This window comes from Panthera leo, chromosome D2 (assembly GCF_018350215.1).
Source record: "Panthera leo isolate Ple1 chromosome D2, P.leo_Ple1_pat1.1, whole genome shotgun sequence".
Classification (NCBI taxonomy): Eukaryota; Metazoa; Chordata; class Mammalia; order Carnivora; family Felidae; genus Panthera; species Panthera leo.
The window spans coordinates 83,708,333-83,852,511 of NC_056689.1; the positions used below are offsets into that span (position 1 = coordinate 83,708,333).

General features: G+C 44.3%; 1 long non-coding RNA gene across 1 annotated transcript; it reads right to left on the minus strand.

Annotated features, from left to right (window-relative positions):
• Positions 1-6,597: 6,597 nt before the first annotated feature.
• On the minus strand, positions 6,598-79,255 carry LOC122202607. Its single transcript, XR_006194760.1, has 3 exons — positions 79,220-79,255; positions 71,737-71,809; positions 6,598-6,798 (listed from the first exon to the last, which is right to left on the minus strand). It is a non-coding gene; the product is annotated as an uncharacterized LOC122202607 (long non-coding RNA).
• Between the last annotated feature and the right edge of the window lie 64,924 nt (positions 79,256-144,179).

Sequence of the window (144,179 nt, forward strand, 5' to 3'; positions counted from 1 at the left end):
CCCCTCCTGCATGTCCTGACACTCTGGTCTAAACGCGGTACCAAGTCGGGGCCACAATCAACACCCTGCAACATGGGAGCATGCCTTCACGCCTCCTCCCTTCCACGCTTGCCCACGCGCAGGAGGCTGGTGCACAGATTTGAGCCACACTGTGGCCTCTCTGAAGCATGGACGGCCCTGCGGTGGCCACCGTCCTTCCCTGCTCTGCTTGCTCGGGGCAGGGGGGTTGGCATCCCTGACCTAACACTCCCTGCTGAAGACCCACCACAGGGAGTGTGCACTCCTACCCCTAAGAAGAGAAACGGTATGAGGCTGGTGCTCCAGACCCCGAGCACTGACGCTGGTCCTCCTTCTGTGCACCTTCCTGAGCCCAAGTGTGCACCTCAGAAGGCCAGAGGGAACATGGGGACTCGCCCAAGAGTTTTTGAACACACGTGTATTTAGGAGGCAGTGATGTGCAGCCCACACCAGGCCCACGACGGTTCTCACAGCTGCGACACAGAACAAGCCTCCTGGGGGGGCCGAGGCTGCCCTGACTCTTCTTCTAAACGTGTGACAGCCCCGTGTGCCCAGCCTCAACACAGCCTTCCTCTGAACTTGATTCTTTGTGTCAGATGATGAGTTCTGAGATTTAGCAGAATCCCCCAAAACTGATGAGATAGGCTTTCAGTGGCTGATTAAATAGATTAAAAGTTTTAAATTTGTTTTTTAATGTTTACGTATTTTTGAGAGACAGAGAGAGAGAGAGAGAGAGAGAGTACTAGTGGGGGAGGCACGGAGAGAGAGAGAGAGGGAGACACAGAATCCGAAGCAGGCTCCAGGCTCCGAGCTGTCAGCACAGAGACCCACGCAGGGCTCGAACTCACAAATCACGAGATCATGACCTGAGACAAAGTCAGCCGCTCAACCAACTGAGCCACCCAGGCACCCCAAGATTCAAACAGATTTAAAGGAGTTTGTGTCATCCAAGTTTCTTCTGCAAGTTTCCTTGAGAAACAAACCAATGTTTTTGCCTGGGACCAGCTACAATTCCTTCCAAACTTAGTAGGAACCAAAATGCATACAATTATGTGGCAAACCCTTACCTGAGAAGGTGTAAGTGTGGGGTCGACAGGCAGACGCAGCCACCTGTCAGTTGACCGTGACCATGACCGGTCTGGCAGGGAGGTCCATGTGCACGTCACGCTGCCCGTGACACAGGTCCCCCAGGGCTGTGAACCTCAGTCCTACCCAGCCACACCATTGCGCCTTTTCTCCAGGGGGCAGGCCTGAGTTCCTACACCCTACTTCATCTGGCCCTGATAAATCAGCCCCAAATGCAAGCTCCGCGAAGACAGATTTCCTGATGAAATAAGAAATGATGTCAGCACTCAGACAGAGCTTAAATTCAGGCCTTTCAGTGATTTTAAAGATGTATGAATAAAGGGATTCCCAGCAAATCCTGGGCACTTCATTGATTATATGGAAAGCTTTTAAAATAAAGTTACAAATACCTTAAGATGAGAGAATAAAGACTGTACTAGTTTAAGACACTGTTTTTGAAACTTTAAAAGCTTATCCTATTAGCCAAAAATACAGCCTTTCACTGGAGAACCTCCGACAGGTAGGATTGAGGGCATTTGCGTCTTCATGATATTTTGCTGGACTTCGAGAGTTTTCTGTGAAAAGGATGACTTTTCCTTGTAAACAGGGAAAAAATATTAAATCGCAAAACTGTTGTAAATTATAAACTACTAACAAAGCTAAGACTCACTCAAGTTGGAGGAAAACTTCCAGCAATACTTAGGTGATGATATATACTCGGGACGTGATTTCTAGGGCAACAATTATTTTATTTCTTTCCAAATTGGTAAAGTTTGGGGAAAGAATATTTCTCTCTAAATATTGCACTTGCCATAGAAACTCACTAACTGTGTCTTTAGAAAGCGTGTTTCTCTTGTCACTTTGGTGTGTAATTGCTCATATTTAAAAATGTGGACTGCAGTCACGGAACGTAGTGTTTAAGATGTATTCAACTCACACCTTGTCCTTGCAAGCGGTAGTTATCTGTCTCTGTCCTCTGAGGAAGCGCATGGTATGCTGAGCAAAACCCGAAGGGTAATAAAGAAGGATGATGTGCAAATCATCACAAAATGAACCCAGCTCCATCCCATCAATTAAATAGACTGGGTACTAACTATCTTATTTGATAGAGAAATTTAAAAAAAGAAAAGAATATGCAACTCAAAACACCTGCTATCCTATGCACGATTGTCTGTCCCTTACAATGACATGCTTTAGATGAAAAGTTGATCATGTATTTCAAGGGTTCAGAACATCCATTTCCTGAGCTCTGGAGGCCTGCAGGTGGCAGGGGCCCCTGGGACACAAGTGTCACCCTCCTGGCTGGTGGCTGGTTTTCAGGGAGCTTTGAATGGCTCACACAGGGGAAATATCGTTTTAGATGTCGACAGTGACACTCTCGTGACATCACTGGTAATATTCTTCACATGTACTTGTCTTAGCAATTCTCAGCAAGTTCATGGAGTAAGTCGTCAGACCCCAGTGAGGACATTCAGCCCGGAAATTTCATCACGACCTACTCCAACAGGGTTAGCTATTATTCCCACAGAATACTAACGTATGAGATGAAATGCACCACCATGAAGCCACCTTCTCAGTTGGGACCCCACGTAGGGTCCTACAACTGCTAAGGAGACCTCAAGAGTCACCTGTCCTGACAGGGCTTCCAGGGACGGCCTGGGCTGGAGTCACCTTGCCCCTGGACACACTTCTGGTTCCTCCTCCTGCTGGGGATGCCACGTGCAGGAAGAGCCATGTTCCTGAGAATGCCAGAAGGCGTTCTCCACCCGGCCCAGGTGGAGACAGGGGAGGCCAGGGAGTGCAAATGAGAGAGGAGAGACAAGGTCCTGACTGTTGGCACCTTCCAGGCAGTGGGAAGGAATTCCTTCTCAGAGAGGCTTCCAGCTATGACACACACACACCCATACCACTCCCGCCTTCCTGAGGGAACAGCACAGTTCACATGCCAGGAGGAGGCAAGAGATTCCGAGTGAAGCCTAAGGCTGGAAGATTTTACTCCCAATCCTCACAGTCTGGCTTTGCCCCAATCCCCAGCCCAAAGGAGACCTTTGAGAAGCCCCAAGATAAAACCATTTACAGCTTGAATTTCTCTCTAGACTTGAGGGAGCCAGGAGCTCCCACTGGCCAGCGAGGCGGAGGCCGGGTGGGGCTGAAGGAGGTCACCCGGGGAGGCACTGGAATAATGCTTCACCAACTCTTGGTCTGGGGGAACCCTGAGATTGTTCTTTGGGAACAAGCCCCAGGTAGCGCTGCCATTGCTGGCCACACTTTGAGAACCATCTAGAAGACGATGGATATTTTAGGAACTCTAGAGTTTATAGAACAATTGGTGAGTTTTTTTCCTTCTTTTTTCTTTGCTTTTCTTTTCATTCTTTCATTTAACAAATAAATCTTCTAGGGAACCAGTGGGTCAAATGGGTCAAATATGGGATTTGCCTCAAAGACACGGCGTTTAAATTCATTAATTCTAAACCCATGTTCTCTTTACAGAGGACGGTAAAGTACCTATACTATAGCTAAAATCATCAGTATTTGGTAACTATTAACTGTGTGGTGACAGGTGATAATGGGCAGTTAACACTTAGCTTGAATCCCGTGAATATATGGTAATATAAATTATCTGGGTCCTGAGCCTAAACAGGACAGGCTTACTGGCAAAGCAGTGACATCAGAAGCAACTGTTTGAGACCATGTGCTCTGTATGCAATTCACACTTGTCACCACAGTGGCCAGTCACACGGAACATTCAGGAAAGGACTTCTCTTAAGGTCACCTCATTAGTCAAAAGGCCATGAGAGCTTCCAGAGTGAGGGAGTTTGGGGGAAGCGGCAAGATCCCTGGGAGGGCCATACAGAGGAGCTATTCATTTGCACATAAAAACTTTTCGGTTCAGAAGCAAAGGAAGAGGCAGAGGGAAAGTCATTTAAAAGAGCTCGGCCGCACAAAATCACCTGCAAGCGAAAAAGTGGGCCGGACCACATGAACCCCAGCACAAAAGCTCATCTCCAGAGAACGCACACAGCTTCCCCCATCAGGGATTTCTACGCAAGATGGTGAGCGCAGACCATTTCTGTGAGTTGAAATTCACGTGGCACGACTTTTCAATGTTGAAAACGAAATCGCTGGCCAGGCTCCCTAAGACAGCCTCTTCTCCTTGACGAGACGGGCAATGGTACTGACATGGAGACTTATGGGATAGGAAGGCATGGCGGCCCCGTCGCTCCCCTCCCTGGAAAATGCCGAGAGCAGAGGGGAGCCCATTCGTTGTCAACCAAAGAACAAGTCATGGGAGACCAATCTGACTGTGCCTCCCTGATAGAATTTCAAGATTCACCAGTGCCGAGTGCAATCTACATATTCCAGTAAAAGTTTAACAAAGCATTTGACAATAAGATCTATTAGATTGCAGAACAGACTTCCGGAAGAAGTTGTGGGAGTGTTCTCTCCAGGGACCTTTCAAATCACACAAGACAACCCATTCGAGGAAGCATATTGCAGAGGACAATTTTTTCTCCCTCCAGGTTCCTTGATTTAACTGGACCACTTAACATATCTTGGGTGGGAATATGATAAGCACCATTGAAACAAGTCCCTTTTCCAAAGGAAAGCATAATCATAAATACAGATTTATTGAAATACATTTTCCCCTCGCTTAGACAGAGGAGAGAGGGCTCTTCCTGCAAGGCCCCACTTACGTAAGATACAGAGAGCCAGGGAGCCATCGGCCACACCCGAGGAAGGCACAGGTGAAACTCACCGACGCCACCCCACCGGCATCGCTGGGTGTCCAAAGGGAGCACAGTGCCTCCTACATCCGGCTCCACTGCCAACCCAACCAGCCTGGTGGGGCATCCAGGGACGTCCTCTACCGGAAGACAAACACGGATGGTCGCCATAGGTGGGCATTTTACACAACAAGCACACACAGTAGTTTGAAACCCCTGAAGCCCCTGTGTGTCCGATACGATCAAATTATACAACGGCGTGCCATTTCTATCATACCTTTGCTTTAACCAGTCGTACAAATATTTATAAGCCGGAAAATTCCAAAACCATGTTTGTCTAGGATATAAACACTAATTGCTTCCCTAGCTGCACTGTACTACTTTTGAGGGAGGAAAAAAAAATGATTCTCTTTAAACCTTGCTACAAAATATATGCAGAATTTGTTTTCCAATGAACGGCTAATAAGGCTACCTCTTAAGTCTAGATATGTAAAAAATTGCCCTTTTCACAGCTGATAAAATACAAATTAATCCTTAGAGGATTTAATATGTGTCTATTTATTACTTTCAATCTGAATGTACCATGGCAATTAATATGGCTTCCATTAGCCTGTGAGGAAATCAGTAACTTTGCCTTTGAAACTAGAAATACATGCAAAGTTGACCCTGTTTTAAATGCCTCCTACCTGTGTGCGTGCATGAGCGCGTATTTACTTTCAAATGTGCTGCGAGAGGTGCGATTTGATGCCCTTCAGAAGATCACAATTGCCAAAGCCCCTCTATAGTCACAGCATTGCTTCTAGAATCCATTTGAGTTCCAAAAGCTTTAAATTGCAGTGTCTTCGGGGTATGAAATAATGTTGTTTGCATGCAATTGCAAGTTCAGTTTATTATGAGAAATGAAAACATTTTAAAAATTAAAGAAACATTTTTCTTTGTGTTTACAGTTCATTGTGTTAGTTTAACCCCCACACTTAACCTCCACAGTTCATTTTATAAACGCGCCTTTCATTTATTTCTGCATGCATGCAGACTTAACCCTTGGTTACCTGGCTCCTTTTCAGGTAAATGCAGACGCTTGAAAGCAAATGTGCGTTCCTCCCATGCCCCGTGGGTGTGTGGTCAGTGGGCTGCCCAGCCGCGTCGTTATATCTGCAGAAATGTGAAAATCCCTGCCTTCCTAACTTAGCTTTCTTCAAGAGCCACTGGTGTCTATTTTCACCCTCGTTTATTCAGCATTCGTGCTTCGGTTTTCTCAGTTGGGTCCAAAACCTCTGAGACCATAACAACTTACAACCCAAGCCAGACTGAAGTTTAAATCCAGGTAATAATGGTATCCAGTCACATTTCTTGTTGTTGGTATCGAGTACTTTCCAAAATGAGCTCCACTTTTTTTTTTCATCTTGGGCTCAAAATTTTATTTTTTTTTAAGTTTATTTATTTATTTTGAGAGAGAGAGAGAGAGAGAGAGAGAGAGTAGGGGAAGGAAAGAGAGAGAGGGAAAGAGAATCCCAAGCAGGTTCTGCACTGTCTGCACAGAGCCCAACGCAGGGCTTGAACCCACGAACCATGAGATCATGACCTGAGCCGAAATCAACGCTTATCTGACTGAGCCACCCAGGCACCCCTTGGACTCAAAATCCGAGTCGAAAGCTAAAAGGATCACCTCGTTTTCTTTTTCAAAAATGAGCCCTTCTAATTACCCTGGCACTTACGCTTTAAGTGCGTGGTAATGGGGCAGGTTTTATTAACATTTTTTTAAAGCCAGGATGCCTGTTTAATATTTTGCTTTTGTGTATCCTTCAGCAAAAGCGTATACAATTTCCTGCAGCGGTCGAGGTTTATGTACGGTTCCAGCGGTCGTGGGTGTTCAGGCTTAAGGACACCTCTGCGGAGTTGAGGAGAGCAGCCCTCTTTGCTCTGAGAATTATGTCACCTCCTCTGTCCCATTTCAGCCACGGAGTTCTTTTGACAGACAGCAGGAACAAATCTGCATAAGGAAAAGTAAGTGACAGCTGGGGTCAGACTCTCTCTGTTTAATGACACTGCCAGTTACACATTTTGAATTGTTTAAATATGAGTCTCCCGTCCTCACAATCATCATCTCACTGGTTCCACGCTTCATACCCAACAGCCAGGAAACTGACACGTAATTACACACTTGCTGATGGTATCGCCGGGGCCGATAATTAAAACTGCCACCCGAGGATTACGATTGCTAGTCTGCAGCTGCGTGTTGTCAGGAGGCAGCAACTCCAGCAGCTTTTAACGCCACCTCCTTACAGGTGGACCTCGGGTCTCAGCGCTGGAGGGTCCGGCCGGCCTCCGCACATCATTTGCAACGTCTCGCACAAATGAAGAAAATCTATTAACAATCCAATAAGTGAAATACAAACACGATGACCCAAGGGTTAAACTGTCTGCTTGGACTCAGAAGTTGGATCTATTAGGCATTGTTCTTTTTTTCCTTCCTTTTTGCCGCGTTTACCGAAAAGATCACCAAATGCCTTCCCACCTCAAGTTTTCCCCGGTGAAGCGACTAGGATTCAAAGAAACGGACGGCCCGGCGGCATGGTTTCGTGCCTGCGCCTGAGAAAAGAAATAGGGGAGACTCTGGAAAAAGACCAGCAACATGAACAGAAGTTTAAACCCTTCCACGTTTATGGACTACAAGTAGGTTTCATCCTCTGGAAGGAAACGAGATTAGGGTAGAAGAAGGCTGGGGTGGGGACCGTGGGGGTTAAGGAGTCCCCACGCTTCTGCCCAAGGAAGCAGTCACACTGATGGCACAACATCTGGTGACTTCTGACGTCCTGGTTTCTCCTTCATCCACGCAAGGACGCACAGAGGGGGCAGAAGTGTGAAGAGTTGCTAAAATAATCTAAATAGGGCAGGCAGGGAATGCACAAAAGAGAAAGACAGGAGCCATCATGAGTAGGCAAGAGCTGTAGATTTATGAATGCTAAACATTAAAATATTAGAAAAAGGTAACCGGAAAAGTGAAAGCTGCCGTAGACCAACGATAATCCAAATTTTAATAGGCCCGACAGCATGGCAGAAGCAGCTTGGCCTGGAATGAACTATATTTATTCAACTCAAAAATGAACAATTTATTCCTTGTATTGGGCCCAAACCTATTCATCAGCATGCATTCGTGTGTCTCCCCCGACTACCTGCCTTCCAGACTAGCCTCCCAGCACATCCCCACTGGGAGATGAAGACAAGACCCCTACCTGAGCTCTGAGCCAAGAGTAAGGGGTAACAGTCACACAGCACAATTAATTCTACCCCGTACGTGGGGAGGGGCTCTCCTGACACCTGTCGGCTGGACTGAGCAGCCTCCCTGGTTTTCTGGGACTTGAGACATTTATGCTAACACCCAAAAGTCCCAGACCATCCAGGAAAAGTCGGCCAGCGGCCCATTCCACTCCCATGATATTAAAGATGAAGTTAATTGGTTTTTGTTGCTGATTTTTTTTTTTTACCTTCTTAAACTCTGAGGCAGAATTACAGAATTATGGGTTTGAGGCTACTAGGTCTGTACCCCAGAAATAACTGGCATGACCACAGTGCACTTTCTAAAAGCACTCATTTTAATCTGCTGTCATGTAAAATGTCTTAACCTTGAAACCACAAGGATAACTCGCGCACTAGAAAACAAAATCACATGAACTTTTGGAAGAAAGACACATTTTCAGAGGGTTTCTGCTGTCCAGGCGGGATGGACAGCCAAGGTCAACACACACCTGGGGCCTATTCCTGGCTGCATTTGAGCAGTGCTGATCCAGCCCACATTTCCTATCCCCCTCCAGGCTACAGAGGAGAAGGGCAAGCCCAGGGGCACATCGCGACTTTTCTCCTAAGACCCAGGACTCCTTCCTGTGTCTTCCTCTCCAGACCTCTACATCTGCTAAGGATTCTGGGAGCAGGCAACATGTCCAGGCAGGCAACGCTCAGCCCTTCCCTGCCCTGTGATCACCAGCAGGACCGATGGTCCTTATCTATAAATGGTGATGATACTGGCCTTCAAGGAGGTGCCGGGAGGATTGATGAGCTCTAACAAATGTGAAGTCTGTGTTCGTGCTATCAGGCGATATGCTGACGGTCCGTGCTTTAAGAGGAAGAAGTGACTGACCTATTTAATGCACACCCACTTTACAAATTTGAAATGTCATATTGATCATGATCATCACGGAAATCTCGTCAAGTTCTTACCAACTGGTGTTTTCTTAAAGTGCAAGGACGCGAGGAACCTCACTGGTCAGCTCTCTGCTAACACCCAGGGAACGGCAGCACATGTGGCCTAGGATGTTTTCACAATGTCGCTTACGTGTACCACATATATGTTTGTCCTGACAACCAGGCTGTGTGTCTCCCTAAGACTCCAGATGGATCCAGGGCCCAAAAGTTAAATTGTTTTAAAAACTTTTCATAATGAATCACTATTTTTAATATTTAATAAACATAAAATAAAACTGAATTTACTTTGTTTTAAAAAATAAATAGTATTTTTATTAACTAGTCTTTTTTTTTTAATTTTTAATAAGAAATAAAAGCCTGAATCCTCCAACATGAAGATGTTAATGGAGGACAGGACCCCCGTGCAAGTCCAGACTATGATTTGTATCAAGATTCCAAAAGTAGTCGAGCGCTATTAGGAGGAGGAGGAGGATTATCTGAAAACTGACCTTTACCGACCTGCCGATCGCACGTCGCTACATCCAGTGTCTCATGAGGATTCTCAGTTAGTGGCACTGAGGCATCGAAGGAGGAAAACACCAAAACCACAAAAGCAGCATTCGGAATCACAGCTTCCGGCAGAAAGAGGTCAAGTCACCCTCAAAGTAAGGATCCTGTAAATCTGGCCACTGCTTAACGACAGATATCATGGTTGGAGAACGAGAAGAGTGGGCTGTGTGGGAAATTCCTTCACAGTCGCACTCATGGATGTCATGCACGTGGCATCAGTGCACTTACCACCCCCGTGCCCTGCAGCGTCTCACTGCACCTCTCTGGCAGTGCTGGGAGGGAGGCACGCGGGCCCCAGGCTGTGTGCAGACCCCCAGCCCCACAGGCAGCTCAGAGTCAGCAGGGACATCTTGAGAAGAACGTCCATGTGTGTTTAATCATTATCTTGTGAGTGACGATGCAGACAATACAGATTAGTGAGGAAGTATAGAAGTCCACCTTGGTGGGGCAAGCGAGAGGTCACATCAGAAGCCTGCTTCACACAAGTCGCTTCACTCCCGGGGACTCACAGATCTCCGGCCTTGACTCGAGGTTAAAGAAAATAGTAAGATTGTGAATATGATCCAACACAGAGCAGTGGAACAGTGAGGTCCTCGTGGAGGGTTCAAAGTGAAAGATGAAATAAAAGCTTTTCTGACACGCCATTAAAGGCCATCGTCTGCTCATTGAAACGACCTCACTGAGGGATATATTCGGTATTTTGAATGGCTCTAGTCTGTCACTTTAGAACTAGAATGCATGTTCCATATGAAGGAAAGAAATGTTCAAATTCTCAGTAAGACCAAACTGTAGGATAAACAGCTCATTCAACAGAAGTTTGACTCTTTCCAAACAATTGATGCTTTCTTGCACTGTATTGCACAAGAGAAACTAATGACATGCTTTAGGGAGCATGTTTTAAAACCACATGTAGATATAGAAACAGGGTGTGTTAAATTACATTCCGATCCAAAGGCAACCACACATTGGGTTTGGCACTCTTTTCCCAAACTGGAAGATTTGATCTATTTGTAAATGACTGGGGCGCACCAGCCCAGCACATAGGGCCCCCGGAAGTCCTTGGGGAGAAAAGGCACCTTTCCGCAACTGTCGAACCCAACTGGCACCCGGTGACCAGACCGCGTGCAGGTCACAGAGATCTGCAAGCCCAGAGATCACTGGGCTTTCTACAACTGAACCCTAGCCAGAAGCAATGCATGGCCCGTTGCAACAACCTCACTGCAGCACTGTCTAGTTTGGAATTTGCAGGGATGAAAACTGAAAGTGTCCAAAGCTGACCTAACAAAAGTCCCAGCTGCCACTGTTAAGTTGTTAGTTACTGTTAAGACCAGGTCCCTCCGTTAATAATATTGTCGACGACCTGCAGAGTAAGTGTGCTTGTGGAAAGGAAGACACAACGCTTTGAAATGTGCATTGGGTTTCCATAGTTTTCAGCATACAGATCTTTTACATCCTTGGTTACATTTATTCCTCGGTATTTTATGATTCTTGGTACAATTGTGAATGGGATCAGTTTCTTTATTTGTCTTTCTGTTGCTTCATTATTAGTGTATAAGAATGCAACTGATTTCTTTACATTGATTTTGTATCCTGTGACTTTGCTGAATTCATGTATCATTTCTAGCAGACTTTTAGTGGAGTCTGTCGGGTTTTCCATGTATAATAACATATCATCTGCAAAAAGTGAAAGCTTGACTTCATCTTTGCCAATTTTTATGCCTTATGAAGGAAATTGAAGAAGATATAAAGAAATGGAAAAACATCCCGTGCTCATGGGTTGGAAGAATAAATGTTGTTAAAATGTCAATACTACCCAAAGCTATCTACACATTCAATGCAATCCCAATCAAAATTGCACCAGCATTCTTCTCAAAGCTAGAACAAGCAATCCTAAAATGTGTATGGAACCACAAAAGACCCTGAATAGCCAAAGTAATATTGAAGAAGATGACCAAAGCGGGAGGCATCACAATCCTAGACTTTAACCTCTACTACAAAGCTATAATCATCAAGACAGCATGGTATTGGCACAAAAACAGACACATAGACCAATGGAATAGAATAGAGACTCCAGAATTGGACCCACAAAAGTATGGCCAACTAATCTTTGACAAAGCAGGAAAGAATATCCAATGGAAAAAAGACAGTCTCTTTAACAAATGATGCTGGGAGAACTTAACAGCCACATGCAGAAGAATGAAACTAGACCACTTTCTTACACCACTCATAAAAATAAACTCAAAATGGATAAAGGACCTGAATGTGAGATGGGAAACCATCAAAACCCTAGAGGAGAAAGCAGGAAAAAACCTCTCTGACCTCAGCCACAGCGACTTCTTACTCAACACATCCCCAAAGGCAAGGGAATTAAAAGCAAAAATGAACTATTGGGACCTCATGAAGATAAAAAGCTTCTGCACTGCAAAGGAAACAATCAACAAAACTAAAAGGCAACCAATGGAATCGGAAAAGGTATTTGCAAATGACATATCGGACAAAGGGCTAGTATCCAAAATCTATAAAGAGCTCACCAAACTCCACACCAAAAAGCAAATAGTCCAGTGAAGAAATGGGCAGAAAACATGAATAGACACTTCTCTAAAGAAGACATCCAGATGGCCAACAGGCACATGAAAAGATGCTGAACGCCACTCCTCATCAGAGAAACACAAATCAAAACTACAATGAGATATCACCTCATGCTGGTCAGAGTGGCTAAAAGGAACAAATCAGGAGACTATAGATGCTGGAGAGGATGTGGAGAAATGGGAACCCTCCTGCACTGTTGGTAGGAATGCAAACTGGTGCAGCCGCTCTGGAAAACAGTGTGGAGGTTCCTCAAAAAATTAAAAATAGATCTACCCTGTGACAGCAATAACACTGCTAGGAATTTACACATGGGGTACAGGAGTGTTGATGCATAGGGGCACTTGTACCCCAATGTTTACAGCAGCACTTTCAACAATAGCCAAATTATGGGAAGAGCCTAAATGCCCATCAACTGATGAATGAATAAAGAAATTGTGGTTTATATACACAAGGGAATACTACTTGGCAATGAGAAAGAATGAAATATGGCCTTTTGTGGCAACGTGGATGGAACTGGAGGGTATTATGTTAAGTGAAATAAGTCAGACAGAGAAAGACAGATACCATATGTTTTCACTCTTATGTGGATCCTGAGAAACTTAACAGAAGACCGTGTTGGGGGGGGGAGGGGAAGGGAGGAAAAAGTTACAGAGAGGGAAGGAGGCAAACCATAAGAGACTCTTAAAAACTGAGAATAAACTGAGGGTTGATGGTGGGGTGGGAGGGAGGGGAAAGTGGGTGATGGGCATTGAGGAGGACACCTGTTGGGATGAGCCCTGGGTGTTGTATGGAAACCAATCTGACAATAAATTTCATTTAAAAAAATAAATATAAAAAAATAAATAGATAGATAGATAAAAAAAAAATGTACATGGGGATGCATCATTTTCATTAGCCGAAATTCCAGAACCTTTGTTCTATACGTTGAATTGGGACCATTCTGTGCACTGGAAATCTGGGCATGTCTGAGTCTTAAACCATCAAAAACAGAGACAGGCCCCAGTGCCCACATTTAAGTCACTCTCTAGATGCAGCCGAACAAAAACCACACATGTGACTGCGCATTTGTGAATTTTATGGGCTTTTTCTTTTTGAATCTGGCAGTCAAAGTAGCCATCCAGCCAAAGAGAAGATCTACAGGGAGAAGAGATACATGCACGTAAGCACAGGGAGTCACGAGAAGCCGTTAACGTCTGTGTCTGCTGCACTTGTGGGATCGTTCATTCACTAACGCCCACTACAAACCACCCCCCACCCACCCACTTTGGGTCCCGTCAGGCCAGCAGGTGCTGTGCAACGCCCCAGGCAGTCACCCAGCCACCTGCCACCTGGATTGCCCTCGGACGGACCGCCCAGAAGAGCAACTTCCCCTGTGAGGACTTAACAATAAACAAGTGAGCAAAACACACAACGACAAGACTCCATCCCATGCAGGAGAGCTGGCAATGAGAAAAGGCAAAATGTAAAGCCTGCACACGTCCATCGATCCCTGTGATCAGAGGCAAAGCATGAATTCAGGGCTTCTGCTCCTGCCAGGGTTCTGGGTGAGATGTGAGCGCCTTTAAAATGGGTGCAGCGGTGCCACATTCTTGGAGACCTTCTTTTATTTTCCTTAAACTGTGACTGGAGGTGTCTGGCCAGGGGGTGAGGTGGGACGGGCTCCTGTTCCTCCTACTCAAGCCCTCTAGGGGCCCCTTTCCTGTGCGGTCCCGGTGCACCCAACCTTCCACCAGGGCCCGCCGGCGGGGGTCACACAGAGGCACAAGGCAGGAACACCAGGGACCAGGAGGTGTGCCGGAGGCACCACTCTTCCCAGCAAGGCAAGGTCAGAGGCTGCTGGCAAGGAGACTGTTAACGCTGGGGCACGTGTCCACGGTGGCAGGCCTGCTGTGTCGCCCAGCTGAGGGCAGCTCGGTCGGCTGGATGGGTCGTGGAGACCCACTAGCAGCTTGGGGTCTCGGGATGGAGGAGAAAGAACATTGCCTTGGGAGATGCTTTTCCATGGGGACATCAGTCCCTCCCGGGTGCCCCAGCCTCAGCCAGCTGGCCCCGTTAGGAGTCCTACAGTGGAAGTCTCCCCCAACGTGGCGTTCCAAGCGGCATTTCTGCATCATCCAGAACAGTTGGCATATGAGATCAGGTGGTGCCTCCAGAACTAGAGATTTCAGAAGAGCAGGGAGTTTTTCTCAGAAGGAGCACATTTTAATTATTATCGGGCACACGGCAGAAGCAGCAGGCCGGACGCAGATAGAGGATGATATTTCAGAGGGTCTGTCTCTTAGGGCCAGGGTTTCTTCCCGTGACTCATCTTTTCCCTCCCTTCAAATGAGCTCTGTAAAAGACTCTCTAAACGTGCACAGTAAATACGCAGTCCCGGCAAGACTGAGAATATTCGTAGCATCACCACCACCATGAATAACGCGCCTCCTATTTGCAAACAGCTTAGGATGACGCGTCCTTAATCTGTACACTCTGCCTGCTTCTATCCACCATCATCCCTCTTACCAGAGGTGAGAGAAAACCACAGAAAGCTGAGTTAGGCAGGTCTCACAGAGGAGTTTAGCAATAAGCCAGGCCTGCCCGTGAACACAGCGAGACTGTCCTGTCCTAGATCTGGGCTCATTTCCCAAAACAACCTTGAATCAATCCGAATAGATTAACCGAACCTCCCAGAACAGGAGGCACGGGGACTGGGAAATACGCAGAGATCTCTACAGAGAGGTGAGTTCGTCAGGTGTCAGCTGTCTGTTAAATAATAGTTCTCTGTGGCCCCAGCAGCTTTGCAAATGAAGCAGGGGAGGAAACGCTGTGTTCCAGAGGAGGAACCCCCACTTGGGACAGAGGGCTCAGAAGACGTGAGGTCCACGCACAGCATCCAGAATTACAGGGATCAGGACTGGAGCGGTCATTAGGAAGCTGCTTGGACAGACACTGTGTCCGCAAACACTGGGCCCTGCAGGTTTGGCTTTGATTCTGGTGAGGAAGGGGCTGGCTTGTCCTCTTCTACCTAAGGAAACAGTAACAAAGGTCCCATCGGGACCCCATGCCTGTCTGCATCCTGTCTCCAGACTCAGCGTCTCCCTCTGCCCGCAGCACCCTCCGCACTGACTCCCTGGGGAAAGGTGTCTACGGGCCGCTCACCCCCACCCGCCAGCTCCTGGGGACCCTGATGTGCATCTTTGTCCAAGACCCCTAAGTCCAAAGTAGGACTTCTGTACCTCGTGACTTCTGTACACTGTTTCGTCTTGTCTATTCCCCCCCACCCGTTTTTTATTCTGAAAATTTTCGAACATAAAGCAAAGTTGGAAGAGTAGTGCAGCGAACACGCCCTTACTCATACCCAGGTTCGCCAACTTTTAACGGTTTAAATTTGTTAACATTTGTTGAGCTGTTTGAAAGGTGATCACTCTGTCCCTAAAATGGTCCACGTGTCATTAATGGTGATGAGCACTGAGTAATGTATAGAAGTGTTGAATCACTATATTTCACACCTGAGACTAATGTAACACCACGTGTTAACGATACTGGAATTCATGTACACGAATAAGGTATAAAATTCAGAAAATAAAAGGCTTAAAGAGAAAAATAAAAACCTCCTATAATTAAAAAAAAAAAGCACTTCAGTGTCTCCTCTAAGAATATGAGGGTTTTTTTTTAAGAAATAGAACCTTCCAGGGTTCTATGCCCACCTTTCAAATATACATCATTTTTCTTTTAAGTCGTGGAGCGTGTGGCTTAGATTTCCGTGCCTTCTGTGGAACTGGCGGTCGGGGGGCGGGGGTCCGTGGCTTAGGGACCACTGACATTTGTCCTGGGCACGAAGGCCCCCGATTTCAACAAAACCAGGAACGGTGTCCACAGAATGAGCACCTGGAGCTCCTCATGGCAATTTTAGCACCAAATGAACTACAAGGGCAAGTGGAGGAGACTGAGACAAGCCATGTCTATCAGTAAAGGTTTCTTCTGAGTTGTTTGCCTGGTGACGAACACCTTCCAGGTCAACAAAATAGGCACTTCGGGAAGTAACTCTGGACAGTGATATTTGCAAAGAGAAAACCTGGAGGACGATGCATTGTTGTGTTGGCTGCAAGGGTACTTACTATAGACCTCAAAATTAGAAGGGGCGGGGTTCGATGTCCCTTCTTTTATACGATAACCAGAGCGGGAAGCAGAGGGTTGTAGACCTGTTCCTTATCCCCTATCCCCTTCTCCCCACAAAGGAATCTTTTTTTTTTCTTTAAGGTTTATTTATTTTGTGTGAGAGTGGGCAAGTAGGGGAGGGGCAGAGAGAGAGAGAGAGAGAGAGAGAGAGAGACAGAGGACCTGAAGCAGGCTTCGTGCTGACAGCAGAGAGAGCCCAATGTGAGACTTGCACTCGTAAACCATGAGATCATGACCTGAGCCGAAGTCAGACGCTCAACTGACTGAGCCACCTAGGTGCCCCACAAAGGGGATCTTTCTTAGAGCAAACAAGTAAAGGCCCCTTTTACAAAGATCACACATAGATCCAAACATCTTAAGCTTCCCCTTCCAGGACTCACACCAGCTCCTGACTGATGGATGAAGCTGGGCAGGGCTCTGCCCAGGAACATGGGCCACACCAGTCGCATCCCACCTGCCCAGCTCTGTGCTCACCCCTTTCCTCCACAGCCTATACCCGCTAAAAACTTCCTTTGGGAAAAGTCTTGGTGCTCATTCATACTATGGTGTAAACAGCTTAGTATAATCTTCCTAAATGATTTACATTTTGGAAGGTATCAAACTCTTAAGCTAAAGAACTATTTCCCTAGGGGGCACCTGGGAGGTTCAGTAGGTTAGGTGTCCAACTTCGGCTCAGATCATGATCTCACAGTTCGGGAGCTCAAGCCATACATCAGGCTCTCTGCCGTCAGCATGGAGCCCTCTTGGGATCCTCTGTCCCCCTCTCTCTGTTCCTCCCTTGCACGTGCACACATGCTCTCCCTTAAAAGTAAACAAATGTTAAGAATTTTTTTTATTTTTTTTTTACAGTTTTTTCCCTAAAAGTCACATGAAGAGTCAGACTATATTCATTTAACCCACCGGCGGAATATGCCCAAGCACCCCAAAAGCTCCCTGGAGAAGTGATACACAAAAGAAAGACGGGGTGGCCATACTGACCCTGGCGGGGACAGAAGGAAAGAGGAACGGGCCAGGGCCTTTGGCTCTGCCCTGGAGCCCCTCTGGAAACCTCACTCACCCCCAGCCATCCTGCGGGCAGCCAGTTGGCATCCATTCCCTCCGATCCTCTGTGACACTGGAGTCCCGGCTGAAGGATGCCCTTCAGACGCAAGAAGGCAGTGGCGTCTTGCCAGCCACCAGAGCCTGGTTCCCTCAACCAAACGATGAGCAACTGCGGTCACAGGTGGCCACAGCCCATCGGACAAAGGTGACAGGGCATCCGGCTGTACACAGGATGCCTGCGGGGACCGCAGCAAGTGACCAGTGCACGCAAGGCGCGGGATGCTCACAGCCACATCCCAGCACTGTGGACAGTACCCCTTGCCCCCAAGGCGGCATAGTCCCTGCTGCCACCCATCTGGGGCAAAACTGAGCCCACCCAGTGCCCACCCAGCGGGGCTCCGGCAGGAGTGGTGGCAGCTTCACAAGAAACAAGGTCAGCGGACCTCCACCCACCTGGCCAGTGCCCAGAGAAGAAAAGGCAAACCTCTCTTGCCTCCCATCTTCCAGGCTCTGGGCTCCTCTGCACAGGAGGCCAGCCCCAGGCTGCCAGGGCACCTGGACCTGCAGGGAAAAAATCGGGGGCTCTCACAGACACTCTGGCCACCAGAGTACTGACAGGGGATCTCCCTCCTCTTTGAACCTTCTCCCCTTTGAACAGGGACATGGTCAGGATGTACCTGCTCCCCTGCTTTTTGTTCCTGCTTCCAGCTCAGGACCAACCAGAGGAAGCCACACACGCCCCCAAGTGAATCACGTAGGATGGGGTGCTTCTAGAAGGCTGCCTCCAGCTTTCTAGGCTGGCAGCTTCCAGGCAGGCCCACCTGACGCCATCCCTTTGTTGCTATAAACTTTCCTGCTCCCCTGGCTGCCTCTGAGTCTCTGACAAATGCAAGTGATGGAGGCTGAGACCCTCGCTGTGGCAAACTCTGAGCAAACACCCTCTGTTTGTTCTCATTTGGGTGATCTTTAGTTTATCTCCAAAAAGGACATACAAAGACCTCAAATAATACACATTAACTCCTCCTTATCGTAACAGAATAAGAGGATAAACCATCAACTCGGAGAAAATATTTGCAAATTACATACCTGGTAAAGTACTTAGTTCTAGAATATACCAAGAACTCTCAAAATTCAACAATAAGAAAACAAACAACTCAGTAAAAAATGGGCAAAAATTTGAACAGACATCTAACTTAACAAGATACACAAATGTGAGGGGTGGGGGGACACTGGGTGGTTCGGTTGGTTGAACATCTGACTCTTAATTTTGGCCCAGGTCATGATCCCAGAGTCGTGGGATTAAGCCCCACATCGGGCTCCATGCTAAGCATAAAGCCTGCTTGGGATTCTCCCAATCTCTCTCTCTCTCTCTCTCTCTCTCTCTCTCTCTCCCCTTCTCCCCCACTTACATGCTCTCTCTCTCTAAAAAATATTAAATTAAAAAAAAAAGACACACAAGGGCGCCTGGGTGGCTCAGTCAGTTGAGCGTCCGACTTCGGCTCAGGTCATGATCTCACAGTCCCCCCGCGTGGGGCTCTGTCCTGACAGCTCAGATCCTGGAACCTGCTTTGGATTCTGTGTCTCCCTCTCTCTCTGCCCCTCCCCTGCTCATGAGTCTCTCTGTCTCAAAAATAAATTAAAAATACATTAAAAAAATAATTTAACAAAAAGACACAAATGGCTATACCCCTATTAGGATGGCCAAAATCAAAAATACTGGCAATGCCTGGTGCTGATGGGGCTGAGGATGCCTGCAACTCTCATTCATTGCTGGTGGGGGTGCAAAACAAGTCACTTTGGAGAACAGGCTGGCCGCTGCTTATACAGTTTACCATAACCCACCATCTGACCTATCTAGCCCAATGCTAGGTTTTTATCCAAGAAAAATGAAAACTTATGTTCACACACACAAAAATCTGTACCTTGAAACCCTGAACGGTTTTATTTATAATCACCCCAACCTGAAAACAGTCCAATGGGAAAGCAAACTGCGGTCCATCCATACAATAAAAAGAAAGCAGGTTCTGATACGTGCCACCGTATGGATGCATTGCAAACACCAGTGAAAGAAGCCAGGCCCGGAGTCCCATCGTGTGAGATTCCAGTTACACGGTGTCCCAGGGAAGGCAGGGCTGGGGGGCCAGGAAACAGAGCCATGACCACCAGGGACTGGGAAAGAGAAAGCCATTTGCTACAAAGGCACAGCGCTAGGGACATTTGTGGGGGGGGGGGGAGGGTGACGGGACAGATCTGTATGGTCACTGAGGAGGCCTTGTGCCTCCAAGCACTCATCCAAACCTAGAACAGCGTCTCTCTAGTGAGGATCTTACTACAGGGAGGTTTACAAGGAAATAAGTGACATTTAAAAAAATTTTTTTTTAACGTTTATTTATTTTTGAGACAGAGAGAGACACAGCATGAATGGGGGAGGGGCAGAGAGAGAGGGAGACACAGAATCGGAAGCAAGCTCCAGGCTCTGAGCCATCAGCTCAGAGCCCGACGCGGGGCTCGAACTCGCAGACCGCAAGATCGTGACCTGAGCTGAAGTCGGACGCTTAACCGACTGAGCCACCCAGGCGCCCCAATAAGTGACATTTTTAAAAAATCCTCTCTAGCAATATGGCTTTTAGGATGCTTGTTTCCAGCAAGTTCTGAGGCAATCATGATACCCTGTGGTCAGCACGTTGCACTTTTTATGCTAAAAGGCCATCAGTAATGGAGTCCAACACTGACTGCAAAAATGGAGAAAATAACGGAAGCTTCTGCTTCCCACCAACATTGAATCCCCTCTTTGTGCACCCACACCCAGCACGCCTCCCAGCCTATCGATTTCCTTGGATTTACAACACACTGTTTTCTAACGACCAAGGTAGTATATACTCACGATAGAAAACGTTAAAAAGAGGAAGACTCAGAGGTGCCTGGGTGGCTCAGTAGGTGAAGCATCTGACTCTTGATTTCAACTCAGGTCATGATCTCAGGGTTCGTGAGATTGAGTCTCTAGTTGGGCTCTGTAGAGCCTACGTGGGATTCCCTCTCTCTCCTTCTCCTGTGGTTGTGTGTATGCTCCCTCTAAAGAAGGGAAGGAAGGAAGGAAGGAAGGAAGGAAGGAAGGAAGGAAGGAAAGGAAGGAAGGAGGGAAAGAGGGAAGGAAGGAAGGAAGGAAGGAAGGAAGGAAGGAAGGAGGGAAGAAAGGAAGGAAGGAAGGAAGGAGGAAAGGAAGGGAGGAGGGAAAGAAGGAAAGAAGGAAGGAAAGGAAGAAGGGGAAGAGGGAAGGAGGGAAGGAAGGAAGGAAGGAAGGAAGGAAGGAAGGAAGGAAGGAAAGAGGGAAGGAAGGAGGGAAAGAAGGAAAGAAGGAAGGAAAGGAAGAAGGGGAAGAGGGAAGGAGGGAAGGAAGGAAGGAGGGAAAGAAGGAAAGAAGGAAGGAAAGGAAGAAGGGGAAGAGGGAAGGAAGGAAGGAAATAAGGAAGGAAAGGAAGAAGGGGAAGAGGGAAGGAAGGAAGGAAGGAAGGAAGGAAGGAAGGAAGGAGGGAAAGAAGGAAATAAGGAAGGAAAGGAAGAAGGGGAAGAGGGAAGGAAGGAAGGAAGGAAGGAAGGAAAGAGGGAAGGAAGGAAGGCAGGAAGGTGGGAGGGAGGAAAGGAAGGGAGGAGGGAAAGAGGGAAGGAGGGAAGGAAGAAAGGAGGGAAAGAAGGAAAGAAGGAAGGAAAGGAATAAGGGGAAGAGGGAAGGAGGGAAGGAGGGAGGGAAGGAAGGAAGGAAGGAAGGAAGGAAGGAAGGAAGGAGGAAAGGAAGGAGGAAAGGAAGGGAGGAGGGAAAGAAGGAAAGAAGGAAGGAAAGGAAGAAGGGGAAGAGGGAAGGAGGGAAGGAAGGAAGGAAGGAAAGAAGGAAGGAAGGAAGGAAGGCAGGAAGGTGGGAGGGAGGAAAGGAAGGGAGGAGGGAAAGAGGGAAGGAGGGAAGGAAGGAAGGAGGGAAAGAAGGAAAGAAGGAAGGAAAGGAAGAAGGAGAAGAGGGAAGGAGAGAAGGAAGGAAGGAAGGAAGGGAGGGAGGGAAGGAGGGAGGAGGGAAGGAAGGGGGGAGGGAGGGAGACACAAATAGTACCAACGGTACCACTACAACTTGACCTAACCTGTGGCTTTCTTTTTTGGAATCTTTATTTTGTTTTTCCTTGAATGAAGTTATTATTGCTACCATTACCGAAACACTGAAGCTCATCACAAACACAAGATATGTGTAAAATGAACATAATGAAAATAAAACAAGTTGACTACCTTGTAAGATTAAGCTTAAAAATAAAAAAAAAAATAGGTAGTGCTGCAGCTAAATAACTTCTCTAAAACACGTACTCGAAAATGAGGTCCTCAGTAAAGAGAATGGACCTGGTTGCAATGGGTCACGAGAGAAGGGCTCTCTGGCCGCCCCCGCGGGAGTTGCCGAGTCAGCAGGCTGGGGCAAAGTCTGAGAATCTGAGCTTCTGTTAAACTCTCAGGTGTGGCTGCCACTGCTGCTCTGGGGACCCCACTTGGAGAAGCCGTGCTCTAAGATGTATTCCTGTCTTCCAGGCTATTTCAGTTTTCATCCTGAACATAAGTACCGAGAAAATCGATCTCATTTTCACATTCTCAGAAATATTTAACCAATGCACCGTGGTAATGGTGAATACCGAGAATTCTTAACAAAACGGCATAAATAACTTGGGGTTTAAGGCACAACCTTCGGCATCTGCCCCTCTGAATAAATGATGTGGTCGGATCCTGGAGGTGATGACACCACTCCTGTCACGTGGGGAAACACTCATGAATACCTTTTGTCAAGTCTTTCAAGGGTGCCTTCATAATGTTCAAAATATGTCAGTGGGTTCTTCAGACGAGTTCGTAGCCAGGTCGTCTATACAAGGAGAAAAATCCCACCCCCGCCAGTGGCCAGAGCCCTCCCTCTGCCTTCCCGTCCCCACCTTCACTTGTCCCGCACATGGAATACTGATGTCAGCTTAAGCTGCCTTCTCGGGATGAATGTAGGTTGTTCAAATGAGCTAATATGTCTGCAAGATATGCTAATTTGCAAAGCCGGCTGTAATCATGCATACAATCTCCCAGTTTGGAGATTTCATCCAGAAAGCTCTCAAAACACAAATAGAGTGAGGACTTTTTCAGGCCAAGTCCAGGAGGCATCCTTATTAAAGGGGGGCTCTCTCTAGTCCCTGCCTGTCCTGCCTCCTCTTACCATGACAGACCGTTCAAGTCTGTTAGCACCTCTCTTCTGTCCCCAAGTCTATCTGGGGTTTCCCTGTGTGTGCTTCAGGGTGGTGGTGTCATATCCACAGCATCCATTTGGCATCTGTACAGTCAGACAGAGGGCTGGGACCTCCACATTGCCTCCAAAGGGGAACATTAGCCTCAGCCCAAGTGACAGTTGCCAAAACCGTCAGTTAGATATGCTCATTGCACATTTTTTTTACTAAATTCATTATACTACATATCAGTATTAACATATTTTAAAGTTCTTTAAATGCTAAAATTCATTTCACACCATCAGTGGTAAGCATTAAGGCCTCATAGTATTACATCAAAAAAATACACCTTCCTGGATAATTTTAAGAAAAAATGTGAGAGTGACCAAGGTCACAGACAAATTAAAGGTAAAAATAATCCCAGGAGAATATAATCTAATCAAGCCATTATAATCTTATAAGAAAGAATTCCTTGAGCCAAGATTCAATGAATATGTTCATTTCCACATTTATTTTTAAAGTATTTGGTCCCTGCATTCTTTCATCCACTTTGAGTAATAAATGATGGTGTATGGAAAGATGGATGGATGGATGGGTGGATGGATGGATGGATGTGGATAGATGGATGGATGTGGATGGAAGGATGGATGGATGTGGATGGATGGATGGATATACATGGATGGATGATGATGAAGCAGAATTATCATTAGATCTGGAAACAGATCTGCCTCTCCTGCTTGACAGTTGTATAATTTTGGTCAAGTCACTTTAGCCCTCGGTTTCCCCGGTTTTAACCAAAAGCACAATAATTGCTGTCCTACTGACATTTTGGGGTTATGGTGAGAACCCATTTTCCCAAAGAAACTAGGACACAGTAAGATTAAGCGACTTGCCCATAATCATGCATCAGAGCCAAGGCGCAGACCCAGCTGCCTGGCCATACGAGCACGTAACCACTATGAGCTCATATTTGGGGTCACACAGACCTGTGTTGGAGGACTAGATCCATGACATACAAGCTGCATAACTTTACTTAGACTCTAACCTACTTCCTCAGTCATCTTTAAAATGGGTATAATATTTGTATTTTACACAATTTTATGGATTAAATGAGATGACACATGTAACTTGTTTAGCACCTCATCCGGCACACAATAAGAACTAAAGGTTGTCTGGGCGCCTGTGTGGCTCAGTCCTGGAGCATCTGACATCGGCTCAGTTCACGATCTCACAGTTCATGAGTTCCAGTCCCACATCGAGTGAGCACAAGTCCCGCTTCAGGTGAGCCCCGCTTCTCAGTCTCTCTGTGTCTTCCCCCCTCTCTCTGCCCCTCACTCACTTGCACCCTCTCCCCCCGCCAAAAAAATAATGAGAACTAAAAGTCTGAATTTTTAAAAATATTTAAGACAGGACACTGTTAGTCAACTGAATTACTGAGCACAGTTTCAGCAATACATATCTGAATGCATATCTGAACATCCATCCAGTTCACCTGTTGCTGAACAAAGCGATGGGAAAGTGTTAGAATTCTGTGTGCACACATGCCTATGAACTTGTGTGTGTGTGTGTGTGTGTGTGTGTGTGTGTGTGCACGCACGCGCATGCATGCATGCACAGGCTCATGGGCTTTCCTTCAGCTGAGTTGCTACCATGATTATCTCATCAAGAAGAAACTTTGGAACCAAAACAAAAACACTAACACACTTCTGCAGCTGTGTCAGGAATTTCAATAAACTGCGTCCCACGTTCAGAGCAGACTTTAAAATGCCTGCAGACTCGCAAATGGGGGACCAAAGGAGGCATTTTCTGAATGCTTATCCAACCGTTGCTTCCTCAAACTCTTCCAGATAGTTTTTGGGTGATTTTTTTGGAGATTAGGTAGTCATAAATGAGCTCACCTGTGTTTCTTCTTCCAGCTTCTCAAAGAGCCCGATGACTGACCCACCCAGGCTGCAGAGCTGATGTTCGCCACCTTCCGCCAGCGAACCCAGATAACTCACTCACAATTCAGGCCAGCAAGAGAAGATGCCAACCGGCCTTTGTTCCAGATGGTGAAGTGGAGGTGGGCAACTCCACGGCAACCCCAGCCTTTCAAACTGTGTTAATTTATGGGTCAGTTTCCCATCGGTGCTCTAATAAATTACACAAACTTAAGGGCCTCGAGCAACACGGACGTATTACTTCACAGCTGTACAGGGCGGAAGTCTGATGTGGGTGGCACTGGGAGACAACCAAGGCAGGCGTTCTTGGCTCCTTCCTCCATCCTCGAGGCGAACAACAGTGAGCTGAGTCCTTCTCACATCACATCACCCTGACTCACTTTCCTGCCTTCCTCTCCCACATTTAAAGACGCGTGATGTCACCGGGCCCACCCAGTTAATCCAGCACAATCCCCCTGCATAAGGGTAAGCTGATGAGCAACCTTCATTCCACAGGCAACCATATTTCCCCTCCGCCACAAAACATAACATATCCAGTTTCCAGAGATTAGAATGAGGCATTTCACTGCCTCCTAGAATCTACTATCTCCTTCAACTCCTGCACCTCCTGTAACTCTTCCTCAAGTAAAAGAAATTCTCAGCAGGGGGTGGGTAATCTGACACATAAGAAACCATAACAAAGCAGGTTTTAGACATTGGCTTTTCACAGAGTATCTGTTCTTTGCAGAAAGACACGGTACCGCATCTGTGATGGACACTTGGAATAAATCTGAGCAAAAGGGATGAATCTCTAACTGTAGAGTGAAGGGCGGTAGAATTATGAGAGAGTAGGTTTGTTCTTCAAGGGTATGTGTGGTGATTTAAAAGCCACTGCCTATCACTCATTCATTCACTCACTCACTCAGACAACATTTACTGAACACCCGTGACCTCTAGCACACGTGTGTATGCTGGGGAGCTGAGCCAGTTAAGATGATCGTGGTCCAAGGTCCCAAAGAGTCCCTGATTCACCCTATGGGGAGACTTGAAAGGGGCTTTAAAAGGTTTGAGGTGCCTGTACGCCCCCAGCACAGCACTGTCTGTAGCCCGGCAGCTTTAACCAGGATGAAACAGGTCCATGAGACGCACCACTTGTCTTAACTGCTGTCCTAACCCTTTCCATCCATACTCTCAACCCTTAGATAAGATCACGGGGTAACCTCTGTGTTAACACATTCATAAAGACGAACACGATGGCAAATCTTTTATTCACGTGGACCCCAGGAAGGGCAAACGCTGCCGAGAAGGGCAAGAAACAGCAATAGAGGCGTGTCAGACCTCAGGGTGCAAGGGAACTAGCAGTTGCTTCAGACAGGATCCCAGTAGGAACGCACCCTCCAGCATGCTTCCTGGTGCACAAAATGGAGACAATCATACCCAGCGAGTAGGGGTGTTGTGACGATTAAATTGAATGATAACAGATGTAAAGCAATCATCACCTAGTAGGTATCCATTAAATGTTGGTTTTCTCTGCCTCCAGCAGTTACTCACAAATTATCAGCATTTGCTGAATCCTGAAACACCAGCAAGTTACGCAAAACAAATCATTATAAACACTATGCTCGTGCTGGCTGTAACTTCTTTCCAATTTTGGCAAAATCATATAAGAACCACTCGGGGACATACGGATCTAGCATGAGGTGTATTTTGACTGGGCACAGTTCCATCATTGGGTCCAACCCAACAGCCAACTGGACTTCCCTCCACTTTGTCAAAGTCGCCCCAGTAAAAAAGGGTGAAGTCAGGTTCCTTGTGGGAAACCCACCAAAAAAGCAAAACTGATGGAAAATAAATAAGTTTCATGGAAGGTAGGACATGATGGCAACTGCAAGGAATAGATTATGGGTCGGAGAAACCCATGGCCACGTCTGGGCTAGACACTCAAAGTCACCACACCTCCCTGCAGAGCCGGGGCAGCGGTCAGGTGTCACAAAAAGTGAGAGGGTCTGGAACACTCTGGAAAGAAACAGGATGGAAGGAAGGCCGAGCTGAGGATGGGTAATCTGGAAAACACTATTAGCTCTTGAGGGCCAACTTGAGAAGAAGCATGAAGCTGAGGTAGGACCTAGGGGGGAGGGGAAAGTGACAATCAGTTTTGCAGCTACTTACCAGAGATGAGCTGATACTAACTAAATGACAAAAAACAACTATATCTAGATCTAGATATACATATACATATACATATAGATGATATCGATGATATCGATATATAGATATATAGATATAGATATAGATATAGATATAGATATAGATATAGATACAATGTGCGCTTAACTGTGTGCATTCCTGGACGCACCGAAGTGAGGAACGGGGCAGATGTAGAAATCCCAGCTCTGGATGAAGAGCATGCACAACAGCCACCAGCTCACTAGCTCGCCTCTGAGGTGCGGCCCCTCTTATCTTTGAGTAGATGGTGGGGCCCCCCAGAACCGTCCTCACTCAAAGGTTTAATGAAGATAGGACCCACATGGAAAATGGAACGTCTAGAAAAAGGCTGACGGAGGTCATGCTTTCAAAGAATTGTTCTAAAACCAGGCGAAAACAGTTGCAGGCACACATTTCTTTACATTCTTGGGTAACCCTAAGAGAGAATGGAATATGGAAGAGAAGAGCTATATGGGGTAAGAGACAGAACATCACAAATAAAGATGAAAATAAAGAATGAGAAGTGGGTACATGTTAAACTAACAGGACTCACTTTTACAGAAGTGAAACCTCTTAAAACAGCATGAATTTGGACAACGTCGAGAACATAGGAACACGGACAAGCCTGTGGAACATTCCAACAAATGAGGTGGGAAAGTAAAGGGTCGTAAGGGAAAGGTGATGGAGACGTAGAACAGATTGAGGATTCCAGTGTAGACCCATCGGATCCAACGTAGATGTGGTTGTTCCACTCACTCATTCCTCCATTCACTAACTCATTGATTCATTCATTCACTCATTCATTTTTCCATCCTAAAGTTCTCTGAGTGAGTCCCGACTACGTGTGGCTGCTGGACATAAGCAGTGGGGAAGCCCCACGCCCACCACAGTCTGGGGACAAGACAGGACAGAAGCAGGAAATGGGGAGCTCAATGCCAATCACTGCCGGGAAGACAACACACACATGAGCCTCTCGTGGGAAACGTGGCTGGATGCAATCTAGGCAAACAAGTCAGGAAATTAGGAGTACAAGTGAACAGAACAGGTAGCAGACAATGAGCGTATCCAGCCATAGAACCAGGAGAAAGCAATTGCAAGAATTGTGAAGAAAAAGCAGAAAGTGTGTATTTTAAAAGAAACAATATTAAAATTAAAATATAACTAGCAAAAATCCAGAGATGGGAAAGGAAAAAAGGTAAGGCCACATATTTCCCCACCTCTCGTCATCTGATTGGTTGGGGCAGATCAGTGTTATTTGACACTGATTGATCAAGAACTAGAAAGGCAAGCAATTTTTTTGTTATAAAAGTGCCCACTAGAAGAACCAAAATGAAATTTAATCTTTGTAAGTACTAGACAGCCTCTGTCTCCTCTCCAGTTTGACCTCCCTCTCTCTCTCCCTCTCTCTGTCTTCTCTCTCTGTCTCTGTTTCTTTCAGTCTCTCTCTCCATCTCTCTCTATCTCCTTCTTTCTGTCTCTCTCTGTCTCTCTTTCACACACACACACACACACACACACACACACACACACATACCGAGGAGTGTTTATTCCAGATAAAATACAGAGAAAGCATTCTGTATGCAAAGCCTTGGTCTTTGCTCTCTCTGTGCATTGTTTTAATTCTCTCAACAAATATATGATGTAGGTTTCTTTTACTCCAATTTTACAGATGAGGAAACCGTTTCAGAGAGGCTAAGTAGCGTAGCAAGCGAACAGAAAAGCCAGGATGGGAACGGAGTCTCTTTCACATCATGGCTTATGCTGTAAAGCAGCGTCCTTGTTCTTGCCTTCCTTTTGTTTGCAATAATGGGAGAATGGAAACAGCGTCAACATCTATTAGCGGAGGACAAGTTAGACGACTTGGTTTCTGGAATACTAAGCAGGATTAAGTTTCATCAGCTTCCACTTATGTATAGCAATGAAAAACATGTCTGAGATCTGTTAAGTGAAGGAAACGGAGCCCATGTATATAAAAGGCGACTCTTGCGTACGTGCCCAGCCACTGCCTGGGAGGGGACAGCAGAAAGTCAGACCTGGACCAGAGGAGAGGCCAGGACAAGGGGAAATGGGCCGGTGGCAGGGGTGGGGCTGGTTAACTTTTAGTTTAACATATTTTGTATTCTTTGCTTCCTTGAATAATAAGCGTGTCTTTCTTTTATGCTTTTTAAAAAAAAAAAAACTAATTTTGAAATAAAGAATAAACATTTCCTGGATACTTCCCCAGGATATGATCTGTTCCAAGAGGTACACACCCAAATCAGGAGGGCTGGCAACATTCTGACAATAGGATTTCTAGAAAGAGAGGAAAAAATGACTTCAAGATGTGATGTTTCCTTATAAACAAGAGGCAGTCACAGCTGAACTCCTGGCTTGATATTTGAATGTCCCCGTGGCATTTTTTCCCCCAACTATTATAAAGAGAGATGTTATGAAGTCCTGCTTGAGGAGGGCTTCAGCTCGGAGCACGGGTCCTTGTTTTCACAGGGTGTCAAGCCTGACTTCCCCTCCGCCGCTCATTTCGACATGAACGAACCCCCAGCTCACGGAGCAAGAGGCGAGCACTTGTCTATACATCTTGTATTTTCCCGCTGGACATGCTCCCCACTCCCTGGGAGGCATTCGACAGCTAAAGCCAGGTCTGTTTATCCCCTTTCGATGAGGACAGCCTCTCAAAGGAAAAACTGCAAAATTACCAGGGATGGTTCTATGTAGTCGGCCACCCCTTTACTCTGGAGGAAGACTTTCAAAAGATTTAACTAGAAGCTTCGTGGAGGAGAAAGGGTAATACTTTGGGTAAACCACCGGGCCCAATCTACGGTGGCATTTTTACAAAAGGAATTAGGATGTCATCACGCAGGGCTTGTGAGAACAGGAGCTGTGTTTCAACACCATGTCCTAAACATAAATACCGGTGATGTGGTCATTTGCCTGTTTGTGAATTTCCATTACGGATAATTAAAGAACAAACCCCACTTCAGTTAGGGAAGATATACAACCTCTTATCGGAGGACTGTAGATGTTCTCTTTAACAGTGTACAGAAACGAAGATTAAATTTCAGAGAGAGATTTATTTTGTGCTATTGTCCTGTTATTCACCAGAGAATTCTGCAATGCAAGTAATCTGATCAGAATAATGCATAGGGACATATTTCAGAAAACCAATAATTGTGGTAACACTGGGCTCTGCAAGGTGCCAAAATAAAGTCCAGAATCACTCTAACCTTCTCCCTCAATTCCTTAATCAAAGCTTCCTGAGATGGTGTGATGTCGTCCATTACAGGCACAAGCTGGCAGAAATCACTATTGGACTCTTAGAGATTTATTTTAATTTGAGATCTATAACACTTCTCTAGACCTAAAATCAAAATGGTATTTTACAGACAAGCCCTACAAAGATTTTACAGCTTTCGTATCTTAAGAATTCTTTCGTCCTTGGTTAGACACTGCAGGTTGCTTTTTTTTTATTATTACTATTATGTTACAAAGCCGTTAAGTCAAACAATAGAAAAATTACTAAAACTGGCTGTATTTAAATTCTGTTTACTTCTTTAACCTTTTGACTTACCTCCATAAAAGGTAATCTTTCAAGAACAAGTCCCAAACAGAATCATTGCCTCTTTGCTTTCCTCAAATCCTTACGGAATAAACAGAATCTGTAACAAGATCCCTTTAACCATTTTTTATTCTGCTCCTATTTGCAATGATTTTATAACAGACGGCCGGTTTGCCTCCTCACATTATCACAATCAGTGCATCCTGGGATTAAAAACCATTTAGAGCCCAAGTCTTAAACATACTCCCCACACAGCAGTATAATGAACATTATGCATTGTTTCTTTTTATTGTTGCCAGCTTTACTGGTTCAACCAAGAAGCTGGGGAGCTTGGTCCTCATTTTGAAGCAGGGGAGAAATCCGCTTACCAACATGGAAAGTGGCATCCAATGAGATTGCTAAGGTGGCAGGGAACTAAATGCATGGGCCCTTGATGGCCACCATCCCCATTTTATCATCAAATGGTCACGCACTAGATACCTCTCCAGAGACTTTTCCTGGGAATATTTTCTTTACAAACATGGACTGGTGTCCAAATTGCTCAAGAACAAATACGTTGAGTCCCTGAAAAATTGCATTAAGAAGAGCAAGGCAATCTAACAAGTGGCTCGGAAGCCTAATCAGAGGGGAAGTTGCAGGCAATTCTGGGGAAGTCCATTCAGCTGCCCGTGGATGGATTAGAGGTGTGAGTGGGTCCCAGGAGGAGGTGCCACCCCACCCACCTGTGGTGTGCTGGTCCACCCAAAGGGCAGGGCACCTCTCCTTGGGCGTGGCATCTCCAATAATGAAATTACGGAGGAGAGGTCAGCTACATCCACACAGCATCTCCTTCCAGGTTCCCCCAGCATGAAACACGGGTGGGGGGCTGGAGGAACCGGGCCCTGATCAGCCACAATTTCCCAGCTTTAGGTCAAAGATAGAAATGACTCTGCAGGGACTGAATACCAGGTAAGATCCCAAGTAGCCCCTTTCGTTGTTACTCACCTAAATATACCTCCCAAAGATGGTGAGGCTTGAAATCTAAGGTGAACTTGAATTTAGATGATAAGATCAGAGGATATTTTAGTAAGTCTGTGTTTCTTGCACCGGTTTTCTACGCCTACCTAAGAATGACTCCCTTGCAAACAGTTAACAGAGGAGGAAAGAAACTCCATCTCGAGAGTCAGTATTAATCTTTAGTTTATCCATGAAAATGAGAAGCGAGTGCTTTTTAAGGAAATGAATGCCTTCTGATCCTCACATTAAGAATACTAATTTAGTCTATCTTAGTAATAAATAACATGGCCACCTAATTTCTGTATAGTGTTTTACAGTCATTGTATTACTTCTGTTTCTTAACTATGTGAACCAGGTAGGTATTATAATCTCCATTTTAGATGATAAAAGTGAAGCTATGGACAAATATTAACTTTATTATTGTTAAAATTAGAAATAAAGCAAAGATGTCTATTATGACTGACTGTTTAAAACGGTTCTATCAGATTTTCCCAATGCAATGACATGTTGAAATGTAAATATGTATACATATATATTTCCCATACATAGAAACCTTAATATTAATTTGAAGATGAAGTAAAGTAGCCAGAAACAAGTTAAATGTAGAAAAATTAATCTCTAACTTATTGGAAAATAGATTGGGAGAAAATTACTCCTATAATAGCAAACAAGAACATAAAATACAAGGATGAATCCTAACAAAAATTGCACAGAATTTGCAACAGGAAAACCACAAGTATTTCCCGAGAGACAGAAAGACATTTTATAGAAATATATCATGGCCATTGATAGGAAGGCCGAATATGGAAAAGATGAATATTTTTCCCAATTAATTTAAAAGACACAGAAACACAGTCGTAGCCACCTTGGGCTGGGGTGGGGGGAGAGGCAGGGAGGGGGCGGGGGGAGAGGCATTGCGTTGACCCCTCTCAGAATCATTCCAAAACCTGTATCAGAAATAAATGGGAAGAACTAAGATGCGAGAGGGGAAGAGCCATATGGGGAAATTTCCCTGTCAAAAAATCCCATTTAACTAATGACTTTTTCACTTACAAGGGAGAATTACAAACTATGGGACAGGAATGTGTGTATAATAGATATATTTAGTAGTTTGGGCAGAGATGTCCATGTGTTAAAAAAAAAAAAGTGGACATACCTCACATGATATGACAAAATAAATTCCCAATAAAAGTAACCCAGTAAGTAAATAAAAAATAAATATGCAAAGTGTTAATAACAAAATGTTTTAAATATATTTGTAGACTGTGCATTCAAAGACAAGAGAATCATGTCTGCCTTTCTGAATGAATGCATGAACGAACGAATGAAAAAAAACCACCAAAATAGTGGGGGCAAGATCAGAAAGAATGTAGGAAATGTGATGATTTAAAATATTTTTTGTAAATAAGAGGCAAACCTAGGAAAGGATTGTAACTAATATGGTCATGGATTGATATTCTAAATACTTAGTGATTTTATTAGTCAATACGAAAAGGACAATTTGAGAAAAGTGGAGAACATTTCAAATTGTGGTTTGGGACAGTCAAGAGGGACATAAGCTGTGACATTATGCAGCTCTGAGCCTGGTCAGTGACATAAATTTATCCTGGTCATCATCTGCAGGGTTCTGGGATTTTCTCCAGCAGCCTAGACACAGAAACACCAATCCAAACACACTTTCAATACTTTAACATCATTATCTAGAGATGGTGTTGCCTTACCAAGATTCCTTGATAAATACATACTTTCATCCACTTTTTACTAAGCTGAGGTTTGGTAAAATCATCTTTACAAAAAAAAAAAAAAAAGCTGGAATTCCATGCTAACTTGACTCACAAAATTAAGACAGAATAGTTTTTTCTCTTCTGTGAAAATTAATCCATTTATCTTATACATAAATTACAAATTATTATGCAAGAATGATATAAATCTACTATATTGTCAGTTATGTGGTTGAGGTTCCAAAAAAAAACCTCTATCTTAAAAGTTTCCAAACATATGTGCACATGGAAAATTAAAAATGGAAGGGAGCAGGAAACAATAAAAAAAATAGTAAATTGTCCAATTCACAGGCATAATTCAGGAAAAAGAAATAGAGAAGTATGCAAAAAAATCGTTTTCCTCTAAAAAGATTTTAAAAAATAATACATGACATGATGCATAAGGGCAAGCCTATCTTACAATTTTGTTTTGTATTTCTGCTTTACTAACAGAATAGACGTTCTTTATTTAAAAATTACAAAACAGGACTCAGATTGTGATGGCAGGCTGAAGTCGTATTATTCTCTCATGGCTCTCCAAACCCTATTGAAATCACTGAATTTTAATCCATTATAATACTGGAAGATAAGTACCCCATCAATAGATAGATACAGGAAGGAAATTCTGGAAAATTCAGAGCACATGGAAATTGATCACCAATAAGTTGAAGTGCTAGCAACACCAGACAGACAAAAATAAAAAGTGTGGTCATGAAAAGAAGTTTCCCAGGAGAACACCATACGACCCCAAGATAGAATAGTAAGATGATCAAGTCATGGATGGTCAGCCCAGAAATTATTTAAAGGCTACTCTCCCAAGTTGCCCAAATGAGCACCTCTCCCAGTGTCCACTTCCTCGCAAAGACAGCCTTTCCACAGCCAAGGCTTCCAAGATCAGAGTTGGCTTTCACTGCCAAGGTGACGGAGGAAACATAGCACAGTCATCAATAACATCTGGCTTACAGTCTCATCTACGAAACGAATGGCGAAGAATCATCATACATTGAAGGAAAGCAGCCTGAAAGAGCCAGTCAGAGGGTAAAAGAAGAGTAAAAAGGAAAACATGAGAAAATTCTGAAACAAGTCAAGTTAATGAGCTCTGAAATATGAAAGGATACCTGTTGATTCATTTAAAATGGACTCTAATACAATTTTTGAACATTAAAAATATGATTTTCAGGGTGAAAATCTCAACAAAAAGAATACATAGACAAAGCTGAATAACAAATTAGAAGGGGGAAGACTGGGGGTCTCCCAAAACTCAATCCAGAAAGACAGAGGCTTGTTATGACAGACTCGTAAGTTCCAATACCCGTCCAACAAAGTTTTCCGGACAAAACAAAGATATTGGTGGGGAGAAAATAAACAAAGCATTACTGAAGCAATTCTCCTTATGTGGAAAAGTGTCTTGAGGGTTTTTTGTTTTGTTTTGTTTTGTCATATTCAAAGGGTTTACTAAGTGCTGTGCAAAAAGAATGAAAAATGACCCATTCCTAGATTCATCCTCAAAGTGTCCAGAGAGGAAAAGGCAGATTATCTACAGGAAACAAAACATCAGCTTGGCATCAGCTCTCTGACCTGCAAAAATAGGCCCTAGAAGATAAGGGAGCAGTGTTTCCAGGACGAGGAAAAGGAATTCTCACCTAGAATTTCATACCTAGCCTAAATATCAGTCATCCGTATGGCAAAATAAGCGTATCAGACATTCGGTGACTCAGGTTTGCTAACCTTGGACATTTACACAGGCAAATTTGAAAAATAAATTAAAAAACAGGAAGTTAGTATATAGAAGAAATAATGGTAAGAAAAATAATCAAAAAGAAATAATTCCTTCTTTAAAAAAAATTACTTTCATAATATAGCCATAGATGGCATGATTTTTTTTAATGGTAAAAGTATAGTGCAAACAATATAATATGGTACCACATCATACATACAGCAACAAAGCATAGAAGAGGGAGAAATAGAAATCACAGGAGAAAGTCTTGTCATATTTGGGGAAGCTGAAGCTTAGAACAAAAACATCAGGACAGAGAGGACATTTAAGACAAGGAATCATATTTTTATATAAAAGTATATCCTTTGACTAATAACATGGAATCCCATACATTGAACAACAGAACACCAGAATATAGAAAGAAATATATATAATAAATAAATACCACAAAATAGAATTTATTAAATATATTTTTAAAAACCAGGAAAAAATAGAAGAAACTAGCTTGGTCACAGACACAGAGTGAGATTTTAAGTGACCTCTTTAAAAATTACAAAGGGGAACGTGAATAAGGAGACAGAAGATGAAAATAACAACTTAAAACCTTGATGAAAAGGCAGAAAGAGAGCTTTTCCCACAATATATGGAGAAGTGGCTGTCAAACATTTGTGGAATATTTATTTTAAAAAATATGCCCAAGTTCTAGTGTGTAAAGAAAATTCAAAAGATTCCACACAAGTATATAGAAATCACAGAGACCAAAGCAATGAAACTGGAAACTAATGACCAAGGGATGGTCCCAAAATGTCAATCCACTCAAAAACATGGACCAGAACCTCTGGATAACTTATGAATGCAAGAGACAATAAAAACTGAAATTTAAAAATGCTTAAAAATGAGAGCATTCCATGTTAAAAGCCAGGGCACAGGCAAAGAAGTCCTCAGAGGAAAATTGAGAGCTTTGGTGGACTTCTAGAATATAAGAAAATCTAAAAGTGAATTAACTAAGTATTCCATTTGACAATACTCAAAAATCTCAAGTAAATATGAGGAAATAATTCATGACAGAAATCAGAGCCCCCCCCCCATGTCTAAAATCACACACTAAGTTATTTGGAACAAACCTTCCCCTGAAAACAACTTGGAGTGATGAATAATTTTAACACTCCTTTTAACACGCATGAAAAAGCTGTCAATATCATAAGGTAATACCACCCAAAATCTAAGAGAGAGATCTGAAAGAAGTAAACTGAGCCCAAAGAACCAAGTTTACTTTTACCCTAATTGGTTTGACAGTTTGGGTGGCCCTCCAGGTCAAGGGGGACAGAAATCAAGGTCCAAGGCCCACCCATGGTGGGACGTTCTTGGAATTCAATTGAGTGGTATTTGGGAAATTCAGATTTAAGCAATGCCCTATGATCCAGCAATTCTACCCTGAGATGTGTACTCCAGAGAATCGTGCACACCAGGATGTGAGCAAGAATATGCACAGTTTGTGCGATTTTAGTAGCCAAAAGCTGAAACAGCCAAATATTCATCAATAGGAAAAAAGATAAATAACTTGCAAATGTTACAGTGCAAGACCACGTGGTATCAGAGCGAACCAAGAACAGCTCTACACCCCGACATGGGTATATTTCACATACCTTGCTGAGTGGAAGAGGCCAGAGAGGGAAGAAAGAATATATTCAGTATGATTCCAATCCAACATTTCAAATATCAAAATTAAGAAAAGCTCAACGAGTTTTGCCTAGGAATGAAGACCTAAGCAAGGACATTATTTTCACTAAAGTCAGGGAAGGGACTACCTCTGGAGGGAGGAAGGAGGCGGGTATGTCCTGGTTATTGGTATGTCGTAGTGTAAGTCCATTTATATGGGTTTCTTGTTCTCTTTTCTGCCACCAAAAGGAAAAGCTGAGTAATTAGGAAAGTATGAAACATGTCAACACAAAGAGTAACTTTGGACAGAAGCAAGTGTTCTTTGAAAAGGTCATCAAAATTGCCAAGGTTTTGTAAGTCCGGTCAAGCGAAAGGAGAGGAGACATAGAATCATCCAAGGGCATCATCCATGGTACCAACTTTCAAGGTACTACAGTGTATGTAATTTTGCAGCAAAAAAATTTAAACGCTGACAAAACGGTCACTTGTGGGTTTTGTTTTAATTCTGAAAATTTGACAATTGACCAGAGAAATGGAGAAAACCAGAACCCACCATCGTCTACAAAAGTAACTGAAAAGCAACCAAATATACGTAACCCACTTCCCACCAGTCCTGCCAGTGTCCCGGCATGGATATCTCCTGCACTGGGTAAACTGTGCCTGGGAGCAGGAGCTGGACACCTTCTCGGCTCATACACGGGACCGCGTACGCCTTCATGCAATCCTGTCCTTGTCACCTGTGCTGGGCACTCCCGTCCTTGTCACACCTGGCCAGCTTTTGAGTGGTATCTATAAGCTGTTTATTTTCATCTTTGGCGATAGAGGTACCTCACGATAGAAGTTCCTCCACACCTTAGTTCGGCTAGATCTCATAGACCCTGAATACTGCTTTCCTTCGAATAGTCTTAGAAATTCTGCAATTGTATTTATTTCCCCTTTGACCCAAGAGCTGTTAAATAGACAGTTTTGTTTTTCCAGGTGGAAGTGCCTTTTTGTTTTTTTTATTTTCTTATTAATTCCTAGTTTTATTGCATGTAGTCAGGGAGGGTGGTTTATGTTGCTTATATTTTTTTGGAATTTATTGAGGTTTGCTTTACAGCCTAACATATGGCCATTTTTGTGTGTGAATTTGTACTTGAAAAGAAGGCATGCTCTCTATTACAGTGGTATGAAATTTTAAATGTATCCACAAAGCCTACCTTATTCACTCCACTGCGTAAGCCCTCTACTTAAACAAGGTGGACAACAATTATCCATACTGACTGTTGTCTCAGTCTGCCCAGGCCTGAAACGGTCAATTGTCCGACAACCTCGGCCTGTTTCTGCCATTCTAGCACATTTTTGTTTATTTCTTCTTTTCTCTCGCATTCTTTCCGTGACGTGAAGCTTGCTTCTGTGTAATCGAATGCATCAATATAATAATTTTTATGTCTTCGTTGTGAACTGTGGCCTTCCACAGTATAAAATATCCTTTCTTTTCCATGTAAGCTCTATTGGCCTGAATTCTACCTTGCCTATCATCAAATTGTAGCATCGGCTTTATTTCGGTCGGTATTTGCGTCCTTACCTGCCTTTTATTGGTCTTTCCCACGTACTTTGTTTTAGGCATCTCTTTTGGATGCAGCTTTGAGTTATACTTTGCTTTGTGAGCCAATCAGACATCTTTCCCTTTTAATGAGTGAGTTTAAAAGCATCCACACGTACTGATGTGATAGTATGCTTTCCTATTGCTTCATGTAATATTATATACATGTATGTTTGAATGTCTGTAGGCACATGCATGTTAAGTGTATTATGATACACACACATGTGCACACAAAGGCTTTCTCTATGGAATCGTTTTCCTCACTATTCTGGTATCATGTACCAGAATTTTGGTAAATTCATTTTGGCACTTAGGAAAACTCACAGTTTTCTTCTAGTGTTTTGTTTGTTGGTGATGTCTGCATGATACCCTAGTCAGTCAATCTCAGTACAGCCTAAATAAATAGACAATGTTGAATATCAGATTTTGTGAGAGAATCGAGCATCTAGCATAGATTTCAAAAACAGACATCTCTAAAGCATCTAAACTGACGCATAGCCGGTACCATCCAAGGGAGAAGGGAGAAAATCAAATAATTTTCAGGCAGGCTACGTTGCTCCCAAAATCCAGATCAAGAATGGTTCTGGGTTATGAAAACAGACACTAACAAGTAACTAGTAACTCTTCCCTTTTCCTGGGCCTCTTCCCCACCACCAAATTATCAGACCCAGGTATCTGTGTTAATCCTTACTCCTCACGTCTGTAAGATTTCACTACTTGATTTACCCATCACAGGTGACACTTCACTTCTAGCAAACAGGTGTGGTGTAGTCAGTGAGGGTCTCCACTTCCCTCGGTCTCCTGGCCATCTCTCCGTCACCGCCCTGGTGCCCTGGTGCCCTGGGTCCATTTGCTCAAGTGTCACTGCCCTTTCTGGTATGTGGACTAAAGTCCCCCTTTATCTCAGGGAACTGGATGGCTCAAGACATGGTATCTGTGTAACCAACCACTCTTCTCCACATTAAGAATATTTCTTCTTCCAGGTCTGGGTTTCCTACGGCCCTACAGGCCTTACTCTCAAGAAGCTTCTCACCTGTAGACTTTGGGTTTGGTTGTTAGACTATCTGCTGGGAGAGGCTCCCCTGGGCTGTCCCTCCATGCTGCAGGAACCTTCTCTTCCCCTTCCCTCATTGCGATGCCCGGCTCCATGCGGCATCTGACTCCATCCCTGCACAAGCAAGCTTCTGCCACCAGCTCGGAGATGCCCCAGGGCCAGCCTGTGCCGCACGCCTGATGCAGCAGAGCCCTGATGGTCATCTCCGCTCTCACCGGCAACTCAGCCTCAGAGAGCCACCAGTCTGGCCATCGTGGCTAGAACTGCATGTTCAGAGTGAGATGCGTGGTTTGGGGGAAAGGTTTAGTTTCCACGAATCACAGAGGCATGACCTCAGCCCCTTCCCCTGTCTGAACAATTAATCCCCCACAGCCTTGGCTGAGAGGAGGGTGGTTTGGCCACACCTGTCCTTGTGCTGGGGTTTCGTAGCAGTCTCCTGGTCACCGAGATGTTGTCTGTAGTTTTGTAGCCTTCACTACTCCATCTAGTTGATTTGGGTCCCAGAAAGCACCTTAGAGAGATTCAAAACCACAGTGGGGCCATGTCTCCAATGCCACAGTCTGATGGACTTTTAAATATTGATGGAATGAACTGTGCTCTAAAAAATTTTGATATTCCATAACTTACTGAGGAAAATACAAAAAACTAGTGGTGCCTGGGTGGCTCACTTTGTTAAGCGTCTGAGTCTTGATCTCAGGGTCGTGAGTTCAAGCCCCGTGTCAGGTTCCATGCTGGGCATGGAGCCTACTTAAAAGAAAAGAGAAAAAGAAAAAGAAAGTACAAAAAACATGCATATAACAATCACCATATTAAGTCTTTCCATCCAGAACATTCTATGTCTCTTTATTTGTTCAAACCTTATTGTTACCTTTCCTAGAAAAATTTTGTGGTTTTCTTTCTTCGATTCTAATTTATTCTTCCTAATATTTTTCCTAAGTACTTTATATTCTAGGTTGTCTTTGTGAATGGGAACTTCTTTTTCACTAATTGTGCTGATTATGGCTAATATGTAAGATTACTATTGATTGCTACATATAGATGTAAGATCAACACACTTTTATATTTCCTTGGCTGGATAAGATAAAAGATAAAATAGATTTTCAGTACAAAGACAAAGATCAAACATATTTATTCACTGAAATGAAATATCAATGGGGAATTTAGAGAATATGATATTAATGACCAATTTGCAAATCAAGGATCTTTTTTATTTTATGGTTTATGTTCATAATCTTCAGATAAATCACAACTGATTTAATCAGCAGAATTTAATCAGGAGAAATATATAAGGATTTGATCCACTGGTCTAAAATACCTTCGAAAATGGCATAATTCTTTGTAATAACACATTGCTCTTTGAGTAGGATCTTGTAAATGGCCCCTTTGGAGATGTTCTAAGAAATTGTATCTGTTTATAATCTGGTATTGGAATATGAACAGAAGTTTGCATAGCAGAAAAAGAAATTATTTGGAAAATTCATCCTGCATAGTTTTGACTATAAAAATTCTGTGCATCAAATAATGAAAACACGTTGGACCATCGAAGCAACCGCCATCCACTTAAGTAGAAAAGACCCAAAGAAGAAGTATGTGCCTCTTTTGTATCCGACCTGAACCGCAGTCTACCCTGAGAACGCTCCAGGGGGCATGGAAGGTGCCTGTCCTGTAGGCTTGTTCTCCAGCAAGTATAGGCGGCCTGAGGGGGCCTGTTCCCAAGCAAACAGGAAGCTAATCCTGAGTGGAAGGGAGACACAAAATTAAGGTACTTCCAAAAATAAAGAGCAGAAGACAAGAGAGGAGACTCAACAGGGCAGCAGTGGATGCCAACTTTGCGCCCATAAAGTCAGTGGTGAGTACGAGTGAGGCAGGAGCACCCCTAGTCAGCCGAGACCCCGCGCCGTGTCTGAGGGGAGGAGCCGCGGTCAGGAACTGAACCACACGGATCGCACCTAAAATCACAGTTGTCGCTAAATCACCTCTCAGGCTTTGGCTTTAAGGCTTCATCTTGACGCCTCGACTCAGAATGTCTCTGCTAGAACCCAGGCCTGCTCTGGGGTTGGAACCACGGTCACCTAACCTTGAATCCCAGACCCTCATTAACCCTCACTGACCGCGTGTGGACCGCTAGTCAGTCTCCTCAACTATAAAATGACAAGTTTAGACTAAATGAGCGTCGTTGGCACATTTCATCTCGGACGTCCCGTAAGGCTCTGAAATCCATAAAGAGGTTCATGGACTCACGTTCACTCAGTGGACAATTTCCTACAGAGTACAAGCAACCAGCAAGGCAGGTTGCAAGCCTGTAGCCCGAAGGGTAAATGGGGGTGGGGGTGACTGCAGAGGAACACAAGCTTCCTCTTTGGGCAGATGGAAATGCCCTCCAATTAGGTAAAGGGGGAGGTTCCGCAACTTTCTAAACGCGCTAACAGATAACTGGGCCCTTAGAATGAGTACATTTTATGGTATGTAAATTATGTCTCAAGAAAGCCATTACAAAGAAGGAAAAGAAAAAAGAAAAAACAGGCTTGGCCTTGTCCTACAATGCCTGCAAAAGAAAGGCAGCATGGGTGTCTGTCACAGCAAAGGATGGTCACGGGGACGGATGGTCACGGGGACAGTCACAGACCCGTATCAGCCTGGGAAGCAAAGCAGCCCTCGAGTTAGTGGTGACTTGGTGTCTCTCAAACCATTTTTTTTTTTTAGACCACACTCCCTGCCTGAATGTCAAGGCCTGCACGGACACCGGCTGGTAAAATAAAGGCTGACTTCTGTCTCTGGGGCGAGCCTCCAGCCAGGCTGGCGACCATCCAACAAATTGTTCACGTTGAAAGGCAGTTCGTCTCCTCCGCCTCCTTTTCACGTCCCCCAGGAAAACGATACCAGGAAGGTAAACCTCTGAGGGCAAGCGTACATAAGATTCCTAAAATGGCTACTCATTACAATGTTTGCAATTATTTCAAATTTGGATTTTCATAATAACTCTTCATGGCTGTGTTGACCAGAGGGAAATTTTATTCCCAAATGTGCCCGTGTCAAATTTGCCATTATCTTCCAGGAAAAAAAAAAAAAAAAAATCAAATGGAAAGTCTTTTAAAAAGAGATAAAGTTTACTCATTGGAAATTAGAAATGAATATTTATTGTCAGATCTCTGTCTAGATTAAAACCTTTTATTTAACACCAGTTGAAAGTGTAAATTATTCACATGTTTATATTTCAGTGACTTCTGTTCTCTAATGATTCCATTTTCTAGAGTGTATTACTGGTAAGATAATGAAATGCCTCATCAGCCTGGAGTATTAAGCAAACAACGAACTTCAACTTTTTCAACAATGAATAAAAAAGAGTGGTCCCCAACAACTCGCTTTGCCAGTTTAATGCAAAATGCAGCGAACTTCCCAAAATGTAGCAGTACTGAGAGGCCTGCCAACAGCCGTGGAAATGAGCTCCAGTCTCCCGTAGACATGCAATGGGGCCATGATAACAAACACCCTGCTCTCACACAAATCATGACTTTTGGCAAGAGTCGTCTTTGCCAGAAGGGAGGAGAATTTTTGAAAAGAGAGAAAAGCGTGGTGTTCTCTGCTTCTCCAGCCAGCAAAGATGCGCTCTTGCTGTCCGAATGACGTTATATAATTGTTTCACTCTGTCCTTCTCTCTCAGGTTATTACTTAATGTCAGGAAATTTTGTCATGAAGAACAATAATCCCTCATCTGTTTCTGGTGCTTTGAGTTTACAAAACACTTGAACATAGGCTGTCTCGTTTGAGTGATGTCCTCTTTCTGAAATATTGGAAGAATCGTTAAACGCCAAGAGATCAATGAATGTACACACTGAAATGCGAGAATTGTATAAAACAAATCCATTTTCCAGAACTTTCCATGAGAATATTTTACAAGTCCTTTAATAGTGCAGTGTTGTGCTATACATTTAAGTGCTAATAGCCTCTGAGATTTTATACATTCCATATTTAATAAATCTCTATTTCTACGGAAATGACAGTGAATTTCTTTTGTTACGCCAAGCATAGCTGCTGGCCTGGAATAAGTCAGAGAGGTGCTTTTCTTTTTTTTTTTTTTTTTTAGAATTAATAGCCATTGTGGTTAAAGAGTTAAGACGTAACACCTATTCAAAATACTCACAATCTAAACTGGGAAAGTAAAACATTCGTAAAATGAAAACAAAACGTGGTGATGAGGAGGAATGACTGAGTGGCAGAGAAAGTTCCAGAAGGATTCCTCCACAGGGGATGCGCTGGAGGAGTCCTTGCTGACTGCCTGCAAGGTTGGGTGCTGCTCAGAGAAAGTGAGCACAAGGGCATCGGGCAGGACTTGGAGGGGCTCCAGAGCTGCCTGGGTGAGAAGGTACCAGGCACCTGAGGTCGGAGGGCGTGGCCTCATGCAGGTGGATCATTTATTTCAAGCAAAAGGGATAGTAAAGGGTTAAGGTGTTGCATAGACTGCAGCACTATGTGAAGTACCTTCCATTACAAGCTGGAGTTTTAATTTGATCTCAAAAGTTAATCAGGAGTTCCAAAAAAGAGAGAGAGATTTAAGCAATATTTTAGCACTATTAATCCGAAAAGGTGAGGGAGATGAATGGAAGGAGAAAGAAGTTTTGTGGAGGGGGTGGGGGGAGGAACCAACTGTGACAGCCTTGTAATGATTTCAGCATCAGGTGAGCACGACTGACACTGGGTTGCCAGTGATGGGAGGGCAGGAGACGGGTGCTCGTGTTCTGCACTGGACAAGGAGATGGTGAGTGAGGGGAGGAGCTCTTGGACTCCAAAGATCCCAAGGTAGGTGCCTGGAAATAAATGACGGAGCCGGAGCCGGCCTGACTGAGCAGGGACGGAAGGGGTTTCCAGAAGTCAGTGGTTTCCAAAAACGCCTCGTCTAGTGTCACACCTACCCCAGTTATTCTGTGTGGGGGTGCAGGTGCTGATTTCCATTTTTAGCCCCAAATCGACCTTTTGACCCTTTAAATCAAATATGACATAATGTGTAGAATAAAATTTACCAGATTAAGATATTCTTCTGTCATTTCCTAGGTCATTAACATGCAGCTTTTCATCTAATAGGATATGCAAGGCGTTCAGTGTCTTTCCTTTGACCTCCTATGAAATAAATTTAGCCAAACTAGCTCTATCCTGGAACATCTCTTTAATATGCAGAGGAGCCTTTCAACTCCAGAAGGAAAAAATCACCTTTCGCAACAGAGCCTTCTGTGAAAAGTGGTGCTAGAGAGGCTGGTCCGAAATGGTTCTGGTCCGAATGGCCCCCAGTGGGCCACGTGCCATCCGGTACTGGGCGCCCAGCCGTCCTCGGGGAGCCCAGAGCCAGGCGCTGCCTGGGGGCTGCATCCTGGGGTCCCCTAATTGCCTCCCCGCTGGCTGGCTCTCCATGTCCTGACATGGTCCACACCACACTGCTGCCAGGGCCCGTGGACCCGCTCGAGATCCAAGCACAGCGCATCACCACCGAGGGGACTCCCATTTGTCCCTGTGCTCAAGCCATTCTTCTCCTGCAGCCCACCCCCTGCCATCATCGCTGGAATGCTCAAACACAAGCAGGTATGAACCTTGATGATTGATCATTGGTCCCTGTGGTCCCCGTAAAGCTCTGTGGTCTGTCGTCACCTCTGAGTCTCTCTAGACTTCATGGGGGTTGCAGCCTCCAGACTCCCTGAGCCACTTCCGAGTTTATTGTCCACACAGGCGTGGCGCTCTATCACACTTGTTGTGTTTGTGGTTACTTCCCGCATCTGCCACATTTCCCCCCAAGTGGCCCCTAATGTCTTTGCTGTAAAGATGGTGTCTTACGCTTAGCATTCCAGAACCCCAGCACGTCAGAGTGGGAGGAGCCGGGCCAGGCTCCTGCATTAAAGCCCACTTCATGAAGGACGCAGGGCTAGACAGGATACAGGGCAAGCCGGTGGCAAGAAGGCTGACAATAAGCCAACCCCCACTTCGGGGCTCTTCCCCCTCACGTTGTTCCGTCTCTTGTTTGGGGAGGGGGGGGGTGCACAGGGTGTCTTCTTTGAAAATTGCTGCGAGGCTATTTGGAAATCTTTATGAGGGAGTCACGAAGGCAAAACCTCTTGGCGATGTGTGACTCACAGTGAGGGAACTGTTATTTTTGGACGAGAACAATCGCTAAAGATATAACTGGGCCCAGAGGGAATGGTCTTCCATTTCCTGACACTGACCCTTTAAATCAGCACTGGGGTCGCCCGAAGCAAGTCGGCTTGGGAAAAGGAGCCAGAATCCTTTTCCATGGACCTCTTCCCTGTTCATCCCCGTCAGGACCTTCCTTCAGCCCCAGGCCCGCTTTGCTGGTCCCCCCTGGACAGAAGCTCCCTCACCGCCTCCCTCCTGGCCAGGGCGATCCTGTGCCCCAAGTGTCCAGGATACTTCTGTTTTGTGCCTTCTCCACCATGTCAAAAATGTCTGCTTTGGGTAATAAATTAAAAGCCGACTGTTTATAGCTCATGCAGTCAAGAGTTAAATGTGTATCAGACTAGTTAAGCAAGAAACTCATACTAGATGTTTTCTCCTTTTAATTTTTTTAATGTTTATTTTTGAGAGGGGGGAGGGGCAGAGAGAGAGAGAGAGAGAGAGAGAGAATCGGAAGCAGCTCCAGGCTCTGAGCTGTCAGCCCAGAGCCCGACACGGGGCTCCAACTCGCAAACCGTGAGATCAGGACCTGAGCCGAAGTCGGACACTCAAATCGACCGAGCCACCTAGGTGCCCCCCAGATGCATCCTTCTCCTGTCAGATCCAGAGCCCACCCTGTGCCCCACTTCTCATGGGAAGCCTAGCGGTTCTCACGGGAACCTGCACCCGCCGTGTGGTGGTCATGTGGCCAGAGCTGGGCCTGCTCACGCAAGCCAGCAAACGTCCATTCTAGAAACGAAGCTAGCAGAGGTCGGCTTACCAAAGAGGAGCCTCATAACAGAGAACGCCTGTCATGCTCCACCACGTTTTTCACCACACGTTTGCAATCTCACCCCGTACCTTCCGTTAGGCTCTGTTTATGCACAGGACTTGAGTTTTTGTTCTTAACTTCGTTAACTCTTCACTTCAAGTTGCTTCCTGAACTTCCTCACAGCCCATCTTCAATGAAAGCATAATTTGCTTCACATGGGGCCCTGGGAGGGTTGCTCCCTTTTGTTGTAATGGGTGGGCATGTGTACAGGGGAGTCTTTCAAACTGGAAGAAAGAGAGTGGCTGAGTGACAATGGGAAGGATCTAGCAGAGAGGACGGGGACACAGAATAGAAAAGAGGAGATAATTAGGTGCCAGGACTGAGGACGTAGAAAAGACAGAGCCCAGAGCCTTGATGAATGGATGCTCCCTCGTGTTCAGTGGGGAAGAGCCAATCAGAGTCCTTCCCTGGGACTCTCTGAGGCAGTGGGATGGTGGGAAAGAGCCCACTGCAGAGATGCGTACAGGTGTGGGGCTCGCACGCTGAGGGTGGTGGTCACAGCTGCTTCTGAAACGTGTGTACAATTAATCATCACACTTTCTTCAATTGCACTAACCTGGAGGTCGGAGAAGGGAATACGCATTCTTCCACGATCTGCCACGTGGAGCACATCTGAATCTTCCTCTGATGCAAAATGTGAAGGACTTGGATGGAGGCTCACTAGAGATGTGCAAACTACCAGGTCTCATTTTTCTTAGTATCTTATCGATTCTTTAACCTTGTGTATACTTCATAGTGCTACCAATATATATATATATATATATATATATATATATATATATATATATATATGTGTGTGTGTGTGTGTGTGTGTGTGTGTGTGTGTGTATACACATATATATATTTATATTTATATTTCCTGATGCCTTTTTTATGGAATAGCAAAGGAGAAAGTCTTTAAAGAGTCATTTCCACTGGTTTTCGGCTCTTTGGCCGCTCTGTATGTATTTAGAGCAATTTTACCCCTGGCCAAGGCCATCCTGATTACTACACTGTGATTTGCATCACACTTTGTAATAAGAAAAGCATCCCAGGCTTATGGCACCGCCTCCGGTCTTGCCCCTGAGCCTTAGCTTACGGGTTCACACTTGACTGCCACAGGGTGAGAATCAAGACGGAATGAAAATAAGCAGTCTTTGGTTTCTCCGCTCTTCGAGAACTTACTCTCCCTCCACGCGTTTCATTCCAAAGTGATATATATTCCTAAGCATGCGTAAATAAATAAATAAAGTGCAGTGATTAGGAGAGGGTTATACGAGATAAACACGGGGGAAATTTTGTTACCAAAGGGACTATCAGTCATAGGGGTCGGGCAATCAGATCAGGGCTCTGGGGAGGGCACGAGGGATTTCAACTTGGCTGCAAACGCATATGGAGGCAAAACAGTCGTTGGCTTCCAAGGATCTGTCACTGGCATTACAGTAAAGCTAAACAAAAGTTATTATTCTTTTCTTTTTGTCTGCACTTTGGAAAATTATTTATACACCATTTTTCTAGACCCAAATGCCATTTGGATATTTGATGCTAATCTGTATCACTGTATAAATCGTATTTCAATTAGGGAACAATGCATAAAGATGCATATATTGTGTTATATGTTTGTATAAAAGTGCTTTTTTTTTAATGAATAAACTTCTTCTGGAACAAAAAACAGCACTTAGGGTTTTCGGTGTGTTTTTTAATGTTTCTGGGCAAATATTCATCCTTTTGATCCCGACTGTTCAATTGAACTGCAAAAGATCCGAAACGTCCTTAATTAGGAAGTCACATCACTTTTTCACCATTGCAGTGTTGTGTTTGTGGGTGAGTTAGGTGACTCAGGGGCAGGGGCGGAGGGGGGTAATCAACTGATAGGACTTGGTGTCAGTTAAAGGTAGCCCCCAAAAGGACAGACTCTTACATTTGTATGGTTTCTCATTAAATAGAGACAGTGACTTTGGAAGGAGTAAAATAAATTCTTCGGCTCTGCAAAGACGGAACTCATTTGACTGGACATTCACCTCACCACACCACCTTGACTCTCCTCCTGGAAATAAGCACATTTACTGTGCACAATAACTAAACTGGCATTTTACCCTCATGCATGCACTCGCTTTTTAATTTAAAAGAATCTTGAAAAACACGAAGCAGCGGGATTTTGGCATGCTCTTCAGAATGCACATAAATAAATCTTTTTCAGCAAATCTCCAAGGGTTTTAGGCAAAACTTTGTGAATGCCAGAGCAGAAAGCTAAAAACAATTTCGGGTTTGTTTGTTGAGCCAAAAAAGTGGACATATCATGTCCAAAGTACAATTTAAAGCATTATTTTTTGTGTTAAAGAATTTAGTAGAGTGCACTTCCAACTCAAGAATTTGTCTGCAGAGTTTCCCAGGCACATACTGCTTCTCCAAGTTTTTAACTCTTAACAGAGAAAGGCAAACAGAACGGGCTCTAGTGAATATCAATATATCTGTGGGAGCCTCTTTGACTGAAGAAGTATCCAAGGGCACTGCGCTCAGGTTTTTCTCTGAGATGACTCAAAACCACGACAGAAACTGCCGTGGGCACAATTTCTCTTTTCCCAGATCCTCATGACCTGTTTTCTTCCTGTTAAAGGTGAATGAGTATCGTCATGTAGGACAGGACACCACATTTAATACTTGTTTCATAAGTATTTGTTGAACAAAAACATATAAAAACCAGAGATAACAAATTGTGCTTGCCTTTTGTTAATCTTTTTTTTTTTGAGATATGATTGCCATTCAAAAAGCTGTAGTTGTTTAATGCACATGTGTTTGGAGATAACGATACTATATAGTACACTTAACAATGTGCTAAGAGGGTAGATATTATGTTAAGTGTGCTTGCCTTCTATGATTGATCTGTTTTTCATGCTTATAAGAAAACCACAAGTGCATTGTAAAAAGAATTTTTAAATGTGGAAAGAAAAAAGAGGAAACAGAAATCTCAAGCATCCCTTGAGCTCCGAAGAAATGCTTTTCTTCCTCTGTCCTCCATGGTCCACTTGAACCTCCTCTCTGGCCCTCCCCTTCTCCGCACTGCCATGATTGCCTCTTGGGATGTCTGACCTTCCTGCAGAGGGAAGATTCTTTGTCGGAGTCATCTCCAAGTCCTTTTCCGCCACGTCCAAGGTGGCAAGTACAATGGTTGCACCTGGAAGGCACTCAGCAAATGTCTGCCGAGTAAATAATCTCATTATTCTAATTTTACACGTGTACTGGCTCACACTGTAAGTAGAAATGCACAAACATGCCCAAGAAATGCATTTAAACTCCTCCCTTCAGTGCCTCTGGAAGAATGGAAGCATTCATACAAATATTTCAAAGTTGCTGATGTTATTTCTACATACCATGAAAGATTTCCATCACATATTTATGTAATGTGCATCGTCCATAGTTGTCCACTTAGGTCTTTATTTGAACATCTGGTTTTCTGCCGGAGCCTCCCTGTGGCTGGATGGAAGCCACTTTGAAACCTGGAAGCAATGCCTGGTGCTCACTAATTACCTATTTTTCCCTCAAATAGGAATAAAATTGAGTGCAAGACAATTTGGCAATATCTCATTTGTATATTGCTCTGATAATTCTTTTAGCCCAATTTCATCTGTTCTATGTAACTTACATCAAAGGAAGTTTCGATGATTTAAGGACATCGCCCAAAAAACTGCCTGGTTTCATTTCAAATTCATTGTTGTTAGACCTAATCTTAATCACAATGTGAAAAGCCCCTGCACTTTCTGTCCCTGCACTGCCACCCATATGATCTCCATGCCCCATCTTGCTCTCTACACTCCAGCCACACCGTTACACAGCTATCCTGTTTCCAGCATCGAGCACCGGCCCACACTGCTCTGTCTGAACACGACTTCCCACATCCATTGCCTCATTTAACCTACTTTGACTTTAAATCTCAACTCAAGGGCCATTGGCTCTGATAAATTATTTCTTACACCTACACAAGGTCAAGTTCCTCTGTTATATGTTCTTGTAGAATCAATCATTTCTATTATCTCACAACACTTGTTTCTTAGCTTATAGTCATGTATGTGTCACTGTGATTATTTGACCAATATCTATCAACAGTACAGTCTCATAGCTTCACAGGAGCAGAGATCATGCCTTTTTTCCCCACACAGGAGACACTCAAATATTTGTTGAGTCAATGCATGATGAAGGAATGAATGAATGGGCAATGAATATATCCCATAACTTAGTCCTCTAGAATGTTCACTTTCTTACTCATCACAATAAATTTCATATCTTCTCTTTTCTCCTCAAGCTTATGACACTTTTTTTCCTTCACACTGTTCCTCCCTGACGACCCTACCACACATTTCATGGAGAATATATGAGCTAAACCCATAATCTGTTGTCTTTCCACCACCCAACCTATAATTCAATATACATTTGCTCCCACATTTTCCTCAAAACATATGGAACAAATAGGAAAAGTACAGCAAATGGAAGACCTAAATACAACCTCATACTAGCTACAGTAAATGTAAATGGACTAAAACTCCAACTAAAAAGCTGATACTGTAAGACAGGGAATGAAAAATCACTTAGGCTCAACTATATTATGTCTAGAACAGATGCATTATAAATATGAAGACACAAATAACTGAAATTAAAAATAGGAAAACATAAGCCACACAAACTGTAAACATAAAAAAAATCAACTAACCACATTAGGTAAAAATACCCTTTACTATATATTACTTATTGACATCAGCAAATAGACTTTAAACAAAGTAGCAGTACCAGAGATTAAGGAGGACATTTTATAATGATAAAAAGGTCACTCTGTCAGGAGGACATAAGAATTATAAATGTGTATTTCCCAATGACAGGCCTTCAAATACATGAAAAAAACTAACAGAAAAAAGAGACAAATAGGCAAATCAACCATTATATGGATGTCCACAGCCTCTGACCAGCAATGCATAGAACAACTAAACAAAAATTCAATCAGTAAATTGACCTCATATGTAAAGTCTACAGATTCACATTCTTTTTTTTATTTTTTGATGTTTATTTATTTTTGAGAGAGAGAAACAGAACGCAAACAGGGGAGAAGCAGAAAGAGAGGGAGACACAGAATTCAAAGCAGGCTGCAGGATCCCAGCTGTCAGCACAGAGCCTGAGGCGGGGCTAAAACCCACAAACCGTGAGATCCTGACTTGAGCCGGAGAGTCAGGTTGAGACGCTTAACCAACTGAGCCATCCAGGCGCCCCTACAGATTAACATTTATGATCAGTATACCCAATACAACAGAATTCTTTCAACTGCAGATATAATGTTCAACAAGATAGACCATGTACTGGGGTACAAACAAGGCTTAATAAATCTGAAAAGATGAAAATCACACAGTATATTTTCTCACCACAATGGAATTATATTCAAAACACCCAATAGTAAGATATCTTTTTAAAGCCCCAAATACTTGGAAATTGAACAGTACATTTCTACATAACCTATGGTTCAAGGAAAAAATCAAAAGGGAAATTAGAAAACCTTTCAAATTAAATGATAACGAAAATACAAGAAATCAAATTTATGACTTGTCACCAAAACAGAAATAAGGAGGTTTATACCTTTAAAGGCTGATATTAGAAAGATTTTTTAAAGGGGCTTTAAAATTCTGAGTTTCTATGTTAAAAAGCCACCAAACGTTGAGTAACCTAAAATTAAAGTAAGTTTTAAGAAGAAAATTCTAAAGGTAAGAAAAAAAAATCCCACATATGATATCATATGGTTTTACTCATGTGGAATTTGAGAAACACAACAGATGAACATAGGGAAGGGAAGGAAAAATAAAATAGAAACAGAGAGGGAGGTAAACCATAAGAGACTCATAAATTCAGAGAACACACTGATGGTTTCTGGAAGGGCGGTGGGTAGGAAGATGGGTTAAATGAGTGATGGGCATTGAGGAGGGCACTTTTGGGGATGAGCACTGGGTGTTATATAAGAGATGAGTCACTGGGTTCTACTCCTGAAACCAAGACTGCACTGTATGTTAACTTATTTGAATTTAAATAAAAAATAAAATAAAGCTCTGGATTAACAATAAAATAAAAGATAAGAACAAAGATCAATAAAATGGAAAACAGAAGAAACAAAAGAGAATTAACGAGGTTAAAAATTAGTTCTTAGAGGGGCAACTGGGTGGCTCAGTCGGTTGAGCGTCCGACTTCAGGTCAGGTCATGATCTCGTGGTTCGTGAATTCAAGCCCTGCATCAGGCTCTGTGCTGACAGCTAGGAGCCTGGAGCCTGCTTCAGATTTGGTGTCTTCCTCTCTCTCTGCCTTTCCCTGCTTGTGCTCTCTCTGTTTCTCTCTCAAAAATGAATAAACATTAACAAAAAATCAGTTCTTTGAGAAGGTTAGTAAAATTTATAAACTCATCACAAGACTGATCAAGGAAAAAAGAGAAAACAAAAACAAAAACAACTTACCCTTATCATAAATAAAAGAAGTAACATGATAAAAATCCTATAAATGTTAAGGAAATAATAAAGAAATGTTATAGGTAACTATTTTGCCAATAATGAAACTGACACTGAATGAAATAGAAATTCTGAAGAGTCTATCTCCATGAAAGAAATTGAATTCATACTGATTAAACTCTTAAAAAGAAAACAATACAAAGACATTATGAAGTAAAATATGGGCTGATATTCCCCATTAATAAGGATGAAAAATTCTTAACAAAATGTTAGTAAATTAAATATCATATTACACAAATTAACAATGTATTATGACCTAATGGGGTTTATTCCAGAAGAGGAAGGCTGGTTTAACATTTGGAAATCAGTAAGATGTCATTAACTGTATTAATAGAATGAGAAAGAAAAATTATGGTCCTCTCAAGAATACTGAAAAACATTTGACAAAATCCAATATATATTGTAGATTAAAACTCTCAGCAAACAAGGTATAGAAAGAAAAGGGGTGCCTGGGTGGCTCAGTCGGTTGAGCATCCAACTTCGGCTCAGGTGATAATCTTGCGGTTCATGAGTTCGAGCCCTGCGTCAGGCTCAGAGCCTGGAGCCTGTTTCAGATTCTGTGTCTCCCTCTCTCTCTGCCCCTCCCCCACTTGCTCATGCTCTCTCTCGCTCTCTTTCTCTCAAACATAAACATTTAAAAAAATTTAGAAAAAAGAATTATGAGGTTCAGACGTCACCACAATGGTGGTGTACGAGACCCCAACCTCCACCCTTTCACAAAAAATCTGAAAATGTAGAGCTCATAGAAACAGAGTAGACTGGTGGTTCCCTAGGACTTAGAGAGTTGGGGGAAGAAATTGGGAGATACTGGTCAATTAGTATGAACTTTCACTTATAAGATGATTAAGTTCCAGGGATCTAATGTACCACATGGTGGCTGTAGTTAGCAATACTGTATTGCATCCTTGAAAGTTGCCAGGAAAGTAGATCATAAATGTTCTCACCCTAACAACAGCACAGTCGTTGTGAGAGGTAAAGAATGTGCTAACCCCCTCTACTGTGGTAAACTTCTCATACTATCTACACGTATCAGATCATCACATGGTACACCATGAATTTATACGATATTCTATGTCAGCCATTCCTCATGAAAGCTTAGGGGAGAAGCTGACTGAGAGCAACAATAATAAAGAGGGGTTACAGAGCGAGCAGGGGTTCAGGTGTGACGAGATGGCAGGATGTTCGTGATCGTCAAAACTGGGTCCTGTGTATGTCAAGATCCATTGCACTATCCTATTTATTTTCTATGCTTTGAAATTTTACATAATAATAAAAACTTTTAACTACTGGTAAAAATTCAAGTTGTCTTTCAAAATAATTGCCTTATAACAGGCCAGGGACAACGCTAAAGATGAAAACATATTGGAAACAGTTGAAACTAGTTTATATATCACCCGGCAAAACATCTCTCAGAGCTGATGCTCACACCAGATAGAATGGGTCACGTATGGAGAGACAGCACATGCAGCCACATGCTATAGCAGAGAATGCACATGTGTGCTTGCATGTAGGGAGCGTGGGGGCCACAGAGAGTCTTGCTGTAGAAGAATACCCTTCTCAAGAAGAGATCTAAGGGGCGCCTGGGTGGCTCAGTCGATTGAGTGTCCGACTTCAGCTCAGGTCATGATCTTGCAGTTCATGAGTTCAAGCCCTGCATCGGGCTCTGTGCTGACAGCTCAGATCCTGGAGCCTGTTTCAGATTCGGTGTCTCTTTCAGTCTCTCTGCCCTCCCCCACTCACACTCTTTCTCTCTCTCAAAAATAAACATCAAAAAAAATTTTTTTCAGATTGAAAAGAAATAAGGAAGTGTTTGCCTTTGTTTTGTCTAAATACACTTATAGCAATAAGAATCTATTTTATTTTGAAATTCCTGCAGGAAAAAATCATTTTGCTACTGTAAGCTCAAATCTAGCCCCTACCTGCCTTCCCCCATTGAATTATTTATTCCTGGAATGAAAATTTTTATGAAAACAGCTTTTTAGGAAAGTGTAATCATCCTATCATAGCAGAGGAGAATGCACTTAAAATGAAGCAAAACAGAATTCTAACTACTCAATAGAAAGAGTAAACCAGTTGCCCAGGTGATATCAGCAAGTCTTAAATGTAATTGATTCACTGGAAGAAAATTAAACCAGCCGATACAGTTGTTACTATCTGATAATCGGAATCAGGGTGTCTGTGACCTGGACAGAAGCACATTGATTTGTTCTGTCTCTAGTGTGTAGACAGAGGCCACCCTGTGTAGACACTGGGTATTTCTGAGCTGTCCTGCAGGGGAACGCTCATCACATAAACAGAAGTGTTCCCAGGGTCTGGGGGGCAAGAGGGAGTTTAGGACCAAGTGGAACTCAGGCATGTGACCTAACTTGGGCTCTCATGAAAATCAGCAGAAAGGAGGATGCCAGAGCCTGCCTGGGAGAGAGCCCTTTGGAATTGTCCTTACTGATGGATGATAACTGGATTAGATGCTCCCCAATTAAACCAGCTGAGCACCAGCCCTCAGGCTTTGAGCCAGGCAAGACTTGTCTAGAAATTCACTTTTCCAATCTAGCTTTAACAAGAAAAGAAATTTATAAATGGAGATGTCAAAACAATTGTAAAGGAAAATGTCAAACGGAAATTTAGATAATTCTGCTCCTTTAGTGGGAGTTCTAAAGCTGCAGATAACATGTCCAAAGCAAAGGAGGCTGGAGCCGAAACGGACTTCACCAAGATGAGTCATTACTGCAATTTCCAGATCTACCACTCATCCGAGAAAGCTCGTCACCGAAAAGAGTGCCGTGCACACAGCCGGGCCCTTGGGGTCTACATGGCCTCACCCAGAAATACATGCTGTGGTCTGAAGTATCAGGATGTCTGCACATTCCAGGACAGATGACACGTGCCATGATCAAAGACACCGGAAGAAAGGAAGGAGCACAGCAGACAAGGCAAAGAGCCTTCCCAGAAGGCCTGATGGCAATCATGTACTAATGAGAGGGTCCATGTGACTGGGAGTGACACACCGCGAGTGTCCTTCCCGAGGAGAGGTCGGAAATGATGAAATTATAGCCTCGGTGGTTGAAGGGAAGACAAACTGGGAGCTTATTCTTGTTCAAGTGTGTCAAACATAAGTTAATAATCACCATGACCACAGGTACCTTCACCCACCACTGATGATTAAAGTCCTGATGCAGCTGTCATTCACGTTGGGCCCACGGGTGATTATGTTGTTGTGTCTTAGTGAGGTATTGTAGATGAGAAGTTCAACACCAAGTACCCATCAATTTTTATTTATTTATTTATTTTTTTTTTTACCAGATGCACAAGCAGTAGGTCTACACGGCAGCAGCCGGGATGTCTGGGAGTTGCAAAGACTTGATAGCTGAAAATTACCCTAAAACGTGCAAGCAGAAGATAAACGAGGTGAAGCCCACACTTCTCCATAATTCTCCGCTGCTGGTTAACTCTGCAATGGGCAGGTCAGCTGGCTTCTTGGAGTGGCTCACGTGGCTCGCTTATAAAAACACACCACTGATACCTGAAGGCAGGGGCTGGAGCAAGTGACCTCCGAGAGTCCTATCGACTACCTCCTTCCTGAGCAGCCATTGTGCCAGGTGTGGGGGGGAGGGGAGGGGATGCATCTGGAACAAGGAGACTTTGTTCCCATCTCCAAGAATCTTACCACCCAACTGGGGAGAACAGATGGTAATAACTATAACAAAGCAGAAAAAGAAATCTAATACAATAGAGACACAAAATACTACAGAAATACAAAGTCAGGGGAGATTAATTCCATCTGGACCACAGGGGACAGTTTCATGAAAGAGGTGGCATGTGAGCTGACGATTATTAGGAAGGAAATAACAAGGACCCTAACTAGGATGAAAGCACTAACACGGAACAGGAGGAATGGATCCATGATGTTCTAGAAAGACAGGGCAGGCAAGCCCTGGTGAAGAAGAGGGTAGACATCACCCCAGCTCCCAGCGCATAAGCAAATTCTTTTTGGCTGAGGGTCTTAACTCCTTATAACCCATGACTCTGAAAACCAGGTTATGGCAGACAAGCTGAATTGAAACTTAACTCAAAGTAAGTAATGTAATTTGTGCTTTATTTCAGATAATTATAACGTAGTGATATAACTAATGACGATGATTAATTGTATATACACAAATGTAAAGTAATTATAAATAGGTGTGTAAGAATATAACTGGTGAAGGAGGGAGGAATATAAACTCGTGCCATTTATTTGCTCTTAACACTTTAGAAGTTTTGACCGGCGTGTGATGTTTGAGACTGAAATACAGAGGACGATTCTCAAGAGTTAAGTATTAAGTCATCTCACAGATGGTGATGGGTGAAAAAAAAAAAAAACAAAAAAACGTTGAATTGTTTGATGGTGAAATAATTACCTTGTTCCAACTGCTTACGGTCTTAATTCTAGAGAAAGAAAGCAGCCAATGAGATCGATGATAAAATGAATAAAGAGATTAAGTCCACTGGAGGAACAAACAAACACCCCAAACCCCAGCCGCCACATCGCTGCCCCAAAGCTGCTGTGCCATGAAGCTACCTGAGAGAAAACCAGAGGGCGGCGTGAGGGGGACAGCACATCCTGTCTGCTCCTGTCTGTTCCCACTCCCGAACGACCCTGCAGCCAGCACCATGCTTTGTGACAGATCCAGGCTGGTGGACTTTCAGAATGTCACACTGGTGGCTAAAGAGAAGCTCTTTATATAAACAAAGGGTTGGCATGGACAGGACCCACTACATTTGTTCTGCAGCCTCACAGAGAACCAGGGTCACTGGGGAGAAAGACAAGGGAGGAGACTTACTTCTGTGGAGTACACAGAGGAGCATCTAGCATCCAAGATTTCCTCTTTCCAGACAGCAGAGTCTGCCAATGGAGACGTCCAAGCAAAGGCCGTACATACTTTGTATTTCCCAAGCACTGCCCTTGGGTGCGTTACAAATATTAATGTATTTAATTTGTATAAAACCATAAGAGGCAGGGACCCTTATGATCCTCATATTACAGACGAGAAAAAATAGGCACAGAGAGGTTACACGACCTTCCTAAAGTCACCCAGCTGGTAGGCCACACAAGCCGTCTGACTCCAGCGACCATGCTGTCAATCATCATGCAGCTATGAGGCGCTTAGCAGAAACACTGCTGCGGAGAGTCAAATCATGGATGGGTGACTGGCACAAATCAAACTTATGACCGCATGAGTCTGCAGAAGTGTCACGATATCGCCACATGATTAAGAAGCATGGCAGACCATTTGGAATCTAAAGACCAAAGCAATCAAGCGTTTTGAAGACGGTGATGATGATAAAAACAATTCTAGGCGTCCCTGAGCTATTCATCACTTATTTTATAAACATCTTCGAATTCTCTGTCCTTTTATTACTTGGTGTGATTTTGAAGAAGGACCATAGAGAAGTCCATCTCTGATTTCAGTCAACCAGAAAATATTAGCAATGATCATGTAGGAAAACAAAGACCACCATCAGAATACAGAAAAAAGCTTGAACACGATAACCTTCCATGGTTTCAAAATAGCACTGCTTATAAGGTCTTAAATGTTTCCTTCATCTCCTATAAAATTAAGGAAGTCTCAGTGTGATAGAGAGACTAATTTCTCAGTACCTTGAAAGTCCCTCCAATAGTCACAGCTGAATATTAAGTTTGAGTATGTTTTTCATTTCAAAAAGGAGACAATTATAACTCCCTGGCAACACCTAGGGAAAAAGACCTGGTGCCCGGAAGCTTCCTAACACATTTGTGAACAAGATTCCAGTAGGGCTCAGCACAGAATTTGATTCTCCTGGTCTAGCATGCCAGATACAGGTCAACTCCATCAAAAACCCCCACTGACAGTCCTGATGTGTTGGGGTACGGGGTACAACAGCAGGCACAGAGCAGACACCCCGTAGATTTTCATCAAGGCGATAGCCTCCTTTTATGAAACACTTTCCAACATGCCAAGTTCTGTGCTGGGCAATTTGCATAGATCACTATATTTTATCCTTGAAACCTGAGAGATTGTTATTAGCATCTTCATTTACAGATGAAGAACCAAGCTTAGCACTTAACTCACAGCCTGGGAGATGATTGTCACTTAAAAAGGAGTCAGTATTCTTATAAGCTATTATTGTCAAAGAACACACAATTAGTAACAAGCAAACCTGGGAACTGGTGCCTGGACCACTTGGTAACAAACCCATTAAAGAAATGAATGAATGACTCAGTGCAAGGAGGGAAGAAGGGAGGGAATAAAGACAGTGCAAACAGAGATGTCCCTTTCATAAGAAGACAAGGGGAAAGGGGAGTTGCCAGGACAATAAATGTTGACTGTAATATCCACAGGTGGGGACCAAAGGTTTTAGCATCTGCTTTGTGCCAAGCACTGCACCTGAGCCACAGGAACGCCCAGGAAGGAAAGGATTGTTCCTCCCCCTGTGGGATCTAATGGGACTGGAAAATAAATAAATAAATAAATAAATAAATAAATAAATAAAATTATATATATATGTATATATATCAGGTGTTCCATTCTCTGACAAGGACGGTTCCAAGGTAAGCTAAGGCCACCATCAGATGTAACTGTCTGCATTGTTGCAAGCACTGCAGGAGGCACCTGGGTCCCCGAATGAGGAACTTGGACCACATACATGATAAATGCATCCATGTCTCATGCAGGAAGGTCCTTAGCACAGGCTATTTTTTGTTCAAGGGAGGCTTCTGAGTGAATTAGACTGCTCTTTGTATGGGATTGAATAATGACCCCCAAATCTCTACTCTGCCCACACAAGATTCCACCATCAGATCTCACTCCTTTGAATCTAGAGAAATTTGAGATCTTTTATTCCATCGTCCATTAAAACACATAACACTGAAGATGCCATATGTTAAAGCATTTAGGTATTTTAAGGGAATTAATTGGTTAGAATCTCCATTGGAACAGCTGGTTGAGAAAAGGGAACTACTAGACGATGGGCCAGAGAAACCCTAAGGGCTCCCATCTTAACCAGGGCTCACCTCAGGGTATCACAGTCCATTCATTCTATGAGACGTCACATTTCAACCTTCCCTTTATATATCATAACAATCACTGGTCACTGGCCAAGCAATAAAGCTTCCTGTTAACACTCAGCCATGACTTTAAGTGGACACTAGGGACCATGGGGTCTTACTCCCCTCGTCTGAAGGCTGTCCTCAAAAGGAGCCCTTCCTCCAGAATCTTTCTCAGTGACAGTGCCACTGATTTTACTGGGAATTTTCTGAAGCAAGAAGGGCAGCCCAATCATCGTTTATCTGATTCCTCCTGCCGATTCCCAAACTCAAAAAGGTGTCAGTACCCTATTCTAGAAGTCAGTCAAGCACTAAGCAGAGTTCGCCTTCAAGATGTCCCTTGTCGAGGCTAATACAACACGTTTGCCACACTCTGTGTTCCCTTTCAGTATTTCCTACTTCTAGAAAGCCTAGGAAACAGATGCAGGATGGCAGCAATGCCGGGTGGTATGGTCAGGTCTTCTCAGATTTCTCAGCCACAGAGTCACCTGAACATATTTACTGAACAGCCACCATGAGCAGGGCCCGGGTTCAATTTTGGGGTGGGGAGACATGCAGACAGCTGCACAGAATATGACAAGGACTGTTATTATTTATTCACAACCTACTCTTGCTTGTAATCTTGACAACTGACAGGATGTTATCTAAATAGAAATTAATTGAGAAACTATGAAACCGAGTGGACTTAGAAAGGAGCCTTAGATAATATATTGGAAAGGGTAGACAGACAGTTGCACATGATATGACAAGGGATTTTATTTATCTATCTATTTATTTATTTGCAACCTAATTTTTTAAATCATAATTGACATAATTTTTTTTTTAAATGAGAACATCTGGGGTGGAAACAGAAAGGAAGGCTTTGTGTAATAGACTGAAATAAGAGAAAGACAATTAAAATTTTGAAAATGCTCTGTCTCCTAAAATGTCCCCCATGGTTCCTTAACCTGGACCTGAGAGCCCTCAGATTCCTGCACAGAGTCTGTGTGGGCCCCATCCATCACATGGACTAGGGCAGCCACACCTCACCCCTCCCTTCCTAACCAATTCCCCCTCCCCTGCAAGACAGTAGTGTGGAACTCCGGGTCGGGCACAGCCCCACCTCATAGGAGCCACACAGAAAGTCTACAGAAACAGGTGGTGAAGTGGGCACCCAGGGCAGACTCCATGCCTCCAGTCAGGAGCAGAATGGCCACTTGATGCATGGCAGCACACACCATTTCAAGTTAAAGGTCAGATCTCCAACTTCAAGGGATAACATGGTGATAACACGTGTCCTGCTAATTACCTGAACCAGGAAGCATCCCAGCCCGGATGGAAGGCAGGGGCATACCACCATCAGTGTCTGCCTGATGAACACAGCTACCCAATCAACAACTTCCCTTTCCCTTGCAACCAGGGGGATCCATGAGCCTGGTGGGCCAGGAGTTGTAAGAGGAAGCCTGCTGCTGGGGACAGGGAGAGGGGCACTGAGAATGATTTTGTTTTCAGATAAGAGAGGCGGGTAGTCACTCAGTCCCACCCCAATTCTTCCTACCTTATAAGCAGGAGGGATTCCAACAACCACAGGTTAGCAAGTAATGGAAGACACTATGAATAAGGGCAGAAAGTAAGACAGGTTATGGTCTTTTGGTGGCATTTGGGGGCTAATGAAGCAAAGGAGAGCCCCTCCTCCAACACTCCCTAGTTGGGAGATGAGTACCTTTCTTGCTTAAATGACTCAGCTAACCACTGTCGCTGTTAGTATTCCCAACTGATCTACCATCCACTTTCAGAGCATGAACATACACTTGTTGTCAGGTAACAGGGAAATCTTATTGGCCCTCCATTAATCAAGTACACGATCATCAGTATCTTCCATGAAAGAACAACAAAGAGACAAAGGGAGGCTGTCCTCCAGAAGGAACACTCTCTCACTCAAAACCCCACCCTTTGCTAAAATCCAGTGAGCAAGACCTAGATTTTTAAGCCTGAAGTTTTCTTTTGTGTTTAAGTTCCAAGTATATCTAAAAATTTATACTATTATAAGACATCTTAGGTCATATATCATTTGTAGCTTTAGTGTCTTTTCTAGTTTCCCCTGAGTCTGCAGATTTTCAAGACTTACTAACTTGTGGCAGAGCACTGCTGTGATGAATACTCTCACCTTTAAATTATATGGTGCTTTGCTATCTGTAGCACTTCCACATATATTCTACTTTTTAATTGTCTATAAGCTACAAAAAGGTTGATGTTTTTCTGATTGAGGGCAGGACAGAGTATATGAAGAGTGAGGACAACTAGAGTAAAATCATTCACATTCTTCACAGGCAAATACAAGATAAGACAACCGACTAAGAAAGGGAAAACCATGAGAAAAAGGGAAGAGCTACATATGAGAATAAAATACTACTAAAAAACTAATAATCCAATAGTCCCATTTAAATACCTTTTAGAAGCTGTAAAAATCACATGGAAAGTGCACAAAATTTGATATAACACATAGGATAAATTAGAGAAGCTCCACACAAAAAGAAATAGAAGGAAAGGATGAAGCCTGACAAGAATCAGGGAGAAAATGATGGGTATAAAGACATAAAACAAAGATCCAATACTCACAACTAAAATTCCAGAAGAGACAAATATAAGCAGCATGGTGATTGGCCATATCCTGGACTATAAAGCAAGTCTCAACAAAGTTACAAGGATTGAAATTATTCAGAGTATATCCTCTGGGCACAGAAGAAATAACTGAGAAATAACAAAAATATAGCCAGGAACTCCTCAATTAATTGGAAAGTCAGAAATACATTTTTAAATACCCAATAGATACAAGAACACATAATAATGGAAATTATCAAATATTTTGCATTAAAGGATAAAAACATGCAATACAATATAATCTTACAGGATGCAGCTAAAGGCATGCTTAGAGGGCAATTAATAGCCTTAAATGCTTATATAAATAAATTAAAAGGCTTAAAATAAAAGATTTAATTATGCATCTCAGGTAGTTAGAAAAAGAAGAATAAGAGAAAAGTAAAAGAAAAAATTAGGAAAAATATTTTTAAATGCAAATCAGCTTGACAGAAGAGAAAAATCAAAGCCAAAAATGGTTCCTTTAAAATCTAAGAAAATTGGCAACTCCTTAAAACCATTGTTCTAGAAAAGAGGGAACACAGATTATCAAAATGAGGAATTAAAAAAATGGAACATCACCACACAGACTATAGATGTTAAAAAGATGATGAGGGAACATTATGAATAATTTTATACAAATTAATTTGGAAATTATGATATAGAAATACTCCCAATAAAAATGCAATTTGCTGATAAAAGAAGAAATAGAAATATGAAGAGCCACACATTTACTAAAGAAATTTAATTTGTAATTTAAATTTCCCCTCTCCCCCAAAATCTCCAGGTCAAGATGGTTTCAATAATGAATTCTTCTCACTGTTTTGGGGAGAAGATAACACCAATCTTATAGAAAATTTTCCAGAGACCAGAAAAAGGTAAGACACTTCCCAACTCATTTTATGAGACCATTTTGACCTTCATGCCAAAGCCTGATAGAGATGTTGTAAGAAAGAAAAGCTACTGGCCAACTGCTCCCAAGAGACACAGAAATACTAAAGATATTAGCAAAAATAATGCAGAAAAATGCCAAAAGGAAAATTCATGAAACCTAAGTTGGGTTTATTCTAGGCATGTATGGATTTAAAATCAATGAATGTGTTTCTGCTTCTGCTTTCCCTGCTCCCTTCCTGAATAACTCAGTCCTACACCATTTGGTAGAGCAAGGAAGGTATTTGGTAGAAGGCAGAAGGGGTCCCACAGTGCACTAGAGAAGGACATCAGTGAAGGAGGCATCTGCTGAGACGGATGGCCTGGAGCACCAGCAGGGTAAAGAGTACATTCTGGCAGGGGAGAGAGTGGTGGCAGAGCCAGGAGATCAGTTATGTCCTATGGATTGAGCAAACAAAAAAACATCGAGGGTAGAAACAGCTAAAGTTCTTTCAGGGTTGAAGAAGAGAGTTACAACCATGGGAATGCAGAAAAGTAAGAACACTGTGGTGTTGGTTTAGAAAGGAATATATCAGTGTGAATCAGTGGTTTTGGGTAAAGATTAAATATATAGATAACAGGTGGATAGAGAGATAGATGGGTAGACAGACAGGTAGATGAATGGATTAAATACATATCCAATGAATGTATGTACAAATGCTTGTGTGTATGCATATATAGACGCACACACATGCACATATATACATATGTACCTTCAGTGTATACTTGTCACCTAGCTCTGCTTGAGAGAGCTAGGGGGCAGTGACACCCCAACAGCAACAAGCACATCCAGCAGCAGACCTTAGCCTCTAAATACCACTTTCCACTAAAAGAAATGAGAAGTCCTGAGAAATAGCTCATTCTAGGTCTTGAGCAGGGTAAACACAAGATGAGCCTGAAACTGATATGCCAGAAAGCAAGAAAACGTTCAAAAAAGAGTGGTGTCAAGCCAACAGACACCCAAGTCAGCTTAAATGAGCTCCCACTGGACAGACTGGGGACAATCTGAGCATTGAGGTGAATGATGATCATAACAGCCTGAGGTCCATTGAGAGGAGTAGGAAACACGAGTCCTTTCAGAAACTAATTTAAGTAATTAGTGTAAAACTTGATGAGGAACAAGATATAATGGTTTCAAAGTACCTCCCCACAAAAATAATATTAATAACAAAGGAGAATTAGCAAGTTTCCAGTGGATAAATCTGGCAGACACCATCATCATCAAGTAGTCAAAGTAAACATCATTAATAATGAAACAAAGTGGGATCATGTGCCACCTGATATGACAGGGTGAGAACACAGGAGACTCCCACAAAGGAAACAGAACTTCAATCTAATTGCAAGAAAATATTAGGCAAATCCAGATTGGGGGACACTACAAAACAAACGGGCTGTAATCTCCCAAAGTGTCAAAGTCAAGAAGTCGTGGAAAGACTGGGGAATTCTTCCAAAGCAAAAGAAATAGAAAAACATACAACTAAATGTAACAGGTGATCCTGTAAGGACCCTTTTGCTATAAAGATATTGTTGAGACAATTGGGAAAACTTGAATAGGGTCTGAGGATTAGATGGTAGTCTAGATCAATGTTGTTATCTTGATTTAGATGGTTTCATAGAAGAATGTCCTTGTTATAGAAATATGTTTGAAAAGTATTTAGGGAAAATGGGGGGAACATGTCAACAATGTATTTGCAAATGCCTTAGAAAAAGCAAGTTCTTTGTACTCCCAATATTTTCTGCAAGTGTGTTATCATTTCAAAATTGTTTCCAAATTTTAAATAAATATACTATATATTTTTTCATGTTATTTTATCCTTTATTTTGTTTACGTGGTGAATTACACACACACATACGATTACTTCAAGAGATGTAGAAAAACTATTTGACACAATTTACATGCAATCATAATTTAAAGACAAGCCCTTTTGTCAACAACATCCACAGCTTCTGTCCTGAGACACAGAGAGTTGGAAGGAGCATTGTTCCCACACTTTTTAACAAAAAATACAGACTAACTTTAAATCCACAATTTTTTTGAACCCATCAGAGAGCAGAAGTCACAGAACAATTAACTGAGCCAAAACCTAAGGTGGGATGGTGCCTGCAGGGAGAGAAGAGGTGCCAATATGCACTCCCCAGGCCAGTTAGAATAGACACTGGGGAAAAGGGCTGAGCTAAAGCAGGTGACAATGAGTGAAGGTCTTTCTGTAGATTGGCCAATGACTCCCCAGTAGGACAGTATGGCTCCCCAGGGGCTGCATAGCGCAGGTAGGAGTGCACACCCTCTCATGGGCTCTTTCATCACACAACAAAGGACTTAACAAGCTCTTAAAAATGCCATTGTGTGCAAACCTGGGGCAAGAGAACAGCAGAAATGCAAAGGGACAAGAAGCGTCTCCAGGATCATTCTCTTCTGTTTCCACCAAGAATAGGAGTTCTAATTGGTTGGGGAAGGGTACAAGCTGCCACAGTGATGGGGGAAGCAAATGAGAGCAAACCCTCCTCCCTGGGAAGGGGCAGAGTCACACTGAGCCCACACTTTCAGCAGAGAGGGGCCAGAGAATCAAGAAAGGCACATTGCTGAGGCCCAAGGGCATGGTGTGGATCCAAGATTGAGTCTGAATCAGAAAACAGACCCTGAGACTAAAGCCTTCACATGATCATCTCAAAAGATGCCAAAATGCTCTTGGAAAAGACAATATACATTCCTGATAAATAGTTTCAGCAAACTAGGCATAGAAGAGAGAGAGCTTCATTAAAGGAATAAAAAGCATATAAAAAACAAAACAAATAACAAATAATTTTTTTTTCAAAAAACCCTACAGCTGCAGCACCTGGGTGGCTCAGCTGGTTGAGCATCTTATTCTTGGTTTCAGCTCAGGTCATGATCTCATGGTAGTGGGATCAAGTCCTGCATTGGGCTCTGAACTGAAAACACAGAGCCTGCTTGGGATTCTCTCTCTCTCTCTCTCTCTGCCCCTCCCCTGTTCTCTCATGTTCTCTCTCTCTCTGTCTCTCTCTCTCTCTCTCTCTCCTTCTCTCTCTTTCTGTCTCTCTCTCTCACACACACACACACACTAAATAAATAAATAAGTAAATAAATGAATCAATAAATATTTTTTTTAAAAAAACCTACAGCTAACATGGTGAAAAATTGAATGTTTCCCCCTAAGATTGGGAAGAGGGAAAGGATGCTTCCTCTCACCACTCCTGTTCAACATTGTACTGGAAGATTTAGTGCGATAAGACAAGAAAAAGAGATAAAAGGGATATAGATCAGGTGAAAAGGAAAAAACTATCTCCATTCACGGATGACACAATTGTCTATGCAAAAAAAGTAGCAAGGAATCTACGAAAGAAGCTCCTAGAAATAATGAATGAGTTCAGCAAACAATTAAGTTGGCATACAAAACTCAGTCATAATTCTACTATTAATAAACAATTGGAAATCAAAAAAATTTAAATACCATTTATAATAGCAAATTAAATAATTATAAATCTAACAAGATCTTTGCAGGTTCTGTGTGTTGAACAGTACAAAACACTAATAAAAGAAGTCAAAGAAGACCTAAATTAATGAAAAGATATCCCATGTTCATGGATTGGAAGCCTTGATGGTGTTCAAATGTTGGTTCTTCCCAACTTAACCTATAGGTTAAATGCAGTGCTGTCAAATTCCCAACAGGATTATCTACAGATATCTTTCAGTGCTATTTTTTAAGGCTCTGTTTTTCCATTGAACTGCCTTTGCACCTTTGTCAAAAATCAGTTGACTCTATTCATATGGCATTATTTCCAGCCTCTCTATTCTGTTTTGTTGGTCTGCATGGTCTATTCTTTTTCCAATACCACGCTATTTTAATTATAATAATTCTTAAAATCAAGTCCTCCAACTTTGTTCTTTTCCAAATTGTTTTGGCCATTTTAGCTGCTTTGTATTTCTTAATTTTATTTTTTTTTTTTGTTTATTTATATATTGAGAGAGAGAGAGAGAATGAGTGGGGGAGGTGCAGAGAGAGAGGAAGAGAGAGAGAAGGTCTCAAGCAGGTTCTGCTGTCAGCATAGAGACCAACACAGAGCTCAAGCCCACAAACTGCGAGATCATGACCTGAGCCAAAAGTAAGAGTCAAATCCAACTGAGCCACCCAGGCACCCTTGTATTTCTGCATGTTAAAAAGTAGAATTATATTATCAATACTTACGCCAAACAATCCTTCTGTGAGAGAGATTACTGAGAGTATAAAAAAAGAAGCCATGGAGGAGCGCCTGGGTGGCTCAGTCGGTTAAGCGTCCAACTTCAGCTCAGGTCATGATCTCATGGTCCGTGGCTTTGAGCCCCGCATCGGGCTCTTTGCTGACAGCTCAGAGCCTGGAGCCTGCTTCGGATTCTGTGTCTCCCTCTCTCTCTCTGCACCTCCCCTGCTCATACTGTCTCTGTCTCCCAAAAATAAATAAATGTTAAAAAAAATTAAAAAAAGAAGCCACAGACCAGGAAGGAATATTTCAAGTCACACATCTGGCAAAGGACTTGTATCTCAAATATATTGAGAATGCCCAAAATTTAACAATAAGAAAACAAACAGCTCAGTTTAGAAATAAGCCCAAGGTATGGACACTTCACCCAAGAAAATATAAGGTTGGCAAAAAACACATAATAAGATGCTCAACGTCACCAGGGTGCCTGGGTGGCTCAGTAAATTAAGCAACCAGCTCTTGATTTCAGCTCAGATCGTGATCTTAAGATTCGTGGGTTCAAGCCCCATTATCAGTGTGGAGCCTGCTTGAGATTCTTTCTCCTCTCTCTGCCCTTCCCCACTGCCCCCTCTTTTTCTCTCTCTCAAAATAAATAAAAATTTTTTAAAACATGCTGTTTGGAATAAGTGTCTATTCATGTCTTCTGCCCATTTCTTCATTAGATTATGGGGTGTTGACTTTCGTAAGTTCTTTACAGATTTTTGGATACTGCCTCTTTATTCAATATGTCATTTACAAATATCTTCTCTCATTCCATCAGTTGCCTTTTAGTTTTGTTGATTGTTTGCTGTGAAGAATCTTTTTATCTTGATGAGTTTCCAATAGCTCATTTTTGCTTTTATTTCCCTTACCTCCAGAGGCACATCAAGTAAGAAGTTGCTGTGGCCAAGGTCAAAAATGTTGCTGCCTGGTTTCTCCTCTAGGATTTGATGGCTTCCTGTCTCACATTTAGGTCTTTCATCCGTTTTGAATTTATTTTTGTGTGTGGTGTAAGAAAGTGGCCCAATTTCATTCTTCTGCATGTAACTGTCCAGTTCTCCCAGCACCATTTGCTAAAGAGATTCTCTTTTTCCATTGGATATTCTTTCCTGCTTTGTCAAAGACTAGTTGGCCATATATTTGTGGGTCCATTTCTGGGTTCTCTATTCTATATCCAGATGGCTAACAGACACATGAAAAGATGCTCAACATCACTCATCATCAGGGAAATACAAATCAAAACCACAATGAGATACCAACTCTCACCTATCAGAATGACTAAAATGGCTTGGATCTATAAATAAACTGTTAGTATTACTTAAGGATTGGGCAAGGCCAATGTAATAGATTGACTCATGAAATTGCCATTTTTGAATTGAATATTGGCAATTTTACATGTTTCAACCAATAAAAAATCAAACATATTTCAATATACTCAGAAAACAATTAGAAAACAAATTTTTTTTAAGTTTATTTATTTATTTTGAGAGAGAGAGAGTGCATGAGCAGGGGAGGGGCAGAGAGAGAGAGGGACAGAGAGAATCCCAAGCAGGCCCTGTGCTGCCAGCTCTGAGCCTGATGTGGGGCTTGAACCCATGAACCATGAGATCATGACCTGAGCTATAACCAAGAGTTGGAATCTTAATTGAGTGAACCACCCAGGCGCCCCAAGAAAACAAAAATTTTTAAAGATATTTCTTAAAACAGCATGAATTAATATGAAAACATTAAGAAGTAAATCTAACAAAATATGTGCAATATTTGTATACTGAAAATTACAAAACATTCAGAGAAATTTTAAAATACCTACATAAATGAAGAATTTTGACTATTCAGTATGATAAAGTTATAAATCCACCCTAAATTGGCCTATAGATTCAGTATTTTTCCAATCAAAAATCAGAACTTTTTTGTGTGTGAAAACTGACAGGCTAATTCTAATATTTATTTTTAATTTTTTTTAATGTTTATTTATTTTTGAGAGAGAAAGAGAGACAGAGTGTGAGGGTGTGAGGGGCAGAGAGAGAGGGAGACACAGAATTCAAAGCAGGCCCCAGGCTCCGAGCTGTCAGCACAGAGCCGGATGGGGGGCTCAAACCCAGAGCCATGAGATCATGCCGTGAGCCGAAGTCGGGCGCTTAACAGACTGAGCCACCCAGGCGCCCCTCTAATATTTAAATGGAAAGGCAGAAGGTCAAGGAAAGCCAAGACAGTCTTGAGGAGAAAAACTAGACTGGCAAACGTATTCCACCAGCTATCAAGACTTTTCTCAAGCAAACCTCACTTACTCTGGTACACATGGAAAGGCAAGCAGATCAGTGGAACAGAACAGAGTGTGCAGAGACAGAAGCACACGTCTATATTGGCGGGCTTTCTGGCAGAGATGACGCTAAGATAAAATGGGGGAAATGTTCTACTCAATAGATGACACCGTGTCACTTGCATCCAACAAAAGATCTGAAACCATTTCTTGTCTTTAGCCAGCAGGTTTATTTACAGGAATTTGCTTTAAGGAAGTAACTAATTACAAAAAATAACTACACACATGTTCACTGCAGCATTATTTAGGACAGACCAAAGCTGGAAAGATTCCGAGAGCCCAGTAGGGTAGGATGGACACAAAAACTATGCCTGTTCATTCACTGAGGTACTGTTTATTCATTAAATGCTATGCAGGCAAAGAATAGTGAGTGATTTGGAAAGATATTCATAATCTTCCTCAGGTGTTTTTTCTTATGTCATTCTATTTAAAGCCAAGTATTTTGCTGCGTTGTAAATATTTCTTTGATCATCAGGATTTATCTGACATCACTCCTAACTTTTCCTCATATTTTTTCCTAAGTTTTATGTTTGTTTCAAACATTTTCATGTGGAATACTTCACTTTAACTTTTTCTCTCTCTAAAAAAACTGTTCTATGCTTTAACTACTAGTAGCTTCTGATTCCTAAAATGACAGTATCCATAATTTATTTTTACATGAAAAAGGAAGGAGGGGCCCCTGGGTGGCTCAGCCGGTTAAGCACCTGACTTCGGCTCAGGTCATGATCTCACGGCTCATGAGTTCAGGCCCCTCATCGGGCTCTATGCTGACAGCTGGGAACCTGCCTCACATCTCTGTCTCCCTCTCTCTGCCCCTCCCCGCACTCTCTCTCCCTGTCTCTCTCTCAAAAATAAATGAAAACTTCTAAAAAATGAAAAAAGTAGGACTGCATCCCCTAGAAACCAGTTGGGTATAGTACCAATGCATGTTAAGTTTAGTGCTTAGTCAAACATGACACTACAGTTGTATTTTTAAGTTTCAATAATTTACGGTGTTGACAGACTTGAATAAAACACTCATTTCTATAACAAAGTATACTAATTTTATGATACAAATAATTAAAATATTAGTTTTTTTGCCAACCCCAGCAATACATAACCTCTAAAAGGAAACACACACACACACATTAGTAGATGGATTCAAACAGGGCCTCTGACACATGTATTTTCTTTTAAAGAAAAATGATCTAGTAATAAAATATTCTCCACCGTAAATGGGAGCCAAGTCTATATTTCATATATTTCAAATATGTGACTGCTCCAGCTTCTGGCTCTGTGTCAGTCCTGTCAGAAGCCTTTGCCAGGAGGCACAGTCTTCCCCCACCCCTGCCTGGGAGCGGATCATTCCATCGGCCAGGCTCACACTGGGCTCCTCATGGGCTCTTGAGACCTACTCTCAGACCAGCCCCTGAACAGTGACACCAGCAGCTGTCCACAGGCTAATGACCGTACGGAGAGCAGGGCAGGATCCCGGGGCTTTGGGTGAGGCGTCTCCACCACCGGCCTAGGGATGTTCAATCCGTGGAATCCTGTGGACTCTGTCCCAGCTCCTCAGCTCTGCTTAGGAGCTCATGAAACCAACAACCTACAGCCTGAATTCATGTCCCCGGCAACGTCCTCCGGGTTAAGTTCTAACACAGTCTGCATCACCAAATTCGATGTCATCATAAAGAAACAATAAACGTTTGAGTTGAGGCAGAACATGCTGATGAGTCTTCTCTCTTCCCCTTCACAACATCGTGGGCACGATCACCTTCCTTACATCTCGGGTCTTTCTGAAAACCATGCCAGTGCTGCCTGCCACGGCTCAGTTCTCAGAGATGCTTTCTGGAACTCACACAAGCTCCTCTGCCTCCTTCATCTGCACATATTTCTGGAGCTTTCATTAGAAACAGATTAAAAACCCCTACGTGTTAGAAGGGACCTTCTCACTTGTCGCCTGCCCACAATGAACTGCACAATTACTGCTTACTGAAGACAAACACACTTGCCCTGAAAATTTAGATGTCAAGACACTTGAGAAACTAAACCAAAGCCACCACCGCGTTCTTCCCATTACCTCCGCTGAGGACCAATGCGCTTTGGCCGTTCTTTGGAGTCACCAAGGCAAAAGCCTCATTTGATTGCATCTCCTATAAAGAAAAATTGAATTAGATCACTAGTCACCTTCCATCATGCACATGAGAAGTGAGGAAACTAAATATTTGTCCAAAAAAAAAATTAAAAAGAAACGGTATTCTTTCCTGTAACCATGTGCATGCCAGGCACACACTGGGATGTTGTGCCAACTCCTAGCTAGGGTAGGATTTCCAGCACATTCCCTGACATTTCTACATCGCCTCGTGGGGCATTTCATGCAATCCTTGGAAAATAAGAAAGCATTGCGTTCAGATTTTTTTTAAGGAAATTACACAGCTGTTGTTGATAGAAAGGATACATTCTTAAGCAACTGTTTTCCTTAGTATTTCATTATCAGTATGTGCCTAAGTGTACTTAATATTAACACCATGGACACAGCTCCTCCTGGAGACCCCCATTTGTCACCGGCCTCTGGGCAGCTGTGTGACCCCACAACCATAAAGGATGCATAGGATCTGGCTTCCAAGAGAAGCTTAACCTAGACAAGAATTTCTTTCTGAAGATGCTCACTTTTGTTTCCGAGATGTTTGGAAATAATACATTTTTTAAGTGTTTATTTTTATTTGGTGGGAGAGCAGAGTCACCTTCCATCATGCACATGAGAAGCGAGGAAACTAAATATTTGTCCAAAAAAAATTAAAAAGAAACGGTATTCTTTCCTGTAACCATGTGCATGCCAGGCACACACTGAGATGTTGTGCCAACTCCTAGCTAGGGTAGGATTTCCAGCACATTCCCTGACATTTCAGGGAGGATGGGCAGAGAGGGGGACAGGGGGTCCAGAGGAGGCTCTCCGCTGACATTCTTCCAGCACAGAGCCCCACGCAGGGCTCAAACTCACGAACCGTGAGATCATGACCCGAGCCAAAGTCAGACACTCAACCGACCGAGCCACCCAGGTGCCCTGGAAATAATATTTTTAGAGTAGAGTTTCACTAAGCATTATGCTAAACTTCCTACCACATGAAAAAAAAAAAAAAACAAATGCCTTCTTTGGTAGCAGATAGCACGCTCCTGGTGAGATAAGGGGCCTCCACTGGCAGACACAGCAATCTTCAAACCCTCGCTGTGTATGCAGCAGATAAACGCCGTCTTAAAAGTGCTGTATCAGTAGGAATTTCCTCTGTACCCAGCAAAGGAGAATGAAGTAATAGCAACTCAAGAAATGAACAACCGAGGGCCACTGCAAGTCCTGGGTTCACCCCCAAATGCAAGGCCAGAGTGCGATTCCCTTGAAGGAATTAAACAGTAACAATCCTGTAACACCTCCCACAGACATCTCCTTCTGGGAAGTCGTGTGACTTCTCCCAGCCAAGAAAACAATGTCTCTTTATAAATCGTCGCTCTACTTACAATGAAAAAAGTAAGACTTCCTTTTATTTTTTCTAGAAGGCAGTAGTACTATACATCATATTAGGCGTGAGGCTTAGATATTTGACAAGACTGGAGAATTCATGTAACCATTAACCTGCAGCTGTCTAGCTACAAACCACAAGCTCAAAGACTTTGAGAAGCCTTGAACTTCACGTAAGTCCTCTGAACACCAATCCTTAGAGCCTTCTTGTTAAAAATTAGAGAGGAAAAAAAAAAGTTGGACTCTTGACTCAACAATAAAAATCTGATCACATCTTAAACTAGAGATCATCTGTGTTTGCATCCCCAGATTCTTTATCAGTAATATGTTGATGCATGTTTGAAAATTTATTAGATGCTGTAAAACAAATCATTAAGCAGGAAGCATTTCCGAGCCTCGGCGCTCTCTGACCCTTCGTAACCCTATTATAGCGCCGAAGTGTTTCTAACAAACAAAAGAGAAATTAGCTCTTTTGTTCTCAGAACTGTCAAGCAGGTTAGTTCATCTAACATAGTCTTTTATTAATAAATGGCACAGATTTTCATGCTAGCGTAGCTAAAGCAAATCACATCATCGTCTGAAAAAGACATACCTATTATTTTTCAGTGATATATTGCTTTGCAGCTGTAGCCAAAACAATCTAATAAGCACTATTAGATAAAGGAGTCTGAATATGAATGTATTGAATTTGTAGTGGAAGAAAATGAACATATTGCAGCATTTATGTCAGATTGGGTTAAGCTTGGGCATCTCTTTGTCCTTAATAAATGCAGATCAAAAGACTTCTCTTATGTAAAAAATAATAATACAAATTTCAGCAATATGAAATAACACAACCAGTTTGTAATGTTAGGAAGAAATCAGTCAGCCATGTGCTGTACGGAATATAAATTATTTTAGGAGGGCAAACAGATCCTGCGATGCTCTCTCCCATACATTTATATTCATAAAAGGTTCCAAACGCCTAGAACAATAGCAGTGATCTATTTGCCATAAAGCGTTCCGGCCTTCGTGGTGTCTCTTATGACAGCTTTGATAGACATGTACTGTATAAGAAAAATATCTTCTAGCACTTGACTCGCGTAATAAATTGATTAAACTTCTCTTCAACCAATTGTTTTTGTCTTAACTTCTTCTTCAGACATCACCTGAAGGAGACTGCTCGTTTCCAGAAGACTATGTAAAAGGAGACAGTTTAATCGAGGCCCCCACGTTCCAGCACTGTCAGAATTTCCCCACAAATGATAAATGATTGTATAATGCAACAGTCTACTGCTAGGGCTGAATTATATTAGCCATCAGTGTTCAAAACCCATTTGAAACTTAATTGTGCTGTGATAGTGGTATCCCCCAGTCAGCTGAACAGCAGGTTTATAAAAATCATCTCCTATGATTGTTAAACGCTTTCCTAATGAAGCTGATGTTCACCGCACTTTGCAATAAACGCTTCTGTCAAGATGTCACAAATGCGTGATAGTGGCCTCTACAGTGAGCAAGTGCTTCTGTGATTTGGGTTTATCTTCATTGCACGGAATTCAACAGATCAGTCTGCATATGGAAGATAATCTCCATAAAAAGGGAAAGTGCCGTATATTAAAATGGGATTATCAACTAGAACATAATCACGCTACTGTGTAATTATATGGTACACCATACGTAGATGTGAACAATCATACAAGAAAATAATTGAGGGCCATAAAACTTAATTCAGAAAAATCAATAGAATATAAAAGCAATCAGATAAGGCCTCTTAAGAAATCGATCAAGGCTTGTACAAAGTCATAATGTGTTTTCCTAAGAGAAAAGGAGCTAAATGAGGCAGAGAAACCTACATAATATTCTACAAGTAGGTTTCTAGAGGTGCTTGTATATTGAAGAGGGAAGAAGAATGGAAAATGCAATTACTTTTTACATTCTAGAACCACGCGTACCGGGAGCAAAAGGGATATATGTTAAATACTGCAGCCCAAAGGGCTGGTAGAGCAATTATTCCTTTTTGATCATTTATCTATATTTGTGTCTTTTTGTATCTCTCTAGAGTCTAAAAAAGCTATTAGGCTCTGCTCGTTGCAACTTTATGTATCTTTATATGTTGTACGCTCAATCTGAAACACTCAAAGATTTAAATATTGGTACAACGCGGGGACCAGCGGCAGGGTGAAAAGTCTGTAAGGGTGTCCTCTTACCCGCGAGATCCCTGGAGCCCAACGGCGGCTTTGTCTGAATGTCACCCCTCATCATTTCCATGGAATTTGGCCACGTAATTTGACCAGAACAGTGTGCTAAGCCAAAACTGTTTTCATTTTGTAGGGGAAAAAAAAGTTTATAAATGAAACATATTTTCCTAAGGGAATACCCCACTATTGGATTGTATCCCCAAGGACCTGGGGAAATAATCAGGGGAAAATACACACTACTTTTGAAATATTCCCACCAAAACTCTGCACAATTGTACATTAGCAAGAGCTCTGCGGTTTATTTTGTATGAAAACAAATAACAAAAGCTCATGTAACCTATAGGTGAAATGTATCCCTAATCCCCCAAAGCTCACTGGCTGGGCTTCCAGAGGAAACAAATAACTTTTTGTGAAACAGTTAATGTTGCCTTTTTTAAAGGAGAGAGAAGTGGGGGCAGGGGGAGGGGAGAGGAACAACTTGGCTACATTTTTTTTTTTTTTTTTTGTAGCCCATATTAGGCATTGCACATTTTCAGGCCACGTGATTATATTAGCTAAATACAGCCGGATTTATTGCCTCTATTTTTAAAGAGAAGTATATTTACAATTTATTTGAAAGAATCTGTAATAGGTTCACAGTTTGGAAGAGGGAAGCACAAAAGGGCTTGTGTCAAGATAGCTGAATGGAGAAATTTACATGTTATCACTGTAATTTATGAAAACAGAAACTCAAGATTATTTACTTCAAAGTTTATTTTAATATATTTAGAATTCGAGTAGAACCAGCTATTTTTTAACTTCTAAAGATCATGTTATTATAACCCTGTTCAAAGGGTGACTGTACTCTATTTCTTTAAACAACTTAAGAGGTATTAATTCCAGGAGGAAGGGAAAATACTGTAAATGACTCTTCTGCCTTAGGAATCAAACTACAAGGTCTGTAATCATATGCATCCTTGAGGGACCCGTGGAACACGCACATACCCTCACAGAGCCACACTCTCCTGGCCGAGAGTCTGCAAATAACACCCAAAAAACCATTGTCAGCAGCAGCAGCAGCAGCAGCAATAAATCTCTTGGAACCTGAACACCTAAGAATGCACACATAGGCAGGGGGTAGGTGGGGAGGGTGTGTCAAACATACAGAATCCAGGGGCTAGGGAAAGCCCCTGGCTCGCGGTGGCCTTTATCTGGCACACGCGGATCAAGGCCATATGGTGGGTGCCTCTAGCCTTGCACAAGAAGACCTGACCACTGGTCCTCAGATCCCCAGGACTGGGGCTTCCAATTTCAGTCCCCATTCCTGCGATAACCTGTCTTTTGAATTACAGGCAAGGAGGTTACGTCAGGCCTATTTCATGAAAGGTAAATAAAGAGATGCCAATGAGTTCCACCCCATTGGATGAGAGCAAATTTTTTCCAAACAGCTGAAAATCCATGATCTCGCCTTCTTTGCCGTTAATCCTATGATGGGGGTGGGGTCATGGGAGGTCATCAGGTATACGTGCACCTGTTCTCATCAACTCCTACCTTCAACAGTCAGAGATTATAAAACAGGGAAAATAAGGGGGAGGTGGCTTATTTGGAGGAGACATTCTTCACAGAGAACGGGAGCACAGAGCCCAGGATTCCTCAAAGGAGCTAACTCCCACACAGCGATTGACATGACCTATGAAAATTTGTCCATGACCTCTCAGAAACCCTACATAGGTAGATATGTTTATACCACCAGCCAGGCTAGACCACGTCTTGATCACAAGCAAGCCACTGGTTTGGTGGCCGTTGTCTGCGTGGATAGTGCAGATCACTTCCGCGGGCCACACAGGCTCAGGTTGCTCTCCAGCGGTCATCAGTGCGGCCCCCACCATGGGAAGAAGTGTGCTCCCGAATCCCTCTGAAATCCACGGCTCGGCCTTGGCCTACCTGCTCCTATAGGAGCCATGTCACCAAGAGAGCCAGGGGCTGCCACCAAATGGGCCGCTTCAAGCCCATGGGCATCAGGAATGTTCCCCGGGTGCAGAAGTCTGGCTGCAAAGATGTCCTCATCCCTCAGAGCCCTAATCCTATGTGCTGATCTGGGATGTCAGGGAGCCCTTCAGTCACTTTTCTCCAGGAAGGAACACAAACATAAAAGAAATCACAGTTCTTTTTATTTTATCTCATTTTAATTAATAAGTCACATTTGTTTCAAAGCATAAATAATGTGTCAGAGCCATCATACCATATGTAACCATATATAACCGGTAGTTAAAATCAGCAGACCTGTGCTGGACGGCCATGCCCGAACTTTGACGGTGGGTATTCATGATCAAAAAGTGTAGAGGACGTACCCCAGATCTGGGGTTGTGCCTAGTTATCAATAGGTGGCTGACTTAACCTGCCCATAAGCTTGGCATTTTTACGAAGATACTTTTAAGCCAAATGGTCTCTATTTAGAGGAATTTATAGCAGGTAGTAAACATTCCAAGGGCATAGACTCAAGCTGGGCAAAAAAAAATATATTGCCCCTTGTGAAGGCCAGAACTGCCCGTGTAGCACACTGAATACTCAGCTACCCTGCCTTCTTACACCACCAGAGAAATAAAGGCGGGGGGTGGGGGGGAGTCTAGATGTTCTCTCCCCAAGGACTGTGCCCTGCTGGCAGCTTCTTAGGAGGGAGCGTCTGCAGCGATGTGGATGCTTCCGCATCTTTTACAAGTTAAGAGTATGTAGGGGGAGGATCGCAGACCCAACGCCAAGTGTGGTGATGCTCTGCTGACTCATGCCAACGGCGGCTACTTCCTGCACCTGTCACTGACAAAACCATTTACTTAAATTCTATGATGTGCGCAGCATTCAGTTCAGTGTTGAGGAAAAATGAGAGTGAGACACAAGCCCTTCCCTGAAGCTCGTGTTTGATCCAGAGGCAGACCCAGGCATACACTCAAATTATGAAGGCAAATGAATGGTGTTCCTACGGGCACTGGCAGGATGAGAAGAACACCACGGGAGGCCCCGGCAAGCAAAAGCCAGCTGCAGGCTGCGTCCTGGAACCCAAGTGTCAGCAGAGTCATGCTGGAAAATTCCACCTAATCTTTTCAGTCATGTTTTTCCACCCAGTGAATCCACTTTGTCCCATTATTAGAGGACGTAAACAAACTAGCATATTTGGATTAAAGTTGGGAAATTCAGATACCAAAATCTGATAAAAATTGACTGACCTGGAGTAGTCAGTCATTTGGAAGATGCAGACGAGGGAAAGATTTTTTGCCCCCCACGGTATTAAACGGTGCTGATCCTATTTTCAAGAAACCAAATGGCTCACTGAGGCAAAGGAATTAAAGTACCCAAAAGTGAAACATACATAGCATGCCCAGAACTCCCTTTGTTCTTAGCAAGGGTGAGCATTTCACAAATACGTTATTTTGTGGCTCCAAAGAGAAAGTAAGCGTGAGATTCTCGATGGAAATCGGCCATGAGCATGAGAAGCATTCAGGTCTATGCTGTTGTCCAACTGAGTCACCTTCTCCAGCTACAAAATATGATTTCCTCAAACCAAAATACATAGAAGAATGTCAACATAATGAAAGCAGAGTGCTATGTGGAAACATGGGACTACTGGGGAAAAGAAAGCACACATTGTCCTCATTGCAAATAGGAAGAGGGGAAAAAATCCCAGGAGACAGATGAACATCCACCATGATATCAGTTGTAAACAGTGAGTTCTCTGCTGGCATGAAGGGTGTAGAGTTGCAAGAACCCTGGAACGACTCTACAGGTTTAAAGCCAAGTGCCAATGATTCTCAGTCATCGATTTCCTGATGCCCTGGCACCACTCCCGTCCCACCCTCTACCCCACAACATACAAAAATAACTGTATTGTTTTTACTTACTGAGGGGGCACATTCCAGGCTTCTCTCTTGACCCTATGTATGGGTATAAACAGATAGATTCATTTTATATGAATGGGATTGCCCTACATACACTGACCCACAACCGGCCCTTTTTTATAGCATTTATTAAAGTGGAAAAATACCTAGGTGAAAAAAATCATCATTATGACAGTTCCATAGTATTTCATCCATACATGTTCCAAAATGTAAAATATCTCCTAGGTTACAGTGAAAAGCATTGCATACACATCTTTGCACATGCATGAAATTATCTCCGTAGCACAAAGTTTACATTTTGAGACACATTGCCAAACTCTCCTCTGGAAGCTTCTACCAACTCATATTCCTGCTAGAAGTTTATAAGTCTAGTTTTATCTATTTCCTTACCTACACCACATATTGTTACGATATCTAATCAGGGCCATGTATACAGATGAAAATTCATCAGCGGTATTCTAGTTTGCACCCTGGAATGTAATCGTTCCAGCTTTGGGGTAGATCACCAGCTCAGATCTATCCAAGTTCTTACTAGCTACGTGACTTGGTCAAGGAACAAAGCCATCTCTGCCCCAGCTTCCTCATATGAGAAATAGGAATAATAATAGTATTTGTACCAAATAGAGTTGGCATAAAATTAAATGGAATAATAAATGTAAACACTTGTGTCAGAAAGATAACACAACATAACAAATTGGGGTTTATCCCATGAATGCAAGGTTGATTTTTAACACTTGAAAATAAATGCCATTCACCATATGGACAAAGTAAAAAGGGGAAAACCATGAGATCATCTGACAAAAATTTTCAGCAAAAACGGAATAGAAAGAATTTCCTAAACCTGAAAAAGAATATCTATGAATCCCCTGGAGCTGACATCACACTTGGTGAAAGATTGCCTTCTTTCCCCTCCTGACTGGCAACGAAACAAGGACGTCTATGCCCAGCATCTTCATTCAACATCGCATTCAGGGTTCCACCCAGGGCAGCAAGGCAAGGAAAAAATTAACAATTAAAAGTCTTCCAGATTGGGGCGCCTGGGTAGTTCAGTCAGTTAAGTGGCCGACTTCGGCTCAGGTCATGATCTTATGGGTCATGGGTTAGAGCCCCACGTCAGGTCCTGTGCTGACAGCTCAGAGCCTGGAACCTGCTTCGGATTCTGTGTCTCCCTCTCTCTTTGCTCCTCACCTGCTCACACTCTGTCTGTATCTCTCTTTCTCTCTCTCAAAAATAAAGAAATGTTAAAAACTTAAAATTTTAAAAAAAGTCTTCCAGATTGAAAAGGAAGAGGCAGGGGTGCCTGGGTGACTCCACCAGTTGAGAATCCAACTCTTGATTTTGGCTCAGGTCATGATCTCACGGTTCATGAGACTGAGTCCCTTGTTGGGCTCTGCACTAACAGCAGGGAGCCTGCTTGGGATTCTCTCTCTCTCTGTCTCTCTCTCTCTCTCTCTCTCTCTGTCCCTCCCCAGTTCACACTCATGCACTTGCTCGCTCTCTCTCTCAAAATAAATAAATAACTGTTCTTTAAAAACAAAAGGCAAGAAGCAAAACTGTCTATCTGCAGAGTGCCTACCTAGACGATCTGGTATATTCCACCAAACACTCTTCAAATGAATGGCGGAATTTACGAGGTTGCAGGATGCAAAACAAGAAACAGAACTCGGTTGTGGTTCCATGTTCTATCAACAGTCAGAGTTTGAAATAAAAACAGTAGCATCATGTACCTTAGTGCCAAAATATATGAAATATTTAGGGAGAAATCTGAGAAAAGATGCACGAGACCAGCACGCTGCAAACTACAGAATATGGCCGAGAGAAATGAGGGAAGACCCAACCAAATGTGGAGCTGCACCATGCTCGGGGCTCAGAAGACTTGGTGTGGCTGAATACTGATGGTCTATCTGCAAACTGAACAATGAGTTCAGCACAAACTCAACCCAAATTCCCATGGGTGTTTTTGTGGGAATGAGCAAGCTAAACGGACGATGCTAAAATTTGTATGGAAATGCTAAAGACCTAAGAGAGCCAAAACAACTTTGAAAAATAGCAAAGGTCAAAGACTAATTGATGTCAAGGGTTATTTTAAAAGTGTGGTACTCAGGATAGTGTAGTGTTGACATGAAGATTGACAAGGAGATTTACCGATGCCACGGAGTCCCGAAACAGACCCACCCACAAATGGACAATTAATTGTTTACAAATGTGCAGAGACAGTTCCATGGAGGGAGGGCAGCCATATGCACTATATACAAAAATTGCCTCTAAACGGAGAAAAAGCTGAAATGTAAAAAACCAAAACCAGGAAATTTCTGGAATAAAACCCTGGAGAAAATTGGATGGACCTTGAGTGATACAAAAGATTTCCTAGAGACTACACCAAAAGTATGATCCATGGAAAGCAACTGATAAAATACACTTGGTAATAATTAAAAGTCTCTCTTCTGCAGCAGACACTGCCAAGTGAATGAAAAGAGAAGCCATGGACTGGGAGACAATATTTGCAAAGTATATATCTGATGAAGAACTTTATCCAGGTAGAGCTGGAAAACATACAGAACTCTCAAAACTCAATAATAAGGGGGAGAAACTCAATTTTTAAAACTAGGCAAAAGATTTGAAAAGACACGTCACTCACGATATGCTTTTGAAAATAAGCTCGTGAAAAGGTGCTCACACAATGACAGCCACAATAATTCACGGCTATGTGCGCGTCGGTGTGTTTAAATTTTTAAAGGCTGACTACCGCGAGCCAGGATTCTGGACGAACTGGACATCTCATGCCCTGCTCGTGGAGATGGAAAACGATACAAACATTTCAGAAAACAGTTGGGCAACTTCTCCAAAAACCACGCCCACCGTACAACCTGGTCATTACACCCCCACAGATTTACCCAGAAGAAAAGCATGTGTTCATATAAGACTTGTACACAAATGTTCACAGCAGCTATTGATAATAGCTAAAAACCTGAAGCAACCCAAATTTCCATCCTCAGGTGAGTAGATAAATCGTAGCACATCCATCCAATGACATACTAGTCGGCAACAAAATGAATAAATCATTCCTTTCAATGAAATGAAGGAACTGTTGATGCACAACATGGAAGAATCCCAAAATAATTACACTGAGTAAAAGAAGCCAGAGAAGCAAAAGGTACATATGGTATAATACCATGTACAGAAAACTCTAGCAAATGCAACCGACATACCGTGACAGAGAGCAGATCAGTGATTGCCCGGGGATGGTGGTACCATGGACAAGTAACAGAGAAGAATCACAGGGGGTCCTTTTGGGGAGAGGGTGATATATTTGGGGGTGACAGATATATTCATTATCTTGATAGTGATGGTTTCACAAGAATATATATGTCAAAGCTTATCGTATTTTACACTTTAAATATGTACAACTTATTATGTCAATTATATTTCAATTAAAAACATGAAACATTTCGAATAATGTCAGGACAGTAAGTGCTCAACAAATGTTAGTTAATGTTATTTTTTCCAACAGATGGTTTTTCCGTGAAGTGAATGGCCTAATCTGATGGTTTTCTACTGATTTAACTCTTTTTTTGTAAGACTACTTTTAAAATGGAGATAATTAATGAATCATAGCTTAAAATCATTTCCTCCAGCCCTTCCTGTGTCTTCTAACTTCATCATAGCACCATAGATAAGTTTAGACACACCATCAGTCTTTCCCAGGATGGCTTCTGGCTTTCAAGTCATATTTTTAAAGAGAGGAATTTGATTTTAAATAATCAGTCTTGTCTACTTTTACCAGCCTTGCTGAGGAATGATTTATGTGTAAGGGAATCCACCCATTCTAATTGGAAGTTGGATGATCTTGGGCAGGTTTCCACAGTCCTGTTGTTACATTTCCATCAGCCCAGAAATTTCCCTCCTGCCTGTCTGCAGCCTCACACCCCTCTATCCCTGCTCCTGGCAACCACATACCGGCTTTCTGACAATGTTCCATTCCTAGAATTGCGTGGAAGTGACGTCGTATTAGTGATGATGCCATGTATCTTCCTTCTTTTGTATCTGGCCTCTTTCACTTTCCCTGGCTTCTCGAGATTCTTCCACGTTGTTTTGTGCATCAGCACTTCCTTCCTGGTATGTATGGACGTACCACATGAGTGTGTTGATCCACTCACGTCCTGATGAACGTTTGGTTGTTTCCAGTGTTTCGTGTGTGTGCGTTTGCTATTATGAATGACACTGCCATGAACAGCCATGTACAAGTCATTGGTGTGGAGATGTGTTTCCATTTTCTTTCCTGGGAGTGTGGTTCCTGGGCTGTATCTTTAACCTGATAAGACATCACCAAGCTGTATCGTTTCTGTCTTCCACCGGCAACGCAAGTGTTCTAGCTGTTCCGTGTCTTTGTCGACACTTGCCCTTGTCAGTTTGTAAGATTTTAGCCATTTGAGTGGCTGAGTAGTGGTTCTGTCTTGTCCCTTGTCAGAATTTATTCATGATCAAAGTGTCTTCCCAAAGACATGGTGATCGCAAAGTGAAAACATGCCTCCTCACACACCTGTCATAGTTTTAATGAAAGATTTAGGGTATAAATTTAGCTTTTATAAAGATTGGTTCATTAATTAGAGCTTTTATAATAAACATTATGACGAGTTTTGTTAGCTATGAAGCAAATAAGGAATTCATCATTAAATGAAAAACATTTCACGCATTTTATCCTACAGACGTTTGCGTCACTAATATCAAAATAAAGATGGGAGAAAAAGATGGCCAAGATTAAAATTGCATTGAATACTTCTGTAATCCACTGCATGGTACATTTTATTAAACTCAAATCCATAGTCGATGGGGCTCCTGGGTGGTTCAGTCGGTTAAGTGTCCAGCTCTTGATTTTGGCTCACATCATGATTTCACGGTTTGTGAGATCAAGCCCCGCATCAGTCTCTGTGCTGGAAACAGAACCTGCTTGAAATTCTCTCTCCTCCTCTGTCTGCCTCTCTCTCTCTCTCTCTCTCTCTCTCTCTCTCTCTCAAAAATAAATAAATAAACTTAAAAAAAAAACTAAAATCCATAGTTGAGTGAGAAGGGTGTGTAGAAAAGGACACCTGCAGTTCAGTCACAGGCCTTCTGAAAATAGAGAGCCCACAGGTACCTCTCATGGGAATCAGGCATCCCAGGCCCATCTGTGGGGAGATTGGGGGCTGGGAGAATATATCCTTTATATATAAATACTCATGCACACATGCACATATGCACTCAGGAATGAGTAATTGGATTTGGATTAGAATAGATTGGGGTATTAATTTAGTACTCAACATCATTATAGAGATACTCTGCCAAAGAGGAAAATGTTATCAAACAGTATCATTAGAAGTCCATCTTTTTTTGTTTGTTTGTTTAAGTAGGCTTCATGCCCAGTGTGGAGCCCAATGCGGGGCTTGAACTCACAACCCTGAGATCAAGACCTGAGCTGAGATCAAGATTCAGCCACTTAACTGACTGAACCACCCAGATGTCCAGAAGCCCATTTTAACAGCCCTTTCAGGTGTGCTCCGTGCCCCGAGGCATGTCTGTGCATGAAAGCTGTGGCTTCCATCCGTGGCCTTTGCTGGCACGGCCACTGTGAAGTGACAGCCGTGGCAGCCGGAGGTGCCGGCCAGGGTCCCTCCAGCCCACTCATCAGCAGCACCTGCAGCCCATGGTTTAGGTCCAAAGCCAGACCAAGGCTGGGTTCCCAGCATCCTTCACATCTCCCTCTTTGGACCATCAGCTCTGCTTACCTGCTTTCTGCCCGTCCAGTGAAAAGACTCTCCCTAGCATCTGTAATCCATATCCTTTCACATTCCTAACATGATAGAGAGTTTCCAAAACTGATAACCCCGCACAGGGACTTGGGGCCATGATCTTAGCCCAAGGTCCCCCACATGGTCATCTTTCCTGGAAAATATCTTGAAATTCCTCATCTCTGTGACTGTTTGGAGATGCACACCCAAACCAAGAGGCTAAGAGGCTTATAAGAAAGAACCAAACTATGTGGTGACCTTTATTTCTCCAAAAGATGGTGGAAATATTCTACCACAGGCCCCAGATATGCAATACAAACTTCTTTCCACTATAACTCAAAAACCAGGGATCCTTTATATGTTTCCTAAAAATCCATACTTTTACTGGCAGTCACCCATAAACAGCATGGGTTTTTTTCTTTTTTTTTTTGTCTCTTTTACACTTGATAAGATGTATATAGTGCCACGTAGTCATTGCTTTTGGTGTATTATTTCAAGAACGAGGGGTGGGCTTTATTTCCCAGACTGTGGAAGCATATCCAGGGTCTTACTGTTTGAAGATTAGGGTGGGAGCCGAGGGGATGAATCCCCTCACTGCTTCCTTTCACTGCCACTATTTCTGCATTGGACACAATCAACAAAAAAATATTAATCACAGAGTCTTCTGCATCAATTAGCACCAATTAGTGCATTTGGCTATGTATTTTATAAGATGCCCCAAAATAACTGGGGAAAAAATGGCGTCCCCTTAAAGAACTACCTGAGCAGAGTCGACATACAGGCATTGTTTGCAGAAATGGGGGGAAATAGCCAAGATCTTACCTCTCCCCAATGAGGCCCTCTATTAATATATACCTGTGCACATTTTTATCAGAGGAACTAATAAGAAGATAGTGAGGAAGAAAAGTTAGCTATTAGATAACAATTCTCCTGCCAAGAGCTATAATCTGACACAGATTGAGCTGGGCATAGAAGTCCATTAATGGTTCACGGCTCATACAATAATGACCTACTAACCTGACGTGGTGTAGCTCTCACATTTTGCCGTCCCCTGGGATGCTACTGTCACTGTGTTATCTATTGCCTGCCTCCCTATCAAAGAAAAAAGCAGAGCTGAAATGTATGTACGCATCCAGCTCTGTAGGTCATTGCACACCAACCCCGGCAAGCGGAGGAACAATAGATTTATAAGTTTATCCTACATTAAGCCAAACATGCCTGACTGCACTGTAAATTACTAAATAATAAACCAGGTGGTGTAAGATCCTGACTTGGACAGAATATAAAAATCTATCAACCTGTAAAATACAATAACCATAAATGTGCTATGTAGCTGATGGCTCAGGTAAACCATCCACCACCAGGACCCAAGGTTTCCGCAAGAAAACTGTAACAAAGGCATGCTAAATTGTGAACTTGGCGCCTTTTCTTTTGTGCTCCCTGCCGGCGGAGGAAAGATCACGGAGTTAAAACACTTGACTGCCCGTTTTGTTTGTTCAATTTCTTTGTCTGGAATTGGCCACTTCCCTGGAATTCTGTGATTGCTCTCGAGCTGTGGCCACACAGCTTGGGGCTGGTGTCTTCCAGGCTGACGTGTGGCTCCACTGAGGGTTCTCCGGTGCCCAAACTTCACATTCAGATGAGCCTTGAAACATTCTGCACCAGCTGGAGAAAGTGGAAAACACGGAGAAAAATGCAGCCTTCGGATGATATATACCTTCCTCTCGAGAAAAATAGCTTAAAACCGAGCTAACTCAGTAAACCCCTGTCCCTAAATGCCACACTCCCCGGCCATCCCAGAGACAGAATGAAGATTAAGGAAACTGTGCCGTATCATCCCCTGCAGCCCCCGCAAGCGAGATTCCATTTGTACGAATCGCAAGGAAAAAAAATTAATTTATTTCAGTGAAAGATTCCAAAATGATCCCATAAATTGCAATTCCAAAACATACAAAACTAATTAATTCCTTTTTAGGAGATTTTCAATAAGCAAACCAGGTTAAGTTTATATGATTTACAAACAGTGTTTACATTCATAGAGGTACAGCTAATTGCTACACGGTTTGACATCATTACAGGAAAATGCTTGGGGATGCAGACAGTTTAATTAGGGGTGGTTTCAAGTTCACTACATGATTACCATCGCAGAGCTTTTCTAATACGCTTATGCAGTACAGTAATGCTGAAAAGTGATTACATTTTGCCCGCTGTCTGCCGAAATTTTGAATGAAAAATGATAATCCTTATACCAAGGGTTGCGTTCACACAGTTTGGATTTCGTTCTGAATCACACTCACCTGCTTTTCCTCGGGCCCCATCCCTTCTTGTTTTGCACATCAGCTATACGGTGACTGCGTACAAGCATTCGGACACATCGTCAGCCCCCTTGGAGTGTTTCCAAATGATGCTGAAAACCTCCATGTTTTGCAAGACATTTTAGACACAGATTTTTACCATCTGCATAGTTCAGGTACCACAGCAGCGACGTTTATAGATAATTGAGTTCCAAATTCCAACTCACTCTCCGTTTCAGTCAATAGCAATTGTTTTGCCAATTTTAACTTTTAAAGTTTCATTCTGTTAAGTTTGTTGTCATCTGCAATCAACTCAAGTTCCTAATGACAATGTTGTCACTTTTGGAAGTGCCGGGAACTTGAGCGAGGCTGGAAGTCAGGGTATTCAGGTCCTGGGACACCTGGGTGATAATAAGTCCTGTCACCATCACACAAGGGCCAGCAACTTGTGTTTGAGATGTTGAACTCCACATTTATTCTTTAACCAATGCATCACTAAGAACCAAACGTATAGCAAATTCTAGAATCCATAGGAATACGCAAAAAGCCCATGATCTTCTCCTGCCCTAAAGACACTTATAATTTAGTCCTGGAGAAAAGTCAAATTAGCTGGGATTATTTTCTTTAGGGATTAAAAAAAAATTCAAGCAATCCTGCGACAACGATTTAAACTTCAAAAATCTGACAACTCCATGCTTTTTATCAGACACACGCATATTTCTAAGCTTCAGATGAAATACAGAATGCTTTACATTCAACTGTTATCTACTCTGGATTCTGGCAATTCAGTTCAGAAAGGTGAATAAGTAAACTAAGACTCCCCAAAGCAAATGATTTTACAGTGTAAGTAACACCTCGAGGGGTACACTGGGTTTTCTCAGGAATTTCAACACACAGGCATCAAAGAAAACAATTTTCAACAAATCTTAAATTATTGGTGCCTGAGCTTAATGAAAGAGGTCTCCCCAGCTGACCGCTTCCCACAGGCCAACACCTCCGAGGATGAGGAAGGGCACCCTCTAGAAGGTGAAGCATGACCATATAGTCTCGGTGTCGGGGCCCAACAGGAAGCAAAAATTCTCCTGGTGATTGGGTGCCCCGTGGGGAATCTGTGCTTTGGAGAGCTGCTTTGACTCTTCAAGGAAAAGATTTACCTTTATCAGACACGACTGCTAATTTTTCTGTTCACAATCAAATAACCGATTTCTAATTAATTTTAATTAACTTGGGCATTGTACCAAAGCATTACATATCTGTGTTAATAAGCAAATTGAGAAATTCCAGATGTAAAACTCTGAAGTCAACACAAATGATTGAAGCATTAAGAACTCGCTGTAAAAAACCAAGCCCCCTGTCTCTGGCAGACCACAGAGAAACATTTTTCAACACATCTCGTTGGCTTTGGGCGTCCCTCTAAAGGCTCTTCAGTCTAGACTCTTCCACACCCCCCACCTTCTGGAAGCGCCCTCTTCCAATGCCCGGCACTCTCCCACCAGCTGTTCACCCCTCTGAAACAGATACCCGCACTACAGGTATGGCTCCAAATAGTACGTCACCTCCAGTAACGCGGAGCACTGGTGTCTGTCCTGCGCTCGGAGGCAGACTCAGCACTGACTAGCGCCTAGGTGCACAGCGAAGTGCACAGTAGGTGTGCAACGCTCAGCCATGGCTCCAGCGCTGGCCGGGGCTCCGCCTCCAGAATTTGGTCCACATCTTCAGTCTACACGCTTGTCGGCAAAGGATTCACTTCCCCTCTTGCTGCCTCTGATTCCTGTGTGTCTTCGAACCCGCCAAGTACCTCACGCTGTAGGCACTTAATAAACTGTGAATTGATGGAAGGAGGTGGGTGGGGGGATGGGCTAGATGGGTGATGGGCATGAAGGAGGGCACTTGTTGGGATGAGCACTGGGTGTTGTATGAACCACTGAATTCTACTTCTCAAACCAATATTGCCCTGCATGCTAACTGAAATAGAAATTAAATCAATCAATCAATCAACCAATCAATAAATAAAATTTAAAAATAAAAAAAATTATTGTTTAATTCACTGACCCCATGGAAATTGATATACCCAGCACCCAGTCCCTGAGCAAAGATGAGTCACAGGAGACCAAGTGGAAAGTCTATACAAGCCCACGAGGATGCACATTACACAAGACTGTTGCAAATGAAATGATCACTGTAACTTCACAACAATGAGGGATTTGCATCTCCTATAAAGCAGAGCGTCTTCCACCGTCTATATCCACATGCTGCACATTAGAAACCCCTGACATTCACGGAGGACAGTCCAAGACCTTCACAAGCCCACATCTAGGGACCCAATTCCAACAAGCTCACCTGGAATCCGTGCCCAATCAGAGATGGTTCCCCCAACTTCTGCTGATGCTCAGGCCCCTTCAGTGAGTAGCCTCGTCACGGGGTGGGGTGCTCCCACAATTTTCTAGGACATTCTTTCTCATCCCCATGTAAGTTCTGAAAGGAATTCCTTCTTGGCCTGGGCTTGGGCCCCTAACCCCTGCCTTTCACTCTTGACTTTGTCCGGAACTCAGTCCCTTAGCTGTTCCTCCCTCCTTTCTTCACTGCCTCTTCATTTCCAGCATCAACAAAGAGCACTGTGAGTGAGGACAGTGTGGGGACGGTGGTGGGTACATAACGCTTTATCATGAGAAAATGAGTTTGAGTCGTTTTTCAAGAATTAATGAGTCCACGAAGGAGGGAGGAACACCACAAAGCTACATCATAAAGCTGCTGCGTGTCACCCTGGCTCATCAGTCAAGAATTCACGGCACACCAAATCCATTTCATGGCATACAAAGTCCAAACGTGAGGCTCAGCAAAATTATAAATGACTGAATGTCTGGGACCTTCCGGGTCACCTACAAGACAGCCAAAACCACAAAGGTCAAATCGCAAATTCCAGTGGTCGGTGGAATCTGACCAGCCGCGTGGGTCACTAAAGCCACAAATGTTCAGTCGACTTAACAGGACACAAAAGGCTTCCAAGTCCGCCTGATTGTTTTAATTGGACAACACTAGTCCATTAACATCCCTCACCACAGAGTCTAGCTCAGATTCGTTGATTCCTGGACACTGTGAGGAAGTATATTGGTTAGGAACCTCTTCATTGCAGGTAACAGAAAACTCCAGTTGAACTGGCTTAAACAACGCGGTGGGGGAGCATTTATCTCAAGACACAAGTTCCTAAAATGCTTGGCAGAGCACTGATGGATACAGCAACACAGTCGAGGATCCGTCCGGGCTGCCTTTCTTCTTCCCCTCTGCCGTCCTCGACCTAGCTCCTTCCTTGGCCTGTCTCCACCTCACGGTCACACGTGAGCAGCCCAACATCCGGCAGAAGGAACAGTCTCTTCATCATTAGTTGAAATCTTTCATGGGAGCCCCCCAGCTTCTCATTGACCAGAATTGTTATCACATGTCTTCACCTAAAACAATCACTAGGGGGGTGAATGGAACAAGTGTGACTGGCTTAGACCTTGCATCAAAAACTGAAAGTAACGAAACCGATGGAGAAGGTCCCAACTCTTTATTTTTTTTAATGAAATTTGAGTTCAGATGTACATATAAATATCTCCATACGCATTTCTACTTACATGTGTGTTGAGCTGTGATGTAAGAGTTCTTACAACGAATGATGGTCCAGTTTAAGAAGTGGTGGCTAGGCCAATGCGAAGCTACCCCTGGGAAAGGAGATACAGGCTGCCTCCCCTGAAGCACCTCACCAAGGACGACAAAAAGAAGACCTGGACCAAACAGGGTTCTGTTAGGAAGAAAGAAGCAGGGGGCAGAGATTGGTAGTGACCTAAAGCAGTGAGTGAAAAGGGGGACGTGGTAGTCTGAGGGAGACAACGGTCCCAGGTCCAGAGACAGAAGGATTCAGGTAAACACACACCAGTGCCAACAGACTGCCCGTGGGGCCACGTAGGTCCTACGTCAGGGGACATAGACACGTTTCCAACCAAAAGCATAAAGCAGATATGGCAGGGTGTGCATTACAGGCAAAGAAAGGAACAGCTGACTTAATTTAAAAACTAGAAGCAGCATCTACGATGATCTTCACCATCTGATGAACAACTGAGCAGATCTTCGCTAACGGCATACTGGATTTATTGATTTCCTATGATGTGCTTTATGATACTGCTGAAATCATTATGTGGCTTTTAACGCGGTGTGACTCAGGAGACAGACATGTTGAGGGCTGTCATCACCGAGATGCCTTCTGCCGTGGTACTGCCTTCTTAACCTGACGCAAGGAAATTCATATTTCGTGAAGAAGGAAATTACTTTGGGTATGTATCATTCAAATCCTTAAGGATTATTGGCTAATTAGGAGCACAGTAATGTAAATTTGCCTTGTGTCAGGTTTTCAGGAACAGTAAAATAACATAATTAAGCAGTGAACAAAGCAGATCATTTAAGCCACTCTTCACTGAAAATGTATATGATGGCAAGATGTATGCATTGGCCTGGAAACGAGGAAAATCTGATCCACACCTTAGGGGCCAAAAATGGTTTCTAACAACACAGGAGAAACAGTGTAATTGATTTAAATATATTGCCATTTCTTATATGAAGGTTTTCATCAAAGAATTCCATCAGACAATTAAACAATTCATTTAAAGGAAACAGAAGTTGCCCTTTTTGGGAAAGCACACTAAATTACATTTAAATAAGCAGAGCGAAAAGCCAAATAAAAACTTCCTAGAACTGGCAACCCTAATAAAATGAGAAAATAAAATTTTAAACGGCATTTCCCCACTCTGACTCCTCCCCAGACTTGTGGTTGCGTGTGCACAATCACACATAAAAATGGAAAGCTTCAGCTGAAACCGCCTACTCCGAATGGCCCAGGTAACCCTGATTCTGACATTAGAAGCCCATAATGTGGGGTGCTGACGGTCTTACTGTTCGCTGCTAAAAAGAGGGCTACCTCTGTACTCAAAATGCTAGAGACGGCACTTGTGAAAACAACACACTTGGAAGGGGCTCAAAATCAATTGAAAAGTGTGTCTTCTCTGCAGAACGTCCTGCTTCTCCACAGAACAGGAAAGCCGTGTCTGGTTTGGCCCGGACGACTGGGGGCACAGAGGAGTTGCCTCCACCTCAGGGAGTCCCCGGGCCAGGAGGGCACCCAGATCCCCCACACCCACAACCTCCAGGAGGGTGCCCAGATCCCCCCATCACCACCCCCAGGAGGGCGCCCAGATTCCCCCCCATGACCTCCAGGAGGGCGCCCAGATCCAAGCCCAAAGATCCCCCCTTGCTCCAGAGAAGTGAGGGACAGGAATTGACACAGTAAGAGAAGGCAGAGAAGGAAGGGAAATGAATGGGGTGAATGAAGGTAGACCAAGGAAAGGAAGTCAGAGAGGAGGATGCGGGGAGACAGTTAGACAGGAGGCATTTGGAGGACAGTGAGCAGAGCCGGAACAGGGGCGTGAGGTCAGCAGGCGGAGAAAGAAAAGACTATGTGGATAGTCGGCACAAGCGGATGTGTTGAATGAAATAGTTTTGAAACGTGGTCTGCACAAGTCAGTGAGCGCACCGACCAGCCAAGCAGCCAGAAGCACTCAGACCCCCAGTCTTGATCAAACACCGGGGGTCATCGCTTCACCGACGCAGGCGTTGCCAGGTAGAAAGCTGCTGGGATCGCTTCAGTGCCAAAGAGAAAAACGGGAAAGAAGAAAATCCAGGCCATCTTGATGCCAAGTAGGGTTCGTTTCAGCTGGCAAGTCAGGGCAAGGGCCAGGAAACCGCGGACCCTGAGCAAAGGCCGGAGCCGCCATAGCATGCTGTTTGCACGGATGGCCTGCTTTATAACTGCTGTTTTCCCTTCTAATTCAAGTACCTTCAAGAACCTTTCCAGGACTAACGAATGATTACAGAGTACTGCACTCCCTACCTTCTTTCCTCCCGAATCAAACCCAGTGCTTATAAGTTGGGAATGTGTCCTCATATAGGACCCAGTGTCTACACTTGTCTGTTGATGGCCGGTAATGTTCTCCTGGAAACACAATTCTACATGTACTACACTTGATGTGACTCCTTCAAAGAAATAATAAAGAGCCTCACGTGAGCCGGTATATCACCTCTCTGCTCTGGCAACTCACTGTGTTTCTTGGGATCCAATGACCCCACCTTTTAGAGAGTGCCACGCTGAGGGTCACGTTCATAAATCGCAGAAAGCAGAACAGCTGGAGAACCCCTCGGCTGGTTGAACCGCTAACTCCACGTTCTCCAGAATAAACAACAGATGAGCTACAGAAATTTCAGCGCGGGGCTAAAATATGAATCTCACTGCACTGACTTTTAAGCTCCAAAGATTAACACGCCGTGGAGGTAATGCGGCATAACTCCAATACCGAGTGATTCTTAGGAGTTCAGATTGAGTATCTGGTCCTTAGACTTTTTAACATGAATTTTGCCTTCAACGGTATTTACCATCCTTTGAAAAGTGGGTCACTATATTCTCCTGCCACAGAGTGATCAGAAGAACCAAAGAAAACACTCATTAAGTTGACAAAATGTCCCATACATCCATGTCAGTTAAAAGGAAAAAAAATAACCAAGATCTTCCTTCTGCCACTTTTCAGGATTCCTGACATCTGTCATAAAACTCAGACCATATGTCTTTTCCTTCCATTAAGGGGAGTCATCACATAACCGGGGCTAAGTTTCTGTCAAAAAGAATTATTGACTTATAAGCATATCTTCCCCCACCCTGCTAATGATTTCCACAAACACACCCACTGATCATCTTTTTTTATGTGCTTTACAGAAATTACTGGGAGGCCCAGGGGGCCATTTGGGGTCCTGTGCTCAGGGATTTGACAGGTAATGTTAATGAGACGCACACCCGTATTTATTTCAGGATTTATTTATTTAGAGCGGAGTGTTCTGGTCGCATGAGCCTTGCTGAGCCGGCGGTGGGGAGAGAAGGGCAGGAGGGAAGGCGAGTGAAGGGGCGAAGCCAGAAACCCCCTATCAAGCCACGGCCCGAGCACCGTTTACGGCCTCCGCTGCAGGGACTGCATCCGTCTGCCCTCATATTGTCAGGTTGACAAGAGGAGAAAAAAAATTAACCAAAAGCCAAATCAAATAAATGTGCAACTCATAAATTCTGCAGCTAAAAATTTACCCCTGAGGGATCACGGCGATACACAGCGGCCGGCTCCCCTCCTGCCCTCGTACGGGGATGATAAGTGAAGCCGGGCTCTGGCACTGAAGAGCCAGGAGGCCGCACAAGAGCAGCACCAGGCCCCCTTCTGCTGGCTCTCCGGGGTCATTCCCTCCCATCCTGCTGGGCCGAGCCCCATGCTTCAGGCTGGCCAGCCGCAGGGACCCCTCTGGGCTCGGGGGCTGGGGGGCTGAGGGGCTGGGATTCTGGGGGCAAGACTGAGGCCAGCAGGCCCAGACCACCCGCTCCAAAGTGTGCCACACCATGTCCCTTTCGGCTCCAATCTAATGAGCACCACTCTTGCTCGCAACAATTCAACCAAAAGTCAGGAGGAAGCAGTCTTCGGAGAAAGCCAGCCCGCCGCCTTCCACCCGGAGGCAGACAGCAAGGGTTTCATGGCGAATCTGTTCATCACCCCTCTCAAAGCAGGTGCCCCTGGCGTGTCTGTAGAGCGTATCTGACTTGCATTCGTGTTTGGGAACATTAGGCAGTACAGCCAGAGGCCCCAGACACAGAACATCCACAAGAAAGACTTGCAAAATAACGGGCGATCCCATGCCACCCTGGTTGTCCCAGAAGAGTGCCTTCTGATTCGGAAAAACTGGCAACCCCTTACCTGCAGAGCTGCATCTCCTGGCGGGATGGTGCCGCTCCCCACACCCCTGCTCCCCAACGCATGGTAAGGGCAGGAAGTCACAGCGCATCCTTCACGACTTGGGCTGGTTCAACCTGAGAGCAGAAGAGATAAAAAGCTATCAGAGAGGTTACAAATCAAAGAGCTGGACAAGGGGTCTGATGTGCTTCCAGATGATTCATACGAACTCAAACTTGATTAACAGATTAGTGAAAATGTGCCGTACAGAGATTTGCCAAACCTTCCGTCACAAACGGAAAATGGAAAAGAGAACCGTCAGAAACAGCTCCAATCAGAAGCGTCAGTAGAGCTTTTTCTCCCAAATTGCCAAGACGTATTAGCGTGCTTTTGCCCTCCACATAATTTGTGGTGGTATTTCACACAAGGCATTTGCAAACTAACCTCAATAAGTAAATGTGTGAAGGGGGTGCCGGGGGGCTCAGTCGGTTGAGCGTCCGACTTCGGTTCAGGTCATGATCTCACGGTTCATGGGTTCGAGCCCGGCATTGGGCTCTGTGCTGACAGCTCAGAGCCTGGAGCCCGCTTCGGATTCTGTGTCTCCCTCTCTCTCTGTCCCTCCTCCACTCACACTCTATCTCTCTGTATCTCTCTCTCTCTCTCAAAAATAAATACCCATTAAAAAAAATTGTAATAAGTAAATGTGTATACACACACACACACAAACACATCTATATGCATTTTTAGTGAGAAACATTTAAATATATTTCCACTAATGCAAAGTTTTTTGCAGCTTCTTCGAGATAAAAGCACAGTGCTGGCATCATAATACTTCTCTATTAACTGGAACTAGGAATTCAATACATCTGTTTGTCTATTCAGGCTCACATATGTAACATTGCTTTCCATCAGCAAATGTTTTCAACTTACAAAGTCCTTACTTTTAAAGCATGCATTCAAGAGGATAGCCAAGGAAATTTTCAACATGCCCTAACGGAGACTGCTGGGTTTTGTAACAGAAAAGTAAACAGCGGCTGCTGTACCAAACTAGGTTGGACTGCAGATTGTAATAAAACTCAATCTTAAATGATGCAGTAGGAACCCTTGAACGTGACAACAGGTTTTAAGAAACAGAGCATGGTTTTATGTTTTTAAAATAGGAACAAATGAGTCACTGTCAAAAATGTTTCTTGTTAATAATTATTTGCCATCAACACTCTGTTAAATTAGGATTTTCTCCTTCTGCATGGGCAATAAAAGAATTGATTAGCTGTCACTTTTAGGTGCTGAGTGACACCTATCTGAGTTGGAAGGGCCTCTTTCTGCCGTTTTGTTTCCACAACTGTAGGCATTTTGACTAAAGTTCTATTCTGAGTCTTTTTGGCTTTGTCCCTGAAATTCTGAGCCTGCGTTCTGGAAAATGCACACACAGGAACTGTTCTCTCCAAAAGGAGGCACCCTGAGATCTGCAGGTCCTTATTTCCTATCACAAAAGAGAAGGCCAATAAATCAACTAAAGGTAAAAGTAAAATCTGTAATAACCCGTTGCCACTTCTTCCCCTCCCACATCGCAGCACATAAAACTTTGTGTCAAAAGGTCTCACGTCATGAGAATTAATCAGAAAACTCTTAAAATACTCTATGCACCTACTTCTGATGGCTAATTTGGCTTCCCTATGGCGAAGCACTAATTTTTTATCTCAATCAATTGGTACAATATCCTTTTCCATCAATCACAGGGGGTGGGGAACAGTAAAACCGCACTCTTTTGTGAGTATAAAGCAAAATTAAGCCGAAAAGGAAAAATGGTTTTCTACCCAGGAAAGCCTGCCATAACAATGGCAAACAAAGAGAGTGCAGGAAGGAGAGTGGAGAAGGGGGAAGAGAGCAGACGCTTCAGAGGACCCAGGGGAAACCTTAGAAATAGCTCCACCAGAGCAGAAGGAATCTCAAAAGCATCAGAAGGCCAAATGCAGCTGAGAGGAAGAGCCAATAAGAAAGTCAACAAGGTGCCTGGACCAGATGGATCTGACGGGTGGATGTGAACAAGTCACAGCTCGACAGGGAGGATTACCGCGGCCGGGAGAAGACAGATTGAGCTTTCCTTTCCCAGGAAATGAAAGGGAAGTGCCCAGAATGGCTGAGAAAACACAAGCCTTGGTGGAGAGGAAAAGAGAGGAATTGTAAAAGTTAACTCCGGCTTTTGAAGAAGCCAGGAAAAGACCGGAGCGTGTCAGGTGGTAGGGACATGCCCAAGTGAGGAGAGAGGGCAGAGGGCGGCCACCCCCTCACCCCCAGTGCAGAACCCACAGGTGGGGAGCACCAGCCGCCCCCAGCCTCGCCCCAGACCACATCTGCCCTGCTTCCAGCCCTTCCTGCTACGCCTGCCGCCATCTTGCCTGGTTGGCTCCTGGCCCAATCAGCCCTCCCGCGGCTGCTACTGAACACGCAGCCAGAGCTGGATGTCTCCCACCTGCAGGTCCCCTGCCGCCATCTCCTAGAAGTGACGATGGCGTGCTTCGTTGCTTTTGAGGAGGAGTAAGACACTGTGACAGCCAGGGACGGGTGGCTCTGACTGGCTTTTCTAGGTGCCAGGCCCACAAACCGTGCGCTGCTTTGCGCAGGCATAAGGGGCCGGGCACCTTTGTGACTGCTCCCAAAATGGAACCAGAAACTCAGCTCTTGTAAGCCGCAGACAAAGCAAATAAAAACACTTTTCTGATCATGCGTGTGAAGCCGATGTAAGAAAATCTTAAATCGGGGGGAAATAGGTTGTATCAGTGTTTTCTGTTGGAAAAGATGCCTGAGCGAGCCACCCTCTTATTGCACCTGGCCACCCATCCCTAAAACAGAGATCAAATAGACAGCTGCGCATCCCAGAGCAAGGCACGCAGAGGTACTGCTGTGCTAGATGCTTTAAGCTTCCCCAACACTTACGTCAGCTTGTTGGGCCCTCACTGCAGCCTTGTGCAGTGAGTGCCAATGTCCATCTTAAAGCTAAAACTTAGCTCAACAGGGTCAAGCGACTTGCTGGACACCCAGGTAGAAAAACCACACGCTAATGTGGATCCATACATAGCCATAGCCATAGCCGAACACCCGACTTCTGACTTCAAGTGCCACCCCTTCCTGTGCCACAGCCAATGGCTGGGTTCTTGGGTCCTGCTGGGACGCCTAGAGAGAAGGGAAGGCTTTGTAGAGCAAAGGCAAGAAGGTTGCCAGACTTAGCCACTGAAAATATTGGATTCCCAGTTAAATCTGAAACGCAGATCAAATATTTTTTTAGTATAAGTATACCCCATGCAATATGTAGGACATACTTATACAAACAATTTTTATCCGTTGTTTACCTGAAAGGCAAATTTAACTGGATGCTTGGCATATTATCTTGCAGTCCGATAATTTCTTCCAATCTGGGGGAGAAAGTGCTGGAACAGGTGGAAAGTCCGCAGTGACATGCCCTTCCGAGAGGCCGGGCGACTGTTGAACATTTCATTCTTTTTGAACCACTTTCTCCTATTATTTCATCAGCTTCCCCCTACAGAACTAGGACATGGGCATCATTAGCCCCACATCATGGACAAAGGAAACTGTCACTGAGCTTGAAGTGACTTAGGAAAGTTAGTGACAGAGCCAGGGCACAGGCTCCCTGAGGGTGAGTCCAGGGATCTCTATTTAAAGTGAGAAATTATGCCCTGACCAATCTTCAACCATTGAACTGATACCATCCAGTGCTCTTAAGAGCCATGGATGCAGTTTCCTTTTCTTATTTTGAATCCAACAGCATGGAAATGTAAACCACATAGGTGAGATCAACATCCTTGGTCAACACATAGTCTACAATGCAGAAGGGGATCGGTATAGCAAAGGCACGCTGAAATAGCATGGAGAGTATGGGACCCAAACTCTTCTGAAGGCCCAAAAGCTTAGAATAGAAATGATTTGAAAAAAAAAAAAAATTTTAGAACGAGGTAGATTCATTATTCTCATTTCCATGTTCCAGATCTATTAATTTAGCCTCTAAAGTAATCTTTGTCCAGGGTGCATAACGGTCTCAAATACTCCTGATATCAAAGCTTTCTTTCCTTAAAAGGCAAAGATAATATGGGCTGGGTATTCTTTCCCTACACATAATTCATTTAAGTCAGAAATGTTCTCAGATGGCTTCTTTTTTTCCCACTCTCCAAGTTTACGTGCACCATGATCCTGGAAGATATAAATTACCAGTGGGAGAAGGGGGCAAGATTGCTCCCTCCCAAGACACAAACACTGCGATTTCATTTTCCTGATACTTTTATTTTGCTGCTAATAAAATTGGGTGGTTAAACCTCCATGGTAGAGTATGAGTATAACACCAGAGTTAAGCTTTAACACCAGCAAAAACTCTATTAAAATGTTGCCCCAGAGACTGTAAATTTGAATTCTGGCACTGCTGGTCAGGTTGGGCCTGAAAACTAAGGAGAGGAAGTTCCTAAAGTCTTGCTGAACAGGCCACACAGATGGATTTTTTTTTTTTTTCCCTTAGACTAATTTCCTCACGGAGAAGAAAAATATAACGAGGTAAGGCCTCAAAATTCTGAGCTGACTTATGAGAAGAAATGAGCCATAAAGAAGCAGAGAAAGGGTCTCCTGCCACACGTGTGCTTGGCCTGGCTGGGGAAGCCCCAACAGATGAGGGCAAGAAGGAAAGAGTTCAGAAGTACACATGATATCCTGTGATGTGGGTTAAAACCTAGTTCATGGGAAGAGCTGTTTTCAGAAAGACAACACGAAAAACCAATCCAGCTGGGGGAGAAAGAAGCCTCGTTCTGCACCATCGGGATGCGCAGTGTGACGTTTCTGGGTTCTAGAACCAGCTCTCCCCTAGACATGCCACCCATTGACCATCCGACCCAGAATCTCCTTGTCAGACAAATGCAAGCTATAGTCCAAGGTGACTGAGAGGGTCACAGCTTCAAAAAATACATATATACTAAAGTCCTTGGAGACTCAGAAAAGAGAAAGTCGTTTCAGAACATGGCAAATGGTTTAAATTCAACGTTTGTTGGAACTCTCTTGCTTAATGCTAAAAATCTCCTTTAAAGTGAACTAAGGAGAAAAAGTCAGTTGCTGACTTCTATCGATCAGCAAGAAGGAGTTTAAAACATTATTTGAAAAAGCAATATTCATAATATCAACAAAATGTCAAGAATTATAAAAACAAACATAAACACTTTCAAGTGGGCTTACATTTTATACGGCATAACCGGTAGCATGAAAATCAGTAAAATTCTATTCGAACTGGTGAAAAAATTCGAAGAAATTCCGCAACAGACATGGAAACTAATAGTCTATACGAGAGTAAGAACAAATTAAAAGGCAGGTGATAATTGACAGCCAGGTTATCAAAACTTGTTGCGGTCTTTGAGCGAAGGCATTAGCAAAATTCACAGTACAGCATGCTTGCAGGGCGGCCGTTCAATATACATTTTACTAACACAATCAATGAATTTAGCAAAGACGTGTTTAAGAAGAGAGTATTTGAGGATTAGGAGCAGGTTTCAGAAATGAAATGGAGAATAAGCTAACAAATCTATCAGAAATAAGATCAACAACTTAAAATTTAAACCAATCTTGAGCATATATTTGAACTTGGATATGCAGAAATGGTACACAAGTCCCTACGGTTCAGCGATACACTCAGAGGATCAGCAGCCCTATAGACGGTTAAATTACTCAGAAAGCCAGGGAATTTATCAAACATGAATTTCAAAGTGGATTCTGGCCTCCAGGAAAAATGGAAGTGCCCATTAATGTACATACAAAATAAATGTTGTCTGCCAGCTTTTTACACTATTTATTTTTTGGGCCACAAATTGGCTAAAGGTTTTTAATTTACATAAAGTGGGACAAAGAGCCTACTCCCTTTAATAGAAGTAATCTGGGTCCAAGTTGTTCAAAACTAGTCACAAATACTAAAAATGTAACCGTTGCCCTGACAGGTACAACACAAAGAAATAATTTGCCCCATTTCACATCTCTTGGTGCATTATTTATAACCAACTCCAATTTGAGAATGTTAACATTAAATAGGTTTCACACATGGAAGAAATTCGTACAAACCCATCATATATTATGAATGATAATTATTACAGCTCTGCAAAATTTGTTAAAGCAGATGGGCTGGAGTTGAATGAACATCGAAGTATGCAGTAGTCTTTAGAAATTTAGATAGCATTTAGCTCGTAACCTCAATATTTGTTTTATTGATCAAAAGAAATGTTAACTTCATCTGCTGTTGACAGATAATTTATCAAAAAAATGTTTTAAATAAGAGAATATTTCATAGCTAAGATGGCTCGGAAAATTGGTGACTGGCCTTTAGGTCTGAGCTGCCCCCCAGGAGACAGGTGGGGCATCATCTGTGAGGTGACCAGATCCCAGCCCAAGGGAAGGAAGGAAAGTAGACTGGGGGTGGGGGAGGGGGGGTTGGCTGAAAGTGGATGCAGGTCAGGCTTTATTCCACGGGGTAACTCCACATGACCCCCCACCTCCTCGCCCAAGAAAACTTGACATACAGAATAAGATTCCTCTTTCTAAAGATAACCCTTCTAGGTCCACATGTGCCAAGCACTTGGAAATGCATCCCCCACAAATACCCAGCCTTCACAGCCTTCAGTCCACTATTAGAGTAAGTCTTGCTGACTTTCCTCTTTTGTTGAGTGATTTCCATGGCAAGTGCTTCTAACGGAACATTATTGTTTTCCCCCTAATCCCACAGCAACTGCCCGATAGCTAACTGGCTGGCAAAGCCACACACACCATGGGTCCAAACAGTCAAGCCCCCTGCCATTCATATCTAATGGCATCCAGTAGTGGGAAGTCATGTGACCTGACATCGAAATTCACATTGCCTGCTTTTCCAGGTGACTGTAAGTTCTCCTCATGTGTCCTTATGACATCACCCTCCTACACGCAGATGGGTGAGAGGAGCAGATCACCTCTTGGCGCATCTCGACAAGGCATGGTGCTCTGGAATATTCCTTCTGACCTGAAAGTCCCAGAAATTGTATGTTTTTTAATGTGCATGCCCATCTCCTGCTGGTACACGAATGCACAAAGTGCCTCCCCTTTGCAAAGATGGGGAGACACTCCCACAAGATACGCATCTGTCATCACACAAGAGACAGCACCAGTCAGGCTGCAGGTTGGACCATGTGCTTGTGATACACCTTTCGACCGTGACTGTGGTCATTCCTCATCAGCTCTGCTGCTGCACATCAGAGTTTGGAAGTCCTGCTTTGCTCTCATTGACTACAAAACTTTCACGTGAATCCCTTTTCTGGGCTGCCTGGACCTGAAGGACTATGGGCATTTTGCAGAGATGAGCAGGAACTGAAAACACATTCCATGCTCAGTGTTGATCAGAGCTACCGCCTCCAACACCGGCACACAAAGTGCGCCAAGTATCAAACATCTAGACTGTATTTGCCCCAGACACCGACTTTGGCCTCACCCATGATGGCCAGCCTGACCCAGGACACAGCCACCCTTTGCCAATCCACCTCTTTATCAACAGGATCTCAAGCAAGAGCCAAAGGTTTGGGTCTCCTCATGATCTGTGTTGGGGGAGTGACAAAAAGACCGCTTGGTCCTTTGCCCAGAGCGGGGGCCAGGAAGTAGTCTTATCCCTTCCCCTCCAAGCCCCACTGTACCATCACTGGATGCTTAGGAGAACCCGTGAGGCCACATTCTCTGCCCCTCCCCACTGGCAGGACCAAAAGGTGTTCACTCTGGTCTGGCTAGTCCTTTTGTGCCAAGAAAGCCAAACAAGGCAACGCTGTGTCCAGACCCTGGAGTGAGAGGGCACCTCAGCCCTTGGGTAGTTCTCCACACACATGTCTCTCTCGGTCTTCTAGGGCTCCCATCATGTAGTGTTAACTCAAGGTTGGCTTCTCTCATTGGCGTGTAGACGGGCACCTCCTCCCTGTGTCCTCACATAGTCTTTGTTCTGTGTGTGCCTGTGTCCAAATCTCCTCTCTTCCAAGGACCCCCGCCATGCCGGATTAGTAGTACTAGATTATGGCCCACCCGTACAACCTCATTTTACCTTAACCACCCCTTTAAGTGCCCTATATCCCAATGCAGTCAACACTCTGAGGCCCTGGTAGGACTTTAAGATGTGAATTTGGTTGGGGGACAGTGCACAATTCAGCCCCTAACAGGCACCCACCTGGTTTCCCTCCCCCTTCTGAGAAGCTTGCTTAGGCCACAAAGAGTTCATTACCAAAAAGGCCGCTCTCAATTGGAAACAACGTCTGCCCAGAAATGACAAGTGATAATGCCATGGCTGCAAGAGGAATTGGAGGGGGTCCTACCCAAACGCACAGGACAGCCTGGGGTGGCATATTTCACAGCACAAAGCCTGCTCACATGCCTGCAATCTTTGATCCTTCAGCCCACTCAGTGAGGGAGGCTGGGGAGGTATTAATCAATGAACACAGATTAATTTATGAGATGACGATATGCAGAGTAAGTTGCCCAAGGTCACACAGCTAATTACGGCCCAAGTCTTGAGACGCCAGGAACATGCTCCTTCGACTACCCCTCGTGGTCCCCTGTGCAATAAAGGGACGCCTGGAATACGATTTCACAGCAGTTCCTTCAAGTTAAAATGTGTTTATCATCTTGCATAAGTTATGACCCCAACCTTCCCACAAGAAGATCGTATCACAATAAAAAACACACATGGTGCAGGTGGCTAACATGATTTATTAAATTTTCTCAATTTCATGTATAGGAAGTTCCTCCACACAGGAAAATTTTCTAAATATTGAAAACATATGTACATAGGACAAAGCTCAGAGAAAAAAAGGTTTATTATAATACATCACACATAATAAATGTTTTTTTAACAAAGTCTGTATGAACTTTCCACATTAATCAAAAGTGAATGCTGCATGATTCTGTATAATTAACCAGGAAGTCATATTACAAGTGATAAATATCACAGACAATAAAGTGAAGCGAACGAATATTGACCTTAAGTGCTCATTAATAATGCGGGGTTTTTGATGGTCCACAATGCAATTATTACTTAGTTAATTGCAGGGTCAAGTTTCCCAAAGATTAATAATTAGACTTACAGTGGCCTGTTCATCAGAGGTTTAATAAATGCTAAAAGAGGCCCCTTTAGGCTCCCCTCATATCTGAATCAGAACCTCAGCCCTTTGATTTCCTGCTGTCCTTGCAAAGCTAGGGACTTGAGAGAAGGAAACATATTCCATGCTAGGAGGGAGCCCCTGAGATGTTCTGACTGTCACTAGAAAAAGATGTGCTTGAGACCCATGCCAAAAACTTGAACCTTGGCTTTGGGAATAAGGGGCTATCTCAATCACATTAGCAGGGGGACAACAGGCCTCAGCAGAGTCCGTGACCTCCAGGATGAGTGCTGCCCCCAGCCGTGGTGAATGTGACACAACTAGGACAGAGGCTAATGGTGCCTAGAGAAATTCACACAATGACTTTGTGTTCACCAGATGTGGGAACGAGGAGACAAAATATACCCTGGCCAGTCAAAACATTCCATCTCCTTTTCTGTACCTTTTTGGCCAACAGGCTCCTTCGTAACCCAAATCAGGATGCCCCTACCTCTTCAGCAGTATCCTGTCCCCACCATGGCAATGAAAACCCTACTGATGAGTAGGTCCCAGTGCCATTTGTACTTCTTCGGCAGACAACACGGCCCATGAGTCTGAGTATCCCAGCCTTTGAGCTTGCCCCCTGAGCTCTCCCGCTTCCTCCTGCTCTCATGACACCTGACCCTCATCCATTCCTCAAAATTCAGTTGAACTACCACCTGGTCCAAAACACCTTCCCACTCAATCTCAAAATCCAAGTAGCCTCTTCATCTGCACCCAATAGCACATGACTCACCTCTCCTTTATGGCAGTCAGTTTGGATGGTAGACATGGGTCTTGTCTTCCTTCTGCCCCCCTATACACCGGAAGCTACTTATGGCCTGGGCTGGGTGATCCTCACTCCATCCTGCACATGCTCAGCCAGCTGTCCTGCTCATGGTAGGTGTGAAGAAAAGCTTGGTGAATTGGATGTGTAGGTGAGGAGTGAGGACTCCATTCCGAGTTGCAGGGGCAGGTTGAGTAGAGTGCAGATGAATGGGGGACCCCCATTCCACGATGGGCGTGTCACAGATGGGCTCCCCAGGGAAACCCAGGAGACTGAGATGCCCACCTTGATAAGTCAAAGACAGCTGGGGACTTTAGGACGGCACAACATTGGAAACAGCTAAATGTCCAACGATAGATCAGTTTCATAAATATGGCACATACTCTCAACAAAAGATTGAAGAATCATGTTCTAATAAGTATAAAGCAGCATGTATGGTAGAACACAAGTGTATGAGAAACGCCAGAGGATAGACTGATGCACAAAAATGCGAATGGCGGTTGTGACCAGGCCGTGGGATCGCCGCTGACATTTTCTATTTTACAATTTCTGCTTCTCTGTATGTTCCGAGTTTTCTGAAATGAATATCTGACACATGAGGGGGAGGGAAGTGTGGTGGGATTCACCCTTGGCTCCGTGAGGGCGACAGGAATCTCTATAAAAATTCAACAAACTGGTCATGTGCTCTGAGCCAAAGCGCGTGTAGCAGCTGAGGACCCACTGGAAAGGCCGAGCCAGGAGTGTCCCTGGGCCTCTTGAACAATGTGGAACTGCCCCTCCTTGAGCAAGTGAAATACAGAGGCATTTCGGAAAAGCCAGAGCAAAGTGCTAGGAGTCCAGATCTCCAGGCCTTCCTCCTTCCTCCTTTGTCCTCCTCCATGGCCCCGCGCCCACTTGTCCAGAGCCAGACCCAAGCCAGAGGCCATGGGCTAGTACCAGGGCCATCCTTCCACTGTCACCCACCTCTGGGCCTGTCCACCTTCTCTCCGGGACACCCGCATTCCTCATGCCGGAGGCAGACCCAAGCTGAGAGTCCCCACTCCTTCCCCACTCACTCCTCCCCGCACTCAAGAACTGAAAGTCTCTGTCGTGGTGTGTTGGAAGCAGTGACCCAGAGGTGAAAATTCCTTGTCCCGTGACCAATCCCTTGGGCCAGCCAGTCACCTTTATTTACGGTTCCTGTGAAAAAACCGTGCTGTGAATTTCCACTCTGCCCTCATATGCCCACTAATGAGATCTCATTTCATACAGACTTATCTCCACCTTTTGGGGACCTGCAACTTCTCAGCGCCCACAAAAGGCTGCAGCCCTCCCCAGAAGCCTTCACGGGCCAAAGGGGCCTGGCTTATCTGTGAGGCGCAAACTCAGACCCCTCTCTGGTGGCACTAACTATGCCCGTGCCCATGAAGAGCGTCAGATTTCAAGCCGAAACCAAAATAAAAGAAATGGCATCCTGACAGCACTGTATTTTATGTCTTATTTTTATTTCCTTAACTTGTCTTTCAGCGTAAACCGTCGATGTTGTTCTAAGAGGTCACTTTTATACGCCGGAACACCACCAAACTATTTAGGCTTAAAATGACACTACTGTTTAAGACCCAGTAATTTTCAGAACACGTGATTTACTGTGGTGGCGCTCCAGAAGACTCATTTCATACCTCCAAGAAGGACTAGTCAAAGTGTTAAATAAACATGAAGCCTGTGCCTTGTTTTCTTTCCAAAAGTGCAAACACTGTGTTACTCTAATGATTAAATACCGCTCAACACACAACCAAGTAACTATTTCACAGTTGTCTCTTTCCCGTGGCTTCATTTTATGTATTAATTATTTTCTGTTCAGACAAAGACTTTAATTAGGAGTCATAAAGGGTTTCTGAAGAGTGAATAAGTAGTTTCATCCACATTAAACTGATAATAAACAGACATTTCTAAAACAAGGAGGTGCCCATGTGCAAGCCTTAACTAAGCCTGAATCTATTAACCACAAACTAAACTCAGCCTCATAAAATATTGTTTGGGGATGTTACATGACAGTAAAAATGATTCAGATTGCCTTTAGGTCCTTAAAGAGGAAATAAATTAATTGAAGTTTGGTGGGTATTAAAGGTTGAAACTTGCCTTTGAATGTGAAAAATTCAACCAATATTATCTTAAGCTCTTAACGCTGATTATTAAAAATTGTTTGATTCTTTGAAATGACAGTACAAAAGCAAAAAAAAAAAAATTTAAATGTAACAGCTTTTTAAGGACAAGAGGCAAATATATGTACACTTGATTACGATGAATCTGGGGGGGAAAGGAAAGAGAAATGAATTCTGCCCATTAGGCTGCAAGGTCCAGTCTCCATTCTCTGAGACGGAAACTATGTCATCAACAACGTCCGGCCAGCGGAGCTCCAAGAAGCAATGCATCATGCCTTTCTTAGCTATTTGTGGGGAAGGTTTGACTTCAGACACTAGAGCAGCTCCCTTCTCCAGATGCCGCTCGGAGACCATGTCTGGTTCCCCCACCATCAGTCAGCAGCGTTTGGGGTCGGGGGGACCCACAGGTGAATGCGTATCCACCTTAATTCTTGGTGTTCTTCTGCACATTCATCTGGAGCTTGGTGCCATCGACTTTGCTGGTGCTGGTCAGGTGCTGTTGGCTGGTGCCCTAAGTTCTCAGAACCCAACAATCCTTCTAAGGAGCGTCTTGTCAGGGACTCCAGTGTTGGGAGAGGCGGGCTGTCTCCTATTTAAGCTTTGAGAGCGAGCACACCTCGGGATCACCTGCCCGGGAAGACTGCCCACCCTCTGGGCCAATTCGATGCCCTCCTGGCCTCCGTGGGGCCCACCTGAGCCCCACACACATTCTCCTGCGGACTGGTCAGGTGGAGGTCTTGCCTTACTGGCCTGCACGACCCCAGCCTCGCCCACAGTTGGCACAGATAAAAACTAGTAAAGTGAATGGAGATGAGTCTCCTTCAGCCCCTGGCACCTGAGGCTATTTCGGCTGAATGCGGAGGAGGGAGGGCGCCCGGCTACCGGCATTGCCCTAAGTGGCTCCTGTCAGCATCACCCACATCAACATACCACCTCGTCCTGGGCTGGCTTCCCAATGGACAGTTTCTTCTTCACAAAGGTATCTGCCCAGCCACCTGGGGCCAAAGCTGAGTGAGGCAAATCACAGTGCTCTGAAGGGCTGGCCGTTCCAGTGACCGTCCCTGGCCGAAGCCACTGACCAGTTGAGGGCTCCAAGTCAGGTGGGGACAGCCACCCTCCTCAGACCTCGTCACCTGAGAATGCTGACTGTGGGGAGCAGGCCGAGAAGGAGAACTGGTCACCCAAATGGGGCAGCAGGTCCCCGGGGACGCCGGTGGTGGGACGGAGGGCACCGTCTGCATCTCCTTGCTGCCAGGGCACCCTGAGTGTCTTACACCGGGAGCAGCCTGTCGATCTTTCATTGTCCTCAATCTCGTCTTTAAGGAGAAATGCTCTGAAGGACTTTGTTTCCACTGCGGGAATCCCAGAAGGAGTATAAGGGTGGCAGAACCGGCCGGGAGGGGCAGGGGCGGGAAGTTTCCTGACTCTGGAGTCCTCCTAAGCCGGAGGCTGGCCTTAAAGGTGTGGCCATGGTCACGTTAGAGGGAGGTGCCCACACCCGCCTGTCCCTCAAACCACCTCCCTGGAGCAGGCATGAGACCTCTCCTCCACCAGCACATTTCTGGTGCCAAGCCTGCCTGTCCTGCAATGTTTCCTTGCTCCCTTCATCCCAAGCCCCTCACCCACTCTAAACCCAAAACTCCCACTGCCTCAATCTCCAAGTCACCCAGGATACCAGACCTCAGCCAGAGAGGAAAGGGCATCTCTGACCAGAAGAACTGTGATGTGTGTGAGCTCCACCTGGATGAGCACGGAGCGCCCAGGGCCTGGGACCCCAGCCCTCAGGAGGTCGGGGACAGGACCAGTCTCCATGTGCACATGTCATTAAGACAAACCTAAGTGGGGCGCCTGGGTGGCTCAGTCTGTTGAGCATCCAACTTCGGCTCAGGTCGTGATCTCATAGCTTGTGGGTTCAAGCTCCGCGTCGGGCTCTGTGCTGACAGCTCAGAGCCTGGAGCCTGCTTCGGATTCTGTGTCTCCCTCTCCCTCTGCCCCTCCCCTGCTAATGGTCTGTCTCTCAATAACAAATAAAAATGTTTTAAAAAGACAAACCTAAGCTACAAAGGATGTAAGCAGAAGGAGTGATGGCCGAATGTGGTCATCCCCTGGATGAGAGCTTCCAAGGAGCTGCTGCTCAGGACGTTACCCTTGTCAGGTGACCATGGTCGGCTGTTGCAGGTGATTAAACCAGAACGTCACTTAAATACACCCGGCTGTCAGCAAAGACGGGCTTTGTGGGAGGACGAGCTCCGGATGGGACCCAAAGAGCCGGTGCCTGACACAAGCTGTTGAGCATCAGCCCCACTGTCACACTCTGCCTACGTGGGACCACGGCGAGGACTATGTGAGATGGTCCCAATTCAACTAACGTCCGTCTCCTCAAACGCACAGGGCAGGTTGTCCGCTCCCAATTTTATTCCTCATGGGACACTGGTTTACATGCCTCCCTGACCTCTACCCTGTTCGCATAAACACGTCCTACAGAAATCATCTCACAAACGCACCCAGATCATGAGCATCGATGCCCATGGCAGCAGCTTTCCAGAAGCACAGGGCTAGAAATAACCTGAGTGTCATCAGGAGGGGCTGAAAGAGAGACAATCACGCCACGGCCCTGCTGTGCACACGGTGCAGCCGGCAGAGAAATGGGCTCGCAGGACGAGTGCCCAGGGGAGGGGGTACCAGCTTTCACAGCCGTATGTACGGTAAAACCCCGTCTGTGCAGAAACACAAAAAGAGGCAGGCGGGCAGACAGAATGGCAGAGAGCAAAGCACTCGTTGACGCGCACATGTGTACAGAAAATAAGATTACCTCTCATTTGACTCCCTTCGCTGTTCATAAGACACAGTAGAGCCAAAAGAGAACTTTCCTACAGTCAGAGCAAAGACCTTTGCCTCCTGTCCTCATCGAACAGAGAGAGAACAGGTTGAGCGTATGAAATGTGGTGGTGACCTACCCAGGAGAGAGAGAGAAGAGGGAGAGAGAGGGAGAGAAAGGAGGGGGGTGTAGCGAGCGCAGGAATGAGGAGACTACAGACAAAACAGCCAGGTCGGGATGTAAGACACGCTTAATTCGCGGCACTGTCTTCCTTGTGTCCGCGAGGCGTTCAGGCTGTGGCTAAGCCCCAATGACACGTAGCGCACACAAGTACAAAGGAGCCAAGCACGAAACAGGCCTAATTGGGAACTCAGAGTGGAGATCCAAAAACAAGAAAAAAACTAAACAAACACAAAAATAAAAGCAAAAGTGTAGCACAATGGTGAATGTGTTCAGAAGATGTCAGCTGCCAAATGTTTGCACTTAGAATTCCATCTTCAGTTGGGTGGAAATATCCATGGATCCCAGAACGCTGGAATAAAACTCCATGTGGTTCCATTTTTATGGGTGAATCTGAAACCAGGTGGTTCTGGAAAGAGAGTTCCCACAGCCCTTGCCCTCTCGTGGTTTCTCCGGATGCTTAGAATGGTTTCCTAAAATGAAATTACAAACATGAATCTCTTCTATGCAAGCAAACTTTCATACCAAGTACGCCAATTACAGGCTTGTCGTTTTCCCTTTGTAAACCCCGATTTTTAGCCATAAAAAATGTGCTTATGATACAACTTTTTGAGCTCAAAAGAATCAATTGGGAGGGGTTGGGGGGGTGGGGGAGGATGGGGGAAGGGACTTGCAAACGTCTTCTTAACTCCCTTAAGGGGAAACAGTCATATACAAGTTAGTCATTCCTAGTTTTGATCATAATTCAGGGATTCTCTATCAAATTGTTTCTAAATTTAAAAAAAAATGTTAAGTCATAAGATAACCTTTTCTAAATTATTAGTAGAGGGTCTCCTGGAGACAGAGAGGAAAAGAATGGGTTCGCGCAGAGGGAAGCAAGGGTTTTATAAGACAGGGTAGACAAGGAAGTATGTGAAATGTCTCACACTGTTTGAGAATGAGCATATGCGTGTACTGATAGGTGCCCCCTGCCAGATGTGTCTCTGATGCCTGGGCACCATGGCGGGGGCGGGGGGGGGGAGGGACAACAGGCTTTGAAACCCAAGTTGGAATGGTCCGTCATTAGGGGCATTAAGCTATATTCTTCACATTATTGCAATGGAGCTTCTTTCGTGTGGTTTAATATAGCTATACCTTTTCCTAACAGCCACATACTCTAACTCTGACACATTTAAAGACAGAAGATCTACAGGGAAATGTAGAATCAAGAGCCATAAGACACTGGGTTACAGTTCATGAGAATTTGCAATTTAAGTGTATGATGACTAAAAAAGAGCTGTAGATGCAACGAGAAATGTATCTTTCAGCCGCTACATCTACACGTGGGTTAATTAAGTCACCAACGTTCTGCAGAGAAAAGTGTAAAACACCGCGATCAAGTGAACTCTTCTGCAGGGTTACACAATTTATAACCCGCACCATCCTTGGAGGAGACGTGGGGGAGCAGCTCTCCCTGCCAGCCTTGCAAAGAGCCTGCTCGAAGGCGCTCAGACTCCCTGTGAAGGAGGACAGAGCTGGCCTGGCAAAGCCCCCGTGCCCTGCCCACAGCCCGCCCTGTCCTCAGGCTGCCTCCGGCCCTGTGCTCAGCCCCCTGGGTGGCCAGGGACGGGGGCCTGTGCTCAGAAAGCACAGAGAACAGCCACGCAGGGTGTGCATCTCCAGAAGGAAGGCAAGGGCACAGGGGCGCCCCCTGGCTGGCATGCCCCATGGGGTCACAGACAGCAGCGGCTGCTTTTTGCCCCAACAGAGCGAACACCCCCAACTTTCGTCCCGTGCCCACGCAGCCTGTTTAACATGCCAAAACCTGGAATCTGAATTCAATACACACAGCCTGGGGTGCCCGGGTGGCTCAGTCGATTAGGCGTCCGACTCTTGATTTCAGCTCAGGTTCCTGAGATCAAGCCCGCATCGGGCTCCTTGCTTACAGCACAGGGCCCGCGTGGGTTCTCTCTCTCCCTCTCTCTCTGCCTCTCCCCTGCTCGTGTGCATGCACAAATAAATAAACATTTATTTATACATAAACTCTCTCAAAATAAATAGACACTTTTTTAAAGTCTTGGAAAATAATAATACATGCAGCCTAAAGCCTAGGCCACCCTAAGATTTTCTGTTTTAAATTAAACCGCAGAATTCAGCTTTGGTCTTCACCTGGTACACCTGGAATAATGAAGGTGACATTGCCTTTCTTGAGCCTCACACATGCAAGTACCCTTGAGGGACACACCCACACCACATCCCCCAAATGCAGCCTTCCCAATGCCCCTCAGTTTGATCTGCCCCCATTTCTGCTCTCGGGGGTCTCAGTGAATCCCCATAAGCCAGAGACAACAGAAGCAGAGATCCCCCCACAGTCCTTACATCCTAAAAGGGGGATGAGGGTGAAATGTAAAACTGTCAAGACTGGGCAACCCTCCATGGAGACCAAAAAGACAGAAACGGCTCCATGACCACAGCAGGTGAGAACGGGAATCTGTGGGCCCAGGGCACACCCCGTCCAGGGTACCCCTCAGTGCCCCAGAAGGCTTTGGCTCCTTACAAGCGAAGGCACCTTCAGATGGGCGCCCAGAACAAAACCCTCAGTTCACAGAGGACAACAACCAAACAAGGGAAAGAGAGGCTCGTACAAGACCCCACACCAGCCCTTTCACCCATGGGGGTCCTGAATCCCAATCCCAGCTTCCAGTCCGGCTTTTCCATTATGCACACAGTCCTTTCCGCCCTCCACAGTCTGCCAGACAAAACCATTTTCCTTTCCTAGCTGAGCCTACTGGGAATGGCCCTGGCTGAGAATCCACTCTGCCACACCAACCTCTCACAGGATAAAATGGACAAGTCACTGAGCTGCCTGCACCTCCTCAGCTGAGATGAGCTCCAGGCACAAAATAGGGGCTCAACAAGGGCTAATGAAGAGTCTCCATGAATAGAACAGGGGTCAGTCCCAAAATACTCAACAATCCTTTTGTTTTAGACAAATGTCTTGGGGCACCTGGGTGGCTCAGGTCATGGTCTCATAGTTGGTGAGTTCAAGCCCCCCATCAGGCTTGCTGCTGTCAGTGCAGAGCCTGCTTCGGTTGGTTCCTCTGTCCCCCTCTCTCACTGCCCCCTCTTTCTCTCTCTCTTTCTCTCAAAAACAAAGAGACATTTAAAAAAATAAATAAAGGGGCACCCGGGTGGCTCAGTCGGTTAAGCGTCCGACTTCGACTCAGGTCATGATCTCACGGTTTGTGGGTTCGAGCCCCACTTCGGGCTCTGTGCTGACAGCTCTGAGCCTGGAGCCTGCTTCCGATTTTGTGTCGCCCCCTCTCTCTGCCCCTCCCCCACTCGTGCTCTGTCTCTCTCTGAAAAATAAATAAGCATTAAAAAAAATAAAAAAGAGAGAAAGAAAAGAAGAAACTCAAGAGAGCAAGTTGAGCAAATAGAGTGTCCACTGTTGAAGAGTTGCTTCTGCTGCGAAGAACTAAATAAACTGGCGTGTTAATACTCCAAACAGAACCGAGATGACATAGCCAGGCTGGAATGCAAGAGAAACCCTGGACGGACACAGAACGGAATAGACACTCGAGACGGCACGGGCAGTGGCGTTGGCGGCCCACAGGGCCCCCCACCTGGAAGCAGGCAGCAACTCCAATAGGGTGAAAGGGACCACAGAGCTTTCTCAACAACAGCAGAAGCAAACAGCAAAAATCGCTGCTATTGAAGGTGAGAGGGTGGTGGGGAGAGTGACTCCACCTCTCCCCCCACCCACAAAAGGAGACTAAAAAGAGGTCAAAGGCAAATCCTGCCCCTCACTGGCTTTGTGACTGTATCGGCAATATGCCCAGTATCGGAGCAGAGCAAAAGTTGCTATCTGCATTGAAGGCACAATGAGCTGTGCACAGGCATCAGACGAAACCTCGCAGGGAGGACAGACGAGAAACAGAGAGACTGTGAATAGAATGGAATCCACAGAAACAATTAATTCTCTCACTCAAAAGGAGCCCGCACACAAAAATTTCAAAGCAAATAAAACAAAGCTTAAAGGAAGACATGTAATAAAGACAACGGTGTGAATTCATTCCAGATAGAACTAAGTTTATAGAAAAGCCTAGCAAAAACTTTAAGACAAGCATGTTTAAAATTTTAAAGGAATAAGTAAAGCATCTAATATCTCCATAAATAATTTTAAATTAGGAATAAAAAGTAAATAAGTGATATAAGAATAGATCCATATGAAAGAGAATCAGTTATAACCATCTCAGAAATGAAATATACAGGCACTAAAAACGTTTTAAATGCACAAGATGGGATAAACTCTAACAGGAACACAGTCCAGAGCAAAGAGTCAAACGGATGACAGAACTGAAGCCCACACAAGTAAGTGCAAAGTATGCCACTGATATTTTTTTAATTTTTTTAATGTTTATTTATTTTTGAAAGAGAGAGAGAAACACAGCGTGAGCAGGGGAGGGGCAGAGAGAGAGGGAGACACGGAGTCCAAAGCAAGCTCCAGACTCCGAGCTGTCAGCACAGAACCCGACACGGGGCTGGAACTCACAAATCGTGAGATCATGACCTGAGCCAGTCAGACACTCAAGCGACTGAGCCACCCAGGTGCCCAGCCACTGATTTTTTTAATGTATGAAAATCCTAATAAAAGTAAGAGGATACTGTGGAGATCACTCTGTAATGTATAAAGATATCAAATTGCTATGATGTATGCCTGATACTAATAGGCTATTGTGTATCAATTGTACTTGATGTATATTTTTTTTAAAGAGGCAGGAATAAGAGATTGAGAGAATCTAAGATTTGTCAAATTGAAGTTCTAACTGGGAACTTCAATGGACATTGAACTTCAGTGGACATTCTAACTGGGAATAGCAGAGAATTGATTATTTGAGAACTTAAAATAAAGAATACCTAAGCATTTTAGAAAACTGGAGAAAGACTTTAGATCACAAGAGTGGCCCAGAAGAATAAATTTTAAAATTTATGCCTAAGTAGCATAATGATATGCATAACATGGAAAATAAGAAAATTAACCTCAAAAGCTTCCAGAAAAAAAAAAAAAGCAATTGCCTATAAAGGAATGATAATTAAAATGGCAATAGATTTCTCATCAGCAACAAGAGATTCCAGAAGGTAATGAAGTAATATCTTTAAAGTGATGGAAAAAAATTAAAAAATAAATAACCTTAACCAAGGATTTCAAATCAGTTGAACTATCAATCAAGAGTGAAGCAATCAACAACAAAAACAAAATTATCTGATTAAAAAATAAGCAAAATACCTTAAAACACATTTCTCCAAAGAAGATGCACAAATGGCTAATAAACGAAAAGATGTTCAACATCACTAATCACTAGGGAAATGCGAATCAAAATCACAATGAGAGAGCTCTTTACACTCATTAGGATGGCTATATTTAAAAAACAAACAAGTGTTGGTGGGAAGTTAGAGAAATTGGAACACTTGTGCATTGCTGGTGGGAATCTAAAATGATAAAGCCACTAGGAAAAACAGTGTGGTGGTTCCCTCCTCAAAAAACAAATACACAATTACCACATGATCCAGGAATTCCATTTCTGGGTTCTGCCCAAAAGAACTGAAAGCAGGGATTTGAATAGATATTTGCACACCTATGATCATAGCAGCATTATTCACAATAGGCAAAAGGTAGAAGCCGCCCAAATGTCCATTGTTGAATGAATGTATAAACAAAATGTGGTCTATGCTTTGATGGAATATTAGCTCTAAAAGGGACTGAAATTCTGACACCTGCTACAATGTGGATGACCTTGAAGACATTATGCTAAAGTGGAACAGACACAGAGGGGACAAATACCGCATGGTTCCACTTATACAGGGTACCTAGAGTAGTCAAGTTCATGGAGAGAGAAAGTGGAACGGTGGTTGCCAGGAGCTGGGAGTTAGTGTTTAATGGGGGAAGAGTTTTAGTTTGGGAAGATGAAAAGGTTCTGAAGACAATAGTTGTGGCTACACAACTGTGTGAGTGTAAGTATGCCATCGGACTGCACACTTCAATGTGCTTAAAGTAGTAAATTTTACCTTAGGTATTTTCATCACAATGTAAAAGGGCAACCATGAAAAAAAAATAGTGAAAGCAAAATAATGACATATTCCTCTGTATACAAAGATTTAAAGAATTTTACAACCCACAGACCCCAATGAGAAATCTATGGCAGCATGCATTCAGGGGGAGAAAAGGAAATGCAAAAGGAATTATGGGAGAAGAGAAGAAAAGGAAACACTGCAACTGATCAAAGGTCATAGTAAATTTAACTATTACTTTAGAAAAGAGCTTTCTGTATTAAGAAGTAGTGGTCAAACAAACTCTAACAACAGTGCACAAGATGGAAACTTGTTCACATATACCAAGGTCCTTACCGGGGTCAGAAGAAAGGAATATTATGTTACAATATAATTATAATAATTATATTATATTTTCTATAATGCTATTTAATAGCATTTTAATAATATAACAAATACATTATATAATAATTAATATATATTAATAGATTAAATTTACCTATTAGAAGAAGATGTTATCTGACTGGACTTTTAAGAAATCCAGGTATATGTGACTTATAAGGAACACACATGAGGCAACTCCACACAGATAAAGGGAAAATAAAGAAAAATATGTAACATACACATATTATCCAAAAGTAAAGGGGGGTGCACTATATTAATATAAAATGAAATGCAATTTAAGCCAAAAAGTTGTAGTTACTATAAAAAGTGACACTATATCATAGGAAAAAACCTTCATCAGGAAGGTATCAACAATTATAAACTATGTACACTTCTAAAAACATAGCTCCAAAATGCAACATCAAGCCCAAACTGGCAACATTATAAGGATACAGTAACAAATCCCCAATTGCAACATTTGTTAAGTATAAACTACAAATAATAAGGAAGTCCCTTAACCTGACAAAGGATACTTATTCAACACCTACTCAATACATCACACAACCACCACATGAGACGTTAAGTTCTCCTTAAAAGAAGGACAAGAGAAGGATGCTTATTATTACTTATATTTAATACTGTTCTGGAGGCTCCAGACAATGTGATAAGAAAAGAAAAATAAGTTAATGCGTTAGAAATAGCAAAGGAAGAGATGATATAATACTCCATTCTTAAATTCAAGGAAATCTATCGATAAATACTAGAAATAGTGAGAGTTTGGCATGGTTACTAGATACCAAATTGTGGTAGGAATAGTAATGGCCCTCAAATATGTCTACATCCTAATTCCCAAAACGTATGAATATGCTACCTTACGTGGCAAAATGGACTTTGTATATATGATGAAGGTATGGACCTAGAGATGGAGAGATCATCTGGATTATCCAAGGTAAGCGCAGTCTGATCCCATGAGTCCTTTATTTTTAAAAAAAATTTTTTAACGTTTATTTATTTTTGAGACAGAGAGAGACAGAGCATGAACGGGGGAGGAGCAGAGAGAGAGGGAGACACAGAATCGGAAGCAGGCTCCAGGCTCCGAGCCATCAGCCCAGAGCCCGACGCGGGGCTCGAACTCACGGACTGCGAGATCGTGACCTGAGTCGAAGTCGGACGCTTAACTGACTGAGCCACCCAGGCGCCCCCTCATGAGTCCTTTAAAGTAGAGCCGTGGCAATGGACAGACTGAAAGAGTCTGACAGACGCAATATTAGTTGCTTTGAAGATGGAGGAAGACGACCAAGGAATGGCCAAGGAACATAAGTGGCCTCCAGAAAGTGGAAAAAAGGCAAGGAAGCAGATTCTCCCCAGAGCATCCAGAAAGGAATTCGTCCCTGCTACCTCTTAATTTTACCCCAGTGAGACATCTGGCCTACAAAACTGCGTAACAGTAAGTTTGGGTGTTTTTTTTTTATGTTTATTTATTTATTTCTGAGAGACAGAGAAAGAGAGAGGGAGGGGCAGAGAGAGAATCCTGAGCAGGCCCGACACAGGGCTCGAACTCATGAATTGTGAGATCATGACCTGAGCTGAAATCAAGAGTCAAACGCTTAACTGACAGAGCAACCCAGATGCCCCAAGTTTGTGTTGTCTTAAGCTGCTAAGTTTATGATGCTTTTTTATGGCAGCAATAGATAATAACTACACACAAATAAACAAATAAAAGTCAACAGTACATCCATCACCAAACATTTTAGTATACAATATAGATGTTAGAGTTCTCATTCACAGTGACAACAAAATGTGAAAAGTCCTTAGAGAGATAAACCTGAAAAAAATACATGTATGAAAACAGCACAAAATATTATCAAAGGATATAAAACAAGACCTAAATAAAGGAGAAGACACATCTTGGACACAAGTTAGAGGCTTTTTATCATAAATATGTAAACTCTGCCAAAATTAAACTCTAAAGTCAATGTAATCACAAGTATAGTGCTAACAGGGTCTTTCATGGAACATTACAAGCTTATCTTAAAATTCAAAGGAAAGAGCAAAGGGTCATGAATAGTCCCAAGAATGCCGAAGGAGATAAGCAAGGTGAGGAGAATTGCCCTCCCAGGTACCAAGGCTATTTTTAAATTATATTAGACAACACAAAGAGTTCTTGCCACAAGGAAAGATAGAAGACCAATGGAACAGAAGAACAATACATACAGTATATTTCCATCTACATAAAGTTGAAAGAAAGGCAAAGCACTAGAATATATTGTGTCAGGATATACGTACGTATGGAAAACAGTAAAGGAAACCAAGGGAGCAATTATGAAAAAGTGGAGAGAGGGGGGAAGAGGATAGGATCAGACAGCGGCCGCAGAAACATTCTAAGATACTGGAAACGTCAAGTCATGTTGTTGCCAACGAACGGTTTGTCATTTTGCTTTGTTGTTTCACTATAATCCTTAATTATGCGTTTGTGTCCCTCTCCCTCATGCATGGTAAGTCTCACAATTAAAATGTTTTAATGACAATAGTGAGATGATGAGCTATTCAATAAATAGAGCTGTGACAACGAGTCGTCCATAACAACAATGTAAAATTCGATCGCTCCCTCACACCATACATTCAAATGCATCACAAATGGACTTAAGATGCAAATGTAAAAATCACAGGTTATCATGTTTAGGGTAACATTCAGCAGAATAGTTTGCTCTTACAGCAAAGAAAGTTTTCTTAAACATAAAAAGCATAAGATGTAAGTTAAAAGATTAATAATTTTGACAATACTGACAATATAGTAGCTGCCCATCAAAAAACGGTGTGGGAAAAAAAGCAAAAAAAAAAAAAAAAAAAAAAAAAAAACATCCATAGATGGGGAGAAAATATTTGCAGTGAGCCTAATAAATAATTATACCCAGATACACACATTTTATTTTTTAAAACCTCTTTCAAATCAGTAAGAAAAGGACATTCCGACAGAAAAATGACCACATAATATGAACAGGCAGTTTGTAGAAAAGGACGATAAATGGCCAGTAAATACAGACAGAACAAGAGCCTATATTTATATTTGTCGTGGACTCAGGAGTAATTAAGGAAGGGCACATTACAACAGTGAGCTACCAATTCACACCCATCAAATGGGGAAACACACTAAAATCTGGCAATTACAACTGTTGGTCAAGAATGAAGGGGAAAAAAAGGAAGCTTTATACTCACTACTAGGAAATGCTCTATGGTTTCTAATTTTGTAAAGTAATTTGGGAATATCTACCAAAGCTGAAAGCACTCGTATCCTATAACTTAGCAACAGGACTTCTTGGTCTCTCTTGCTCACATGCACAAGAGTCTGAATGAGACAAGCACCGGAATGTCTAAGACTGCATGACTGCTCATAGGGATCGGTGGGAAACAAGCTAATAGCCCTCAATCGGAGAATGGATACATTGTGTTAATTCCTACAATGAGAGAACATAGGGCAGATAAAATAAATGTACTAGAGTTACATAGGCAACCTCAAAATATGTTGAGTGGGGAAAAAAGGGATACAGACAGTATAATACTCTTTTAATCTATAAACCATTATCATAGGTAACATTTATTGATATATAAATATGTTGTGAAAGTGTAAATATATACACAGGAATGATAAATTCACATTAGGGTCCCTTTAGCATGGAGGGAGGGATTGGCATCACAGAGAAGCACACGGGGTCCTCCGTTTCATCTGTCACGTTAAGATTTGATAAAGATTGTCGGTACGTGGGTATTTGTCTACTATTCTCTATTTTTTCAGAATGCTTGAAATATTCCCTAATTTTAAAGAACATATCTTCAGGGGCGCCTGGGTGGCTCAGTCGGTTAAGCGTCCGACTTCGGCTCAGGTCATGATCTCGCGGTTCGTGGGTTCAAGCCCCACGTCGGGCTCTGTGCTGACAGCTCAGAGCCTGGAGCCTGCTTCCAATTCTGTGTCCCCTTCTCTCTCTGCCCCTCCTCTGCTCAGTCCCTGTCTCTCTCTCTCGCGCTCTTAAAAATAAACATTTTTCAAAAACAACGAGTTTTCATAAAGAAAACGGCAGCCCCTCTGGAGGGAATATCTCTCCGTGGCTGGGAGCACCAGCCAGCCCCCAGTTCTAGGGACTCACACGGGTGTCTTGTAACCACTAAGGCACAACTTGCCACGGAGAATGGGGCCCAGGTTTTTGATAAGACATCAACTTGCTTTATGCCACAGCCAGGCCTGACAAGCAGGCAAGATGATACAAATTTTTCTCTAAAAACAGAAGGAAATGTTACTGTTTATAAAGCAGTCCAAATGTAATGAATATTTATAGGTAACGAAATCCAACCTGCCAAAACGATCTGATTAATAATAGAGTGGGCTAGCTAAACCTGGTAACCTTTTATGATAAATTATAGGCTCTGTGTCAGTGGTCCTGGGGCTGGAAGAGGGGGACTCATTGTTCCCGGCCCCTCCTTCCGGAGGACTTCATATCAGAATGGCAGGCTCAGACAGGGGTGGGAAAGGGGGTGTAGCCACCTGAACTTGTCAGGGGTCAGGGAGAGTGTAGGAAGTTCCAAAACTCAGGAGCTGTCAGCTGGAAAAATAGAAGGATTTGGGGGAAGTCAGCCGGGGATAAAGATGGGGTCATGTGAAGAAATCTGCAACGAAATCATCTGTGCCCTTAGTGGTGTGAAATGTCATGGCAGACAGCCCTGGGTCCGTGCCCTGCCCATCTTCCACAGAAGAGAGCCCACATCAGACTTGGAAATAAATGGTCTGCGGTTGATACGTGTGTTTTAACCCCTGTGAACGTTAATGGGAGTTTTGTGCACGTATTGATTGCCAAAGAAGCCTAAAGTGTAAAGGCATTAATTCTGGATTCTGAGATGTTTGCCAATTCCTCCTGGACCCTTAGTCCTCATCAGCACTTGGTATTTTGAACTCCTTTTTCTCTGCATATTTTAAAAGAAGAAATTTAGGGGCTTATCTAATCTGATCTTGTGTCTCCGAAGCCAGAGTCATTTAATGGGTACGTCGATATACACCCACATTTAGGCTGAGATGAATGAGCATGGCCGCGCATCCGCCTTGGCAACGGGACCGGGCATCAATCACCAAGATGGCTCGTGCAGACACATCAGCCATTGGCATCCTGGTCCCCGCGCCCCCCTCCTGATACGGCTGAAGACACTTCCAATATATCAATAATGATCTGTGTCCAAAAACTTCTCCGGGGGATCACATGAGCCAGGAGGGAGAGATATTTACCCAAGCCCACATTACATTCCAGCTGCCTCTGCTTTGAGGAACCCCAGATGTGATCTCCCAAGCTCTCAGCTATTGACGAATTTAGCTGGAGTCTACATGTCACTGGCCGAAATGGTTCTCTGGCAGAGTGAAGGTTCGGGGCCAGTTTCAGAAGGGGTGGACCTCAACAGCTCTCGTTTCAGGGTGCACTGCAGAGAAGCTTTCTCTGACCCCTTTGTCCGTTGTTAAAATCACCTGCTGGCAAAGCTGTGACTCCCACGTTCCTGCCAACCTCTTCGCTGCTTTGCAGACTCGTCGCTATTTTCCCTTCCAGATGCCTTCCTGGCAGCTCTCAGCATCACAGCTCTTCTCCGTGTGTGTGGTCTGTGCAGAGCTCACTCTGATTCCTCCACGGCCGGACCCCCCCCCCCCCCGGCGGGGACCCCACCACCGCCACCTGCTTCCCACCCTCGCGGGTCACAGAGAGCACCACCCTGGAAGGACCACTCTGGCCTCCACACAGCACCTCCCCTACTTCTACCCAAGCGCCTTGGGTGGTCGGGGGACCCTCTCAGAGACCCAGTTGTTATCCCCCCAAATAAGGATTAAACCACCCACCTTAAGTGGAAGCCCAGGGACAACCGGATCGGCAAGACGGAAGTCCGTGCATCAGCACGCGAACGCTTTTCCACTCGGCCAGTGCTCGGGCGTGTGGGTTTTTCCTTCTAGCATCCTCAAAGAGCCTAAGAGCAGGGAAATGGGGAACCCAAAGAGAAAGAGAACAGACTAGAAATCAACAAGAGGCTTTTGAATTACACAGAACTGTGAAGGTGGTGTGTGTAAGGGGGCTGTACCTGTTCACGAGCGACTTTCACATCCTTGCAAAGGGCGGGGGGTGGGGGGACACTTGCTCAGTTGGACTGGAATTTCAGGGAAACAATGAATAATGACTTAGTTCAAAAAGAGTTTTGAGTCTACTAAAAATATTATTATTTTTCCAGGATTTTCTAACGTAACTCGTGGTGGGAGGGCGGGAGGCAGGGAAAAGTCGCGGCGGTCTTCCTTCACAGGTGAGGGGGGGAACCAGGGATGGGTGGGGCCCTTATTCAGCTCCACCTTGTCTGGTGTGGCAAGCTGGCTTTGGGGAGACACGTGACTCTCAGGGACCGGGGTCCCCGAGCTCGCCCCACACGTGATCCCTCCAGATGCCACCCTGCCTCGCTCAGGAGGGGACCCAAAGCAGGTGAAGTCGCTGTTCTGCATATGCACGGAAAGGTCCAGGCAGAAAGACGAAAATTTTATTTTATACGTATACGTATGGGGGGTGGGGGGGGCCTGGAGAGAAGAGTTACGTCTCCTACTGAGGAACATACCCGAACTTAATTACTTGGAACCCAATTAATATTGGAAAAGAAGCCCTGATTCTCAGAGGAAGTTACATCGTGGTTTATGCTGACGCAGCTCACCCTCCCCGGTGGACCCCCAAGAAGGCCAGGAAGAAACTACCTTCAGATAAAGGAATCTTACCAATGGGGACACTCTGCAAGTGAAAATGTAAAGGCTTAAACCGGCCCCTCCCCATCCTTTCACTCATCATTGGGCTAGGGCCAGCAACCGCCACCCAGAGGTCACAGAACAGCCCCTTAGGTGGACTGCCCAGGCAGGCTGCCACAGTGCCACCCACACGCCAAACCCAGCCACTGCCTGCGTCGTCTGTGCATTTTACATCTTTAAATGGCTGAAAACTTCCAAAGAAGAATATTTTGTGGTGTAAAAATTATATGAAATTCAAATTTCTGCATCCGCAGTAAATGGTTTCTGTTTTTAAGTTTATTTATTTATTCTGAGAAAGAGAGAGAGAGCGTGACCAAGGGAGGGACAGAGAGAGAAAGAGAATCCCAAGTAGGATCCGTGCTGTCAGTGCAGAGCTTGACACGGGGCTCGATCTGGCGAACTGAGATCACGACCTGGGTGGAAATCAAAAGCCTGACGCTCAACCGAGTGAGCCACCCAGGCGCCCCATAAAGACCCTTTTTGGAGAATTATTCCTTCTCCTTCTGTCTAACTTCCCACTAGATCCTTTCTCTGATGAGTCTATAAAACCCCCCAACACCCTGGACCCACACACCCTTCCAGACCTCCCATCATGCCCTTCACCTCAACATCAACCTCCTCCCAAAGCCACATGTGTGTGCTGTCTGCCCTTGCCGCCTCCCTCACCCTCCAGCCCGGCTCTGTTCCTGTACCACCTCTCTGGGCACAGTCCCCCGAGGACCTCCCCACTTCTGCCTGCAAACAGGCACCACAACATCCGTCTCTTCCACAACTTCTCCCCTCCGCCCGACACCGCTAAGCTCTGCTTCCTTCCTGCGGGACGTTCTTGACCATCCCCCTCTGGTTCTCCTTCCTTCCTCATGGCTTCTTCTTCTGCTCCCTCATCGGTCTCCTTTAAACATTGCAATTTCTCAGGACGCATCCAGTTCTCCCCTTGCTCTCTCTCCCTAGATGACTTTACCCTGCCTTTGGCTACAAGTGTCACACAAGCTGTTGGCATTGACTAGTGTAATATCAGCTCAGGAGAAAGACTTTCCTTGTCCACGAAGCATCAGCCAGACTTTTCTCAGACCTCACCGAAGGAATCAGATGACTGTCCTCTCCTGCAAACCTCCAAGAATTCCTTCCTGCACGCAAACACTCACTCTTCCATCAGTGGCCTCCCCATCCTGCTGGGGCTAGACCATCTATGCTGTGGCGGCCAAGGAAGGTTCCACAGTAGATGCTCAAATGTAAATGTTTATAGACTCAAGCCAGGGTCTTGACAATAAAGTACACTTGGTTCATGATTAGAAAGCATAAGGGCTCATCCATTCAAACTTCAACTTCCAAAGCAAGACTTCTGCCATCTTCCTGTGTCTACTTAAAACCCCTAGACTTTTTTGTACAAAGTAATTCTGACATGTTAGACCGCAGAGCTAAGTGTGTAGGGTGCATCTGTGGGTTGGAATTGGCAGCTCTTCCATTTATTGGCTGTGTGACTCTAGGAAAGTGTCTCAACTTGTCTGAGCATCAGGTTCTTGAACCACCAGAGGGCGACAGTAAAAGTTGTCTCTCTGAGTTATTGAGGAAACCAAATCACATAGATCACATCCAGTGCACGGAATAAATGGTAGTTCAAACTCATTCCCCGGGAAAAGTACAATAAAGACACGGTACAGAAGGAAGAAAGGGGACACTCGACAGAGACACAGCCGTATGCCCAGAGGAGGACAAGAGCAGCGTCATAAAATATAGGAAATGCCAAAAGGCTTTCTTAATTCCCGCTAAGTAGTGATGGCTCACCCCACCTCCACGCTGACCCAACGATAAAACCAGGAGACAGACTAATGCTGTGTTATAACCTAACAATATTATATCAGGCTTTCATTATATGTGGTGTTCCAGGGGACACGTGGCTTAACCTGTGGTAAATTTAAATCTGTTTAATGACTTGTATTAGAACAAGCTCCTACCATAAATAAAAGTTCCCAGGAGAGGAGGTAGGCTCGTGTCCCATTACTATGTCATTCATGCTGATAACTCGCAACACAAATGGATGAACCACATCAGTGGCGTATTTATCAAACAAGCACGTGTGTGTCGCGCAGTGCTGGATGCTGACCAAGGATGTCAAGGCCTTGTCCCACTGACGACGGACAAATCCCCATTAATCTAGGCCAAGCCAGCCTCCCATGCTACAAGCATTTGCCCACAGAGCAGAAAACACCATCTCCCAGAGCCCCCAGGCTCCGGGTTTGCCTAAATCCAGAGCAGGCCTAGAGGAGAGACACCCCAGCCGCCCCTGCTCACAGATCAGTGGGACATGTCGAGACGCAGAAGTTCGGGCCCAGCCGCTGGCCAGGCCTCGGGACCCCTGCGGCACCAGTAATTTTAAGCATAAATCTCCCAGGGACTCATGACAGACAAGCCCCGTGACAGCTATGCAATTACTGCTGATGGCCGACCTTCCAACGAGGCTCCGTTGAATTATAGGAATCTTATTAGAAGCCTCTGACCTCTTGAATTTGCGGGGTAGAAATGGCCTGAAAATCCAATACTCTTATTTATGCTAACTCTGCAAAAAGGAAAAAAGTGACCATATGCAGACAGACAGACATGTATATGCATTTCTGCACACATTTCTGAGTCCAGGGACGTAGGACCCCGCTTACCGAGGAGGGCTCTTTTCACACCAAGACTGGCTGCCAGCACAAAGTGAACCACCCTTCCCGGCCCCGGTGCAGGCTCTGCGGAGAAAGTTCTCGTCCTCCTTAATCACAGAGGAGGAGAGGACATGCACAGGAAAGCAAACAGGGCTCAGCTGTACCTGCTTCGCTCCCCTGTGCCCGCGGCGTGGGAGCAACCACACCCATGGGGGAAAGCGGGTCTGGAACCGGCAGCAGCTGCCGCTAAAGGAAGGTAAGGCGGGGGCGGGGCTTTGCTCACGGGGCGGGGCTGTCCGTGGAGGGTGGGGCTAGTGATAAGAGCTTCATAGAAGGGGCGTGGCTGCCGGGGAGGGGAGGGGCTAGAAAGGGGCGGGTCTGGCGTCGGGGGAGGAGCAGGGCAGAGGAGGTATTTTACAATTCATCCTGGAAGGGTGGGGCACCAGGTGAGCCTGTGATCTTCCCCGGGGCTTCTACCTCTTCTAATTTATTTTCATGGTTATGTTAAAAAAAAAGGCAACCCCCACCCTTCCCTATGCCCCTGAATTCCTTTTCCTGGGGCTGATTCATTCAGAGTTCCTGCCTCCTGCAGCCCTAAGTCAGGCGTCTCAGGAACTGGTGTCTCAGCCGAATGTATCGCCTCGCTCATCTGCATCCAGTCAGTTTCTGTGATGTAAGCTGTTTGGGTTCAAGGGTGTCTTACCAGCACAGCTTACTGGGGACTGCATTTTCTCTGGGGTGCGCAGTGAGCTCTACATCAAAGCCTGATTGAGCAGAAAATATGTGCTAATGTTCACAGCAGTACTCTATTATAGTATAAGTGTGCTTGTAAATATTCACTACATGTTATTACGCCATTTGAACCAAGAATATTGGGAGGTGAAAGGTCGGCCTAATGCTCTCTCCGGAGGCAGCAGTTTTGAATATAACCAAATGGGATAATGGTCAGGAATACCCAGAGGGGGCAATGTAACACGTCGTAAAGAATTGTGCTGTGAGTTTTAAGTTTTCAGGACAACAAAGATGCCAAGGAGATGGCTCATAAGCAGTCATTATTAATGGAATGACAAGGCTAATGTTAAGCAGGATGTCTTTGCGACAATAAATCTTGTCCCTATGCCATTAGTACTTCTTACAACCGCAAATAGCAGTTAGGTTATAACCTAACATGGCAGAATTTTATCCTCCCCATCGCTAATGTATTTTATAATGCTGTTAAAGTCGGGACTAGCCACTGTTTAAGCTCACTTAATCTAGGAGAAGTTTAAACACGAATTTTCAATGCAAAAAACTGCTTTGATATTAGTTTCTCTTAATTAAATAGATCTTTTTAAGAAGTAGATCTTTTTAAACATGCATCAGCCTGTGGTAGATGAGCATTGTTGAATTTTAAATGCCACACACTTCTATGCCGGCTCAACTCTGCCTGTTGTAATGAGTCTTTTTTTTTTTTTTTTTTTTTTAAGGAAAAGCATTATCTTGATGGGAGAGCCAGGTTGCATGCTTATTTGTTCAACATTCGAGCTTCTGCTGGAGACTCGGTCAACCTTTTAAAATAACTTCTTTGTATACTTTCAACATAGTTTCCTTTGAAAACTGTTAGCTCCTCCTGCCATCTTATTTGACTTCCTTTAAATATGACAACACTTTGGAGAAAAGATGAGCATGACACCCTCCTTTTTCTTCTTCCAAAATGACGACGAGGATACTAAGAGGAGGGCAGCACGGGACCAGAGCGCACCCCTGATGGGAACAGCAGCTAGTGCAGCGGGGTCTGAGCCGCTCCCTCAGACCACCCGCCCCGGGGCTCCCTGGGCTGATGGTCCAGGAGAAGACCAGTCCAGAGGGCAGGTGCGGCCTCGAGAAGATGTGTGATGGAGACTCCTGCTGGGGGCTGGGGCCGACTGTCCCTGCAGTTCTCTAAGAGGAAGACCCCAGTTCTGAGTTCCCACCTGCCCACAACCATACATCTAATCTCTGAGTACCTGGGACACCAGACCACGCCAGGGAGGCAGGTCCCCGAGTGACCTGTAGAATTTCTAACACATTCGCCAAGAGTGCTCTGAACCAGCAAAGGTGCTCCACGGTGCTGCTCCTTCCGGCTGACCGATCCTCCCTTCCTTAGGAAGGCCTCTCGCCTCCCTTGGAACAGGGTCACCAACAGCGGACAGGTGTGACCTCTTGGAACTTTCAGCATAGGAAGACAGGCAGGTGGCTGAAGGTGGAAACCCCTCAAAGTTTCTGCAGCAGCTCCTTTTGGGGAAATTGTGGATCGCTGGTCAGTTTCAGCACAGGAATATAAAGATTACCCTCAAGCTTCCCCCTCACCAAACACGTCATGTCAAATGCCACCTGTACAGTAATAATTGCCAACACGTGTAGATCTTTTAGTTTACACACACCCTCACACATGTGACTTCTTTCTGCTGTCACAACCGTGGGAGACCGACCGTCCCATCACACAGATGAGCACACGGAGGCTGGGAGTGGCCGGGACAAAGTCCGCCTGGGCAGTAAGTGGGGGTCCTCTGAGTCTGCCTGCTTCTGGGCCCACATGCTCCCCATCATGTGCCATGAAGTGTCACTGATTCCTGGGTCATAAAGTCACTTTCAGATACCTGCAGTCTTTCATATTACCCATGTTAGCCAAACGGTACATTATGATTGTGGTCATTCTTATGTTTTGTTTTGTTTTTGTAAAGAATAAACAGAAAAATATTTTAGATCCCTCTGACAAATTTTCTAAGTATCTCTTGACTCTTCTATCAGAAAACTGTTTCTGAGCTAGGACCGCACAGCTAGAAGGAGCATTAGGGTCATTGCAGAGGTAGGGAAATGAAAATGCAAAAGGCAAGGGGTGAACTTCCATTGTGGGAGTTTAGCGTCCGGGTCAGCGCAGGGCCCCGTGCTCTGGGGTTGCTGAAGCGTGTTCCTGCACACCTGACCTGGCCTAATTCCCGCACGAGTCGCACCAGGAGACAGGTCAGAAGTGCTGACAGGAGAAGGTGCCCGTCGGGTTCAGAGAAAAGAGCACGTTACAGAATGTGCAGCGTGCATCCCCATCTCACACACACGTGTGCACAGACACACACGTGCGCACATGCATAAGGCACGCGTATGCACACGTGCACACGCACACATACGTTGCCTCACCAGGCGTGTGTACCTGCACGTGCAGGCATGGCAGAGTGTCTAACGAGGCACGCAGAGAACGGACACCAGCAAGTCCTCATAGGAGGGACGCTGGGGCAGGGGCAGGGGAGACAGAGGGTCCAAGGGGATCTGACTCTACTTACTTGTTGAAAGTTCTTAAGTTCAGGGACTTTAAAAAAAAAAAATTTAACATTTTATGTATTTTTGAGAGACAGAGACAAAGCATGAGTGGGGTGGGGGCAGAGAAAGAGGGAGACACAGAATCCAAAGCGAGCTCCAGGCTCTGAGCTGTCAGCCCAGAGCCTGACGCGGGGCTCGAACTCACGGACCGCGAGATCGTGACCTGAGTCAAAGTGAGACGTTTCACCCACTGAGCCACCCAGGTGCCCCTTAAGTTCAGAGACTTTTTAAAAAATTGTTATGCAGATAAGCCTGTGTCTTTCCGGATCACTGTGGCCGAAAACAATGAGCAAAGGGCCTAGATGGACCTGTGTTTTGCAGGAAGTGGCCAAGCATCACTGGGCCTCACCATCTCTCCCCGGAAGGTCTATTTTCATGAAGCTCAGAGCCTCGTGCTGAGCTGACCAACGCTGAGGCTGCCAGGTCAGAAGGAGAGAGCCCTCCCTCGGTTTTCAAAGGTTCTGGCCGGGCCCTACGAGGTTGGCATATCAGCACAGCCGAGGGCCCTCTGCCCAGGCCGTGGCTCCATGGACAGCAGCAACCGGCCGCTGAGAGGCGGCCAGGCAGCCCCACCACCCAGGGGCCTGCGTTCTAACTTAAAACGTATGCTTGAGAAGTCCCCTGTTTCGTGTGCCATCAGAGAGCAGGTTCCTCTCAGATTTGTAGTGGGGACAAGAAGGGTAGCTAGCGTCGCATGTTTAGTTTTTGAGAGACGGAAGTTTCATATTTAATTCATACAAGGATCCCGTGGCCAGGAAAGAAAGATTTCTCAAAGCCAGTCTCACCTGGATATTTCATTGTGCAGATTTCTGTTCTGGTGGCTCCTGTCCTTCTAAACGTGGTGTTCAATGGAAGGGAAGAAATTAGAAAGGCTTCATTGTCCCCAAATCATTTCAGAATCACTGTAGGCTTGAAAGCCAACTTCAAAATCAGTGCCATTAAATTAAAAAAAAAAAAAAAGTGCAGAAATACAATTAAGGTTAATGTCGTTAGGATATAAATAGCTCATCTAAATGGGTAAGAAAAACGTAAATAGGAAAAGGACAGAAACAAGCAATTCGAAGAGGAGAGAATTCAGATTTTAACACGAAGAAAAATATTTTGAGTGCGTGGTTAATCAAAAACTGAATATTAAGTATGACACAATTCTTCTCCTGCCCAACGAGCAGACGTTTTCATGGTGATATCCCAAGCACAGATGAAACATCAGTGAAACAGGAAGTGTCATATATTGTTAGGTGCGAGATAAACCGGGGCAACGCTTCTGTAAAACAATTTGGAGATAAGTGATAAGAGCCGTAAAATATTCACCCCCTTTGACCTCGTAATTTTGTTCTGGGAATCTCACCAAAGGAGACCATCTAAATGTGTAAAAGTTTCTATAAAGATGTTCACAGAAGCGTTCTTTATAACAATGAAAATTTTACAACAGCATGTAAAATAATACGTGTGGCAAAAAATAGGGAAGTGGCAAAGCAAATCACCTTTCGTACCTTTGATGGAATATTACGCAATCGTCAAAAACCCTATTTACAAGGACGATCGTATGAGATTTTTCAATTTCGGTTATCATCCAAGGCAAAACTAAAACAAACTGAAATTTTATCTCCTGATTGGTTACAACTAAAAAACACACCTACAGAGAGAAACAAACCTGAAAGAAAATCTGCCCACATAATCATCACATTGGGAACCAATGGATGACTCCAGTGTCTTTTGTTGTTGTTGTTGTTGTTGTTGTTGTTGTTGTTGTTTTAGTTTACATTTAAAGTAAATTTAAAATAAGCACGGAAACAAATGTTAATCATGTTTTTCCATCGACAAGACACTGGCACGATAGGTGCTAGGGGAAAGTTCCAGACCGACCCCTCCGTACTGGTCAGGACACGGGAGCCGAGGGGGTGTGCAGAGCTCCAACGCACAGCACTCATTACAGAAGCGCCTCTGTAGGATTTGTCGCTCAGTGTTTGTTAATTGTATCGACTCCTGTTAATTAATTAATTCTAGAGGGATATTATTTTCTAACCAGGAGCATGTCCTGGGGAAAATCACCACTCCTTGCTTTCACCCAACAAACACGCTGTAGGGCTCCAGCTGCAAAAAAAAAACAAGACAAGAAATGATTACGCTGCCAGTGTAATAAGGGTGTGATACCCCACGCGCAAGATACTCCCAGCGAATACTTTTTCAAAGGAAAAGTAGCTTACCTGTAATAAACACAGGGCCCGCCGTATGCCAGGGAAGAAGGCATTCATTTGGTGAAACAAATACGTCCGCTGCTGTCACCAGGACATTTCACTGGCGGACCCGCTACGACAGAAGCGCGTCTTCAGAATGGCCCAAAATACGGTAAGTCTGTCGACCCGGGCATGAATGAATCAGCGCCGTAGCCAGGCCTTCCTGGTGCAGGAGGAGCGCCTCGCGCTGTGGCCGCACCAGGGTGCCGGGAACCTCTCCCTTGGGGTCCATTTCTCTGCCCCATCCCCTGGGAGGCTGGGTGGAGCCAGAGGCGGGAGCCCCAGACAGGAAGTCTGCAGTGCAGGGCCCCGATCCTTCCACCAACTGCACAGCAGATCCCGGACAAGCACCTGAGCCTTCCTCTGCGTCAGTTTCCCCGTCTGTAACACGACGACAGATCATCACGAATATGCTGTCTTTAATTCCCCGCTTCTGTGGCTTTTTTAAAGCTTAAACAACGAGAATAATTCCACTAGATCCTGTCAACTCAACCTAAATCACTCGCTGGTATAAAGATAAATTAGAAATACTAATGCTTAGCGAACACATTACTCTGTACTTCTTTTACTTAGTGAAACATTTAATTAGTATTTACTAGAAAATTACTATCAATTACTAAAAATGACTACAAATTACTAGCAAAATGGATAAATTTTCTCTCTACCACTAAAATAAATTCAATTACTAACTTTAAGTAATTGCGGGTAATTTATTTCTTGGAGGGCAGAGAGCTATAGACAAAGTGGAAGGGGATGATTAAGATGCTCGGGGTGGCTGATTTATGAGGGAAACTTAAGTAGCTATGTCTGGGTGGCTGAGCCACGCCAGGAGAGACACGCACCGCAAGGCATCCCCAAATAGCTTGAGCAACATGCAGATTGCTTCTGTGGCCTCGCACAGAGAGGGGGAGGCCACGGTGCTCGGGAGATCGGCTTAATCAGGGGTTTCCTGCTAAAACACACAGAGGTTTTCTTGATGCTGAAATCTGAGACCCCGGTACGGTCTCCCAAAGGAAGTGGGCAACACCCAGTTCCCACACAAGACAGAGGGATGGAGAATGCTCCACAGAAGCGTTCCAGAGGCTTCTAGAGGGGAAAGCAAAGAGTTAGATGCCACATTTCAAATGATTCACTCCTCCTCAGGTTTCGCCAAGAGGAAGTCATCTGGCCCCATGCCATGTCACTGCTCCTCGGGTGTCTGGGGTGGCATTGCACTCCTCCTTCGGGCAAACATCTTCCACCCTGGCCAGATTGGCCCCACGCCATACTCTCAGCCCCCAGGTGGCTGCCCAGAGAGCCGCAGCACCTGACCGTGTTTAGAGAGCCTGGGTGGCTCAGTCGGTTAAACATCTGACTCTTGATTTCGGCTCAGGTCATGATCTCGTGGTTCGTGAGAGCGAGCCCCACATCGGGATCTGCACGTGACAGCACGGAGCCTGCTTGGGATTCTCTGTCTCCCTCTCTCTCTGCCTCCCAATTTCCCTCTTTTAAAAATAACAAAACAAACATTTTTTTAAAAAAAAGAAAGCGATGTGAAAGGGCATGTCGATGACCAGCCACCACTGACACAGAACATAAGTAACAGTGATGACTGAGATTTCCCCAGCCCGGGGAGGGCTACAACAGCATAGTGGATTTGGAGTCAAAACACCCTGGGTTGGATTCAAATCCTGTTGCGACATCCCCAGAATGGTGTGGCCTGAAGCAAAACACTTACCCACTCTCTATAGACAACGGAATATTATTTAGCGATGAAAAGAAATGAGCCATCAAGCTAGGAAAAGACATGGTAGAATCTTACATGCATGTTGCTTAAAGAGGGCAATTGGAAAGTGTACTTACTGTGTCACTCCAGCCACATGACATTCTGGAAAAGGCCAAACTATAGACTAAAATGATCGGTGGTTGTCCAGGGTCTGCACTGGGGGGATGAGTAGGCAGAGCACAGAGGATCTTCAGGGCAGTGAAACGACCCTGGATGGTACCATGATGATGGATACATGCCATTGGGCATATGTCAAAACCCGCAGGATATACAGCACGAAGAGGGCCCCGAAGGTAACCCGTGTGTGATACTTAACACAAATGTATCGTTGCTGAGTCATCAGTTCTAACAAATGTACCACACCGATGCAAGAGGTAAATAGCAGGAGAAACCAGGGTGAGGGAGAGAGAAGGTAAATCGGATCTCTGCATACTTTCCGCTCAGCATTCTGTAAACCTAAAAGTGCCCTACGAAGTAAAGTCTCAAAAACAAATAGCCACTTCACATGGTTCCAGCGAGGACCCAATGAGGGAGAGCCTTCCCACTAGGAAGTCACCAGCTTGGAGAGGGGCAGGCAGATGACAGAGATTGAGTGTGGCCAGGTGCTTTGCAGCACTCCTGCTCACTCCACGTGGGTCTGGGCCATCCGGTATGGGGCGGTAGGCAGGACACACAGACTGTGACCCCAGGACATGTGGCCTTGACTGCTGCGTGCACACGGCTGAGAGGCCAGTGGGATGGTGGGCAGCGAAGCTGGCAGAGTACGAGGAGCCTGGGGCTTGCAGACCACACTGCCCCACACCTGTAGGCTCACTTCTAGTGAGTCCAAGCTTCTTCCCAGAGCCCCGCTTGCACCACCTTGAGGCACTTCTCACCACGTCCTCCAGGGAGCCCTCACACGGGTCCACGTGTGTATGAGCAGCCTCTCCTAATGCCACTGCCTGCTGCTCTCACCGGGTGGCCACTCGCTCAATCGTCACGTCCCCACGTCCTGGAGGAGGACGCTGCTGGAAGATTCTTGGAAACATTAAAACCACACCTAAGAATCTCTGTCCCTGTCGCGATTCCGGTGGCAGAAGTTACACAGGAATTTATTCTCGAGAGTCACATGTGCCATCCTGAGTGGGGCATGGAGAACAGGGAGGGCCGGCTGCACACCTGGGGTGGGTGACCGTCAAGCTGACCCCATAGGCTCCCAGCATGCAGGCCATAAAGGCTGCAACAGGGGCCCCTGAGGGGCTTTGGGCTGGACTGAGGGCATCATTTAATAAAATGCAATGGGGCTTTTGTTCATTTATCTTAGATTCCTGCCTACAACAGAGATAGGGACTCAAGAAAACAGATCCGCCCCCCTGCTCTGTAGCCTGAGAGACCCATACAGACACCGTGGGCTCCCCTCCGCGGGATCAGGTCCCCGAGGCGAGGGGAATTTCTGTAAGTCCAATGAAGACATCCTGAGGTTTTGTACCATGTCACACAATATCAGTTTAACGTTAGTGCTTCCGGAAAATGTTACCGCCATCCAGAAAAATCAACCCAGACTGGTCTATGTAACTTGCAAAGGCATTTAAATTGGCTCTGAGTGCAGCCTTAAAACAGGTTGACAGATACCCTCTGCCAACTGTTTAGTTTTGACTTAATACTGCAATTACATTCTGCAATGAAGAGGAAAATGCTCCAGCACAGTCAATCTTTGGTTCTTAAGCTAACAATATTAGCTCTACAGAATTTGCCTAAAACAAGTTAATAAAGAAGAAGGAAAAGGAGAAGGAGAAGGAGAAGGAGAAGGAGAAGGAGAAGGAGAAGGAGAAGGAGAAGGAGAAGGAGAAGGAAGGAGAAGGAGAAGGAGAAGAAGGAGACGAAAGCAAAAAAAAAAAAAAAAAATTGAATTAACCAGCTAGAGTTGCCCCCTACGTAGGCTGGGCTTTGCTTTCTGAGGACTAAGGGGAACCCAGTGGACAGGTGTCTGTGCGGTTCTCTCTGGGCGGAGAGGAGAGGAATTGGGTTCCTGTGGCCTCATCACGCCAGCTTGTACAGGTGCGCCCCTGCTGTCCGTGGAGGGGGGCCTGGTCCTCCACCTGCACAGGGCAGGTGGCAGAGTCAGGGCTGTGGCAGCCACCACCAGCTTCCACTCCCAGAGCTGGCCACAAAGGTGCCGCGTGCAGGCTGACTCAGCCACCGTCTGGGGGGCCAGCGTGCCGCAGGCCTGGCACGCCTGAGCCCCCTCCCCTTGTCCAAATAGAACAAGCAATGGACTGAGCCCCCTGGAACCCTCTGGAGGCCGCCCCCTCACCGCCATCTGGACTGGTCCTACTCTCTCCTCCGTTTCCACAAGCAGCCACAAAGGCTTGACCTTTGCTAAGCGCTCCCAGTGCAACGTGGGTAGATAAAATACAAGGCACCAGCCAAATCTGAGTCACAAGTAAAATACAAATAATTCTGCTAGGTTAGTATGTCCCAGTACTTTATTTATGACTTACTGTATCTTGGATATAGTTCTACTTTAAAAATCTCATATATCTGAAACTCAAATAAGCTAGAAGTCCTGTATTATCATTTGCTAAACCTGGAAACCTCTTCCCAGGCCCTGTCTGCAGCTGAATTCTGTTTCTGGATTCCACGCTGTTGTTTTACAAGAGCCGTGTGGATTAAATGGAACTTCCTGGACCTTCTCATTCATGGGGTTGAAAGTCTTGGACACTGACCTTGATCATTATTGAATTTGCTACGGATACTCTTCTGTAGCAATCTGGTGAATCTGGATTGGAAAAGGACCACCAACGCACCCTTAGTCAAAGTGACCAGCCCCCACCCCTCACTGGGGTCTTATGGACCTACTGTGTGCACAGGTACGGTGGCCCTCTGGACGCTCTAGACACAAGTGAGTAATTTTAACACAAGTCCACAGTCCCCAGCAAAATCCTCTGGCCAGTTGTGCTTTAGAATTCTAAACTTTTCAGATTTTAGAAACACAATATGGTGGATAAACCTTATATTACATAAGTTATATTTATGTTGCATTATACATATTATATATAATAAATAGCCACAATGTATTGCATAAATATGTTATATTAGGCCAGCAGGCTCTAGGACAGCAGCAAGCACGGGAGTGGGGCTAGGAGAGCCTAGGGCACTCAAAGAGAGAAGACAATAGGGGTGCCTGGGCGGCCCAGCTGGTTAAATTTCGACTCTTGATTTCAGCTCAGGCCCTGATCTCAACGTTGTGGGATCGAGCTCCCCATTGGGCTCTGCGCTGACAGTGTGGAACTTGCTTGGGATTCTGTCTCCCTCCCTCTCTCTCTCTCTCTCTGCCCCTGTTCTGCTTGCTCGCTCTCGCTCTCTCTCTCTCTCTCTCTCTCTCTCAAAATAAATAAAAAACAAACTTTAAAAAAAGAGAGAGAGAAAACAATACATCTCACCTCACCACTCAACTGCATCGGGAAATCAGAGGACAAGAAATAAAGATTTCTTAGCAGGAATCCTTTGGTCCAGAGCGCTTTGCATTCTGTGAGGTTCTCCAGAGCACTGCGGTGGTTGGGCAAATGAGGACCTTCATTCTGGGTCTCTGGGCAAACCCAGAGTTGACAGAGGCAAAGTGCTTCACAGACACCCCCCCCCCAAAAGGCACTGCTTGTGAGGGTGACCTAGGATTAGAGCCGCACCCAGGAAGGTAAAAACAGTTGTCCTCGGCGGCCCTCCTCCTAGTTATGGAGGGATCCACCCATCCAGCTAAGGGCCAAGCCAGTTAGAAGCTCTGAAAAGCCAAGAGAATGGGCAGCTCTCCCATCACCTTGATTGTCTCCGTTAAGCAAGCCCTCGGCGTCAGTGTGGGGACCCCGGCCCCACGCGTTCAGACTTAGCGCATAGCATGTCGTCAACTGTGCTCAGATACGGTTATAAGTCCTCAGAGTTTACACAAGGAAGGAGCAAGGGTAAATTTCTCTATTTAATATGCTGCACCCTCTCCCTCAAATCCCTTCACACTCAGAGAGTTTGTCTAAATGGACTCTTAGATAAATAGAGCGACATAATTGCTTTGATGTACCGACATACCTGAGTGTCAGGCTTATGAATACATCCTCAGTACATTGAACAGAAGTGTGTTCAAGGAGTAATTGCTTGAAGTCGGTATCATATATTCTTATTTTAAGGAAGCAACACTCTTCTCCCTCAAACCATTATTATCTACAACCACACAGTTCCGAGACAGGAGAGCCACGAGTCCCACATGGCTATGTTGGTGTTTCATTTTTAATTCACTAAAACTAAGCCAATGATAAAATTCCATTCTTCGGTTGCACTAGCCACACTTGAAGGGCTCAGTAGCCACATGTGGCTCGTGGTTACTGCAGAGCACAGTGCAGGTATACACTCTTTCCATCATGGCAGAAAGCTCTACTGGACGGCACTGATCTGTAGACTCAAGAAGTGATCACTCCAGTCGTGGCAAGGAATACCCTTCTTTTGCTTCCCGCAGGTCAAGCTTCGCCCATGTCAGTCTTAAAGTTGTTACCAAAGCCAGTGAAATCACCGGAGGCCAGGGCGACAAGATCGCGCTGAAGTCAAGACCCAGTTGGGAGAGATTATCTTGCTGACCGGTGGCCTTTGGTTAACTGTCCTCAGCCTGCAGCCTGATGTCCACAGGCTGCATGAGAATAAAACAATAGAGCCAGATTCTGGCACCACTCGTTCAACAAGTTCAAGTCTCGAGAAGGCACCAGCCACCTCCTAGTGGCTAAATGCAAAAGGTGTGCCAGAGTCCCTCTGTCCTTTGACATCTCAGCATTTGTAACCATGAATACCTTCCCTGACACAGTTTTTCTGCTCATCTCTGGGGTCCGCAATCCCCTGTTGCTCCCCACCTCCCTGACCCCTTTTCTCTATCTCATTGCTGTGCCATACCATGGGCTCACACCCTCTCCTCTGCCCTGTGCTCACTCCCCAGGCAATCTCCACCATGGTCCAGGCACCATTCATACCTGCAGGCTGGTGGGGTCTCGATTAGATCCCTCCTAAAGCTCCATTTGCCTCTGGAGGCCTCCCCTTGACCAGGAGCCTCAGACTTGCCATGACCAAATGGAGCCACCGCCCTCCCTCAACCAAGACTACCTGCTCCCCTGTGTCCTCAGGTCACCCTCTGAGCCAGGACTCTGGCAGTCACTCCAACCTCACCCCAAACACCCAGTCACTGCCAAGTATGGTCACTTCTGGGTACTATACCTCCCCCGTCTTCCCACCCTCTCCATCCCCAAGCTGCCTTGACCCAGGTCCCTGTTGTCTGTCTCTCACTTACTTTGCTACATTTATGCCCAGCTCTTGGTTTATCCCAGGCCTGATCCTACCCTCTCTAATCTATGCTTCTTCCCACAGTATCCAGACAGATCTTCCCAAAGTGCAAATCTGTTCTTGTCCTCATAAGTCCTCAGAGTTTACACAAGGAAGGAGCAAGGGTAAATTTCTCTATTTAACATGCTGCACCCTCTCCCTCAAATCCCTTCACACAATTTCTCCCTAAAATTGGTCAGTAGCTCCCCACTGCCTTCGGGATAACATTCCAGCTCTCTGGAACAACCCATAAGTCTCCCGTGATGAAGATTCTTTATGCCGGGGTCAGCAAACTTCTTCTATAAAAGGCTAGGTAGTAAATATATGGGGCTTTGTGGACCATATTGTTTATGCCACTAAAATTCAACTCTGCCATCATAGCGTGAAAGCAGCCATATGTAAACAAACGGGCATGGTTGTGTTCAACAAAACTTTATTTACAGAAACAGGGGGCTGACTGGATTTGGTCCTTAGGCTGTAGTTTGACAACTTTAGCTCTGTTCTCCTAGGCCAGCATTTGTCCTCTGTGGAGCAGGCATGCCAACCCCTACGGGGCCCCTGGATGCCCTTGTGCACTCTCACACAAAAGCCTCTACACCATTATTGTTTCCTCTTGGAATATTCTCCTGCACCCACCCCTCCACTCTCCCACTACTGTTAACAGGTAGTCCCGTCCAACTTGTCCAGCACCCAGGCTAAATATTGGTTCCCCATTTAGCTGACATTTCCCATAGGAATCTCTTCCTAAAACCTGGACCACCCTCCGGTCTTCAGTTGTGCTGATTCCAGGAAAGTAAATATTTATTGTAGAAATACGATGCTTATTGGGAAAATATATGTATCTAAAACCAGATATAACTTAGCACTATTAACATTTTGAAGTCTGTCTTCCAGACTTGTTTCTATTTATCTATTAATCATCTAGCTATGTTTACATCTATTTCTTTACATAATTTGTAAAATAGCATACCCACGTTTGAAATCAGATTTTTAAATCTATGTTGTGAGATTTTTCTTATGCATTATAAATTATCCAAAAGAACAACCTGAATTCCGACACAACAGTCTATCTGCTCAATGCCCCAGAATCTGCGTCACTCGGCCCCTTTCAAGACACTTTTACTTTGTCTCTGTTCGGAATAACACTCAGAGGAGCATCTTTGCACCTGGGGTTTGAACGCATCTTTTCAGCAATTCCGCAGGATAACAGAGATCAAGAAATGCACTGTGTCCAGGCTGTGCGCGAGGTCCCCGGCGAGTGCCGCCAGCCTGCCTTCCCGCGGAGCGCCCAGGCTGCACCCTCGGCAGCTGCTTCTGGCGGCGCCCCTCCCTCCTCACCTTTGTGAGCATCAGATCCTGTCATTTGTTTAATCTTTGCTTAGCTGCCAGGTGAAAATGGCATCCCACTGATCTCATTTGCTCTCCCTTAGTCTTCCTGGTGAGTTTCGGTGCTTCTCCTCAAGGTTCCCTGGCTATTTGTGTTTCTTCCTCTTTCAAGCACACTCTCCGTGGGCCGGTTCTATGCTGGCCAGAGGCTCGACGTGTGTCCTGGGACCCTAGGTGCCTGACAGGGGCACTAGGAAGACTACTGAGTAGAAATGGGCAGATGGGGCACCACTGGTGACCCAGTCGGTGGTTGTGGAAGCTACCCCACCTCAGAGACTGGGCTGACAGTGCACGTCGTCCTGGGTAGACCAGCAAGGCACACTGTGGCGTGTGGCGGGCACCCAGCAAGGCACCCTTCAGATCAAAGCCAAAGTGCAAGAAGTCTGAATAACAGGCCTGGTAACTGAGGCTCCGGGACAATCACATGGGTGGCCCAATTTTAGAGAAGAAAATCATGACCAGAAGTCTCGACGACAGGAGAGTCAGCCACTTGGTGTCCACAGGGAGGAGCCCTGTCCAAGTAACCAGGTAAGTACGGGACGGCTTCTCCCTAAAGATGTAGCTGATGGAGAAAAGGAGTTTGGCAGTCTTCTACACTGTTGACAAGAGCGTGAATTGGTAGAGCTTTGCAGAAGCAAATTAGCAATGCCCACCAAGTGTCCGAAGATAACCAAATCTTACCCTGGAATGTCCGGGTGATCTTTAAAGCTCCGTAGGTTATTGAGCTGCTCCCAGGAATTGAGAATAGCTATATAGACTCTCGTGCCACCCCTCAAAATGATGCAGAATTTTTAATAATAGAAAGGGGCTTTGGTTTGCATGTTAATTTTAAAAAGCAAAACACAGAATTTATAAAATTGTTTAAGTACACATAAAGAAAACTGGAAGTGACATCAAAATAGGAACGTCAACCGAGTCATTCGTTGCTTTATTTAACAAATATTTCTGAGCACCAGCTGTGGTCTTAGCCAGCAGTTTCCAAACTTTTTGATCTCCAGATCCCTTTATACTCCTCCCAAATTATTCAGAACCACAAAGAGCCTTTGTTTATATTGGTAATATCCATTGATATTTACCATATCAAAACTAAAATTGATCATTTTAGAAATATTTATTCATTAATTCCTTTCTTAAATAATAAATCCACAACATGTTAGTAAAAAAAGAACATATAGAGAGAGCAATATTGTTTTACATTTTTGCAAATCTCTGTAAGTCCTGCTTAATAGAAGACAGCTGGGTTCCCATATTTGCTTCTGTATTCAATTGGTTGCGATATCACTCTCTGTGAGGACTCTGGAAAATTCCGCCATATATTCAGACAGAATGAAAGTGAAAAAGGCAAACAACGTCTTAGTTGTTCTGAAACTAGTTTTGACCCACTGTTGAGAAAACAGTGTTGACCTCACAGACCCTGAAAGGGTCCTGGAAATCCCAGCAGACCCTGGATCACACTTTGAGAACCACTGATCTGAGCACTTTTCTAGGTTTTATCTGTTAAAAAAAAAAAAAAAAATCACAAAACAAAAGCAAGTCCTGCTCTCATTGTCTTATCTTCTATTAGGAGGAGAAAGAGAACGAGTAGGTCACCGACAGATGTAAAGTGCTGTGAAGAGCTGGTTGAAGGTCAGGGAAGGCCCTGATGTGGAGCCCAGAACACATGCGGCCAAGGGCGCGTGGATGTTCCTCTGCGTGGCAGCTGTTGTATCCCTCATTGTTCAAATTTTCCATAAGAAACAGTATGACCTTACACTTTTTTTAAATCAGTTTTCAAATGCAGTCCCGTCACAAGGAAGCATTCATCAAGGCAACATTTTGAAGCGGAATTGGAGCCCTGTGTGAGCCACCAGTGTGTCCATCAGGCGCTCCCCAACCACGCTCTGCTGTTTCCCTGGTGCTCATTGCAATGGTCCCTGGAGAAGGGTCTGGGGACACACAGGCGCTCGGGGCCAGTGTCAGCCCCCAGGAAGGGACCATCTTCTTTGGGAAGCAAGCATGCAGACAAACTTAAAAGCACATCATTACTCCTTGTTGATATCAATTTGTTTCTGGGTCTCGTCTCATGGATTACTAGTTCCCTGGGCTCCAGCCCCCCGGAACACAGAATGCAGCCCACCCTCAGATGGGGTCCATCTCCCCATGGGCCTTTCGCCTCCATCTCCTGCAAGGACTTCTGCTGGCATTCCAGGCCTCATCACATACGTCTCTCCACTGCTCTCCCAAGGCTGTGATACCCAAGAAAAATAAGCCACACTGCACGCAAATGACAACACAAGGGTTTACTGTGTAAAAATAACAAGGTTGAATTTTCTGAACGTATCAGTGAAAGTGATGCTTATCTGGGTTCCTGTGTGCTTCGGCACAGAGGAGAAGAGGACCTTAAGCTTAAAGGGCTGGTGCTGCCATTGTACATGGGGCCCTTGTGTCTTGGGAGCTGTATTCCTTCCCTGTGTGTACCATCACCAAGTACCCAGAACTGGGTGGCTTACCACAATATAAATTCATTCTCTCACAGTCTGGAGGCCAGGAGTCCAAAATCAAGGTGCTGGTAGGGCCATGCTCCATCTGAAGCCTCAAGGGGAAGATCCTTTTGTGTCTTCCAGCTTCTGGTGGCTCCTGGCATTCCCTGGGTCTGGGCAGGGTCCCTCGAAACTCTGCCTCCGTGGTCACATGACTTCCTCTGTGTGTGTCTGTGTCTTATAAGGACAGCAGTCCCAAAGGATTACTCCAGTATGACCCCATCTTGATTCAGTAACATCTGCAAAGATCTTTTTTCCAAACAAGGGCACGTTCACAGGTACAAGGGTTAGGATATCAGAGGAACTTTGGAAGAACACAACTCAACCCATACAAGGAGCCAAACCCAGGGAGGATAAGACCAGAGGAGAGTGCAGTCAGCAAGGCCATGAGGGCCACCAAAGTCAGGGACGTGGACAAGGCTTTGGACATGCCAACCAGGAGACCTCTGTGAAACCTGACATGAGCAGGGGAGGCAAGCGACTGATTGGCCAAAGATAGGATTACAAGGGGTAGTTTGCACACACAGCTGAAAGAATTACAGTGAGTGATCGTGTTCTGTGAAGAAGGTCATTATGAAGGGAAGGAAATAAAATAATGCACTAGGTTGAAGGGGACACAAGATTGAGGAAAGAATTTCATTTAGTGGTGGTTTCCTTTTTTTCGCCTTCCGGGAATGGACGGGGAGGCTTGACCCAATTCGTAGCTATACAAATATAGGCCTTTTGGTTAGCCAACGCTGCAAGTGTTTGCTGATGCTGAAATTTCTTTTTCAAAACACTTTTTATTTAAATCTGTACTGCTCACACAGTTAATGTATTGTCTTTATAGAAATGCTATAAAATTCAGATTTAAAAAGGTGAGATGCTAAAAGGTAAGCATAATTAACAGTTTCGTATCTATCCTTCGAGACTTTATGTGCCTATATGTACACATATTACTATATATGTTAGATACATGAGTCATACCTGGCGTAACGTTTTTGTGACTTGTTTTTTTCATTTAACAGTATATTGTGAACATTTCTTATGCCAAAACATATGGTAACAGCATGCATATATACACAGACATGCGCGTGGGTGTGATTTTAAGTCACAGCGTGTATTCCACTCTATGGCTGTATCATAATTTAATGAACCAGTTCCCTACTCTTGGACTTCGATTTTTACCAAGCATCCTTTTTCTTTACAAATTCGTCTGATTACGTTTTAAGATAAATTGTTGGATCAAACGGTATCAGGATTCCAGTCTTTTCTCATGTGTTTGTGCACCTTCCTAAAACGAAACATATCCGACCCAAGCACCACCAGCTTTGTCTGAAACTTGGGAATCCTGCAAAGACAGGAAGACGCAAAGCTCATGGACAGTGTTATGGGAGCCGCCTCTGTGCATCCTCGGCCCCACGGAGGATGGAAAGCTGTGTACAGGGTGTGCAGTCTTTTTAAATGATGCTTATTGTTTGTCTGGATTCTTTTCTATTTTATTTTTTTTTTCAACGTTTTTTATTTATTTTTGGGACAGAGAGAGACAGAGCATGAACGGGGGAGGGGCAGAGAGAGAGGGAGACACAGAATCGGAAACAGGCTCCAGGCTCCGAGCCATCAGC